Source organism: Dendrobates tinctorius, unplaced genomic scaffold, assembly GCF_039654945.1.
Source record: "Dendrobates tinctorius isolate UK_male_01 unplaced genomic scaffold, ASM3965494v1 ptg000014l, whole genome shotgun sequence".
Taxonomy (NCBI): domain Eukaryota; kingdom Metazoa; phylum Chordata; class Amphibia; order Anura; family Dendrobatidae; genus Dendrobates; species Dendrobates tinctorius.
The window spans coordinates 12,270,340-12,414,518 of NW_027361682.1; positions in this window are offsets into that span (position 1 = coordinate 12,270,340).

Consider the following 144,179-nt stretch of genomic DNA (forward strand, 5'->3'; position numbering starts at 1 on the left):
CCAGGAGCAGGAGAAGGCAGCAGACATCTGCAGCAGCAGCACCATCAGCACCACCCCAAATGGAGCAGCATGCTGAACAACGGGAGGGGAGTCCAGCAGCAGATGAGAGACGGTAATTATCAAATCCCCCATTCCTCCAAACTAGGGCTATGGAATATCAAGATATTCATTGGCCCTTTGTTTCTCTTTATTCAACAGCCGCAGCAGCAGCAATGGCAGCAGCAGAAACACCACCCACAGCCATGGAGTCTGGCCATGAGGAAGACAGCACATCTTCTGGGAGCCCTCCCTCGCATCGTCAGCGTTTGACGGTAAGTTTTTATTTCCAAAATCCATCATCTCTGTAATATATGTGTATTCATTGCCTTTTATTTCAAAACAGGAATCACAAGATGAAGAGGAGCTCCCAGAAGAAGAAGGAAGGGGTGGACAGACACTTGGAGTGGGCTCACAATTGGTAAGTTTTTTGCATCAAACGCAGAAACACAACATCACACTACACACAACACATAGAAAACAATGTTCTGCAGACCACACACAGCAAACAAATGCCTACATCCAAAGACATAACATTTTTTGTTTTCTTCTCTAGTCTTCCCAATCTGGTGCTCGGCCAAGAGGTCCTCGCAGTGCCTCCCAGGGTCGTCGGCGGCGGTCACCAGCGTGTAAGTATAAATATTTTTGCTTTGGTTTTTTTGCACTTTTTATTTCATTTCTTTTGTGGAGGCTAATTATGTTATTTTTGTCTTTTTCTTTAACAGCCTTCACAGCGTGCTCCCGACTCTGACGGTGAGGATGGAGGGATTGATGTGGACCGCCTCATCGATCTCGTCAGAGAAAGGGAGCCGCTCTGGAATATGGCTGACCGCCGCCACGCTGACCTGATCGTTACCCGACGACTCTGGGAGGAAATCTGTTCGCTCCTTGTGGACCGCTGGGAGGACCTCGAAGCTCGGGCCCAGATTAAAGAGCGTAAGTATATACAGTACCGGTTGCTTGATTTAAACCAGTGTTTCCCGAACTCCAGTCCTCGTGGTCCCCACGGATCATGTGTTCAGGATTTCTATTTACTTTGGAAATCCTGAAAACATGACCCCTGGGGACCATGAGGACTGGAGTTTGGGAAACACTGATGTTGTATACTAACCACTTTGTCCTTTCTCGTTTCAGGGGAGAGAATTGTGAAGCGGTGGCGGTCTGTGAGGGATCGTTTCAAGAAGGAGTTCAATAAAGAGATGCGGGCCCCGAGTGGATCTGGAGGACGCAGGAGCAAGTACAAGTACGCACGAGCCCTGTCGTTCCTCCGGGAGACAATGCTCACCAGAAGGTAAATATTACACACCACATGTGACAAAAAAATGTTTACATGTAACTTTTTTTTTTCAGCCAGGGCCATACCATGTCACTATTTTAATTGGGTTTTTTTCTCTTTATTCCACAGCACGGTGAGCAGCACTCGGGAGCCTGCACGATTGGACCCTTCTGAGGCGATCCCTGAGGAGACCGGCACCGAGGGACACTTCGACCGCCCTGGTACATCTGCATCCACTTTCCATCCTCCCCCTCCTATTACATCTGCACCCCCTCCAGCCACTTTCCATCCTCCCCCTCCTATTACATACCAGCAACCTCCCCAGTACCAGCAACCTCCCCAGTACCAGACATCTCCCCACTTCCAGCAACCTGCCCCGTACCAAACTCCTTCCCCGTACCAAACTCCTTCCCCATACAACTTTCCATCAACATCATCTGCTCCTACAGTCCCTGCCCAACCCTCCACTCCACCGCCCACCACCTCTTCTGCCTCCCACATGTCCACCCATTCTGTAGCTTTTTCCACACCATCACCTCTAACTGTTCCTTCCCCACCACCATCCCAGTCCTCTCTCCACACTCCCAGTGTCGAAGTGTCCCGCAGCCCCTCCAGCAGTATTTCCACCCCACACTACACAGATTTATAATGTGTGTTTTTTAATAAAAATGGTCATTTGGTTTAAAACATTTATTAAAAAAGTTTTTTTCACTTTAAAAACATTTTACAAAAAAAAAAATATTTTAAATAAAAGTTAAATTATCGTTTTACAATGGTTGTCTGTCATTTCTTTCTGCGGCGAACTATGTTTAAAAAAAAGGTTAAATACAGGGTATTTCAAAGGTAAAAAGGTATTCAAAACCAGGTATATAACTGTGGGTAAATTTTAGCTTTTTGCCACAGTTGTGTTCCTGGTTGTGTTTGAAGCAAAGTATTTCACCTAAAAAGTTGTGTTTATTGTTGGTGATTTCCTAACAATGTACACAACTTTTGTTAAAAGGTGAAATACTTTGCATAAAACACAACCAGGTACACACCTGTAGCCTAAAGCTAAAAATAGAGACCATGACAAGATAGCCAACTTTGGTTGGCAAAGGTATATACTGTTGGTACAGAAGGTACACAAGTTTGGTTAGGGCACAAATCTTTCACACTCTGTCATCCTGCCAGTGTACTCTGCCTTGAGGTGACATAAAGTATAGTGCAAAATTGTCCCTCATTACTGAAACCGTCACAGAACTTCTAGTGGTAATGTCATGGTAATCTTGCAAGGTGGTTTCTTCAGAGGTGTCCTCAATGGAAATGGGTTCCTTGCAGATAACAAAATTGTGGAGTACCACGCAAGCTTTGATCACCTCGTCCACAGTTTCTGTCTTGAGGTTGATCGCAGTCAATAGGACCCGCCATTTGGCTGTCAGAATACCAAAGGTACATTCAACCATTCTTCTTGCTCTTGTGAGGCGGTAATTAAAAATGCGTTTTGGTCTTGTCAATCCTCTGCTAGAGTACGGTTTCAAAAGGTGTTCTGACAGCTGGAAGGCTTCATCCCCTACACAGACAAATGGCATAGGTGGACCAGATGTTTGCGGCAGCGGTCTAGGTGGTGGGAACTGGAAGGTGTTTCCATACAGTTTACGCCCCATGGCAGACAGTTTGAAAACTTGAGAGTCATTGGAGCGGCCATAGGCCCCAATATCAATCGCAATAAATTTGTATTCCGCGTCAGCGATGGCCATGAGGACAATTGAAAAATATTTCTTGTAATTGAAATATTCCGATCCCGATCCAGCTGGCTTTACAATGCGGATATGTTTCCCGTCCACAGCGCCCAAGCAGTTGGGAAACTGACATATCTGTTGAAACTTGTCAGCAATTTCAATCCACCTCTCTGTTGTGGGCTCTGGTAAAAACTCTTCAGCTAAGGAGTCCCACAGTGCACGGCATGTGTACTTCACAATTCCAGATATGGTGGAAATCCCGAGTCTGTACTGGAAATGCAGTGACGAAAAAGATTCTCCAGTTGCAAGAAATCTGTGGGGAATTAAAAAAACAATAAATTAGTTTTAAATCACAGCATTACATACCAAAACTGAGCTATAACACTTGGAGATACAAACTACCACCAACAAGATTGCAGTGAAAGTGTGCTCTGATGCGATCACATCCAATAAATGTGGCTTGCCTTAAAGTCACCATCAGACGCTCTGCGGGTGAAACAGAGAAGCGGCAATAGGTGTCCGCTTTTCTTATGAGGTGTGCAATGCGCTCCACCAAGTAATCAAAATTCTCCATTTTCATCCTAACATATCCAAAAAATTTATCCGGGTTTCGTCGAAGGTCCATGCAGAGTGTAGAATAGACCCCACGCGTCATTCTCTTGGCTGTGATGGGGTGGATCCACAAACGTCGTCTACGATGCCTGATGCGCTGCTGTCTCGCTCTCTCCTTCTCCAGAACAATCACCCTCAAACGATTCGCCTCCGCTATAAAATCCGCCAAATTCTTCAAAATATTTCCAATGACAACATCCATCTTCGCCAGTAACTTGCTCTTCTCTCCAACCTGCACTTTCTCCTCGACAACCTGTCAAAGAAGGGCTGTAGGAACACTCTATATATAGTTTTCCAGTAGCCAATCCCGTTCGGAAGGCCACAAGGGTCAATTTTAAAAACCGGATCCGGCGTAATCCGTCGAAAAACGGATAGAAAAACGGATGAACCGGATGAGATTTGTCTGTCAAGAAAAAGACGGATCCGGCACATCCGGTTTTACTAAACATTTGCCGGATCCGGCGTTCCGGCACGACGCCGGATCGCGCCTGACGCCGAAAACCTGATGTGTGAAAGTAGCCTTAGGCTATGTGCACACGTAGATTTTTGTCCTGCGGATTTTTTCACGCGGATTTGGAAAAATACGCAGGTAAATTCTCAGGTCAAAAGACCTGCAGTTTACCTGCGGAATAGCCTGCGGTTTAGCCCTGCGATTTCACACCTCTACAATGGAGAAGATGTGAAACCGCAGCGGAATCCGGACAAAGAATTGACATGCTGCAGATTTGAACCCGCAGCAAATCCACACGGAAAAACTCGCAGCATGTGCACAGGGTTTTTCAGTTTACCATTGAAAACAATGGTACTGTTCAGCGCAACTAAATCTGCTGCGGACCCACAGAGCCTGAAACGCTGCGATTCCGCAACAGAATCCGCACCGTGTGCACATAGCCTTAGGATTGTTTGGTGTCCCAGCAGTCAGACCCCCACCCACATCCCCAATTCTTTGGATAGGTACTACCTTTTAATGTTGCTATAACCCTTTAATTACTTGCTTTCGTTTCCCAGAACTCCCGTAGTTGTATGGAAGCCAATACCTTCGTCTACAACCCAGCTGACTGTTACCGGCAGGCGGAGGAGCCGTTCCCCTTACGTTGCCATGAAAGTTTACAAGAGTCCAATCTCTTTAATTCCTTCCATCTGTAAATGAGTAAAGTGATTACATAGGGACGCTTTACGCTGCCAACTATCTCACTGAGCAACCTTTGTTTTGTGTGAGTATCCCTGCAAGCTGCCCCCCCAGATCTCCGCGCTATAAAGCTCCCCTTGTTTAAGGCTGCGTGATGTCATATGTGTACTGATACGGCTGCAAGGCTTCCCTTAATGGAGACCATTACATGATGATTGACTTCAGCGTGTAACCCTGGCACAAGAAGGAAAATAAGCATGTCGCTCATTTAATAAAAGGCTCCAATTAAAAGAAGAAAGCCTTAACACAAAGGGAGGCATAACCCAAGCTAATGCTATGGCTTGTGCGCTAACGCAGGGGTACAGCTTAAGAGAGTGCAGAGGTGGCATTTGCAAAAAAGGAGACCCTAGTATTATAAATGGCACATTGTAAGTGAAGGCCCAGATACAGTTTGTGTATTTTAACCCAGAAAAGAAGTGTACGCTATTATATTATTAGTGGCTGGGTGTAGTACGTTAGTCTCTGATGTCAAAGTGAGGTCACAGAGTCGATGGTGAATGTCAATCTGTGATTGGGTGGATGATGATGTCAAAGTTAAATGGAATCTGTCACCCCATTTTTCGAGTATCAGCTGCCGGCATCGCCATCAGGGGCTTATCTACAGCATTCTGTAATACTGTCGATAACCCCCGATGTAACCTGAAAGATAAGAAAAACAAGTTAGATTATACTCATCCAGGGGCGGCCAAGGTCCGGTTTTGGTCCGATGGGTGTCTCGGTCCGGTCTGGCGCCTCCCATCTTCTAATGGTGACGTCCTCTTCTTTGCTGCCTGTCGTGGCTCCTGCGCAGGCGTACTTTCTCTGCCCTGTTGAGGGCAGAGCAGAGTTCTGCAGTGCGCAGGCACCGGGAAAGGTCAGAGAGGTCCGTCGCCTGCGCACTGCAGGACTCTGCTCTGTCCTCAACAGGGCAGAGCAGTGCACCTGCGCAGGAGCCACAACTGGAAGCAAAGAAGAAGATGTTACCGTTAGAAGATGGGAGGCGCCGGACCGCAATACCCATTGGACCAAAACCGGACCCTGGGTGAGTATAATCTAACTCATTTTTCTTATCTTTCAGGTTACATCGGGGGCTTATCTACAGCATTACAGAATGCTGTAGATAAGCTCCTGATGGCGGTGCCAGCAGCTGATACTCGAAAAATGGGGTGACAGATTCCCTTTCAGTCACTCACCCTATGTAACAGGTCAGTCTGTAACTGGATGGTGATGTCATACGGTGAGGACAGTCATGTCACAGTCTATGTAGGTCAGTCTGTGATGGTATGGTGATGTCACAATGCGGGAAATGATGTTACTCAGTCTATGTGTAAGGATAGTGGACTGTGCGGCAACGTTCCTTCCCTTAAAGATCCCAATCTCATTGTGAATAGTGTCCTGCATCTTTTTATATATTCTGTCACGTGAACTATGTGGTAGTAGTGTATAATTAAAGATAAGTAATGTTAGTAATGAACAGTATAGGGTGTACAGTGTAGGACACAGTGTATAAGATAGGCAGTATAGGGATAGATAGCTGATTGTAGTTTAGGTAATGACAGTAGGGTAAGATAGAGTTAATGTTTGGAACTAGCCAAAGTGGGAGGGGCTTATTGTTAGGGCAAGTGACTACTTCCTGTAGTTAGTTAAAGTTTTGAGTGTCAAGTGAGCAGTGCTGCCAAAAAGGGGTGATCCATAGAATAAGAAAACATGGCCAGGGATAGCGAGATTCTAAAGAAAAGGTGACTTACTAGTCATAGTGGCCTTCCAGAGGAGGCCTCCATAGATAGAATGCCCAATCACGAACACGCAAGCTCACAACACGAAGGTGACGGGCCTAACCAGGACTGAGTTTGTGGGACTAGTGGGGTCCTGAGCAATAGGTCCAAGACGCCATTAGTGGATGAAATAGGACACTAAACCGCTGAGTGAATAGAGAGACTTTCTGATCAGGACTCCGGTGTTCAGGCTGGGTTTTGACGACATAGGACAAAACAGTGTGTCTGCAGAGCCCTGGAGTAGACTGCAGAGGAAGGATACGCTATAAGAGAAAAATGATTTATACCATAGAGAAAATGACCATAATACTTTGCACCCACTATTCCTTGTACATAACATTTGCCAAATTATTGTTTAGTAAAGACTCAGTCTTTGAACTGTTATTGAACTGTGGAACCTATGGTCCTGTGTAGCAGGTTACTCTCTGATTTGATGGTGAAGACACAGTAAGTGAAGTGAGGTCACACAGTCTGTGATGCAGGTCAGTCTCTGATTGGATGGTGATGTCACAGAAAGTGAGGTCACACAGTTTGTGTAGCAGGTCAGTCACTGATTGGATGGTAATGTCACAGCAAGTGAGGTCATACAGTTTGTGTAGCAGGTCAGTCTCTGATTGGATGGTGATGTCACAGTAAGTGAGGTCACACAGTCTGTGTAGCAGGTCAGTCTCTGGATGGTGATGTCACAGTAAGTGAGGTCACACAGTTTGTGTAGCAGGTCAGTTTCTGATTGGATGGTGATGTCACAGTAAGTGAGTATATATACCAAATACTGGGCACACTTATGAGATTCTGATGTGAGAAAGTAATTTTAATACATACAGTAGCAACTAGTTACAAACGTTTCGGTCGTGATAGACCTTCATCAGTGTACTACGGAGGAAAAATTAAATAAAAATAAATATAATAGTGCAGAAAATACATAACGAAAGTGTGGCGCCCCCAGGAGTATGCCGTCTTCAGGTCCAAGAGTTGACCAAAGGTATGGCTGCACTTACTAAAACCGTGCAGTCCCTGCAAGTGTCCTCCAAGGAGAAGATCCCCGCCACTCCGAGGGAGGAACAACGACCGCTATGACCAGGACGGACGTCCCATCTGTCGTCGCTGCTACAAGGCAGGTCATCTTGCAAGATTCTGTCCTTTAAACGAGCAACCCCTGGGGCAGAGGGCCAACCCCCAGGAATAGGATCACAAGGCCCAAAGAACTGGAGAGCTAAGTGTGTTGGAGGGAGACCGATTCTCCCTGTGGTGATTGATGGCATCCCCATGAACGCTTTGCTGGACACTGGCTCCCAGGTGACCACTATGCCCTATATCCTTTACAAGCGGTATTGGGCTGATTCTGAAATTACCCGTGGCCCCACTGATGAACTGACAGTAGTTGCCAGTGTGGCGCCCCTGAGGCTCAGTCGCCACAGAGGTACTGCACCTTCTCCTAAGGTGTAGTGCCCCACCGCCTAGGTAAGTTGGGAGCTCCTTTCCACACTCCAACACTCGCATCCCACACAACAGGGTAGTTCAGCACAACCACATGTAGGTCTCTTTCTCCTCCTAGATATTAGGAGTGCCTTTGGTGGTTCCCTGCATGTAACTCTAAGACTTGGGGCACAACAGCAACTGAATAGAGAGCCAGGACTCCAGAGAAGGGGGTCCCCGATAGAGGCTACAGCTGTCTGCCATACGAGTAGAGTTGTTAGGAACATCTGACAGGAAGAACTCCAGAGTACCATGATATTGGAGAGCTTCACACTAAAAGGCGCATTGATGGAGTCGTTCAGGAAAGGTATATGTTGGCGGAGTGTTGGAGAGGAGAATCCTGACTTGCCCGGGAGGTTGATTGAGTCTCTGCCCCGGAGGACACGGCATTGAAGCGGTCACCAGTGTGTACCATGAACTGTGAGTAAAGCGCTGAAACTGCAAGCCCTGGTGTCCGCCATTCCTTCTTGCGTCCGCCAGCACTACTACATCCCCTGCGCCGGACACTACACCATCCAAGTGTCCCCACATCTACACTGCCCTGGGACAACAGCCTTGCCTGTGGAGGGCTATACCACCATTGCTGCATCACACCATCTGTCCCAGAGGATCTGTCTGCAGCGTCGGCTTAACACCTCCCTTGCCGAACACCACAGGTGGCGTCACAAACTATTCCATTCCATTAACTACACTACAAACCACCATTGATTTGGGGCGCCCAGGGCCACGGACTGGGTCACCACTGCTGTGACACATTCCCCTGACACCGGCCCGGTACCGAGTACCCCACGGCCCTGGGAGGAGGGCGACCCAACTTGGCGTCACGAACAGGATGACGAGACCCGATACCATCGGGTTCTGTGTGCCTGAGATTTGTTGGACTTTATACTTTTGAAGATGTGCAGAAGGCCTGATTTGATAGACTGTAAAATAGACATTAGAAATGGCCGCTGGCACGGAGAAGAAGGGAGTGAAGAGATGGGAGGTCCTAGGAAAAGACCGCGAAGAGTATTGGGCCTTCCCTGCCTGAATTACTATGTGACAGCGACATGGCCCACCCCCCGAGGGGTTCGTATACTCGCTTGGTATGGAGGCGCTGGAAGAAGATGCCGCCGCCGGAAGGAGAGGCAGAAGAAGCCAGTGGCGGGAAAGGAGCCAAGGCAGGAAGAAGAACGCCAGAATGCCATTTTGGAGAGTGAGGGAAGGAGGCCTGCGGAGCGCGGGGAAACGGATCTCCCTGACGCCATGGCTGAAGGCTCCGACCCGATCTCAGAGATGAACCGCCGGCAGCTGGAGGAGGAGATAGTCGAGCTGACCACCTGGCTGCGGCTGAGACAGAAGGCCTTGGAGCGGCTGAATCGGCAACATGCCCGGGAGGGGCCTACGCCTGCAGTACCCGTTCCATCGGTACCTGCCACAGCTGCGCCGGACTATCCTCAGGCAGCGCCGGTTTATATCTCTCAGCTGTCCATACAGCTGGTCGCGGCCCGCCCGGAGGAGACCCCGGGAGCTGAAGCCGCGCTATTGCTTGGACCTGTCGCGGCTACGCAGGTCCCTACCGAGGCCCCAGCGGACCCGGAGCCGCCATCGGCATCACCACCGCCGGCACCCGGACCGACCCTTCCGGTGGTCAAGCCTGCAGCGGATCAGAGGCTGCACCGCCAGGAGGCCCCAGGTACGTCGGATGTCCCTCCACCTGGGAAGACCCTGGGGTGTACCGCGGTTGCAGCGGATGGCTAGGTCGTACTGGATCTGATCTGGGACTGGGATGCTAGTCCCGTGAGTGAGAGCAGGTTCCGGGAAGAGCGGGAGGAAGAAGAGAACTGGGCCAGCTGTCAGGCCACCATCCGGCAGCTGGCAGCTGAATATCGGGAGAGGGAGCAGAGAAAAATGGCTGTGCGGGGCTTGAATTTGGCCCAGAAGGAGAGGGCCCGTGCTGGTCATTACGGGCCCCGGGATGCACTTGGCTGGGGGCAGGTTTTGAACGTGAACCAGGAGAAGGGTTTCGGGTTCATTGCGGACTCCAAAAGAATCAGTGACCTGTGCTTCAACCGGCAGGACGTGGAGCCTCATCTGAGGAAGGGGCATCCTGATAGGAATCTGCAACCTGGGGAGTACGTAACGTTTACCCAGCACGAGGGACTCAGGGGATGGTACGCCTTGAATATCCGCCGTATCCCGGAGGAGCTTCTGGAGAGATATAAGTTGAAGCGACCTGCTGTCCCTCCACTCACCGTTGCTGCACCTGCTCCTAGAAACCCGGCAGCCCTTACATCAGCTCCAGCCCGGTAGCCTAAACCAAAGGTCCCCAATTTGAAACCTTGGGAAGAGGAATACTTGAAGATGGCAAATGAGTACCTTGCACCTGGTGGCAGTTCCAGTTCGGCTTCCAGAACCCCAGGAGGGGACCAGCACTAAAATTCTTGTTACCCAGGAGGGTTTGTTTGCACCAGTTGTGCCTTTTTGTTTTGATATCATGGTTTTGTTTTTCCCAAAGTTGCCTCATTTTTGTAATGGCAGCGTTTCTACATTTGGAGCGGAGGAGATCATGAACGCTGCATGATCCAAAACTTTCTTGTAAATAGTTTGCACCTCTTTAGGTGCCCTCTCTTGGTTTTACATAAAAAGACACTTTGCGAAGATAATGTCAAGTTTTATATAAGGACACTTTTCGAAGATGATGTCTACCTCAAAGGACACTGCAAGAGATCCCGGCTGGGAGCAGTGTCCAGCACGAGTATTAGTAACTGAAAAATAGCTTTTACAGAGAACTAGAAATGTTTTGATACAGAATTAAGAATAAAGAATTGAAAGTAGACAGGTGACGGACCAGATACTTGCGGTCAGCATCTTGCGTCTAGAAGAGACAGTGAAAGTAGAAAAACGATGAAGGAAAGCTGAATAAAGTGATAGAGAGTCACAGATAATGGCACTTAGAATGAAGAATTGCACTTTTTGACTTGAACTTTAGATAGTGAAATAAGAATTGTTTGTAACGTTCAAGAATGAGTACCTTCTATACTAGGAAGTTTAGTATAAGAAAAGTTTGTTCTGCATTGCAAAAATTTTGCATGTTTCTTTGCTGTCAACTTTGTTTACCTTGCAGCCCGCGGACGTGCTGTGTTTAACGGGGGGGTATGTGGCGCCCCTGAGGCTCAGTCGCCACAGAGGTACTGCACCTTCTTCTAAGGTGTAGTGCCTCACCGCCTAGGTAAGTTGGGAGCTCCTTTCCACACTCCAACACTCGCATCCCACACAACAGGGTAGTTCAGCACAACCACATGTAGGTCTCTTTCTCCTCCTAGACATTAGGAGTGCCTTTGGTGGCTCCCTGCATGGAACACTGGATGTGCTGGGAGGTGGGTGGAGTTGAGACCCGTATAAAAGGTTGGGAAGGTTTAGAATTAGAGGTTCAGTCTGGCAGGAGGTCAGGCGAGAGAGAGGAGTCTGGACAGTCAGTCAGGAGAGTCTGAGGATGGGTCCGAGAGGGAAGGAGATCCCTAGAAGAGGGAGAGAGGAAGGAGTGCTGCAGCTGCCTCAGTGATCTGAGCCAGCTGGCACAGCAAAGCAAGAGAGAGAAAGATTTAGAACTGCAACCTAAGCTTCCATAGGAAAGAGAGACAAGTACGGAACGAAGGAGTAGAGAGAACAGAGAGAAGTTGTGGGTTAGAAGAGGAACCCTGCCTATAGGTTCTCAGCGCAAGGTTGTATGGACACTTATGGTTCTGCAGCAGACACTGGTGGAGTAGTTGGCTGTAAATGCACTACTCCCATCTAAGACTTGGGGCACAACAGCAACTGAATAGAGAGCCAGGACTCCAGAGAAGGGGGTCCCCAATAGAGGCTACAGCTGTCTGCCATACGAGTAGAGTTGTTAGGAACATCTGACAGGAGGAACTCCAGAGTACCACGATATCGGAGAGCTTCACACTAAAAGGCACATTGGCGGAGTCGTTCAGGAAAGGTATATGTTGGCTGAGTGTTGGAGAGGAGAATCCTGACTTGCCCGGGAGGTTGATTGAGTCTCTGCCCCGGAGGACACGGCATTGAAGCGGTCACCAGTGTGTACCATGAACTGTGAGTAAAGCGTTGAAACTGCAAGCCCTGGTGTCCGCCATTCCTTCTTGCGTCCGCCAGCACTACTACATCCCCTGCGCCGGACACTACACCATCCAAGTGTCCCCACATCTACACTGCCCTGGGACAACAGCCCTGCCTGTGGAGGGCTATACCACCATTGCTGCATCACACCATCTGTCCCAGAGGATCTGTCTGCAGCGTCCGCTTAACACCTCCCTTGCCGAACACCACAGGTGGCGTCACAAACTATTCCATTCCATTAACTACACTACAAAGCACCATTGATTTGGGGCACCCAGGGCCACGTACCGGGTCACCGCTGCTGTGACACATTCCCCTGACACCGGCCCGGTACCGAGTACCCCACGGCCCTGGAAGGAGGGCGACCCACCAGTAATGGTCAGTCTTTGCCACAGATTGGATGTAAAGAGATTACTGTTAAAGTGGGTCGGGTAGAGCTAAAATCTCAAGGTCTGATAGTTGTAGATATTGATCGACGAGAATGTAATCCCATGATGACTCTTGGTACAAATGTAATTGAAAATTGTCTTTCCGAGGTTATTGTCTTATTGCAACAGGTGACTGAGACTGCTGGTTCCAGTGAACAACGAGTCCTGCAGAAGGAGATCAGAGCCCTGATGCAAAGACAACAGGTGGAACTCTCTGGCGGAGAAATTGGCAGTGTCCGAGTGAGTGATTCTTTCCACATTGCAATACCCCCCAGATGTGAAATGCTGATTTGGTGTCGGGCAGCTATAGGTCTCAGAGGGAAGGATTACCAGGCATTGGTAGAGCCAGTATACTCTGATAGCAGGCCCACTGTCCTGACAGCCAGAGGCGTAGTTGATGTACGTAAAGGGAGAGTACCTGTACCGTCTCTTGAACTGTGGGGAGGAGGAGGCCACAATACCTCGGTACGCCACAGTTGCTTAGCTGCTCACTGTTAATAACAACTCATTGCAGGCAGCAGAGCCCTTGGTCTCATCTGACCAGGTGGAGGACAATGGCTCTGGAAAGCAGCTAGAGGAGTGTTGCCAGCAACTGCAGGTGGGGACTGACTCTACACCTTCATACCAGAAAAATGGGGTTTACAGAGTGACACAAGAATATGAGCGGGTATTCAGCAAACACCCACTAGATTTTGGGCAGGCAAAAGGGGTTCAACATCATATCCCCACTGGAGATCATGCACCCATAAAGGAAAGGTACCGGCCTATACCCCCAACTCAATACCAATATGCTAAAGGTATGTTGAGAGAGATGAAGGAAGCGGGGGTTATCAGAGACAGTTGTAGCCCATGGGCAGCTCCCATAGTTTTTGTAAAGAAAAAGGATGGTACCATGAGAATGTGTGTTGATTGCAGGAAAATTAACAGCATTACACTTAAAGATGCCTACCCATTACCTAGGATTGAGGAATCATTAGCTGCACTTAAAACTGCTAACTACTTTTCCACCTTGGATCTCACTAGTGGGTATTGGCAGGTTCCCGTGGCAGAAGCAGACAAGGAGAAAAAAGCATTTACCACCCCAATGGGTCTCTGTGAGTTCAATTATATGCCATTCGGGCTCTGCATCGCCCCAGGAACATTTCAACGGCTGATGGAGTGCTGCCTGGGACACATGAACTTTGAGACAGTCCTGTTGTACCTTGATGATGTCATTGTTTTCTCCAAGACTTATGAAGACCATCTGGAACACCAGGCTGAGGTGTTTGAAGCCTTGTCCAACTTTGGCCTGAAGGTGAAGCCCTCCAAGTGCCACCTCCTGAAGCCCAAGGTACAGTACCTCGGACATGTGGTGAGAGAAGAAGGTGTGGCACCAGTACCGGACAAAGTCACAGTCATCCGGAACTGGCCGAAGCCCAGTAACCTCTATGAAGTATGCCAATTTCTTGGACTGGTAGGTTACTACCGAAGATTCATCAAAGGCTTCACTGAAATAGCCACTCCTATGCAAAATCTTCTGGTGGGGCAGTCTAAGAAAGCCAAACAGAGGAATTCCACCTTTGAATGGACTGAGGAGTTGGAGAGATCTTTCACCCGACTGAAGATGGCTCTCACAGGAGATGATGTTCTGGCCTACCCAGATTATGACAAACCATTTGTGTTGTACACTGATGCCAGCAATGTGGGACAGGGAGCAGTACTGTCGCAGGTACAGAATGGCAATGAAAGAGTGATCTGTTGTGAGTTCATTTTCCCCTTCACCATTGAGGCCTGATGAACTCCCTCTTCTGGTGAAGGAAGGTAGTGAGGCTGATTACAAAGCACCTGAGCAGAATGATGATGACTGGGTGACTGGGATTGCTGACTGGATATAAGGCAGCCAACGCCCTTCTGCCTTGCGGGTGATTACTCTGAGGGATTCTTGGAGACCAGTCTGATTCCTGCTCCTCAAAAGCTAATTTTTCTGCTCTACTTTTTGCATTTGTGTTTTGGTTTTGTTTTGCCTTGTTTTTCTGGATTTCTGCCTTTCCCTGCTTGGTGAGCTAAATTCCTTTTTGCTCTGTCTTCAGATAATACCTGAGTACTGATATAGTCTTTTTGAAGCCTAGCGTCTTCAGGGCTTTTTTCCCTATCAGGCTGTTGGCTCTTGTTTTTGAGAGGGTTTTGGCGGATTGCAGACAGCAGCTTTTCTATTCTGTCCTATTTAGTTAGCTTGGGCCCCATCATTTGCTCAGCCTATCTTTCTATCTGTGTGAGTGTTTTTTTCATCTTGCTTCACCGTCATTATATGTTGGGGGCTGCCTATTGCTTTGGGGTCTGCTCTGGGGCAGTTTAGATTTCCCTTTCTGTCTTTAGGCTATGTAGTTCTTCGGCTGTGATCGAGGGGTCTAGGGCACCGTAGGAACCCCCCACGGCTACTGCTAGTTGTTGTTGTTAGGTTCAGGGGTCTGCAATCCGATAGCTGCCAACTTCTCTGGTTTTCTGGACTTAGCTAGTATTTCTGTTTTTGCCTCCTACGGTGACTCATTCATAACAGTGATCTCCTACGCTAGCAGGAAGCTTCATCTCACTGAAAGGAACTCTGACAACTATAGTTCCTTCAAGCTGCAGTTCCTCGCCATAGTCTGGGCTGTGACTGAAAGGTTCAAGCATTACCTAGCTTCAGCCAAATTTACCATCTTCACGGACAACAACCCGTTGACTCACTTGGAAACTGCAAAGCTAGCTGCACTAGAGCAGCGATGGATGGCTCGGCTGTCTAACTATGAATTTACCATCAAGTACCGAGCAGGGCACAAAAATGCCAATGCTGATGCGCTGTCCAGAATGCCTAATCTGCAAGATGCCGGAGAAGACCCTGAGGCTCTTGAAGAAATAGAGTTGCCTCCCTTCCACCGGCCACTTGCGGCCCAACGTGCTCAAGGAGTGAGAAACAGACGGTCTGGCTTGAAAGTGGTCACCCTAAATCCATTGCCCCATCATGACTGGGCAGAAACTCAGGATGATGACCCCGCAGTCCGCCTGGTGAAGGAGCTACTGTCACAAGCTGACTCACGCCCAGAGTCGGATGCTCCTGAGGAAACCCAGCAGTTGTGGAAGGAAAGAGGTCGGCTGTTCATCTATGAAGGAAAGCTGTGTCGGAGGAGTATCAATGCCCGCACTCATGAGCTGGTCTGGAAGGTGGTAGTCCCAAAGAGAGAAGCATCAATGGTCTTGGAAGTGTACCACAATGGAGCTGGCCACTTCGGATGGAAGAAGTTGGAAGCATTGCTCCGGGAGAGATTCTACTGGGCTGGTATGAGGAAAGCCATTGAAAAGTGGTGCCAGGAGTGTGGACAATGTAACCTGTGCAGAAAGGATCGAAACAGCAAGAGAGCTCCTCTGCAGCCAATAGTAACCAAACAGCCACTCGAGTTGGTAGCCCTGGACCATGTGAAGCTGGTTCCAAGCCGGTCAGGCTATATCTATGCTCTTACCATCGTGGACCACTACTCAAGATTCCTGGTAGTTGTGCCTGTCAAAGATCAAACAGCCAGGACAGCAGCCAGAGCCTTTCAACAGCACTTCTGTAGACCACATGAATATCCTGAGCAAGTGCTTACAGATCAAGGTCCAGCTATCGAGGCAGAAGTGTTCCAGGAATTTTGTAACTTGTATGGTTGTAAGAAGATCAGGACAACACCGTACCACCCACAGACCAATGGCATGTGTGAGAAGATGAACCAGGTAGTGATTGACCTACTGAAGACCTTGCCTTTGGAGGAGAGGAATCTGTGGCCAGAAAAGTTGCCAGATCTGGCAGACCTCTACAACCACATTCCTGTGAATTCCACCAACTGCACTCCAGCCTACCTAATGAGAGCAAGACCTGGTAAACTGCCTATTGATTTGGACATGGGAGTCCTTACACCTGAGGTGATGTCACCAGATGCTGACTGGGACACAGAGAGGCAGCAACAGTACCATAGAGTACAAGAGTGTGTAGAGAAGAGTCTAGCTCAGGCAAGACAAAAGCAAGAAAGGCACTACAATCAGCATGCACCTGCAGTTCCCTTGGCACCAGGAGAACAAGTCCTCAAGAGGAAAAGAAGACTGCATAAATTGGATGACCAATGGGAAGCTGAACCCTACACCATTCTATCCTCAAAGTTTGACAATACCAAGGTGTGCCTCATTAGCAAAGATGGAGGAGAAACCTCAGCAGCAGTATCAATGGATCATTTGAAATTATGCCCTGACCAGTTAAGAGAAAGAATGGAAGAACAAGATAACATCCAACCCATAGAAGGAGAAAAGGTCAGCACCATACTTGGAGAATTTCCTGCCAATTGGACTAAAGTAAATGATGCCATAGTGGTGCCAGTGTTGACATTTCCCCAACTGGTAGTACAAGAAGACGTGATTCAAGAGAACTCAGAGAATCAGGAAGTTCAGGTAGCAGATGCCACACCAGCAATGCAGCCAGAGAACCCTCGCCCTGCCAGTGGTGAATCTGTCATACCCATGGTGAGTCTAAGAGTCGGTAGGAGAATACTACCCAGTTTACCCACACTAGAGTTACGCAGGTCTATCCATGTTACGCAAGGTATACCGCCCATCATATATCGTGTATAGATAAGTGAATGTAAATGTTGAAGTTGTATGTATATATATGTAACTGTTTTCAAGTTTTGTGCCTACAGGTAACCTGTAAGAGTCTCCTTTGAATTTTCCAGTTTTTACCTAGTTTCATGGACACTGAACCACAGGACTGTGTGTGGTCAAAAACTTTCCTTGTAAATAGTTTACCATTTACCCAGGAATGGACCATGGACATTGATGCTGGACTTATCATCATAGGACTATTTTTGGAGCTCTTGGTTTTTGTAACTTTTTCCTTTTTCAAATCTTGTACAATTATAATTGTTCACCTTGTTAACTGTATTATATGTTTTCATGTTTTGCTCAGCCCAGGAGTTCTGACTTGCACTAGGGGGGAATGCGGCGCCCCCAGGAGTATGGCCTCCACAGTGGCTTTGCCTTCCTCCAGGGAGAGTAATGCCAGGCTTGAAGGCAATGAAGGGTCTCTCTCGCAGTTAACCTATACATGCAACACAGTTCCACTCCAGGCCAGCAGGGGGGACTCTGAACCGGAATTAAGGGGAGGAGTGCTCTCTGAGGGCCAAGAGGAAGGAGTGGCCAGTTAGTGTGAGGAGGGTGAAGTGTGCAGACGTGAGGAAGAAGTGCGAAGATCGAGCAGAGAGGAAAGGCTCATCTCCAGTGAGAGCGCATGAACTGGAGCCTGGTCTCCACAGTTGTATGGATACTAATGATCCTGCAACAGACACCAGAGGAGTAGGAGGTTGTAAATGCACTACCCCCATCTAAGACTCGGAGGCACAACAGCACGGAGTGAGCCAAGAGGGGAATAGCGGCTACAGCTGTCTGCCATATGAGGAGAGCTAGTAGAGAAGAATTGAGAGGAACTTCAGTGTAACTCAGTACTAGGAGTACTTCACTCAAATAAGCACTAGTAAGGAGACTGCACAGCCCATCTGCTGAGAGAGAATCCCTGAGTTGCTTCCAGGCTAGCCTGCTCCGGTACCATCTGTAATCAGAACCCTGGACTGCATTTATCAAGTAAAGGTAAAGAAATTGCACCCCGCTGTGCCTTTGTCTGTTTCCTACCCTGCCAGCACCGCTACATCCCCGTACCAACCACCATTACACTGCCCTGGGACTACAGCTCCACCTGTGGGGAGCTTCAACATCTTTGCTGCACCACACCACCAGTCCCAGAGGATCTGCATGCAGCGTCGGCTTAACATCTCACTTGCCGAACACCACTGGTGGCGTCACGAACTATTCATTCAATTTCCATTCCCTCATTACTTGGGCGCCCAGGGCCACGGACCGGGTCACCTCCACTGTGACACATCCCGCTGACACCGGCCCGGTACCGAGTACCCCACAGCTCTGGGAGGGCAACCCAAAAGTATATACAAAATACATGCAATAAGCATAGGTCAATTGTATGGCAATTGATAAATAATCATTGTGGAGACAATCCAAATTGCAGTAATCTATATCTAATCTGATAATGAAATGCCGACTTACCTAGGGTAAGGGCCCTGTCACACATAGTGACTCACCAGCGATCCTGACAACTATATCAACTTGTCAGGATCGCTGGTGTGTTGCTACATGATCGCTGGTGAGCTGCCAAACAGGCTGCCTCACGAGCGATCAGCACCAGTGACGACGAGCGCTCGCGTCGCTGTGTACCTTAGTTACCAGCGCGCTGATGCAGGTAGCTGGTAACCAAGGTAAACAGCGGGTTTCTAAGCGCCATGTGGCACTTAGAAACCCGCTGTTTACCTTGGTTACCAGCTCCCTGCATCAGAGCTCTAGTAACTAAGGTACACAGAGGGTTTCTAAGCGCCGCGCGGTGCTTAGAAACCCGCTGTTTACCTTGGTTACAAGCTCCAGCTCGCTGATCGCTGATCTCCCGCCTGCCACACGCAGCGATTCGTGCTGGCCAGCGGGAGACCAGCGATCAAAAAAATGTCCACCCCTTTCCATAATGATCAGCGATACCCAGCAGGGGGGCCGGTCGCTGATAGGTATCACACACAGCGATCTCGCTGGTGAGATCGCTGTTGTATCACAAAACTTGTGACTCAGCAGCGATCTCGCTAGCGAGATCGCTGTGTGACGGGGGCTTAAGAGTGAGTGGTCATGTAAGAATCTCACATATGATGATGCTGAAAAGATGTCTGTGGTAGAAAGAGGGCATAAATATCAGGACCGTTGTGGGATATCATAAAGGTAAGTATATAAAGAGTGGGACGAACCTTAATATGTAGTTTGAAGTGTTGGTGGTCAGTGACCGCAATACTAGTAAAGGCTGTAAAGGAAAGTATAAGGTAAATAAGTGAGGGCCAGTGCTAGTGAGAGTGAACGCTAGTGGCGTGCACTTACCAATGCAGCTGCGCTGCTGTGTATCCTGTGACGCGGTTTCCGCCGCCTGTCAGGGAGGTGTAAGGGGGAGCGCGATGTGCCTGTACATAGTTGCAGAGTGCACGCGCAGCGTGCACGAAAACTGGTAGTGGATGGCTATGAGTAACATCTGAAGGGCGGAAGTGCCCCTAGCGTGCGTTCCAGAGCCAGGAAAGTGGGCTGGCGTGCGTTCCATGGTGCGTTGGTCACAGCGTGGCATAATATGATGATAGTGGAGAGGTGGAGCCTGTGAGACCAGGGCTGGACAAGGACGGGCAATAGAGTGAAAGATCTTGATTCATAACATTCAATACTGGCGGTTCTGTGGGAAAAGGAAAACAGTGACAGAGCAAAGTATACAGACGGAGTATATAAGTAGTATATAAACAGAACATTAGTTAAGCATAATAACAAATTTCAAAACATTTTAAAAGCGGGCAATAAGTAATGGCAGATGTGGGGTCCACAGTTTAGATAAAGGATTGCAAATCATAGTTTCTGTTGAGACCATTAGGGGTCAGAGTGTTAAGTTCGTAGATCCAGAATGCTTCCCTGCGTTTAAGCAATCCTATGCTATTTCCCCCATGACGTGGTTGGGGCACATGTTCAATTTCCTGGAAGCGTAATTGTGATACGCTATGGCCATTTGACAGAAAATGGTGTGGAATGGGTAAAAGCTCGTTCTTACACCTAATGGTGGATTTGTGCTTCGAGATTCTGTCCTTAATGGCCTGCGTGGTTTCGCCCACATACATCAGGCCACATGGGCATTTAATTAGATACACCACAAAATTCGAGTCACAAGTGAAAAATTGTTTGATAATGTATCTCTTTCCAGTTTGAGGGTGGTGTATGGCATCTCCCCTAATGACATTATTGCAGTGATTGCAATTAAGACATGGAAAAGTGCCCATCCTAGGGGTACCGAGAAAACGTTGCGAGATGGCTGTTGTATTTGCACCTATGTCTGCTCTGACTAAGGCTGGCGTCACACTAGAGAGGACGAGTGAGAGGCGTTAAAAAAACGCATTGCACACGGACCAATGATTCTCTATGGGCCAGCTCCCATCAGCCGTATTTTTGTCGTGTATTTTTTACTGGCTGAGCCAATCGCAGCATGCTGCAATTGTCAGCGTACTACGACCATAGTACGCCAATGCAAGTCTATGGGTGCGCAAAAAAAACGCATTACACATAGAACACACGTGTGACTTGCGAGAAATACGCACCCGGTGTCCTTTAGAAAAGCCGACAATTCTGTGCGAGATACAGTAAATGACAGGTTTAATAAAGAAACGAAAGAATAGATCTAGACACATAGAATACATATACAGTGCCTACAAATAGTATTCAACCCCCTGCAGATTTAGCAGGTTTACACATTCGGAATTAACTTGGCATTGTGACATTTGGACTGTAGATCAGCCTGGAAGTGTGAAATGCACTGCAGCAAAAAAGAATGTTATTTCTTTGTTTAATTTTTTTTTAAATTGTGAAAAGTTTATTCAGAGGGTCATTTATTATTCAACCCCTCAAACCACCAGAATTCTGTTTGGTTCCCTAAAGTATTAAGAAGTATTTCAGGCACAAAGAACAATGAGCATCACATGTTTGGATTAATTATCTCTTTTTCCAGCCTTTTCTGACTATTTAAGACCCTCCCCAAACTTGTGAACAGCACTCATACATGGTCAACATGGGAAAGACAAAGGAGCATTCCAAGGCCATCAGAGACAAGATCGTGGAGGGTCACAAAGCTGGCAAGGGGTACAAAACCCTTTCCAAGGAGTTGGGCCTACCTGTCTCCACTGTTGGGAGCATCATCCGGAAGTGGAAGGCTTATGGAACTACTGTTAGCCTTCCACGGCCTGGACAGCCTTTGAAAGTTTCCTCCCATGCCGAGGCCAGGCTTGTCCGAAGAGTCAAGGCTAACCCAAGGACAACAAGGAAGGAGCTCCGGGAAGATCTCACGGCAGTGGGGACATTGGTTTCAGTCAATACCATAAGTAACGTACTCCACCGCAATGGTCTCCGTTCCAGACGAGCCCGTAAGGTACCTTTACTTTCAAAGCGTCATGTCAAGGCTCGTCTACAGTTTGCTCATGATCACTTGGAGGACTCTGAAACAGACTGGTTCAAGGTTCTCTGGTCTGATGAGACCAAGATCGAGATCTTTGGTGCCAACCACACACGTGACGTTTGGAGACTGGATGGCACTGCATATGACCCCAAGAATACCATCCCTACAGTCAAGCATGGTGGTGGCAGCATCATGCTGTGGGGCTGTTTCTCAGCCAAGGGGCCTTGCCATCTGGTCCGCATCCATGGGAAGATGGATAGCACGGCCTACCTGGAGATTTTGGCCAAGAACGTCCGCTCCTCCATCAAGGATCTTAAGATGGGTCGTCATTTCATCTTCCAACAAGACAACGACCCAAAGCACACAGCCAAGAAAACCAAGGCCTGGTTCAAGAGGCAAAAAATCAAGGTGTTGGAGTGGCCTAGGCAGTCTCCTGACCTTAACCCAATTGAAAACTTGTGGAAGGAGCTCAAGATTAAAGTCCACATGAGACACCCAAAGAACCTAGATAACTTGGAGAAGATCTGCATGGAGGAGTGGGCCAAGATAACTCCAGAGACCTGTGCCGGCCTGATCAGGTCTTATAAAAGACGATTATTAGCTGTAATTGCAAACAAGGGTTATTCCACAAAATATTAAACCTAGGGGTTGAATAATAATTGACCCACACTTTTATGTTTAAAATTTATTAAAATTTAACTGAGCAACATAACTTTTTGGTTTGTAAGATTTATGCATCTGTTAATAAATCCTGCTCTTGTGTGAAGTTTGAAGACTCTACCTTATTTGCATCTTATCAAACCTGCTAAATCTGCAGGGGGTTGAATACTACTTGTAGGCACTGTATATGTATTCTATGTGTCTACTGTATATCTATTCTTTCGTTTGGGTTTTAACCTGTCATTGGGCTCCATTATATGTCCATTTTGCAAGCCTGCGAGAAATTCTCGGCATACGGATGCCATACGGATTACATACGGATGCTTACATGGGAAAAATACACGGCCACACCCTGACAACGGATGACATGCGGAGCACTATTTAGGGACCATTTATGCATATTACGGCCGTACAATACGGTCCGTATTTTTCTATGTTGTGTGTCACACCAGCCTAAGGTATCCCGTAGATTATGTTGTCTCTTAAAGCAGGGTAGAACGGGTTGTGTGAACTCCTCAATTGAAGGATGAGCAGTATGAAGAATGTGCCAGTTTTTCCGTATCGCTTTGTGTATAAGGTATGCTGAAGGATGGTAATGGTGGACAAATGGTATTGGGTTTCTGGCATTGTTGTTCCTAGACTGATTGGTATCACCTGGGGGGACCAAGGTATGTGGGGGATAGCCTCTATGTAAGAACTTGGTTCTCATATCACCAAGGTGAGTCTGTTGTAGAAGGGGATCTGTGACAATTTTGGTGACCCTTTTCATCTGGGAATTAGGGATGGAATTCTTCATGTTGGTAGGATGGAAGCTGTCATAGTGTAATAGACTATTTCTATCGGTGGGTTTGGAATAGATGTCAGTTGTCAGGTTGCCCCTATTGTCTTTGATAACCATTGTGTCTAGGAAGCTTATGTGGTGTCTTGATGGTGTGTCATAATGAAATCGAGGCCAGGCCAAGAGGTCTTGAGGAATTAAAAGAATTTTTCTAAGGTTGTAATAAGGTTGTAAGATCACCCTCCCAGATAAAGAAGATGTCATGTATGTATTGTTTCCATACCCTGGCGTGGGTACGGAATAGAGTATTGGTATAGATAAGGGATTCCTCATAATGTGCCATGTATGCATTTGCATATGGAGGCGCGACATTAGAGCCCATTGCAGTGCCTTTCAACTGTAGATAACATGAGTCCTCAAATAAGAAGAAATTATTGGTGAGGTCAATGGTAAGGAGGTCACAAAGTAGGTCAATTTGGTCTGGGTCCATGTCTGAGTTGGATAAAAGATGCGTGTAGAAACTATACCATTAGAGTGCGGTATCGAGGTGTATAGGTCCCTTACATCAAAGAAGACCAGAAATGTGTCTACAGGAATGGGGCTGATGTCACTAATGATTTTGAGAAATGCACCTGTATCAAGGAGAAATGATGTGGTATTCTTGATCAATGAGTGATGATCCTCTCAAGATAGATAGAGATAGGGGACAAGAGTGAGTCCGTTGAAGCGACTATAGGTCTGCCTGGAGGATTTTGTAAATTTTTATGAATTTTAGGCAGCACATAAAAGACTGGTGTGATAGGATGTTTTTTTGTAAGATACTCTACATGTCTTAGTGTCAAGGATGCCCCTAGTGGAATACTTCTTCAAAATGTTGCGTATCTGTGCCTCAATTCGGTTGCTGGGATTATGTGTAAGTTTTCTGTAAGTATTCTCATCATTAAGTTGGCGATGGACCTCTGTGATGTAAAGGGATCTGTCCATCAGCACAATTGCACCACCCTTGTCTGCTGGCTTGATAACAAGTTCTTTATGTTGTTGTAAAGAACAAAGTGCCTGTCGGTCTACGGAGGAGAGGTTGGAGGGGTAGTGTAACAGGCCTCTATCATTGTCATGTCGTAGTTTTTGGAAGGCAATGTCTATGAACTGGATAAATGTTTCTACTGCATGGGAGCCTGGGGGTGGCCTGTATGTGCTCTTTTTACGTAACCCGAGGCTTAAGTGAGTAAGTGAGGTCACACAGTCTATGTAGCAGGTCAGTCTCTGATTGGATGGTGATGTAACAGTAAGTGAGGTCACACAGTCTGCGTAACAGGTCAGTCTCTGGATGGTGATGTCACAGTAAGTGAAGTTAGGTCACACTGTCTGTGTAGCAGGTCAGTCTCTGATTAGACGGTGATGTCACAGTCAGGGCCGGCGTTAGGGGCAGGCAGACCAGGCAGCTGCCTAAGGGCCCGCTCCCCCAGGGGCCTCCCACTAGCGGCACATCATGTCGCCGCTATGGGGCCTCTGTGAGTCAGGGGGGCCTGCTTGCCCCCAGCGCCGACTCCCCTGGCTGCCGCATTGAAGGAGGCAATGATGGAGAGAGAGCGTCAGCTGACGCTACCTCTCCCATCATTCCCCACTCTTCCTCTGACACACAGCGGGTGCGCGATGATGTCATTGTGCTCTCACTGTTGTGCCAGGCAGTGCAGGAGACAGGAGACAGCCAAGAGCAGCGCGGGTAAGAGGAGAAGGTGAGGATTTTTTTTTAAATATATCGTTGTGTGTGCTGGACTGTGGGGCAATTCTCGGGGCGGGGGGAGGTATATGCTATGTGGCCTGGGCTATATACTATGTGGTGATGGGCTATATACTATGTGGTGCTGGTCTATATACTATGTGGTGCTGAGCTATATACAGTACTATGTGGTGATGGGCTATATACTATGTGGTGCTGTGCTATATACCATGTGTGGCCTGGCCTATATACTATGTGGTGCTGCGCTATATACTATGTGGTGATGGGCTATATACTATGTGGTGCTGTGCTATATACCATGTGTGGCCTGGCCTATATACTATGTGGTGATGGACTATATACTATGTGGTGCTGGGCTATATACCATGTGTGGCTTGGGCTATATACCATGTGTGGCTGGGCTATATACCATGTGTGGCCTGGGCTATATACCATGTGTAGCCTGGGCTATATACCATGTGGTGCTGTGCTGTATACCATGGTGCTCTACTGTATACCATGTGGTGCTGGGCTATATACCATGTGGTGCTGTGCTGTATACATGGTGCTGTGCTGTATACCATATGGTGCAGGGCTATATACCATGTGTGGCTGGGCTATATACCATGTGGTTCTGGGCTATATCCATGTGGTGCTGGGCTATATACCATGTGTGGCTGTGCTATATACCATGTGGTGCTGGGCTATATACCATGTGTGGCTGGACTATATACCATATGGTGCTGGGCTATATACTATGCGGCTGTGTTATATACCATGGGGGGTACATTTTACATTATATTCTATGGGGGAGGCTGTGTTATATAATATGGGAGGCTACATTATGTTCTATGGGGAAGTGGGCTGTATTATATTCTATTTGTGGCTACATTATATTCTAAGGGGGGCTGTATTATATTTATTATATTCTATGGGGGGTGATTGCATCGTACTCTATGAGATTTCTACATTATATTCTGTGGGGGCTGCATTATACTATATGAGGAGGGCTACATTGTATTCTATGGAGGGGCTGCATTACATTCTATGGGGGGCTGCAATATACTCTATGAGGGGGCTGCCATATATTCTATGGGGGGGCTGCATTATATTCTATGGGGGTTACATTATATTCTGTGGAGTGGCTGCATTATACTCTGTGGGGTAGCTGCATTATGCCCTAAGGGGTGGCTGCATTATACTATAAGAGGGGGGCTGCATTATATTCTATGGGGTTTACATTATATTGTATTGCGAGGCTGCATTATGCGCTATGGGGTGGCTGCATTATACTATAAGAGGGGGCTGCATTATATTCTATGAGGGGTTAGATTATATTGTATGGCGGGGCTGCATTATACTCTGTGGGGTGGCAGCATTATGTTCTATGGGGTGGCTTCATTATACTATAAGTGGGCTGCATTATACTGTATAGAGGACTATGGGGAATACATTATATGAAGAACTATAGGGTGCATTATACTATGGGAAGTGAATTGTACTACAGGATGACTATGGCGGTGCATTGTACTATATTGAGCACTATGAGGAGTGTATTATACTATATGGTGGACTGAGCAGTGTATTTTAATATATGGAGGATCAAGGGGGAGTGTATTATACTATATGGAGGACTATGGGCCACATTATATGGAGGACTATGGGGTGTAAACTGTAGATGTGCTGCTGATAACATGATACTGTATGGGGACAGATTGATCCATTAGTGATTGTTCTGTCCCCATCATTCTTTCTCCGACGGTGGAAAGAGCCCGGGAAACAAGTGTTGAACGACTTCAATATTGTCTATCACACTCATTTAGCGGCCTTAACTCAGCGCATGTAAATACAATTGAAATGCTTCTGTGTGATGTGCAATATGTTAGCATTTGGGGCCCCATTTTAAACTTTGCCTAGGGCCCCACTTTGCTAAAACCGGCCCTGGTCACAGTAAGTGAGGTCACACAGTCTGTGTAACAGGTGAGTCTCTGGATGGTGATGTCATAGGAAGTGAGGTCACACAGTCTGTGTAACAGGTCAGTCTCTGATTGGATAATGCTACATGGCAATATGGTCAACTGAGAATGTTAGACAATGACTGGATGATGTCACAGAATTCATCAGAAGTGCAGCGTGGTAGTACAGCTCAGTCTATGTGGCTAATGATTTAAGAGGGTGTGTGATGTCATAGAGTGATTGCCATGAAAGTAGTCAATATATTATTTGTAACAAATGTATTTCCCCATTAATCCATAATTCTTTCCAGAAGACAGCACTTTGGTAATATATTTACTCAGGAGCACACATCTGTAAACTGGAAGGAGTGATTAGAGCTCCAACTTACATGATGGGTGTTTGTTTTGGCTGTCTCATCAGTTTATGCTGCGTTAATTCAGGATCATTTGTGCTCAGATTGGAGTGGTCCCCTCCCGGCTTAATAATCCTACACAGTAGCCGGTTGGGCGTCTTACAACCAGTTGTTTTTACAGGGCCGTTATTTTATGTAAGCAGCTGGCACATTACTCTACCGCGTCAATTTCAGAGACAGTTTGGACATGTGTTTTATCCCAGATCAGGCCGAAACTACTGTTCACTTATAGAAAACATACCCACCTCCTCTGTAAGTGGCAAAGGTAATGGGTTGAGTGTTGATTTTAACCCTCGATGAGGTAAATTATTACCAGAAGACCCTCTGTAAGATGGTACAGAGAGACTGTTGTGGGATTGGATGATTGCTTTGGCTCCAGGGTATGTCTGTTTTTGCATGCTATAGCTAGCAAGAGGACAAAGTTGAGAGGTCACCACGTCTATGAAACAGTAGGCATACTCAGCCATGGTCCATACCACCATGATTGCGTCACGTAGATCCAATATCTGAAAGGCATGTAAATTACACTTTTCACTCAAGCATTACCTAAATAGGAAAATATACAGATTTTATAATCAGAGTGAAAAGCTAAGAGAAAGAACTAAACTGGGACACACAATTCATTTACGTCTCTTTAAAACTTCATTTGGTTCTTGATATTTTTTGGCCCTGGGACTAAAGAAGAAGGTGGTTTTCCAGGAGTTAGTACTCTGGACACCTTGGATAGAATCGAATGAAAGCAAAGTGTGGCTCTGTTCACACCTGCACTGGGGTTTCTGTTTATCACTGAACTGAAAGCATTAATTTGGTGGGATTACTTATCCTCTACTGATCCTAAGTTAGTCCTGTAGATCTTTTATTATAAAAATGAAAAACATAACAATAATAACAGAAACAAAACAGAAACATAAACCAGAAAACAATCCGTATAATGAACACTGGTCCAGCTGCTCATTCTCTCCTCCCACACATATTACATATACACAGAATAATAACTAATAATAAGTACTTTCACCTTCTGGTCAGGTAACCAAACAAACTAATAACCACAAACAAATAAAATTAACAATAGCAAACAAAAACTATATACATAAACATTTTTTGATACATACATACACACATACTATACAAATACAGTATATACTGTACAAGACTAAACTAACTACCACCCCACACTCAAGCCCACCATTCCCAACGCCCGCACTGACCTGAGAGTTGGTTCTGCGTCTCATGCCTCAGTCCATAGTTCAGATCCCTTTTCCCTGTTTTTCCCTCAAACACCCCAGTATCCAATAGTCCCACAAGATGACCCCACCTCCCCCCTTTTCCCACCACCCACACCCAAATCTATATCCCTATATACAATATACAGTGGGTACGGAAAGTATTCAGACTCCTTTAAATTTTTCACTCTTTATTTCATTGCAGCCATTTGGTAAATGCAAAAATGTTCTTTTTTGTTCCTCATTAATGTACACTCTGTGTTAGATGTCGAGCTCCCGCCACTGAACAGGGGGAATCTCGAGCCTTGTCCTCTGCAGTCTCCCATTCTTCCGCAGCCACAGAGGTTCTTGCTCAGCAGAGATGTCAGTCCCAGCATCTTCCTCAGTCTAATGCTATGCATCTGGCTGCTGCTGCTGCTGCCCCAAGTTCAGCTATAGCATTCAGCATTAGTCAGCTGCGAACAGATGCTCCTGGGACTAAGTCCTGCTTTTCTCCATCTGAGCATGCCCGTGAGACGACCGCTCATTGGTGGCCGGAGGGCACATGCTCAGGTCCTCAAGCAGCTCGGATTGGGCCATCAGGAAGGTCCCAGAAGGCTGCGGTTATAAAAGTATTGCACGGCCACACGACCGCGTGCTAGTATAGAAAATATGGAGTGAGTATTGTATGCACGTATGAATGTCTCTGGTGACTGGCTCATTATGAAACCCCTATCCTTGGTACGCATGTGCTGATCAGCCTTGCAGGTAGTACCTAGGCAGGTAGGAGGCAGGGTCAGGGCCTAGCTTCAGCGCCAAGTAGTGGCTTTGCCTGTAAGCCACTGTGCACTTGGTCTGCACTCCACTGTAGCCAGTGTGTATTAGTGGTGTTGGCAGGTGCAACACCATGCGCCTAGTGGGTCTAGAGAGGCTCCTACGCCGCGTCCTTGGGGCAGAATCTCGTGACCGTACACTAGCGCTGACTCTGCTGTGCCCTGTGACAGTTAACAGGGTGCGGCATCTGTGTTATGTGGTATCGTGGCTCTGTGAAGCAACAGAGCCCATCGCTACTACATACTGGGTTTAGTTTAACCCACATGTGTCCAGTGCGATACCGCCACTTAGTGTCCGCCATTACCCAGCAGCAGTTAATATTTCTGCACTGTGGACCCCGGCCTGGAAGCGCACCTTATTACCATCTTTTTATTATTTGGTGCGTTCCGCTAGCCCTAACACTCTGCACCCCATCGTGACTGAAAAAAAACAGAAATGTAGAAATTTTTGCAAATTTATTAAAAAAGAAAAACTGAAATATCACATGGTCATAAATATTCAGACCATTTGCCCAGTATTGGGTAGAAGCACCGTTATTATCTAGTACAGCCATGAGTATTCTTGGGAATGATGCAACAAGTTTTTCACACCGGGATTTGGGGATCTTCTGCCATTCTTCCTTGCAGATCCTCTCCAGTTGGGTTGGATGGTGAATGTTGGTAGACAGCCATTTTCTGGTCTTTCCAGAGATGCTCAATTGGGTTTAGGTCAGGACTCTGGCTGGGCCAGTCAAGAGTTGTTCTGAAGCCACTCCCTTGTTATTTTAGCTGTGTCCTTAGGGTCATTGTCTTGTTGGAAGGTGAATCTTTGGCCAAGTCTGAGGTCCAGAGAACTCTGGAAGAGGTTTTCATCCAGAATATCTCTGTACTTGGCCGCATTCATATTTCCTTCAATTGTAACCACTTGTCCTGTCCCTGCAGCTGAAAAACACCCCCATAGCATGATGCTGCCACCACCAAGTTTCACTGTTGGGATTGTATTGGGCTGGTGATGAGCAGTACCAGGTTCTCTCCACACATACTGCTTAGAATTATCACCAAAAAGTTCTATCTTCTTCTCATCAGACCAGAGAATCTTATTTCTCATAGTCTGGGAGTCCTTCATGTGTTTTTTAGCAAACTCTATGCTGGCTTTCATATGTCTGGCACTGAGGAGAAGTTTCTGTCAGGCCACTCTGCCATAAAGGCCCAACTAGTGGAGGGCTGCAGTGATAGTTGACTTTGTGGAAATTCCTCCCATCTCCCTACTGCATCTGTGGAGCTCAGCCACAGTGATCTTCGGGTTCTTCTTTACCTCTCAACAAGGCTCTTCTCCCACGATTGCTCAGTTTGGCTTGACGGCCAGGTCTAGGAAGAATTCTGGTGGTCCCAAACGTCTTCCATTTAAGGATTATGAAGGCCACTGTGCTCTTAGGAACCTTGAGTACTGCAGAAATTCTTTTGTAACCTTGGCCAGATCTGTGCCTTACCACAATTCTGTCTCTGAGCTCCTTGGCCAGTTCCTTTGACATCATGATTCTCATTTGGTCTGACATGCACTTTGAGCTGTGAGGTCTTAAGGTACGGTCACACTAAGCGATATCGCTAGCAATATCGCTATAACTTGTGACGTTATAGCGATATTGCTAGCGACATCGCTGTGTCTGATACTTACCAACGACCCGCTCCCCCGCTGGTTATCGCTGATCACGCGAGAACGTCCAGGACTGTTTCTCGTCGTCAGCTTCCTGTGGCGCTTCCTGTGGAGAGACGAGCGACGAGCGTGGAGCCGGGCGAGAGAACGTCAGGATCACCTAGTGTGAAAGGTAAGTAGCGACCCCCGACCCCTGCGATGTCGCTGGTGAGATCTGCCTGTGTGGCAGCTCACTAGCGACCACTTAGCGATGTACCAGCGATCCTGAATGCGTCATATCGCTGGTCGGGATCGCTGGTACATCGCTAAGTGTGACAGTACCTTTATATAGACAGATGTTTGCCTCTACAAATCAAGTCCTATCAGTGTAATTAAACACAGCTGGACTCCAATGAAGGAGTAGAACCATCTCAAGGAAGATCACATGGAAATGGACAGCATGTGACTTAAATATGAGTGTCTGAGCAAAGGGTCTGAATACTTATGACCATGTGATGTTTCAGCTTTTATTTTTTAATAAATTTTCAAAAATGTCTACATTTCTGTTTTTTCAGTCAAGACGGGGTGCAGAGTGTACATTAATGAGAAAAAAATGAACTTTTTTGAATTTACCAAATGGCTGCAATGAAACAAACAGTGAAAAATTTAAAGGGGTCTGAATACTTTCCGTACCCACTGTATACAGAAACAAACACTACAATAATCACAAATCACAAAGCCCAAGTTCGGCGCCTGCAGCCCTACATCACTGTATACCGATCACACAAAGCACAAATCTACAGTGTCAGCAGCAGCCCACCACCTGGAAAGGATATGACCAGACTAGGGCACACTAAAAGAAAAACCCCTCCAGTGGAGCGCGGCCCTACGTGTTCCCAGTCTATCATACTCTAGAGAGCGCACCTTCACGAGGTCGCCGAGTATGGTCCTAAACACATTGTCCACTGGGAGTATTTTCTGTTGCATCGATACTAAGCACCGTGCATTCCACGTGTGATACCTATCCACTCTGCTAACTAGAAATAAGGTGCAGCGGTCCCTACTACCCAGGTATTCAAATGCTCCATATTCCCATTCCGCAGAAGAACGGCCAGCTGAGACCAGCCAATGGAGGCCCACCCTGCTGTACACCTCTGTGTTAAAGGGACAACGAAGCATGAAGTGGTCCATGCTTTCCAGCACGGTACTGCAATGTTTCCGAGGGCAGTTCCTGTCCTCAGAGCTCCTACACTTCAGATGGTCCCTCACCCACAGTTTCTCTTGGAAGCAGTACCAAGTCCCATAACTACGAGGGGACCTTGATAGAATTCAATAGATGTAAACCCACCACAAGATCCCAACTTGGGCAATCACTGAGCACCAGAGGCTTTTGGAAATGGGTCAACAGAACCCTATTGTCAAGGAGTTTCCTTGGCAGAGACCTGATCTTCCACATTCCCAGACCCCACGAACCAAGGTAGAGTAAGCCGGATGATGTCCATGCGGTGTGCGAAGATCCTTCACTTGCCCTCCTGTCTCCCATTTGTGGAAGAAAGGCTGAAACTATCCCCTACAGGAGAATACCCACGGAGGAGCCCTCTCTTTCCAGAGGTTTGCAATACTGATCTTACTGAAGGTATCCACAAGAAATTCCACAGGGTTTACCATACTCAACCCTTCTAGTCTCCTTGTATGGTAAGTAACCTTCTTCTTGACCAGGTTCAGTCTATTCCCCAATAACATTTGGCAGAACAAACTGTAGACCCGAGTCCAACGAGAATCCGGCAAGATGCACACAACTGCCCAGATAAATCAGAAAAGGAAGCAGGTAAGTTTTGATCAGACTTACCCTTTCTCTTAGGGTCAAAGACCAACCGTTCCATTGGCTCACCTTCTGAGTAGCGATCTCTAGCCTTCTGTCCTAATTTTGTTCGGGGTAATCTCCCTGGCCAAATTCGATGCCAAGGACTTTTGCAGAGACATTGGGTCATGGAAGGGTGACCAGGAGATCAGAACCAGGATCTCCTTCTCCCAGCTAGAGACTCTCACACTTATCCCAGTTGATCTTAGACCCGGATGCATCAGAGTAGCGATCTACCTCTGACATCAGCCTCCCTGCCTCCTTGTGAGAGTATACAAAAACAGTGACATCATCAGCATACGCCACGACCCTCAGAGTGGCTTCCGGTGCTGCCCGGTCCATTCCGATCCCGGCCAACGGTCCACGTTCCACCCTCCTAAGAAGTGGGTCAATCATAAACACGTACAGCAGCAGGCTCAAGGACAACCCTGGCAAACACCAGATCCAACCTCAAAATGCTGCCAATCCAACCGTTCACAAGCAGGAAACTCTCTGCCCCACCATGCAAGGTCTTAAGCCAATCAACAAATCCCCCCCCGGCAGGCCTATATCTCAGAAGGACAAACCAGAGGTACTTGTGACTAACCCGATCAAACGCTTTTGCCTGGTCCAGTGACAGCATGTACCCCTTCCAGTGACCAGCTCTACCCTGATCCTCTGCCTCTTGGACACTGAGCACAGCACTGAATGTGCTGCGGCCTGGAACAGAGCAATGCTGGGCCTCCGAAAGGAGTCGAGGTGCAAATTTCACCAGCTGATTAAACAGCACCTTTGCCAGAATCTTCCTGTCTGCATTGAGAAGCACTATGGGATGCCAATTCTCAATGCAAGAAAAGTCCTTACCCTTTGACAAGATGATCAGGGCAGACCTCATTGACTTTGGCAGAGTGCCCGAGGAAAGACACTCATTGAATACCTCCGTCAAGAGAGGAACCAAATCTTCCTTAAAGGTCTTATAAAATTCAGATGTTAAGCCATCTGGACCGGGAGATTTTTTGGGGGGCAAGCCCTTCAATCACCAACTTAACTTCCTCTTCCCTGATCATCTCTGTCAAAATGTCAAGAGAGGGGTCTACCCCTGGTTCAGGGACAGCTTCAGCTATGAAAGCCGACATCTCATCCAAATCAAAACCCCTCTTTCCCAAGAGGTGCAAGTAGAAGTATCTGACAACCTCCAGGATAACAGATCTGGATCTCCTCAGGGACCCCGTAGTGTCGACCAGTTCTGTAACCACTTTACTATTCACTGACATTTTGCAGTCTCTGTAAGAGTTGGGAGAGCGGTACTTCCCGTAATCCCTCTCAAAAACCAAAGAGGCGTGTCTATCGTACTGACACCTCATAAGCAAAGATTTCACTCTGGAGATCTCCTCGTGGCTTCCTCGAGTTGGGACAAGATGCTCAAGTTTCCTCCTCAGACCCTGATACAGGCGGTACCTGCTCAGACTCCTGAGGTTTGAGAGTTAGCAGAAGAATCTGGCCACCCTTTTCTTGAACATCTCCCACTACCCTGACTTACTACTACAATGATCCAGTAAGGGTACCTGGTTCTGAAGAAAATCCCCAAAGGACCCAAAGGACTGTCTTATCTCCGCTTCTGACAAGAGAGACGAATTGAGCCTCCAAAAGCCTCTTCCCATCCGGAGGGTCTCTGTAACACTCAGAGAAAAAAAACTGCTGAAGAGACAGCATCCTCCTTTATATAAAACCTATCTATTCTGGACCTACAGTTACCTCTATGATAGGTGAACCCCTCATGGCCTGGGGTGTGCCGAATGTGGACATCCACCAGGCGAGCCTCACTAGCTATACTATTAAGGGCGGCGCTATCATAAGTCAGCTTGTCTCTGGAACCTCCTCTATCTCGGGGCCTCGTGACAATATTGAAGTCCCCTTCAAAGATAACCTGCCGACTTGTAAAAAGCTAGGGCTTGATCCTCATAAAGAGACACTTCCGGTCCCACTTAGATTGTGGACCATAAATGTTAATGAGCCAGAGCTCTTGTCCCTTCATGAGGATATCTAAGATCAGGCATCTCCCCATTTCTAAGTCAATAACCCTTCGGCATTCCACCGATGCGGTAAAAAGGACCGCCACTCCATTATACGGCTCAGCTGCAAGAGACCAATGTGAGGGTTCGAGTCTCCACTACCTCTTAGCTTTAAACACGTCTGCCGTGTTTGGCAGCCTGGTCGCTTGCAAAATGAAAATGTCAGCTTCAACCAGGCTGAGAAAATCAAAGGCCGCAAATCTGGCTGTATTTGACTTTACACTGGCAACATTAATGCTCTGGGAAGGCCCCAAGGCCATGCCTCTCTAACCAGAAGGATAGATCAACCTCTCAACCCTCTACCATTAGTGATCTCTCCCCCTTCTTCAGTGCCTTCTGGAGATGCCGCTGCAACATGCCTTCCCCAGAGCCCGGAGACAAGGAGAGGAGTGCGCCCTATTTCCCCCCGGAGGTGACAGTGGCCTAATTTCAGACAGGTTCTGTCACCAACGGGGGCAACTGGACCAGTGACCACATCCACACCAACAGGATCACTGTTACCCACCTCCATAACCCTCTTACCCTTCACCAAACCAGCAACCACACCACTAGACAAAGAATTTTCCACATCCAAACCCACCACCACATTCACTCCTACCAGTGACAACAGGGGGTGACATTTTGACCACTGCATCATCAGGCACAAGGGGCACAGTGTCCTCCACAGAACTGGAGGCGACCTCACTCCTGGTCTTCTGTGTGCCCTACTCATCATCAGTTGGTAATTTTCGTGGCTTCACTGTTAATACCAGACACCACTGATCTATCGCCGCTGTGAGGTGTCGCTGATCCTTTATATCAGCATCTTGTTGACCAGCGGTGCCAATACAGAATAGGACTTTGGTGGGAGGACAAGAACTCCCAGCCCCGGCAAACCCCTCACACTGCCGCCGCTTCTCAACTAAGTGATCAGCAGCAGCCGCATTTATGGGCTCCAAGGCTACCAGAACTGACCCACTGAGGAGTGCACAACAGTATCGTGGCCTGAGCGTTCGCCCGCCACTGGGCCGCCCTCACTTTCCAGCCTCTCGGCTGATCATCTGCTGCTTCGTCCCTGCTACTACAAGTAGAAATGGAGCTCTGTGCCTCATTATGTTGCTTTGTATTCTCCCCGAGCCTTTGCAGCGGATGCACAGCAGAACCCCGGCTGGGCTGGGCAGCGAGGCTTATACAGCGAGTTGACCCTGCAGCTGACTCGGGGGGTACAGGGAGGGGGGCATACACATAGCTTACTGCTTCCTGGACCCCAGGTGCCTCCTCTGGTAAATCGTCACCAAGATGGAAGTTTTGAAGGCACATCGGGGACTCCAGGAGCTTGATCTCTGCATTAGCACCCCTCCATGGCCGCTGTTGTCACTGGGGAAGTGTAGGGGAGAGGGCCCCGGAGAAAGGGCCTGCTGTGTGTCTGGGCCAGAACTAGGGGGCTGTCACCCGGGTTCCCAGGGGGTACGTTCCGGGGGGGAATGAATGCAGGTCAGGACAGACAGCCGACCAGGAAAAGTGGGGGCGGGTCAAAGAAAAGGGGCGGGGCAACTATAAAACGAGCAGTGGAGACCAGCAGGAAACACTCAGCGGGGAGAGAGACGAGGGAGACGAGAGACAGGAAGTCTAAGTGGCATCCAGGAGTGAGACTGAGTCAGCACTTTCAACACAGGAGAGACGGGGCTCACCTGACCAGGGAAGCTGACTGTGCCGAGCAGCACGAGGAGGATATCCAGAGAGACCAGCGGCCTGTACAATGAGACCCGCAGCTGCCACTGCCTGCTCCATACCGGGGCTGCGGCCTGTACAGAGAGATCCACAGCCACCACTGTCCCGCTCCATACTGCAGCCGCGGCCTGTACAGAGAGACCCGCAGCTGCCACTGCCCCGCTCTATACCGCTGCTGTAGCCTGTCCAGTGAGACCCGCGGCTGCCACTGCCCTGCTCCATACCGCTGCTGCGGCCTGTACACCGAGACCCATGGCCGCCTCTGCCTCGCCTCCTGATGAGGCAACCCCGCCGGTGGGGGACCAGCCCGGGGCCTGTATCGCCCACCCAGCACCAGGGCGTAGGAATGCCCGAAGCCTTCCGCAACTCTTCTTCGGCTGGACACGGCGGCTGAGGCGCCAACCAGACATCTCCCAGACAACAACTCTGCAGGACGTCAGAGATCGATAAGTGACACTCCGTTTGTTCATATTTAGTCCAAGGACCTGTAGCCGGCTGTTATGAATGAGTCACCGGAGGAGGAAAAAACAAAAATGCAAGCTAAGTCCAGAAAACCGGAGAGGTTGGTAGCTAGCGGATTGCAGACCCCTGATCGTATTCACAACAACTAACAGTAGCCGTGGAGCGTTCCTACGGTGGTCCTAGATGCCTCTTCACAGCCGGAGAACTAAATAAGCCTAAAGAAAGAAAAGGGAAATCTAAACTGCCCCAGAGCAGACCCCAAAGCAATAGACAGCCCCCAACATGAATTGTCGGTGAAAACAGATGAAAACACAAACACAGACAGAAAGACAGGCAGAGCAAACGATGGGGCCCAACTAACTAGATAGGAAAGGACAGAAAAGATGCTGGCTGCAATCAGCAAAAACCCAACCAAAAATGACCCAACACGTCTGATAGGAAAAACGGCCCTGAAGTCACTAGACTTCAAAATCCCTATATCAGCACTCCGATATATTCTGAAGACAGAGCAAAAGAGATTTAACCGATCAGGGACAAAAATGGAAATTCAGCAGAGCCCCAGCCGGGGCTGGCATAACACAAAACTAAGCAAATCAGACAAAATCTCATGGAACAATAACAGAGCAAAATTTAGCTTTAGAAGACAGGAACTGAACTGGAGGCTAGAGCTCAGAGCAGAGAAATCACCAGCAACCCTACAGGGCATCGGCTGCCTTATATCCACTCAAAGATTCCGCATGTCCAATCGCAATCCACCTGTTCAGGTGACAGGTTTCTCCCATCCAAATCAGTTTAACCACCTCCTTTCACCAGCAGAGGGAGTTCATCGGACATCAAAGGTGAACGAGAAAATGAGCTCACAACAGCCGGCCATACCGTGGCCATATATTCGCCACTTCTCGCCATACCGTTTAGTATTGTGTTACTTCTGTATTTGTGTCTAGCTTCCCTGCGTGGAAAACTGTTGTTAGCTTTCCTCTTTATCCACATATATAAAAGTAAAGTTTAACCCTTGCTCTGTCTCAGGCTCGTCATTGCATCCTTCGTATCTGCGAGTACCACATTCATACTCACGGAGGTGGCTCATGACCCAGGAGCCATAGGTGGACACAGACTCCCGGGATCTCTGCAGCCCCCAACCTTCCTCAGTAGGGTCAGCCTCACCTCTGTGAGCACTCAACTTTCCTCCGGAAGGACCGCCATCATGCACGCTAGCAGGCCTCTCCTTTATATTGCAAGCCTTGTGGCTTCTCTGGGTCACTGCAGACCTGGGGGTAATAGGAGCCACATTGCTGCGACTTCTGGTGGAGCGACTCACCCCCAAGTCCTCTGATGTGCAGGCCGGTTCCTGGTTTCTTTTGCCTCCCGCTGGCCTGGTACGGGAAACAGAAGCCTGGGACTTGGCTCCATTGTTCATCCCAGGAAACCCACTCCCTCCTTGGGTAGGAGAGAGAGAGCAGGTCCCTGGGTCGATAGGTGGTGGTTTCTCAGGAGCACACAGCAGGATCAGTAACGACCACACCCACAATCTCCAGAGCCAGCAGCAGCTGAACAGAGCTGCACTCACTATTCTGCTGGTTCAGTCACTGTGTACATACATTACCGTACTGATCCTGAGTTACATCCTGTATTACACTCCAGAGCTGCACTCACTATTCTGCTGGTGCACTCATTGTGTCGATACATTACATTACTTATCCGTTACTGATCCTGAGTTACGTCCTGTATTATACTCAAGAGCTGCACTCACTACTCTGCTGGTGCAGTCACTGTGTACATACATTACATTACTTATCCTGTACTGATGCTGAGTTACATCCTGTGTTATACTCAAGAGCTGCACTCACTATTCTGCTGGTGCAGTCACTGTGTACATACATTACATTACTTATCCTGTACTGATGCTGAGTTACATCCTGTATTATACACCAGAGCTGCACTCACTATTCTGCTGGTGCAGTCACTGTGTACATACATTACATTACTTATCCTGTACTGATCCTGAGTTACATCCTGTATTATACCCCAGAGCTACACTCACTATTCTGCTGGTGCAGTCACTGTGTACATACATTACACTACTTATCCTGTACTGATCCTGAGTTACATCCTGTATTATACCCCAGAGCTACACTCACTATTCTGCTGGTGCAGTCACTGTATACATACATTACATTACTTATCCTGTACTGATCCTGAGTTACATCCTGTATTATACTCCAGAGCTACACTCCCTATTCTGCTGGTGCAGTCACTGTATACATACATTACATTACTTATCCTGTACTGATCCTGAGTTACATCCTGTATTATACCCCAGAGCTACACTCACTATTCTGCTGGTGCAGTCACTGTGTACATACATTATATTACTTATCCTGTGCTGTACTCCAGAGCTGTACTCACTATTATTATTACTTATACAGTGGGGCAAAAAAGTATTTAGTCAGTCAGCAATAGTGCAAGTTCCACCACTTAAAAAGATGAGAGGCGTCTGTAATTTACATCATAGGTAGACCTCAACTATGGGAGACAAACTGAGAAAAAAAAATCCAGAAAATCACATTGTCTGTTTTTTTTTCATTTTATTTGCATATTATGGTGGAAAATAAGTATTTGGTCAGAAACAAAATTTCATCTCAATACTTTGTGATATATCCTTTGTTGCCAATGACAGAGGTCAAACGTTTTCTGTAAGTCTTCACAAGGTTGCCACACACTGTTGTTGGTATGTTGGCCCATTCCTCCATGCAGATCTCCTCTAGAGCAGTGATGTTTTTGGCTTTTCGCTTGGCAACACGGACTTTCAACTCCCTCCAAAGGTTTTCTATAGGGTTGAGATCTGGAGACTGGCTAGGCCACTCCAGGACCTTGAAATGCTTCTTACGAAGCCACTCCTTCGTTGCCCTGGCGGTGTGCTTTGGATCATTGTCATGTTGAAAGACCCAGCCACGTTTCATATTCAATGCCCTTGCTGATGGAAGGAGGTTTGCACTCAAAATCTCACGATACATGGCCCCATTCATTCTTTCATGTACCCGGATCAGTCGTCCTGGCCCCTTTGCAGAGAAACAGCCCCAAAGCATGATGTTTCCACCACCATGCTTTACAGTAGGTATGGTGTTTGATGGATGCAACTCAGTATTCTTTTTCCTCCAAACACGACAAGTTGTGTTTCTACCAAACAGTTCCAGTTTGGTTTTATCAGAACATAGGACATTCTCCCAAAACTCCTCTGGATCATCCAAATGCTCTCTAGCAAACTTCAGACGGGCCCAGACATGTACAGGCTTAAGCAGTGGGACACGTCTGGCACTGCAGGATCTGAGTCCATGGTGGCGTAGTGTGTTACTTATGGTAGGCCTTGTTACATTGGTCCCAGCTCTCTGCAGTTCATTCACTAGGTCCCCCCGCGTGGTTCTGGGATTTTTGCTCACCGTTCTTGTGATCATTCTGACCCCACGGGGTGGGATTTTGCGTGGAGCACCAGATCGAGGGAGATTATCAGTGGTCTTGTATGTCTTCCATTTTATAATTATTGCTCCCACAGTTGATTTCTTCACTCCAAGCTGGTTGGCTATTGCAGATTCAGTCTTCCCAGCCTGGTGCAGGGCTACAATTTTGTTTCGGGTGTCCTTTGACAGCTCTTTGGTCTTCACCATAGTGGAGTTTGGAGTCAGACTGTTTGAGGGTGTGCACAGGTGTCTTTTTATACTGATAACAAGTTTAAACAGGTGCCATTACTACAGGTAATGAGTGGAGGAAAGAGGAGACTCTTAAAGAAGAAGTTACAGGTCTGTGAGAGCCAGAAATCTTGATTGCTTGTTTCTGACCAAATACTTATTTTCCACCATAATATGCAAATAAAATGAAAAGAAAACAGACAATGTGATTTTCTGGATTTTTATTTCTCAGTTTGTCTCCCATAGTTGAGGTCTACCTATGATGTAAATTACAGACGCCTCTCATCTTTTTAAGTGGTGGAACTTGCACTACTGCTGACTGACTAAATACTTTTTTGCCCCACTGTATGTGCTATATTACGGATGTGTCTGTCATCAAGCTGTCTGCTATTTCCAGTGGTAAGAAGCAGCATCTTAGACCATGAGACAATATATATGTTGCATAATTGTTATACACAAGGCAGTTGTGTTTTATGGCTTTTCTATAAATACCTGCCGAGCTGATAATTAATAGCGCATGTTAAACTTAGTGTCATATACTTATCTGCCATATGGTGCTGATATGTTAGTGCATTCCCATTCCTTGCAATATTATAGGAACTGTCTAGACTCGCCGTTAAGTGTTATAACACATGTTCTCCGCCGCCTCAAAATTGGTTGCAGAAACCTTTATTATTACTAGTAATTACTGGGCCCTTATTCTCTTAACATGTTTTCCACCGCCTCGAAACAGAGGCCAAGAAGGCCAGAGGGAGGCTAATATTTATTTTCAATGCAGCGTCCCGGCGGACACGCTTAAAGTCACAGGTCATTACTGGAGACGCCGAGTCCTAGGTTCTCTTTGCACAGGATTGTGAGGTATTATACAGATTGGGAATTATTTGGCTTCCAATACATCTATTAATGTCTCTGTTTGGCTCAGGTTTTACTAGGGTTTGGCTTGTGGTACCTCTTTGGTGGAAATGTTCCCTTTAATTAGTGCACCCATAACTTGCTGGTGATTGGTTTTCAAGAGGTCTGCAGAACATGACCCCCATCCATCTACGACTTGACAGATACTTCTAGATAGAATGATTTTGCTGTAGGATCGCAGAAATAACACAGTCAATGTAAACTATACACTAACCCCTTAGGACTTACATGTATGTCGTGGGTCAGCTGAGGGTGCATGGAGTTCGCTCAGGAGCTCGTGGGTGTCAGCTGTATTATACATCCAGCAGCAGCAGATATAGCAAGCTCAGGAGCTGAGCCTGATCCATACACGGTGGATGCCAGCTGTGTTATACACCCAGCACCTTCAGCTAAGAGCAGAGACCGGAGCAAGCTCAGGAGCTGAGCCTGATCCATACCCAGGGGTGTTGGCTGTATTATACACCCAGCACGTGAAGCTAAGAGCAGAGACTGGAGTGAGCTCAGATCCTTGCAAGAGATGAGCAAACTTGTTCAGAAAAGGTTTGCCAATGTCAAAGTCGGCACGAACGTTACATATATGGATTTGAATTCCTGAGCATATTCCTCAAAATCTGTAAAATTCGGTAAATAATTGAGTTTCCACTAATGCTTTTGTTAGGACTTTGGCTAGGATAGTGGTGCTGTGTGATGAGCAGGGGGACATGTTTGATGAGGGGAGGAGGTGGGAAGAGGTCAGAGAAGCAGCGGAGTGTTATTCTTTTTTTTTTTATTAACTCAATGTGTGGAGATTCCGGCAGCCATTCAGGGCGCAGAAACTATCCACGACGTTCAGACACAAGTGGACATGTGGCTTTGCCGCCATTTTGTGAGTATAAGGCTGTGTGCACACGGTGCGTTTTTGCAGACTTCCTATGGTGTTTCCTACGCTGTCATCTATGTGACAGCGTGAGAAACACTGGTGGTTTTGATCGGCGGTAACATTATCATTGGTAAGATCGTTACTGTCGGTCAGAGAGCAGCGGGTCATGCTGTCAGATGTCAACGTGACCTCGCAGTTGTGACTGTGACCCGCGGTAAAAAGCATACCACAGGACACAGGCATTGGCTGATGAGATACTTCTACTCCCATCAGCCTACGCCTTCTGTTGCTGATAACAACGGGGCATGTGGCATCTAATGTGCGTAGTAAAGAAAAGTAAAGAAAAAATAAAAGTTAAAATAAAGCAATAAATATTGAAATAAAAATAAAAAACACAGTATATACTCCCCTTAGGCTAGTTTCACACTTGCTTTTTTTTGCAGCGCGTTTTTCCCGCAAAAAAACGCATTGAAAAAACGCATACATAAGCATACAACTGCTGCGTTTTTTTCAAGCATTTTTATGAGCATGCATGAAAAAAACGCAGCGTTTTTATGCGTTTGTATGCGTTTTTAGCGCGTTTTTACCGCGTTTGCGTTTTTTTCCAACATTTTTAGGTGGCCCCTCACACTACCCAAACCATGACTTTACTAACCCTAACCCTGACCCTAACCCTAACCCTAACCCTGACCCTAACCCTAACCCTAACCCTGACCCTAACCCTGACCCTAACCCTAACCCTAACCCTAACCCTGACCCTAAACCTTAACAAAACCATACTTAACCCTAATCCTGACCCTAACCCTGACCCTAATCCTTAACAAAACCATACTTAACCCTAACCCTGACCCTAACCCTAACCCTGACCCTAACCCTAACCCTAACCCTGACCCTAACCCTAACCCTAACCCTAACCCTGACCCTAACCCTTAACAAAACCATACTTAACCCTAATCCTGACCCTAACCCTGACCCTAACCCTTAACCAAACCATACTAAACCCTAACCCTGACCCAAAACCCAACCCTAACCCTGACCCTGACCCTAACCCTAACCCTAAACCCCCTTAACTAACCCTAACTCTAACTCAAACCCCTAAATTCCATGGTTAAAAAAAAAACGCATATGCAAAAAAACGCTTACATGAGCATGCCAGTGCGCACATATGCGCATCCATAGGCTATAATGGCCCTTTTTAGCGCAAAACGTGCGCATATGTGCGCATGCGCTTTTTTGCAGGGCCAAAAAATGCAACATGATGCGTCTGGAAAATCCAATCGCACACCCCAAAAAAACGCAGCGCATGAAAATCGCATACATGCGCTTACAAGCGCGCAAGTATGCGCACCCATGTTAAAGATAGGGGAAAAAACGCATGCGCAGGTTAGCGTTTTTTTCCAGCGCTAAAAAACGCAAATGTGAAACCAGCCTTACATGTAATCCCTGAAGCCCTTTGTCTTCTGTAAAAAATAAAAAATAAAAAAACACCATATCCCTCACCTACTGTATGGCTGTAATCTATACCATCCTGCGACGATTCAGATCACTTGTAGAGCAAATACACCAACTAATTATCTGAAATTAAGAGCCATAAGGAAAAAAACATATATAAAGACACCAAAGGAAAAAACAACAACAGGCCAGAGTGTAAATGATTAAAATATATAAAGTTTATTGGATGTATTAAAAACAGTATATAAAAAAGAGCACTGCAGATAACAGGAAAGAAGTGGGTACACCCAGGTAATATATAAATAAATTAAACAAGTCCTCAAAATGTTTTAAGTATACCGTATTCACATGGACCCTAGTGAATGTATTGTAAAGAAAGAACAAAGGTAATATAATAATCTTTGCCATATTGCACATATAGAAAAACACCTGAAATAAAGATAAAACAAAAATATGTTCATATAGATCCGAAGGTTGCATCAAGGTTTAGATTTAGTTGTGAGTGCAAAGTTGCCAAAAATATAAGATCTACCAACCAGATGAAAAGCCATCAGCCTAGCATGCAGAAAAGGGGAAACCATGGACACATATAAGGAATCAAACAATGAAGAAGTACATGATACATAGTAACATAGTAACATAGTTAGTAAGGCCGAAAAAAGACATTAGTCCATCCAGTTCAGCCTATAAAATTCTGTCAGAATAAATCCCCAGATCTACGTCCTTCTAAAGAACCTAACAATAACTGTAAGATACAATATTGTTACGCTCCAGGAAGACATCCAGGCCTCTCTTGAACCCTTCGACTGAGTTCGCCAACACCACCTCCTCAGGCAGGGAATTCCAGATTCTCACTGCCCTAACAGTAAAGAATCCTCTTCTATGTTGGTGGAAAAACCTTTTCTCCTCCAGACGCAGAGAATGCCCCCTTGTGACCGTCACCTTCCTTGGTATAAACAGATCCTCGGAGAGATATTTGTATTGTCCCCTTATATACTTATACATGGTTATTAGATTGCCCCTCAGTCGTCTTTTTTCTAGACTAAATAATCCTAATTTTGCTAATATCTCTGGGTATTGTAGTTCCCCCATCCCCTTTATTAATTTTGTTGCCCTCCTTTGTACCCGCTCCAGTTCCATTATATCCTTCCTGAGCACCGGTGCCCAAAACTGTACACAGTACTCCATGTGCGGTCTAACCAGAGATTTGTACAGAGGCAGTATAATGCTCTCATCATGTGTATCCAGACCTCTTTTAATGCACCCCATGATCCTGTTTGCCCTGGCAGCCGCTGCCCGGCACTGGCTGCGCCCGGTAAGTTTATCATTAACTAGGATCCCCAAGTCCTTCTCCATGTCAGATTTACCCAGTGGTTTACCGTTCAGTGTGTAATGGTGATATTGATTCCTTCTTCCCATGTGTATAACCTTACATTTATCATTGTTAAACTGCATCTGCCACCTTTCGGCCCAAGTTCCCAACTTATCCAGATCCATCTGTAGCAGAATACTATCTTCTCTTGTATTGACTGCTTTACATAGTTTTGTATCATCTGCAAATATCGATATTTTACTGTGCAAACCTTCTACCAGATCATTAATAAATATGTTGAAGAGAATAGGTCCCAACACCGACCCCTGCGGTACCCCACTGGTCACAGTGACCCAGTTAGAGAATATACCATTTATAACCACCCTCTGCTTTCTATCACTAAGCCAGTTACCCATTTACACACATTTTCCCCCAGACCCAGCATTCTCATTTTGTGTACCAACCTCTTGTGTGGCACGGTATCAAACGCTTTGGAAAAATCAAGATATACCACATCCAATGATTCACCTTGGTCCAGTCTATAGCTTACCTCTTCATAAAAACTAATTAGATTGGTTTGACAGGAGTGATTCCTCATAAACCTATGCTGATATGGCGTTAAACAGTTATTCTCATTGAGATAATCCAGAATAACATCCCTCAGAAACCCTTCAAATATTTTACCAACAATAGAGGTTAGACTTGCTGGCCTATAATTTCCAGGTTCACTTTTAGAGCCCTTTTTGAATATTTGTACCACATTTGCTATGCGCCAGTCCTGTGGAACAGACCCCGTCGCTATAAAGTTTTCTAAATATGAGAAATAATGGTTTGTCTATTACATTACTTAGTTCTCTTAGTACTCGTGGGTGTATGCCATTCATGATGAAAGGTACAAAACCAAAAGAATGGCAACTGGGGACCCACCACACCCGACATGCGTTTTGCAATGCAATGCTTTGTCCAAGGGTCTCACCTGTAGAGCAATCATATCAGCTGATGCGATTGCTGTACCCAGCAGCTGACGACACACAATATCACCATGGGGTTAGTAACTGGGGTGTCTTATAGACACCTGTCCTTTACTAACCTCTGGGCTTGATGTCACCTGACAATACAAAGGTGACATCAAACCCCCTTATCTATCACCCCACTTTGCACCACACCAGGGCAAGTGGGAAGAGAGAGGCTAATTGCCAGATTTGGAGCATCTTATGGATGCGTCATTTCTGGGGCAGCTGAGAGCTAATGGTTTTAGTCTGGGACAGCACCAATATCCATGGCCCCTTCCTAGGCTAATAATATCCAGCTGCTGTCTGCCTAGCCTTTGCTGGTTATTAATTATAGGGGGACCGCACATAATTTTTTGGAGGGGTCCCCCTTTTTATTAATAATAATAATAATAATTAATTTTACTTCTATAGCACCGACATATTCCGCAGCACTTTACATTTCAGAGGGGACTTGAACAGACGATAGACATTACAGCATAACAATAATCACATAGATCATAACAGATACCAAGAGGAATGAGGGCCCTGCTCGCAAGCTTACAATCTATGAGGAAAAAAAAAGGGAGACACGAAAGGTGGGTGATAACAATTGCCCTGATTATTTGCACCAGCCATAATGTTAAGTGTGTAACAGTACAGACACAGAGGGCTAATAGATGCATAAAGCATGTGGGAACATGATGCGGGGAGCCTGGTTATGGTAAAACTTTTGACTGTGCCACACAGGGATAGTTAGGTTAATGTGTTGAGGCGGTAGGCCAGTGTAAGTAAATGTGTTTTCAGGGCACGCTTTAAATTGTAGCTATTCGGGACTAATCATATTGACCTGGGGAGTGCATTCCAAAGAATTGGCGCAGCACGTGTATAGTCTTGGAGATGGGAGTGGGAGGTTCTGATTATTGAGGATGCTAACCTCAGGTCATCAGCAGAACGGAGGGCACGGGTAGGGTGGTAGACTGAAATGAGGGAGGAGATGTAGGGTGGTGCTGAGCCATGGAGTGCTTTGTGGGTGAGGGTAGTAAGTTTGTTCTTGATTCTGGAGTGGATGGGTAGTTTTAATAACCAAGAAGGACTAAGTATACAGCTGTGAGCTGATATTAATAGCTTTAAACATCTGCCCCTAGCTGTCTGCTTTCCATCTGCTGGTTAATTAAGTTTCAATGGTTCCCACTCCACTTTTTTCATAAAATAATTTATTTAGTAACAAAATAGATGTACAGTAAACTGTCCCTGGCACTGTCCCATCCATCCATGCTGCACAATTATACTATTTGTACTGTGGGCAATTGATGCCACTTTTCCTGGTGACTGTCCCTAATTTGAACTGTGTTGACAACTTTTGGGCCCCCCTTGAAGGTGTTGTTTATGTGTTTGGTTTTGCCTCCCATTGAATTCAATGATGCTTGGTTATGTTTGGTGAACATCAGGAAGTTCGGTGAACATAGCCAAACCGAACCTTAAAAGGTTCTCTCATCTCTAATCACTTCTGCTCAAACATTTCAAAGTTGTTGTCAATCCACTTGCCAAAATCATTCTAGTATCTATCATTTCCATTGCAACAAAGGAGCTACTGTTGCTGCTATCTTGGTTCTCCTATGAAACCCATCTAGTGGGTGGTGTTCATAAGATAATACAATAGTAACTGGGCTATATACTGCAAAAACAAATATAGCGATTGTAGGTTCAAGTCACCTAGGGGGTACAAAGAATCTGAAATTAGTAAAACACTTAAAAAAAATAAGATATAAAAGTCTAAACGTACCTTTTTCTCAATTTAAAAAATAAGTACATTTAAAAAAATGTATCAAAATATTTCTTAAAAAAATACGTTATTGGCTGATCGACAAAATATAAAATGATTTAACCCACATATTAAAAGGCAAACATAAACTGCCAGAATTGCAATTTTCTTGGGTTGTCGCAATCCCCCCACAAAAAAAGCAAAATAGAACAATGTAGCTACCCCAATGTAATGTGTCCTCCAAAACTGTACCAACAAAAAGGTCAACTTATATTTTCACAAAGTTCTGACATTTTTAAATCACTAAAATAATACAATTTTATATGTTTGGTATCACAGTGTAAAGTGAATGGTGTTATTCTAAAACTACAACTCGTCCAGCAAAAAATCAAGTCTTCATATGGGTGTGTAGATGTAAAAACGAAAAAGTTGTGGCTCCTGGAAGAAGGGTGAAAAAACAAAAGCACAAAGAGAGAAAAAATATTGACCGTCCAGAAAGGGGTTACATTTTAATATATGTGAATATATAGCGGTCATCTACAACCTAATGTATAAAAGTAACTAATTTTATGATCACCATCAATCAGAGACAAGCCGTGGTGAAGATACAATGTAGACACCTACCGCTGCTTCTCACAAAATTAGAATATCATCAAAAAGTTAATTTATTTCAGTTTTTCAATACAAAAGTGAAACTTGTATATTATATAGAGTCATTACAGAGTGATTTATTTCACGTGTTTATTTCTGTTAATGATGATTATGACTTACAGCCAATGAAAACCCAAAAGCCATTATCTCAGTAAATTAGAATAATTAACAAAAAACACCTGCAAAGGCTTCCTAAGCGTTTAATCCCTTCCCAATATGCACTGTACATATACTGTTCTGTGGGAGGTCCATTCCCGCAAAGAGCAGTATATCTATGGTGGCACAGTTGCGCGGCCTCATGCGGGTGTCAGCTGTATGTGACAGCTGACACCTCACAGCAATGCCCACGATCGGTGCTGGAAGCGATTGTGGGCATTCAACCCCTCTGATGCTGCTGTCAGTAGTGACAGCGGCATAGAGAAGAATTGCACAGGGAGGGGGCTCCCTGTGCACTTCCACTGGGACATCTAGATGCGATTGAGATGTTCTGATGGTCTCCATGGAGGGATCGTGCAGGGGAGATCCTGATCTGATACTCTGCAGTGCAGTGTCAGATCAGCGATCTGATGCAATATAGTATTGTCCCATCCTGGGACAATGTAATAAAGTTTAAAAAAAAAATTTTCCAAAGTGAAAAAATATTTTTTTTTAAAAATTCCTAAATAAATTAAAAATATATATATTTTTCCAATAAATACATTTATGTAAATAATAAAAACATTAAAAGTACACATATTTGGTATTGCCAAATCCGTAAAGACCTGCTCTACAAAACTGTTCCACTAGTTAACCCCTTCAGTGAACACTGTGAAAAAAAATAAATAAAAAACGAGGCAAAAACATTGCTTTATCATCATACCGCCGAACAAAGAAGTGGAATAACACACGATGAAAAAGACGGATGTACGATAAATAAAAATGGTATTTCTGAAAACGTCATCTTGTCAAACAACAAGCTGCCATACAGCTCAATCATCAGAGAAATAAAAAAGTTATAGCTCTCAGAATAAAGCAATGCAAAAATAATAATTTTTTCTGTAAAATAGTTTTTATTGTGTAAAAGCGCCAAAACATAAAAAACTATATAAATGAGGTATCGCTGAAGTCGTACTGACCCAAAGAATAAAGCTGCCTTACCAATTTTACCACACGCAGAACGGTATAAAAAAACAAAAAGCAATTCCTGAATTGTTGTTTTTTGTTCAACCTGTCTCTCAAAAATCAGAATAGAAAGCGATCAAAAAATGTCATGTGCCTGAAAATGGTACCAATAAAAACATCAGCTCATCCTGCAAAAAATAAAGCCCTCAAAAGACTCTGTCAGACAAAATTTGAAAAAACTATAGCTCTCAAAATATGGCTATGGAAAAACTAGTTTTTGCAATAAAAACCACCTTTTACTGTGTGGCAGTAGCCAAACATGAAAACCTGATATAAGTCTGGTATTGCTGTAATCGCACTGGCCCAAAGAATAAAGTCATCTAATCACTTATACCACATGTACCGGCGTAAAAAATAAATAAAACCAATTCTTCGTGTGCTGTTGATTTTTTCATTCTGCCTCCCAAAGATCGCAGTAAGGCTCGGCACACATTTATTCTGGGCTGAGCACTTACACAGGGTGAGTAATAGAAAATAGGAGGTTACACAGGGGTTACACATTTACACATGGGTTTCCATGTTAATCTCTGAAATACGTGATTCAGACAGAACCTCTGGTGGAAAATTCCCTATAATGAGGCAGACTGAGGCACTGTGGATGCCATAGGACCTGTGATATAGCGGCCTCCGTCTTTTTAGGATTGCATAAAAGTGCCGTCGGCCACAGTTTTGTATGTTATGAATGGGTCACCGAGGAGGATGGCAGGAATAAGCTAGGCCACCAGGAAACCAGAAAGGTTGGTAACTTAGTGGATTGCAGACCCCTAATCCTAACAACACAACTAGCAGTAGCCGTGGGGCGTACCTATGATACCCTAGACGCCTCGGCACAGCCGGAGAACTAACTAAGCTTAAAGCAAGAAAGGTGAAATCTAAACTGCCCCGGAGTAGAACCCCAAAGAAATAGATAGCCCCCAAACATATATTGTCGGTGAGACAAGATGAGGTACAAACGCAGGCAGAAAATAGACTGAGCAAATGATGGGGCCCAAACTGTCTAGATAGGATAGGAAAGGAAAGACACTGTCTGCAATCTCGCAAAAACCCTAAAAAATCCAACACATCTGATGTACAAAAAACACTGATGTCTCATGACCTCTCCCTCACTATATCAGAATTCTGGTGTGAACTGGCAGCAAAGCAAAAGAGACTAATATAACAGAGGACTGAACTAACTGACACAAGCTGTAACATATGGAGTGGGGTCCAGCACTGCCCCAGCAGGGAGCATGCTGAACCCTCACAGTAAAGCAGAAAGAGGCAAAACCAGATCAGATGCAAGGGATTAGCAAATGAACAACTTAACTGAAAATTGCAGGATCAGGCAGGAGACAGCAGATCTCAAAATGCACAGGAAGAAACCAATCACCAGCAGCAACTGAGGGAAGCCTGCTCACTTATATCCTCCCAGTCAGTAACCCCTGATTTCCAATCATCGTTGTCAGGTGGCAGATCTCTGTCAACCCGGCCAGCTCCACTACCCGCAGTAACCACCAGAGAGAGCCCCGACTCAGAAGTCAGATCAAGAGAATTCACAACATTTGTGCACTTCTGAAAAGGACACCACTGAACAGAGGCCAGACGGAGTCCAGAGTAAATCTGCTGCCTCATTATCGGGAATGGATCGGGGGTTTCATTTGTCACGTCACTCGGAGATTTAGATGGAAACACCAAAGTAACTGCTCAGCGTAGACCGACAGATAAATGTGATCCCAAACATTATGTAAAATGTTCCCAATAAAAGCTTCAACTAAATTCACAAAAAAATCAAGTCTCTATTCAGATCTGTCATCTATTAACAGAAATATAGGGGGCTTCCACGTTACTGGTAGCACATAGACTCTGGGAAAGTGAAATGGCTCCTCCCCCCCAAAAAAGAAATTCAGCAAACTCTCTGCTCCCAAATCCAAATGCCCCCCCTCCGTTCTGAGCCCCAGTGTGCCTAGACAACATTTAGCGCCTACATGATTGGCATTTCTGTAATGATAAGAGCCCTCATAATTTACAGGTGCATGTCTCCAGAAGAACGAGCTGGGCATGACGCACTGGTGACTGCAACATACTGGTCTCTACAGTGTACTGGTCACTACAACGGCAGTTTGCAATTTTCACTCAGCAACATCCACTTCTACCTGTTTCTGTAGATAAATTCCCAAAGGGCTATAATTTCCAAAATGGGGTCCCTTTTGGGGGTTTCTGCTGTTCTTGCACCTCAGGGGCTCTGCCAATGTAACATGGCACCCTCAAAGAAGTGCAGCAAAATCTGCCATGTAATATGGTGATACTTCCCTTCTGAGTGTTGCACTGTGCCTCAAAAGTAGTTTTCGACCACATATGGGGTTTTGGTGAACTCAGGAGATATTGCACAACAAACTTTGGGGTCTATTTTCTTCTTTTGCCCTTATGAAAATACAAAATGTGTAGCTAAAAAAGATTTTTGTGGGAAAACGTGATTTTTTTTTTTTTATTTTCACAGCTTAAAGTGAAGAACCTGTGGGTTCAAGGTGCTCAATACACATCTACATAAGTTCCCTAAGGGGTCTAGCTTCCAAAATGGTGTCACTTGTAGGGGGTTTCAATTGTTTAAGCACATCAGGGGCTCTCCAAATGCGACACAGCAACTGCTAATTACTCCAGCATATTTTACATTCAAAAAGTCAAACAGCGTTGCTTCCCTTCCGAGCTCTGCCGTGCACCCAAACAGTTGTTTTCCTCCACACTCAGGAGAAATTTCACAACAAATTATATGGAGCAATTTCTCTTGTTACCCTTATGAAAATGCAAAATAAAATTTGGAGCTAAAAAACATCTATCTGGGAAAAATTTGATTTTTTTTATTTTCACGGCATAACTTTCTAAACTTCTGTGAAGCACCTGTGGCTCAATACACATCTAGTTAAGTTTTTAAGGGGTTTAGTTTCCAGAATGGTGTGACTTGTTGGGGGTTTCCACTGTTTAGGCACGTAAGGGGCTCTTCAAACACGACATGGCATCCGCTATTTATTCCTTAAAATTTTGCATTCAAAAAGTCAAATGGCTCTCTTTCCTTTCCAAGCCCTGCCTGCCCCCAAACAGTATTATTTCCCCATATATGGGGTATCGGTGTACACAGGAGAAATTCCACAACAAACTGTGTGGAGCAATTTCTCCTGTTACCTTTATGAAAATGCAAAATATGGAGCTAGAAAAGATTTATCTGGGAAAAATGTGAATTATTTATTTCACGGCTTAACGTTATAAACTTCTGTGAAGTACCTGCGGGTTCAAGGTGCTCAATACACATCTAGATAAGTTTCCTAAGGGGTCTAGTTTCCAAAATAGTGTCACTTCTGTGGGGTTTCCACTGTTTAGGCACGTCAGGGGCTCTCCAAATGCAACATGGCAGTAGCTAATTATTCCAGCATATTTTACATTCAAAAAGTCAAATGGCACTCCTTCCCTTCTAAGCCCTGCCGACTCAGGGACTGGCTGGCACTTTTCAGCCCTGGAGGGCAATCACAAGGCAGTGGCCCTCGAGTTGCGGTGGTCCTCTTTTTCCTTGCTTATCTCTGTCCATTGCATTAAAGCAGCAGAGATAACAGGCTTTAAAAACAGTAGGGAGCTTGCTGCATAGATATGGGAGCAGAACCGAGCTTATTCCAGAGATATGGAGGCAGAACCGAGCTTACTCCAGAGATATGGGAGCAGAACCGAGCTTAATACAGAGATATGGGAGTACAACCAAGCTTACTCCAGAGATATGGGACCAGAACCAAGCTTACTCCAGAGTTATGGGAGCAGAATTGAGCTTACTCCAGAGATATGGGAGCAGAACCGAGCTTACTACAGAAATATGGGAGCAGAACTGAGCTTACTCCAGAAATATGGGAGCAAAACAGAGCTTACTACAAAGATATGGGAGCAGAATCGAGCTTACTATAGAGATATAGGATATATATATAGTATATATAGTATGATGGCCCCAGTTCTCCCCACATATCTATTATGATGGCCCCAGTTCTCCCCACATATCTAGTATGATGGCCCCAGTTTTCCTCACATATATAGTATGATGGCCCCAGTCCTTCCCATATCTATATATATAAAATTGAATGTATGTGTGTATCAATCACAAAGCATCTTTCATTTCACCAGAGCTGTTTAAAAGAAGCTGAGCTGTGATTGGTTGCTATGAGCAACAGGTTTCCTGCAAACCAATCACTAAGCATCTTTCATTTCACCAGAACTGTTTAATAGCTGAAAGCTGAGCTGTGACTGTTTGCTATGAGCAACAGTTTTCCCACTCCATGACAACACCTCAGCAGACACTGACCGGGTGGGAGAAATCTAGCATCCCCGGTAACATAAGCTCCCAGCAATTGTCTGCCCCCCCAGAAAGGAGCAGAGAGCACATGACAGAAATGAATCACCCCCTCCTGTGCCCATATACCCATCACACATCCTCCATCCCATAGGCACAGCTTCCCTCTTAAAGGGATCTCTGGTATGGAAGTTAGGGCAAATCCTTCAGCGCTCTGATTCTGACCCCAGGCTTCTATTAAAGCACATCACAGAAATGAATCCTCCCTCCCTGCCCATATACCCATCACACATCCTCCATCCCATAGGCACATCTTCCCTCCTAAAGGGATCCCTGGTATGGAAGTCAGGACAATTGCCTTCAAATGCTCTGTGTTGTGAGTTCATTTTCCCCTTCATTGCTGAGGCCTGAGGAGCTCCCTCTTCTGGTAAAGAAAGGTAGTGAGCCTGATTATCAAACACCTGAGGCTGATGATGATGACTGGCTGAGTGGAGTTACTGACTGGATATAAGGCTGCCGACGCCCTTCTGCCCTGCGGGTGATTTCTCTGTGGGATCCTTGGAGACCAGTCTGAATTCCTGCTCCTCTAAAGCTAAGTTTGCTGCTCGGCCTTTTGCATTTGTGCTTTGACTTTGTTTTGCTTTGTTTTTCTGGATTTCTGCCATTCCCTGCTGGGGTGTGCTGAATTCCTTTAGCTCTGTCTTCTGAAAATACCTGAGTGCTGATTTAGTTTTTGAAGCCTAGCTGCTTCAGGGCCTTTTTCATATCAGCTTGTTGACTTATGTCTTTGATAGGGTTTTGGCAGATTGCAGACAGCAGCCTTCCTGTCCTTTCCTATCTAGGTAGTTTTGGGCCCCGTCTTTGCTCAGTCTATCTTTCTGTCTGTGTTAGTGTTTTCATCTTGCTTCACCATCATTATATGTTGGGGGCTGCCTATTGCTTTGGGGTCTGCTCTGGGGCAGTTTAGATTTCCCCTTTCTTTCTTTAGGCCTATTTAATTCTCCGGCTGTGATCGAGGGGTCTAGGGCATCGTAGGAACCCCCCACGGCTACTGCTAGTTGTTGTTGATAGGTTCAGGGGTCTGCAATCTGATAGTTGCCAACTTCTCTGGTTTTCTGGACTTAGCTTGTATTTCTGTTTTTGCCTCCTACGGTGACCCATTCATAACAGCTCTGGTACTGACCCCAGGCCTCTCTTAAAGGGATCTCCGGTATGGAAGTTAGGGCATATGCTTCAGCGCTCTGATTCTGACCCCAGGTTTCTATTAAAGGGATCATTGGTATAGTGTGACGGACTCAGCTCCTGCTGAGCCCATTTTTTGAGTGGACCCTCTGGGTCGTGGCACCCACCCACCGAGGGCGAGCTGACCTTGTGAGAATCCACCCCCTATACAGGGAGTGTCAGGGGCAAGACCAAGGGGGTGAGCCACCACGACTGCTGGGACCAGACGGCCGGCTCAGGGGACACTAGACGAGTGTCTGACGACAAGGACGAGCAGGAAGCAAGACGAGACTAGACGTAGGTGCAAGGTATCTTCATTAGAATAACACAAGATCACATACAGAGAAAACAAGCAAAACGTGCAAGGTGCGCGCGTGGGCACGCCAAGGTCCATAACATGGTACGTGCCAGATGGCACGCCTAGGCACAGGTAATGGCATAATGGCATCGGACTCCGGACTGCTGGAAAACCGACAGGGTCCAGGGATCAGGCTGCGGACGTCAGCTCCGGACATCAGGCCGTAGTCATCTGGTTCCGGACCTCTGGCAACGGTCGGCAGGTTCCGGGCATCCGGCAGGCAAGCCAGGGTTCAGGCAAGGAGGCACGACAGATATCCAAGCAGGGTGCGTGTTTAGGGAACACGCCAAGGTCCAAGGCTAGGTGCGTGTGTAGGGGACACGCCAGGGTCCAAGGCTAGGTGCGTGTGTAGGGGACACACCAGGGTTCAAGACTAGGTGCAAGGCAAGGTGCGTGTGTAGGGGACACGCCAGGGTTCAAAGCGAGGTGCGTGTGTAGGGGACACGCCAAGGTTCGCAAACGAGACAGGGTGCGTGTGTAGCCACGCCAAAGCATAGAATAAGACAGTGCGTGTAGAGACACGCCAAGGTACAAGGTATAAGACAGAGTGCGTGTAGAGACACGCCAAGGTACAAGACAGAGTGCGTGTAGAGACACGCCAAGGTACAAGACAGAGTGCGTGTAGAGACACGCCAAGGCACAAGACAGAGTGCGTGTAGAGACACGCCAAGGCACAAGACAGAGTGCGTGTAGAGACACGCCAAGGCACAAGACAGGGTGCGTGTAGAGACACGCCAGGGTTCAGAGCAGGGCTGCGTGCTAGGAGCTACGCAGGGACGCACACCTCACTGGCCAATGCACACGGCTGTAACGCCAGCACGAGGCACGACTAAGGCACAGGAGGGGGCAAAGGAACCTTCGTGATAGGAGCCACGCCAGGTTCAGGGCAGGGTGTGTGCTAGGAGCCACGCCAGGGTTCAGGGCAGGGTGCGTGCTAGGAGCCACGCCAGGGTTCAAGGCAGGGTGCGTGCTAGGAGCCACGCCAGGGTTCAAGGCAGGGTGCGTGCTAGGAGCCACGCCAGGGTTCAAGGCAGGGTGCGTGCTAGGAGCCACGCCAGGGTTCAAGGCAGGGTGCGTGCTAGAAGCCACGCCAGGGCACAAGGAAGGGCTGCGTGCTAGGAGCCACGCAGGGGGCACGCCACACTGGCCAGTACACACGGCTGTACACAAACACGTGGCACTTACCACGGCACAGGAGACGGCCAAGGGGAACCCACGCCGGGGTTCAATGCAAGGACAAGGCAGGGAACAAGGCAAGGAATACAGGCAGAAACAGAGCCAGGTCAGAGAGAGGACAGAGTCTAGCAGCGGAGCGTAGGCAGAAGCCCAGAGCCGGGCCAAGGGAAGACCTTGGGACTAGACAAAGAAACGAGCACTAAGGAGAGGAGAAATGGTGCGTGTGCCAGGGAGCACTACAGAGCACCGTAGGAGAGAGCGTGGCAGAGCAAGCAAAGACTGAGACCATAGGGAGGAACACAAAGCAAGGAATAGCAAGGCAGAGAACACAGGGAGGACTACAAGTCAAAGCATAGCAAAAGCAAGACATAGCAAAACAGGCGAGGCAGAGAACACAGGAAGGACTACAAGTCAAAGCATAGCTAAGGCGAGACATAGCAAAACAGACTAAGACAAAGAACAGCAGAAGGACTACAAGGCAAAGCAAGGCAAAGACAAACATGGCACGAGAGACAACACAAGACATGGCACAAGACAAGAGGCGGAATACGAGCACGGAGCGTGTGCAGAGACGCACTACAGAGCAAAGTGCAAGGGCACAGAATAGAGGGAGCAACCCCACAGACCCAGAGCCTTGCAGGGAAGCAACACAATAATCAGGCCCTGAGCATAGGAAGAGGCGGCCTGATATAGGGCATAGCACCTCCTCCTCCAGGTCAGGACCAGGGGAGCACTTCCGGGATTCTAGACATGACGAGATGATAGCAGAACCAGACAGTGCAGGATCTTAGGAAACGTCACATGATCAGGGTTTCAGACATGACGAGATGATCACCGAACCAACCAGTGCAGGATCCTAGGAAGAACACATGATCCGGGATTCTAGACATGACGAGATGATTGCAGAACCAGACAGTGCAGGATCTTAAGAAACATCACATGATCAAGGACTCCAGACATGACGAGAAGATCACAGAAGGCAGAGCAGAAACGCAGGGATCCTGCAGCTCAGACATGAGGTGAGTCTGCACACAGCTTTAGCGAACATGCAGGACAGCAGACAAAACATGCGCATGCACATCGCTCCAGGAGTTCTTGAGACAAACAGACATGGCGGACGTGACAGTACCCCCCTCTTTAAGCCCCCTCTCACCGGGGCTGGAAAGAAGAAAAAAAGAAAAAAATTTTCTTCGGCAGAAACCAGAGTTTAGTACAAACCACTCCAACAATGTTGATCCGACATCTGAAACGGACACCTGCACCGGTCAAGACACAGGAGCCGCTAACGAGACATGAAGATCCAGTGGGGAGGACTGCGGTTAGACAAGCAAGTCTTCTTACTCTGGCTGCCATCATTTCCAAATGAGTCCAGAGGTCAAGGGCCAGGTCTGATTTACATCAGAAGAGTGGCCGGGGTACCGCCATATTCAGGAGAGTCCAGGAGACAGAGCAGATCAGATTCTATAACAGACGGGTCATCAGACAGGTAGCCGAGGTACCAGCGGAGTCCATGGCCTGATTAACTGTGACGGACTCAGCTCCTGCTGAGCCCATTTTTTGAGTGGACCCTCTGGGTCGTGGCACCCACCCACCGAGGGCGAGCTGACCTTGTGAGAATCCACCCCCTATACAGGGAGTGTCAGGGGCAAGACCAAGGGGGTGAGCCACCACGACTGCTGGGACCAGACGGCCGGCTCAGGGGACACTAGACGAGTGTCTGACGACAAGGACGAGCAGGAAGCAAGACGAGACTAGACGTAGGTGCAAGGTATCTTCATTAGAATAACACAAGATCACATACAGAGAAAACAAGCAAAACGTGCAAGGTGCGCGCGTGGGCACGCCAAGGTCCATAACATGGTACGTGCCAGATGGCACGCCTAGGCACAGGTAATGGCATAATGGCATCGGACTCCGGACTGCTGGAAAACCGACAGGGTCCAGGGATCAGGCTGCGGACGTCAGCTCCGGACATCAGGCCGTAGTCATCTGGTTCCGGACCTCTGGCAACGGTCGGCAGGTTCCGGGCATCCGGCAGGCAAGCCAGGGTTCAGGCAAGGAGGCACGACAGATATCCAAGCAGGGTGCGTGTTTAGGGAACACGCCAAGGTCCAAGGCTAGGTGCGTGTGTAGGGGACACGCCAGGGTCCAAGGCTAGGTGCGTGTGTAGGGGACACGCCAGGGTCCAAGGCTAGGTGCGTGTGTAGGGGACACGCCAGGGTTCAAGACTAGGTGCAAGGCAAGGTGCGTGTGTAGGGGACACGCCAGGGTTCAAAGCGAGGTGCGTGTGTAGGGGACACGCCAAGGTTCGCAAACGAGACAGGGTGCGTGTGTAGCCACGCCAAAGCATAGAATAAGACAGTGCGTGTAGAGACACGCCAAGGTACAAGGTATAAGACAGAGTGCGTGTAGAGACACGCCAAGGTACAAGACAGAGTGCGTGTAGAGACACGCCAAGGTACAAGACAGAGTGCGTGTAGAGACACGCCAAGGTACAAGACAGAGTGCGTGTAGAGACACGCCAAGGTACAAGACAGAGTGCGTGTAGAGACACGCCAAGGCACAAGACAGAGTGCGTGTAGAGACACGCCAAGGCACAAGACAGAGTGCGTGTAGAGACACGCCAAGGCACAAGACAGGGTGCGTGTAGAGACACGCCAGGGTTCAGAGCAGGGCTGCGTGCTAGGAGCTACGCAGGGACGCACACCTCACTGGCCAATGCACACGGCTGTAACGCCAGCACGAGGCACGACTAAGGCACAGGAGGGGGCAAAGGAACCTTCGTGATAGGAGCCACGCCAGGTTCAGGGCAGGGTGCGTGCTAGGAGCCACGGCAGGGTTCAAGGCAGGGTGCGTGCTAGGAGCCACGCCAGGGTTCAAGGCAGGGTGCGTGCTAGGAGCCACGCCAGGGTTCAAGGCAGGGTGCGTGCTAGAAGCCACGCCAGGGCACAAGGAAGGGCTGCGTGCTAGGAGCCACGCAGGGGGCACGCCACACTGGCCAGTACACACGGCTGTACACAAACACGTGGCACTTACCACGGCACAGGAGACGGCCAAGGGGAACCCACGCCGGGGTTCAATGCAAGGACAAGGCAGGGAACAAGGCAAGGAATACAGGCAGAAACAGAGCCAGGTCAGAGAGAGGACAGAGTCTAGCAGCGGAGCGTAGGCAGAAGCCCAGAGCCGGGCCAAGGGAAGACCTTGGGACTAGACAAAGAAACGAGCACTAAGGAGAGGAGAAATGGTGCGTGTGCCAGGGAGCACTACAGAGCACCGTAGGAGAGAGCGTGGCAGAGCAAGCAAAGACTGAGACCATAGGGAGGAACACAAAGCAAGGAATAGCAAGGCAGAGAACACAGGGAGGACTACAAGTCAAAGCATAGCAAAAGCAAGACATAGCAAAACAGGCGAGGCAGAGAACACAGGAAGGACTACAAGTCAAAGCATAGCTAAGGCGAGACATAGCAAAACAGACTAAGACAAAGAACAGCAGAAGGACTACAAGGCAAAGCAAGGCAAAGACAAACATGGCACGAGAGACAACACAAGACATGGCACAAGACAAGAGGCGGAATACGAGCACGGAGCGTGTGCAGAGACGCACTACAGAGCAAAGTGCAAGGGCACAGAATAGAGGGAGCAACCCCACAGACCCAGAGCCTTGCAGGGAAGCAACACAATAATCAGGCCCTGAGCATAGGAAGAGGCGGCCTGATATAGGGCATAGCACCTCCTCCTCCAGGTCAGGACCAGGGGAGCACTTCCGGGATTCTAGACATGACGAGATGATAGCAGAACCAGACAGTGCAGGATCTTAGGAAACGTCACATGATCAGGGTTTCAGACATGACGAGATGATCACCGAACCAACCAGTGCAGGATCCTAGGAAGAACACATGATCCGGGATTCTAGACATGACGAGATGATTGCAGAACCAGACAGTGCAGGATCTTAAGAAACATCACATGATCAAGGACTCCAGACATGACGAGAAGATCACAGAAGGCAGAGCAGAAACGCAGGGATCCTGCAGCTCAGACATGAGGTGAGTCTGCACACAGCTCTAGCGAACATGCAGGACAGCAGACAAAACATGCGCATGCACATCGCTCCAGGAGTTCTTGAGACAAACAGACATGGCGGACGTGACATATAGAAGTCAGGGCAAATCCTTCCAGCACTTTGGTTCTGATGCCAGGCCTCTCTTAAAGGGATTACTGGTATGGAAGTTAGGGCAATTCCACTCAGTGTTCTGGTTCTGACCCCAGGCTCTCTTAAAGGGATCCCCGATATGGAAGTCAGGGCAATTGCCTTGAAATGCGTCTGGTACTGACCCCATTCTCTCTTAAAGGGATCCACGGTATGGAAGTGAGGGCAAATCCACTCTGCGCTTTGGTACTTACCCCAGGTCTCTCTTAAAGTACAGAGAACATGGAGGGAGTGGGAGCTGCACAGCCATCAAGGTTAGATGGCCATGCACAGCTCCCGGCCCCGGCGTGATAGCACTGTTATGCGGACGGCTGTGTCTGCTGCCGGCCGCATCACATTACAGTGGACATGGCCACGCACAATTTGTTGTGCAGCTGGCCCTGTACAGCTGCTGGGTGAGCGGCCCGGAGGGCATTTGCCTCTCTGCCACTCGACCCAGCCCACCCCTGCCTGCCGTGCACCCCAACAGTTGTTTTCCTCCACATATTGGGTATCTACGCACTCAGGAGAATTTTCATAACTAATTGTGTGGAGCAATTTCTCTTATTACCCATGTGAAAGTAAAAAAAATTAGGTGTAAAGGAAAATTTTTGTGAAAGAAAAGTAAATGTTTATTTTTTTGTTCCACATTCCAAAAATGTCTGTGAAGCACCTGAAGGGTTAATAAACTTCTTGAATGTGGTTTTTAGTACCTTGAGGGGTGCAGTTTTTAGAATGTCATTTTTGGGTATTTTCAGTCATATAGGCCCCACAAAGTTACTTCCAATGTGAGGTGGTCCCTAAAAAAATGGGTTTGCAAATTTTGTTGTAAAAATGAGAAATCGCTGGTGAACTTTTAACCCTTATAATTTCCTAACAAAAAAAATACTGTTTCCAAAATTGTGCTGATGTAAAGTAGACATGTGGGAAATGTTATTTATTAACTATTTTGTGTGATATAACTCTCTGATTTAAGGGCACAAAAATTGAAAATTTGAAAATTGCAAAACTTTCACCAAATTTTTGTTTTTCTCACAAATAAACACAAGTCATATCAAAGAAATTTTATCACTATCATAAAGTACAATATATCATGAGAAAACATTCTCAGAATCACTGGGATCCATTAAAGCATTCTAGAGTTATGACCTCATAAAATTGTAAGGGGGTGAAGCACAGAAGGAGCCGAGGGGGAGTTGCCTTCTCAGCTCCGTGCCCGGAACCATTGAGCAGGGAGTTAGGTTCCCCGAGGGACACTTTAGGAGCCTGTTCTGTAGCCAGGAACAGGAAGAGGGGAGGACTGAGAGCGTGAAAACTGTGCGTGTTTTCTTCAGAGCAGTGCAGAGATCTGACAGGGGAGGACACTGACGCAGGAGGGGAGAGAACTCGGGGACAGCCGCCAGAGCCAGTATTATCCCCTGTAAATAAACCTCCCCTTTAACTGTTGGTCCGTCTGCTCCGTGGTGACATACTACTTATTCCTGCACGCTTTTACATTTGGCGTAGTCAGCAGGATGTCACACGAAGGCGCGGACAGAGCAGACCAAGCAGTCAGGGAAGGCCCCAAGACTAGCATTTACCTGGGAGCCATGTTGAATAATCTGCCAAGGTTTTCGGGGATGTTGTGGAACTGGACAGAGAGAATTCAGTGGTTACTGCGGATGCACAACTTGGCACCAGCACTAGAGGCAGAGACAGCATTGATGGCCTTAGAGGGGGAGGCACGGGACTCTGTCATGCATAGACCCCCCTGGGAAAGAAATACTCTGGACAAGGTGCTGCGCATTCTACAGGAGACACATGGGGATTCCACTGACGTAGGGGAACTCCGTATGCGACTGTTCCATCGGGTGCAAAGAAAGGGTGAGACTGTGGCCCAGTTTATGAACACCCTACAAGAGCTCCACACTGCTATTAAACGGAAGGACGGGGTAGGCGTAGGGTCAGTAGACGTGGTGCTCAGAGATCAGATGGTGACGGGGCTACGTGACGGAATGATGAAGCAGGCTATGTGAGAGCGCCTGCGGGTAAAGCCAGACATGACCTCTGAAGTAGGTAGTGAGGCGCGCACGCGCAAGCAAGAACAGGATGTGACAGGGTCAGTGGGAAAGGTGCAGAGCGGGAAGGCAACCACCACTGAAGACAAAGTCCCCCGATGGGTATAAGACCTGAGAATGGAGATCAGTCAGTTCCGCGAAGAAATGGCGACTTCCAGGAGGACCCAGGCAGAGAGGCCCGGTTCGCTGATGTGAGGAAGAGGAGCTGTTCCCCGAAGAGAAGTTGCAAATACACAGAGAAATACACATGCTATAAATGTGGAGAGCCCGGTCATATTGCCCGGTGGAGTCCCCAGCGGAGCCAACCATCCCCATGGCTCCCGTTAAACTAGGTGGCTCCAAGCATGAGGGACACCGCCCGGAGCGTGAAGAGCAGAGGAGGAGTGAAAAGAGTACCAGCAGCCAGCCTTGTTTCCATGTGCCCCCTGGACTCGGCTGAAATCAACAGGAGAGCTGTGCGGTGCCTGGTTTACACCGGTTCACAAGTAACCACCATGCCCGAACATTTTTTTTGCAGACACGGAGGCGCTGTATGGGGCCCAGTCATTAGGCTTACGGCGGCCAATCACCTACCTATCCCGGTCGCAGGGGTGGTATGGCTGAACATAGAAGTCTGTGGAAAAGATGTGGGGAGAAAAGGAGTAGTGTTGGTAGATGGAGAAGCCGGTAGGGATCATACCGTAACCCTGGGCATGAACGTGCTTAAAGACTTCGGTAGTATACTTCTCAATGAGCCCTCAGACCAATTCCTATGACAGTGTAGTGACCAGACCCCATAGAAGAGGGTCTTTCAACAGCTGATTCGGACAGCCCAGGTCCAGGAAATATGCAGCAGCGGAAAAGAACTAGGCAAGATCATCGTCCCGCTTCTTTGAATCAAGTGTTGCCCCCTGGACAGACCGTGCTTCCCCTACCTGTGTGAGCGGGTGTCCCTCTAGAAGGAGTGGAGGTACAAGTGGAGCCCAGCCCAGCTGATCAATTGGCGTCCAGGATACTGGTCGCACGGACCTTGGCCACTGTGCGGAACGACACCGTACTCGTACGCTGTGTGAATTTGGGAGAGACTGACATGACCCTGGCCCCCAGAAGAGAAGTGGCCCACATCCTAGGTGTACCAGATGAGCTGGTGCCCTACGAAACAGTACAGCTGACTGCAAAGCCAGAAGACCCATGGTTGATGACTGTAAAGGTAGAGACCACCCCAGATCCCAGGTTGCTACAAGAAGGCCAACGGATTCTAGAGCAAATGCGGGCAGAACTCTCAGAACTGCCTTCTCATCAAGTTCCTCAGGTGGAGGCCTTGTTAGGAAAATACCAGGAGGTGTTTGCAAAAGATGAAGATGATTTTGGGCGCACGACGGCCATCACCCATGAGATACCCACTGGGGATGCGGCACCGATACAGGAGAGATATCGCCAGATACCCCCATAAATGTAAAGGGAATGCTGTTGCAGATGCTGAAGAAGGGAGTAATCCGTGATAGCCAGAGCCCGTGCGCTGCCCCCATTGGTGCGGAAGAAGGATGGAACTTTACGCTTCTGTGTGGATTACCGCCGGCTCAACGCTTGGACGGTGTGAGATTCATATCCACTGCCACGGATAGAGGAGTCCCTATTGGCATTGGGGAATGCCCGGTATTTTTCTACACTGGACCTGGCCAGCGGGTACTGGCAAGTACCCATGTCTGAACAAGATCGAGCCAAGACAGCTTTCATTCTTCCGATGGGATTATATGAATTCGACTGCATGTCTTTCAGGCTAGCCAATGCCCCGGGAACATTTCAGCGTCTCATGGAGAGATGTCAGGGAGACTTGAACTTCGAAGTCACTTTGATTTACCTAGACGATATCATCATCTTTGCTCCCACCGTTGAAGAACATCTCTGGAGACTGGAGTAAGTTCTGAGTCGGCTACAAAAGTACGGGTTGAAAGTGAAGCCCCAGAAGTGCCACCTCTTCCGGACACAAATCGATTATCTGGGCATGTTGTCTCTGCCGAGGGAGTGAAGTCCTCTCAGGAGAAAATCACTGTGGTGCAGGAGTGGACGACCCCAAAAACCGTGAAGGATGTGCGAGCATTCCTGGGACTCACAGGATACTTCCGGTGTTTTGTGAAAGATTTTACCTCCTGGGATTGTTGAAAGGAGTACCCTCATGTGCGAAGAACAGGAACATACACTGGGGAGAGCAACAGGAGAAAGCATTTCGGGCTCTGAAGAAAGCCCTGATCGAGGCCCCTGTGTTGGCCTATGCCGACTTCACGCAGCCATTTATCTTGCATACTGATGGAAGTCTACAAGGACTAGGGGCAGTACTCTCACAGATGCTGGATGGAAAGGAGCGTGTCATCGCATACACCAGTCGCTCCTTATATGACTCGGAAAGAAATCCGGATAATTACAGCTCATTCAAGCTAGAGTTATTGGCGCTGGTGTGGGCAATGACTGAGAAGTTTGCAGAGTATTTGACTGGCTCTGAAGTCCACGTGCGTACGGATAACAATCTGTTGGCTCACCTCGAAACAGCTAAGCTGGGGGCCTTAGAACAACGTTGGGTAGCACGAAAGGCAAAATTTTGTTACAAGATCTCCTACAGGAGGGGAGTGGAGAATTCTCATGCTGATGCCCTTTCCCGAGTAAATTACCGTCCGCCAGTGCCCGGTTAGGATGAAGAGTTGGAGGCTATAGAGGTTCCAGAGTTTGGAGGAACTGCCAGGACGGTGGCAGTGACACGGGAAACAGTTCAAGAAAGAACACCAGAGAATTTGTTGGAACAACCCCCGTGATGAGTGGGTCCGAATACAGCAGGAAGATCGAGAGATAGCTCAGCTGAGACGGTTGCTCATTGCCGAACAAGTTCCTGGCCCGAGTGAGAGGACAGCCATGTCCCCTGAGATGTTACGGATGCTGTGCCAGTGGGAGCGGCTACAGTTACGGGATGGTATCTTGTACAGGAAAGTGTACCTACAATCTGAACTGAGTTTGGCAGACGATCATTCCCTCGTCCCTGGTAGAACAGATGGCTAAGGAAGCGCATGAGAAAGGAGCACACTTCGGGCCAGAAAAAACATTCCAGTGTCTGCAATGTTTATTCTATCATCCCCACTTGAGGAACATCGTGGAGAGAGTATGTCAGCAGTGCCGGAATTGTGAACTACTCAAACCGCCGGAACAGCGAGCCCCCACAGAGACAGTGAGATCCCCTGCCCCCATGGAGCTACTGGCCATAGAATACTTGACGATTGGCCCAGTGCATCAGGACTATGTGCATTGCCTTGTGGTGATCGACCACTATTCCAAATTTGCTGTGGTCACGCCCACTCGGGACCAGACTGCCGAGTCTGCAGCCTATGCTAACTGTAAACATTTCATTCAAGTGTTCGGGTGTTCCAAGCGAATCCATTCTGATCAAGGAGCCTGCTTCCTTGGGAAGGTGATGGAAGAGTTACATCAGTTGTACAAGATCGATAAGTCTCAGACCACCCCTTAACCATCCACAGGGGAACGGAGCTTGTGAAAGATTTAACCGCACCCTGATCCAGATGCTGAGGACATTTGAAGAAGATCTGAAAGCGCGCTGGACTGAGTCTGTCTCCGAATTAGTGTGGACGTACAATAACCGTAAACACAGTACTACAGGATTCACGCCCTATTCACTGTTCTTCGGCCAGCTTGGGAAGGGACTGACTGAATTGGTGCTGGAGCCTGGGGGGACTACCCGCGGTCGGAGGTGTACTCCTGGGTTCGAGAACATCGTCGCTATATATCAAGACCCCCCCGAGGAAGCTATCGCGAAACGCGAGTAGGGGTACGCGCTTGCCAATGGACCCTAGCATGGGTAATGACTAAAAATCCCTCTCCACTCCCCTTTACCTTTTCGGTACTAGACATGGCCGCATTTCTGTAGGATACTTTCAGGGCTATTCCTTATTGTATGTATGGGGACATTGTTTAAGTGAGAGGGTTTGCATCCCACGAGACTCCTCCCATGTGCTGGGGTTACTAAGTGATTGTCACTTTGGAGACACGAAAATATTTTTGGATTTTTATGTGGGGCCCTTAGGGTATTTTTGGTCTTATCCTGACCTGACGCCATGTGCCCAGCTTTTGGCAGCACGTTGTATTCCATCTTTGGTGCATTCTGACCTGTGTCTTATGTCTCTGTCTTAGTTTGTAACATTGTGTAAAGTTGTCTTTTTAATACTTTTTAGTATCAATAAAGCAAGATTTATACCTAGTTCTTGTTATATTTATGGATTCTTTGCTCCATTGCTTCTCGTGTGTTCTTGTTATTTGGGAGCTCCATAGGGAATTATTCCCCATTTATATCCTGGGGCTACACCAGGATTTATTGCCATAGAGAATATGTATTCTGCACTTGGGATCAAGTTATTCATATGTAGTAACTAGCTAGCTAGCTAGATAGATAGATAATGGATGGATAATGTGTCAGGCAAAGTACAAATATATTTGTAATTTACCTGATGAAGGAGCAAGTACTGCTCTGTAATGCGTAGCAATAAATTTTAAGCATATTTTTTAAAAATAATTTTTGTGTCATGGTTGGTCACTGATGACTCTGGGCAGTGCTATATGCACCACCTAAAAACCCAATTTTTCTGCTATTTGATTATTTTTTGAAGAGGTAAAACCATTCATCAGCTGATCGTCAATGTGACATGTTAACATGAATAAATGAAAAAATAAAAAGAAGCAAAGCACCTCACTCCTGGTCCAGCTGTTGAACCATGAGTATTTATGTATATTATAGTATAGTATTATTTATGTATATATAGTATATTCCGGTCACACCACTCCACTGAAACTGCCCTTACTAAGGTCACCAATGACCTCTTAACTGCCAAGAGCAAGCGACACTACTCTGTCCTCCTCCTCCTGGACCTGTCGGCTGCCTTTGACACAGTGGACCATTCCCTATTATTACAGACCCTCTCATCCCTCGGCATCACAGACTTGGCCCTCTCCTGGATCTCATCATACCTAACAGACCGGACATTCAGCGTCTCCCACTCACACACCACCTCCTCACCTCGCCCCCTATCTGTCGGAGTCCCACAAGGTTCAGTCCTTGGGCCCCTGCTGTTCTCTATTTACACCTTTGGCCTGGGACAGCTCATAGAATCTCATGGCTTTCAGTATCATCTTTATGCTGATGACACACAGATCTACATCTCTGGACCAGATATCACCTCCCTACTAACCAGAATCCCTCAATGTCTGTCCACTATTTCATCCTTCTTCTCCACTAGATATCTGAAACTCAACATGGAAAAAACAGAATTCATCATCTTTCCCCCATCTCACGTGACCCCCCCTACGAACCTATCAATTACAGTAAATGACTGCCCACTCTCCCCAGTCCCACAAGCTCGCTGCCTCGGAGTAATCCTTGACGCTGATCTCTCCTTCAAACCACATATCCAAACCCTTTCCACTTCCTGCCGACTTCAACTCAAAAACATTTCACGCATCCGTTCATTCCTCACCCAAGAATCTGCAAAAACCCTAGTCCATGCCCTCATCATCTCTCGCCTTGACTACTGCAACCTCATGCTCTGTGGCCTCCCCTCAAACACTCTCGCACCCCTCCAATCTATTCTAAACTCTGCTGCCCGACTAATCCACCTGTCCCCCCGCTATTCCCCAGCTTCTCCCCTCTGTCAATCCCTTCACTGGCTCCCAATTGCCCAGAGACTCCATTACAAAACCCTAACCATGACATACAAAGCAATCCACAACCTGTCTCCTCCATACATCTGTGACCTCGTCTCCCGGTACTTTCCTGCACGCAACCTCCGATCCTCACAAGATCTCCTTCTTTACTCCCCTCTTATCTCCTCTTCCCACAATCGCATACAAGATTTCTCTCGCGCATCACCCCTACTCTGGAACTCTCTACCACAACATATCAGACTCTCACCTACCATCGAAACCTTCAAAAAGAGCCTGAAGACCCACCTCTTCCGACAAGCCTATAACCTGCAGTAACCACCGATCGACCAAACCGCTGCACGACCAGCTCTACCCTCGCCTACTGTATTATCACCCATCCCTTGAAGATTGTGAGCCCTCGCGGGCAGGGTCCTCTCTCCTCCTGTACCAGTTATGACTTGTATTGTTTAAGATTATTGTACTTGTTTTTATGTATACCCCTCCTCACATGTAAAGCGCCATGGAATAAATGGCGCTATAACAATAAATAATAATAATAATAATAATAATAATGAGTAAGGGTGCATTCCTACGATCAGGAATTGCTGCGTATTTATGCAGTGTCAAACCCACAGTGGCCAGATGTTATAGCATAGTGGATGGGATTTTCTAGAAATCCCGTGTCCTCCATGCATGCATATGCACCCGCGGCTCACCCACGGACACTGACATGGGGTGCGGCTTTCAAGACCGAAGTATGTCCACTTCTCTTACAGAGACGCTAGTGTCTGCAACAGAAATTTAATCAATATAAATGTATTCAATTCGGTAAATCCGCAAGGTTCAGTGAACACATGCTGATCAACCATACGCTGCATCCAAAGCGCTGCTACTTCCGGATCGTGGGCACATAGCCTAAATCATTTACTTGCTGATTTAACAAAAATGTGTTTGTTTTTTTTATTTTAATTATTGTATGTTTTTACGTAGCTTATTTAATTTTTATTTGTTTTTCTTTTCTTTTTACCATGGACTATATTAGTTCATCACTTAGTTTTTGGAAAAAAAATAAAACAAATCTAAAAGGTGTAACTCTAAATTAAACCTAACAGCTGTAAAAAAAAAAGTATGTAAAAATCCATGTAGCAAATTAACACCGTGGAGGACAGGATGTGACATATGTGCTATTTGTGCGTTCGCCTTTCACAGTTCACAGGTTTTGTCAGTTTATTCAAATTGCAATAACGTATGGATAAAAATAGGTTTTCTTTTCTTTTTTATTATTGCATTCCTAACACATATAATGTTCACATTGTTTTGGGCGGGTTTGCCTCATGTTCCATGACAATTTCGAGATAAAATAGCACATCATACTGAGACACCATGAAGGAAACTCAATGGACTCCATTGTAGCCAATGTAGGCCATTGGTTGCCATAGCATGAGGCAGATGAGACCGTATGAGGCAGTTCCTATGGAATGACTGAGGCCTAGACAAGGGGCAACCGAGGCCCGCGACCATGCTATATTTCAATGGATCTACCAGAGTTGGATGGTTCCCAAAGTGACTGATGGCTTTCACTATGCATCTATGGGAGGAAATTTTCTGCCACAGTGTGCCTTGCCTAGATGCTACCCACAGGGTTGCAACATCCATCACATGTAAAAGTTGTCTCTGTAGGTAACAACAGGTTCGCAGGATGCAGTGACGAGACACGAGACTGAGTGTTGTTTTGGAAAATAACGTTTATGAACTGGAGCCACTAGGGCTATACTGAGCAACCAAAAAGGGGTAACACTAATTGTCCTCGCAGGGACTCAACAACAATAACAACACTTTTCCTTAACGAGAATGTGACTGACCCAGCAAGGCCAGCTATTATGGGGCCACGAAACGGCCACCTACGGGTCCTTATTTCCTAGTCAACTTATCCTTCCTGATGTCCCTCGGTGTCGCTGGTGTGGCTGCTTTGGTGTCGCTGATGTGGCTGCTTTGATGTCGCTGATGTGGCTGCTTTGACGTCGCAGTCGCTGGGCCCAGCTGTTGCGGAACTGTCGTAGTCTTCAGGTGTCCAGCACCCAGGAGAAGTTGGGGCACAACAGGCCCTAAGGGAGTCTTTTGTTGCGGTAACCCCCTGTAGCCACAGCAGGGTCCCGTTCGTTAGCGAGTCCACGGGGACTCCAGTCCCCCAAGCAGGGTAGTGACGTAGTCTGGAAGATTGGTGGTTGGTAGGCCACGCGCACGGACTGTGCCTGTGCAAAGAGTCTCTCCGTAGGCGAGGAGCAGGCCCCAACTGCCAACTGCAGTGGGGTAATAGCAGCCCTGGGCGGTGATGCACAGGCCGCAACTGCGGACTGTAGTGGGGCGGCAGCGGGCAGGCCACCACTGTGGGCAGGATTGAAGTGGCGGCCGCCGTGGGAGACAGCGGACAGGCCGCAACGGGCTGGAGCACAGCGGTACCGGCTGCGGATGACCGTGGGCAGGTCGTGTCCCCGACTTGGCGGGGGGTGACAGTCTCTGGTCGGTAAGTTCGGCACTGACAATCTCCTCTCTGCTGCCGTTTTCCCCTCTGGTTACCGTCGGCTACTCTAGCTCTCTCACAGTCCCACAGCCTCTTGTTCAGTGTCTGGCGTGCCACCAACTGTCTCCCCTGCGCGCCCCCTGCTCCTTTTATACTCGCCCCTCCCCTTGCTGCCCAGTCACGCTCAGTCGTCTGCTCTCCTCCTTTGTTCCCCGGGTACTGTTTCCCTAGGAACCCAGATGGCGGTTCCCTTGGTTCCGGTACAGACAACCTATGGGGGTCCTCCTCCCTACATCTCTATAGATCTTTGTGACAGCTACACCACAACCTTTCACGGATTGCCCCAAAGCTGCACAAAAAAATAAGGTCCCAATCCAATTGGAAAATGGATGACTCTCTTCACTCAATTGGCTTCTTTTATCTTTTCCTAAAATGTATTATCCATAGTACCACCCCTTTCAACTCTACCTGTCTACTCACTGATCCGGACTGGGGCACTCACTAGGCCTCAGGGCAATAAGTCTATCACTGTTCACTGAAACCCAGACATGAGCAGTCTTTTGTTCACTATTTATTGCTTCCAGAGCATTTGGGCTTACCTGTGCAGCCCCCTCAGGCAACCTTAACCTTATATGACAACCAAAAAGAAAAAAGAATTAGGACCTAAATGTGAAAAGTCCTAATAGAATCAATATTATTTACTCAAATCAATATGGTAGCATAAATAACACAAAGGAAGAATTAGGGTTTTTTAGAAAAGTAATAAATTTTATTGCATCAATAATATAAAAGATAGACAGGGTATTCAAAAGACAGATAAAGGTGTCAGCCAAACAGATGTACTACATATGATAGAAAGTGTAGTACATAAGAAGCAAGAATCCCCAAAAAATACTGCATAAATAATACATGGCTACAGTCTATACAAAATACAAGGTTGCAGTCCCAAAGATCACTAGCTGTAAAGTGCAATTGCAATAGTTCAGTATAATAAAGGTATAGCATAAACGGTCTGCACATTACCTTGAGACAAAATTGACATATGCAGGAGTGTTGAGGAGATGCACGATAGCCCTGACGCGTGTTTCACCGCACTCGGCTTCGTCACCCCTCTCATCTCTACCTATACTAACTGGTCTGGACGGGGTCACTCACTAAGCCTCAGGGCAGTAAGTCTATCACTGTTCACTGAAACCCAGACATGAGCAGTCTTTTGCTCACTATTTATTGCTTCCAGAGCATTTGGGCTTACCTGCGCAGCCCCCTCAGGCAACCTGAATCTTCTAGTCTCTTCCTCTGGACAACTGTTGCTCTGCTAGACCATTCAGGTTCTTTGTCACTCTGTCTACAGCTCACCAACGCACTCCACGGGATGATATCTGGCCTCATTCAACTAATAGCTCAAAGCTCTGTCATTTTATGACTTCACATACTCCCTACTCTCACCCCCATTCTCACCTCCACATCAGCATGCGTTGATTGTGGGCTGGCACTGATGCTCGACATACACTCCTGCACAATAGAAACTCTTACGTAGATGGGGCAGTTCACCATGTCATGACGCAGTCCTGGTGGTGTTGAACAAACGGTACTGATTGGAGGTATGAACCATACACTACTCCAATAGGTGCACCAGAGATGGGTTGCCCCCAAAATAACTGACAGCTTTTGCCAGCATCCCTAAAAGAGTTGGGCAGAGTCACTGTGTGTGGCAGCCCTATTATGGTAGGTTGCTAACCACATGTTCAAAATTCAATTAGCACCACAAGATAATGGCGCAATGGTAGGACAGCATTGATTAACCAAGGCCCTCTCACATTGATAATAGTGATTGTTGTGCTTCCTGAGTCCGATGCCAGTCAGCTCTGGCATTTCAATCGCTGGTAGACATTCCAGAGGACTAAGCCCATAGGATATCTAATATAAATGACTCTTAGGGTTCCGTCACACGTCAGTGATAAGCAGAAAACGTTCCGAGTTTCATAATTGTTTTTTTATTAGAGTGTCATGAGAGTTTGGTTAGAGTGTCAGTTCTTACCATAGGAGTTTGATCAGAGTGTCAGTTTTTACCATTAGTGTTTGGTCCGTGTGTCAGTTTTTACAATCAGAGATTAGTTAGAGTGTCATTTTTTACCATCAGAGTTTGGTAAGACTAACAGTTTTTACCATCGGCATCTGAGCACTGTCCGATTTTTTTCACGGATCAGTAAACTGGTGACTTTAATCTGATACTTATTGTGAATATTGTGAAAGTCTCTGTGCTCTTGGGCGGACCACTTGGTCCGAGGAAATAATTGAATATGTGAATTAGCCCACAGACTTTCAAAATCTGTAAAAAAAGACTGGAAAAACTGACATGTGAAGGAGCCCTTAGACTTTGTGGATGACCTAGCAGATGCCTCTGTATTTTCTATCTACTGTACCTCCATTAATGTGGTGTCAAATATAAATACCACATAAGATAATAAGTAAGGATAACATGTAAAACTAAAAGTGCCCTAAAGGAGCTAAGAATGTTTAAATATACGTGTATATATATATATATATATATATATATATATATATATATATATATATACACACTGTATATGTAGATATATAATGTATACAATATATAGTAGTGTAAAATGAATTTAAAAATATCAAATTTGCAAATTTTATGCAATTCTTCCAGCTAAACACAAGATCATAAAAATTCAACGCTAACCTAAAAAAATAAATCAAACGCTTGAACTGCAAAAACACAAGGTCTAATAGAGCTACATAAACAAAATTGTATAACGTTATTGTTCACGGAGTTCAAAGAGGAAAAATTTTAACTATTCAGTCTTTAAAATCAGGACTAAAGGGGTAAAACTGGTGTTTCTATCCCTACATGAGTATCAATAAAACTGAATCTAAAACATCTAAAAAGCAAAAACCATGAAAGAAATAAAAAAAACAAACACATAAAATTTATCCAAAATAAAATGTAAAATGATTTATTTAAACTATGTGAAAAAAAACACATAAAGTATATAAAATGTAAAGGATTTGTCTTGTTAAAATGCATTAAATATATTTAATTAATATGATTTATACAATTGATTTTTTTTTAGTAAATGTAGATTCTGTTATATAATTACAAATCTGTTTTTGAGAATCCAACCCATCCTGATAAAGCACCTGGAATGCATATTAAATACAGCTTCAGACATACCCAACCTTGAGATGACAGGATACCCTCTCCAATAGAGATGTCACAAAATTCCCTATCCCCCTCATTTTTAATTGGAATCTACTCAACCACATGAGCTCCAATACTTGCTCCCCTAATTTTGGATGCAAATGATGTGTGTTCAGAGCTAATTAAGAGGGAAAGTGTTTTCTTATTGTGGAAAATAGAAGGCTTCAGCGGGGGCCACAGCTGTGATTACCATCTTGCACCCTGCCGCCTTCAGTAATCAATGCCCATTATTCATACTCATTTAGTTTGAGGAATGATACCCTGGTCATCTCATGAGTGGTCTTCACATAGTTGGGGATGACATAATGAGCAGATGACAAATTCATGGGGCGGCCTTGGAGATCTATCTGTTCCTTCAAGCGGTCATCTGTATAAATGACCTGCACACACATGTATCGGGTTATGTGTCTACCGCGGATAGACCGCCGTTTGTAACCAAAACTGTTATACTGAGAGAAAATCATTTATCTAACAGTAAAGGAAAAAGGAACACCCAAGAAAATTTTTGTAAATTTTGTAAGACCCATATTTTGGTAGTGTGTGGGGCTAGAAATGCAGCTGTTTAGAAATTATAATATTTTAGGGACAAGTCCAAGGGCCCATCATCAGAGTAGAGTTGCATCCACATAGTCGGTTCCAAAGTTACTTAACGGGTTATTTCTGACTAGGCAATCTATCAACTTATCATAGGTGATAACTTGCTGATCCCTTGGATTGCCACCAATCCCGAAAACAGGGCTCAAAACTGGGACTCACAATGGAGGGGTCTGGAGTGTTTCAGTCTTCATCATATGGCTCCTGAGAACCGTAAGTTCAACACTTGTGCATGCACACCACTGCTACATTGTTCATCAATGTGGCTGCTAAAAATGGTACTGTCATGATCCATGCTGGATCATGACAGATATAAAGCACAGGTAACCTTTTTTTTTCCTAAGCTGTGCTTAAGGTGGGTTTTTGCCCCCAGTGGCCATTAGGATTATTGCACTGTGGTGTCGTTTGTTCTAAGTTTGCCCCCGGTGGTGGTGAGCATCATTGCACTCTTGTTTCTTCAGTTAAGTGCACATGATTATAATACAGGTGTGATGGCTGGCTCTGCTATAAAAGAGTCTCAGGTGTTGCAATCAGTGTTGGTGATAGTGTTCATTTCAACCATCCTTGGTGGAGGAAGGAGCTGGAGAGCGTTCCTTGCAGCACTGTCTTAGCCCTGGTGTGGAAGGAATCATAGGGGATTTCCTTGTAGCTCTGACAGAGCTTGGTGGCAGTGATTCAGGAGGGGAGCTGCATTCTGGTGGTGGACTCTGTTGCCAGGAGCAAGTGCAACAGAGTAAAGCTAAGTTGTGTTTCCCTGTTTGTGTTTTTCCTTAGTGTGTATTAGTACAGTGGTGGGGCCAGTGCCTGCGCCACCCAGCTCCCTAGCAAGGGATAGGTGTAGGGTGTGCTAGGGTGACAGGTTCATGATCGGCGCCCGGTGCGGAATCGGCATAGGGAACATTAGGAGCGTTAGGGACACTGACTCAGGGGAGTGCAGGAGGTCTCCACGTCCCCTTTCCCTATCGCAGGGCCCACTGTTGTAACTGTTTCCCTATCCCTTGTCTCGTTGTTTTAGTTACCGGCCTGCGAGCCGTGTCGCACAGGACAATATCACGTGCCACGTCTTGTTACCGGCCTGCTGGTCGCGTCACACAGGACGGGTCCACGTGACAGGTACGTTCAACACTTTTGCATGTGCAGCCACTGCTCCATTTTTCATCTATGTAGCTGCTGAGATCAGTAAGTCCAATAATTGTGCATAAGCTGAACGCTACCCCGTCCTTCAAACCGCACATCCAAGCTCTTATCACCACCTGCTGCCTACAACTCATAAATATTTCCAGAATGCATCCTTTACTCAACCCTACATCTACTAAATTGTTAGTGCCGCCCTCATCTTCTCCCACCTCAACAACTGCAATATCCACCTCTGTGGCCTCCCTGCTAACACTTTTGAATCTCTCCAATTTATCCACAACTAATCCACCTTTTTCCTCACTACTTCCCCTCTCTGTAAATCCCTTCATTGGTTCCCAATTCCATGAAAACCTCAAAAAGAGGAAAAAAAAATCCTCCAAAAAATTCAGTTACAAACCAGACAGGCCCAAATGCATCTGCACTAATCCAGGGTGCAGCAGACCCAAGTAAAATGGCAGCTGCACAGGTGCATAAATACCAAATGAAACAGCCAGCCTACAATCAGGGATTGGCCGTGTGGTACACCAGTGCAGAAAAAATAATCCGCATGTGGCAGGGTTCACACAGGGAATGCAGGGCTTCTGGCTCACAACATCTTAGTAACACCATATAGGGGGGCTGTCCAGTGCCAACAAGAATGCATCCCGTGTGAACAGAGGCCACAAGTTTGCAGAACCATTTGGACCCAACTGCACCCTGGAAAAAATATAAAAAGTGCACAAAAAACATAGCAATATATGTAAGGTATTAGTTGATGGTTGGTTTGCCCAGGGCGCATTTCCATTGGCGGCAAACCACTCTCCTGAGCGTTCCCTCTGAGACTCTCTTTTGGGAATTTTCCTATTGGGAATTTTCCCCACACTTATCTTATGAAGTTTCTTCAATTAACATAATCTGTCTGATGAAGGTCAAAAAAGACCGAAACATTACATTTTGGATTATGTCATTGAAATAAAATAATTTTGAGCAGCTAATAAAATTGAGTGGTAACCCTTCATCCAGGCACCACTTATATACTAAAAAAGGAGTGACGTGTCAGCTTTAATCTACAAATTGTTACCTATCACACGAGCACCCTTAAGCAATGAATTTAGTTCTCTTTTATGAAAAAGAATTTTCACAAAAAAATGTCCACTAGTGGTTTTTCATATAGTGACACACAAGTGGCTGATATTGTTTCACAAGTTACAGCATTGGGAGAATTTTTACAGATCCCAGGTAGTGAGTTCAAAACACATGATCTTGAACGTGAATCCTGCTATCTTGCTGGTTTAGAACTTCACAGTATCACCATTGCTGAGTACATCAAAACCCAAAGGATTCCAAGGGGTCTCCGTGTATCGTTGAGACCAACACTGTTCCAAGATAATTCAGAATTTTGTCAGAGATTTGAACAAATTCTTAATAAATGTTCATTAGACCTCATGACATTGACCTTGGAACATCTTAACAAAGAGACTAAGAATAGACAAGACAAAGTATCTACTGTGGAAACACAATTGAAGGACACTCTATCTAAAGATGAGTTTGACCTGGTAAAGTCTCGTACAACAGATCACGTGGACACCTTTAGGAAGGAAACAGAAAAACGGAAGAGACCGAAATTTATTCGTGATACACAGGATTATTTGAATAAAAGGGTGTATAAATGGCAGGGCACATCCTCTCGTCCAAATTACCACTATTACAGAAACATGGGTGGAACTTCAGCATCCAGCTCAGACAGCGAACGCAGAGATTTTCACGAACAACCTTTTTTTAGGCTCCGGCCGGAGACCTACCCAAGAAAAGGACGAGGAGGGGTGGCCAGTGTTTCAGAAACCAACCGGCACGGGATGCACATCAGATCCCAGGTAATGCCAATTTAGTAGTTAATATTTCTGCTAAATGCCTGAATTCTTCACAAAGACGTTTATTACAAAAGGGATTATCATTCTGCCCGACATACAGATTTAATTCTTTTCAACTAGATATAGAGTTACAAAGATTTTACAGAAATTTACGTTTGAAGGCTCATTTTAGTGATCCTAATAATAGATTATTTTCTGTGACTAAACCCACACCAATTAATCTGACTGATTTAGGTCTAAGGTTACGTAGTACCTTTTTGCCACCTAAAAATAATCATCCAATTGAGACTTTTATTACACTTATTGAAATGGAGGTGTCTGATTATTCTAAAAGAATTAGTAGGGGTGACTTCTGTTTTCGGTCTAATCTTGACCATAGGGACCGTATAACCTTGCAAACATTGATGGAAGATAAAGAAATTATAATAAAACCTGCTGATAAGGGAGGAGCAATTGTTATCATGGATCGGTCCTTCTATATCAATGAGGCTTTATCCCAATTAGCAAATAGGGAGGTTTATCAACCCCTTTCGTCTAATCCTACTTCATCGATTCAAGAACAAATCACAGTCGTTTTGGAGAGGGCTTTACATCTACAGATCATAGATAATAAAACACGGGATTTTCTAATTAAAAAAGATCCATTAATTCCAGTATTTTATTTGTTACCCAAAATCCATAAACGACTGGATAAGCCCCCAGGTCGACCAATCATAGCATCCACGGATTCTATTCTGTCTCTTCTTTCAATTTTATTAGAGAAGTTTTTAACACCTTTGATCAAAAATACCCCATCTTTTCTTTTAGACACAGGATCATTTCTACATCTTATTAAAGGATTTGGCAAATTACCAACTGGTACTATATTAGTAACCCTCGACGTAAACAATTTATACACATCCATTCAACATTCAAAGGGCATGACAGCTATTAGAAAATTATTAGAGGGTTCTTCTATTGACACTTCTGTTAGTACATTTCTCATGGAGTTATTAGAAATTGTTCTCTCAAAGAATTTATTTCATTTTTGAAGATACCTTCTACATCCAAAGACAAGGTACAGCGATGGGGTACAATGTGGCCCCCTCATACGCAAACTGTTTTATGTCCTTTTTTGAATCAGATTATATTTATTCCAATGAATTATATCAGTCCCATTGCCTTTTATGGTGTCGATACATTGATGATGTTTTTGCCTGTGGAGAGGCACTATTGATAGTTTAGAGAATATTTTTAAACAAATAAATGATGTTAAGCCAGAACTAACCTTTACCCTTAACTTTGTTTATCGGAGATTAATTTTTTGGATACTAAGATATTACAAGATGAGGAGGGTAATTTAACATTCGATCTTTATGTTAAAGATACCGATCGGAACAACTTACTTCTATATCAGAGTTGCCATCCTAAGGCGGTTAAACAATCTGTTCCACTCTCCCAATTTGAAAGGGTTCGTAGAATAGTTAGTAATTCAGAAACTCATCTGGAAAGAATTCATGAGATGGAAGAGAAATTCATTCAAAGAGGTTATCCTAGACGATTACTCCAGAAATGTCAAAATAGGACTAATACTGCTACTAGATCTTCCGTATCAGATAGAATTCCTTTCATCCATACATTCCATCCCTTTATGTACAAGTTACATAACCTAATTCGCAAACACTGGTATATATTGTGAGACAGTTTTCAGAATATTCCAGCGTTCCAAAATCCCTTCCTCCCTTGTTTTAGAAGACCTAGTAACTTAAAAAATAAAATGAATAGGGCGGATATTGGCTCATCCCGCATGGTTTCTAAACAGACTTTCCTCTCCACACAACGTAGGGGTACATTTCCATGTTTGCAGTGCGCTCAATGCGCGAATGTCCTCAAGGGTTCTCACATTTCACATCCATTCACAGGTCTTGATATCCCTATACAGGGTTTCTACACCTGCGATTCAAGATCAGTAGTTTATGCCATCAAATGCTCTTGTGGTAAGATATATGTTGGAGAAACTACACAGGCGATCAAGGATCGCATATCACACCATAAATCGGACATACGTGAACCAAACAGACTAAGGAAGCATATTGCCATAAAATACGCATAGCTTTATTAAAGTACATACAAGACACACGTACATAATAAAAAGAGATGTGTATACCAATGGGTGTCACAGATAAATGGCATCCAAAAATGGAGTAAAGGGCTCAAAAACTATACTGTACCGCCAAAAAGGGCTACAAAATGATCATCATGTGGGCGCTGTATCATAATTTACTATAGTCATGCGCCCAAATGTATCACTTGCCAATATATTTATATACATGGAAATTCCTAAGTGTAGTCATCATCCTGACAATAGGTCAAGAGGCATAGATACAGACATGTTTACCCGGTGTCACAGGTCATGTATACTTCTCTATGAGGGACTGCTACTATATAAATTTAATGGGGGTAAACATGTCTGTAGCCCTTTTTGGCGGTACAGTATAGTTTTTGAGCCCTCTACTCCATTTTTGGATGCCATTTATCTGTGACACCCATTGGTATACACATCTCTTTTTATTATGTACGTGTGTCTTGTATGTACTTTAATAAAGCTATGCGTATTTTATGGCAATATGCTTCCTTAGTCTGTTTGGTTCACATATTTGGTGGGAAGCGCCATGTTTTCTAAGGCCCTTGTTGTGGGAATATAAATCGGACATACGTTGCAAAAAAGATCATCTTCCAATTCCATACCATTTCCATACGGCAGGTCATACAATTGCCCAGTTACGTTTTTTGGTGTTGGAACAAATCAATGTTAATAGAAGAGGCGGTGACCTGATTAGGAAATTACAATTAAGAGAAGCTTATTGGATTCATTATTTGCAAAGTTTAGAACCCAAGGGACTTAATAGGGATTACGATATTGCTGGTCTAATTTGAATTATGTGGATGTATTTGCATATGCATTCACTAGGCTTATGCATGTGCACATTTATATTTTATATGGTATCTTAGAGTGGATTCTTTTGATTATTGTATATTCATCATGGGTTGTGTATGAACCTTTTTCCATATATACTTTGATAACTTGAATAAATATACATATTGTTGTATATAATTCTGAAAACTTAATTTTCTATCTGATATTCCTCTGTGCCCTATTAGTCCTTTTTCTGGGGGTGTATATTTCTATTAAAATTTCTTTGCAATATAAAGATATATAGTATGTGAATTCTATTTTATTTGAACACCATTTCCTTAATATCTTTTAGGTCGTGCCATGATCTACTTTTATGTTCATGAGATTTATCTCCACATTTAGATTCCAGTAATGAGCCTTATTTTCACTTTGGACCGCATTCAGCGCCATCTTCTTCCTGTTTGCGCTATATCACGGTCCTTCCTGCACCATCTTCTTCCTGTTTGCGTTCCATGTGAGCGCATCACTGAGCACCTTCGTTCCTGAGCAGTTTGAGTGACGCACTTCCGGTCCGCGGCATCTTGTTTTTTCACTCACACTCCACTGACGCTTTGGGTGCAATTATCGGCCCCGACTTCCGGTTATGACACTATAATAGAGCGACCCGCTCACTGACTCCTTAGGGCGCATTTCCATTGGCGGCAAACCACTCTCCTGAGCATTCCCTCTGAGACTCTCTTTCATGACCTATTGGGGTAAGATTTTTGCAGACTTCACTGCCCCTAGATATATCATTTGTAACACCGCTCACCAGTATTTATATAGGTGGTTTCTTACTTACAGAATTTTCCCCACACTTATCTTTTGAAGTTTCTTAAATTAACAGTAGATATGGAATTTTTCTTTTTTATTTTTATACTTTTGCACCTGTTGAGATTAGTACGATTTTTGTCTAATCTTAGGTACATAAGATGTATGGAATATATTAATTTGTGACGTGTTGTCTATTAGTCCTAATATAATCACATAAATTAGTGTGATTCCGTACCATTTGAAATGTGATTTTGTCATGAAATATATTCCATTTATTATTGATTTATTCTAAAACTTATGTGAATATGTAGAACAAAAAATAGAAGAAAAAAGAAAAAGAGAGGGCGCATTTCCATTGGCAGCAAACCACTCTCCTGAGCGTTCCCTCTGAGACTCTCTTTCATGACCTATTGGGAATTTTCCCCACACTTATCTTATGAAGTTTTTTCAATTAACATAATCTGTCTGATGGAGGTCAATAAAGACTGAAACGTTACATTTTGGATTATGTCATTGAAATAAAATAATTTTGAGCAGCTAATAAAATTGAGTGCCGGACATTCTATTCTCCATATATATAAGGGAAGGGAGTGGTAACCCTTTATCCAGGCACCACTTATATACAAATAAAGGAGTGACGTGTCAGCTTTAATCTACCAGGAAATTTTAGAGCACTTCATGCTTCCCTCTGCCGACAAGCTTTTGGAGCTGGAAATTTTATTCTTCAGCAGGACTTGGCACCTGTCCACACTGCCAAAACTACCAATACCTGGTGTACAAACCACAGTATCACTGTGCTTGGTTGGCCAGTAAACCTACCTGACCTTAACCTCATAGAGAATCTATGGAGTATTGTCAAGAGGAAGATGAGAGACACCAGACCCAACAATGCAGATAAGCTGAAGGCTGCTATCAAAGCAACCTGGGCTTCCATAACACCTCAGCAGTGCCACAGGCTGATCGCCTCCATGCCACGCTGCACTGATGCAGTAATTGATGCAAAAGGAGCTCTGACCAAGTATTGAGTGCATTTACTGAGCATACATTTCAGTAGACCAACATTTTGGATTTTAAAATCACTTTTTCAAGCTGGTGTTATAAAGTATTCTAATTTACTGAGATAATGACTTTTGGGTTTTCATTGGCTGTAAGCCATAATCATCAACACTAACAGAAATAAACACTTGAAATAGATCACTCTGTTTGTAATGACTCTATAGAACATATGAGTTTCACTTTTTGTATTGAAGAACTGAAATAAATTAACTTTTTGATGACATTCTAATTTTGTGAGATGCACCTGTAGATAGATAAATTTTTATATTTTAAAAATTCCAAAAAGGAAAATGGGCTGATGCAAAACTTTGGCCACAATTGAAGATTTGTGTGTTAAGATAACTTTGACCAAAGTTTCAGACCTTAATTAGCCTGTTAGGGTTATGGCTTGTTCACTATCATCGTTAGGAAAGGCCAGGTGATGCAAATTTCCCAGCTTTATAAAAACCCAGCCTCCTTTAACCTTCTACTAAAAACAGCAGCCATGGGTTCCTCTAAGCAGCTGTCAAGCACTATGAAATTTAAATTGGTGGAGGCCCACAAAGCAGGAGAAGGTTATAAGAACATAGAAAAGCATTTTTAAGTTGGCCTTTCCTCAGTTCGAAATGTAATTAAGAAATTGCAGTTATTAGGAACAGTGGAGGTCAAGATAAGGTCTGGAAAACCAAGCTAAATTTCAGTGAAAGCTGCTTGAAGGATTGCTAGAGATGCAAATCAGAACCCGCATTTGACTGCAAAAGACCTTCCGAAAGATTTAGCAGACACCGGAGTTGTGGTTCATTGTTCTATTGTTCAGAGATACCTGCACAAATATGGCCTTTGTGGAAAAGTCATCAGAAGAAAACTTCTCCTGCATCCTCACCATAAAATTCAGCATCAGAAGTATATAGAAGAACATCTAAACTAGCCTGATGTATTTTGGAAACACGTCCATGTCCGATGAGGTTAAAATAGAACTCTTTGGCCACAATGATCAAAGGTATGTGTGGAGACAAAAAGGTACAGAATTTCAGGAAAAGAACATCTTGACAGCCAGTAGGGAAGATCCAATGAAATGTCTACAAATTCTTGATGCGACCATAACACCATCTGTAAAAAAAAAGCTGAAGATGAAATGAGGATGGTGTCTTCAAATAGTAATGATCCTAAACACACGTCACAATACACTACCTAAAAATAGATAGATAGAAAGATATGATATAGATAGACAGATAGACAGATGGATAGATAGATAGATAGATAGACTTTTTCCTTTTTTCCTTCAATTTTTACATTTTACTTTATACACCCTGTCTGTGTTCTGTGTAATTATCTTGGAGGGTCACTGTATATTAACTACATTTATCATTAGCCGTGGACAGGTCTCATCACCTGCCTTGTGGGTCGTTCTGCCTGAAGGCAAAGACTGAACAGCACAGCGTTGCGTTAGGCCTTGAAGCAGGAAAATCTTTTATATTCTGTGACAAAATCACACAAGACCCTCTAAATCCCACCAGCTGCTCCCCTTCCCACCTTCCCCGCCTGGTGATTGATGTGCTGCGAACACAGAATCTCTGTGTTTCCACAGTAAGAACATCTTGGCTGTTTTCTCCCTAAAAGACAGCAGCGTTCAGGGTGCGTAAAATCTCTCCACCCTTGGGACCAATTAGATAGGACTTGGGTGAGATCCAGGATCTGACAGACTCTCTATCCGTTCGCGGACTCTCACGTTTACACGGTTTCTTTAATTTGTTATTTTTCTCCAAACAAGCAGAGTAACACAGGATATGGCGAGGACGACCACGGGCTGCGCTGGGAGCGGCAGAGTCACAGCTGTCCACAAACTCCACAATATGGAAATATTTCCATGTGCGAAAGGAAAAAACAAATACCGAGATGCTTGTATCGAAAGCTTTGTATTAGTAAAAGCAGATTTATCAGAAGACACAAAGACTAACAATAAATGCAAAAAAAATATAGATTTTAAAAAATATCTTAAAAATTTAGATTTACTACATTTATTTTCTTTTTCATTATTATTTCTAGTTTTAGCAAGGCTTAAGAGTAAGAAGGGTTGTGCTCATTCCCAACACTATGCTGGAAAGTAATTTATAAAAGTATTAAAAACGTAAAGTAGAAAAAAAGAAGATAATATAAGAAATATAAGAAACATTGGGAATATTATTATAAGAATATGAACAAATATAAAAATCTAGAAAAACAGATTATAGATAATAGATAAACAGATAGATAAATACTTATAGATAATAGATAGATATGGGATAGATAGATAGATAGATAGATAGATCGATAGATCCATAGATCGATAGATAGATATGAGATACATAGATGGATAGATAGTTAGATATGGGATAGATAGATAACTGTAGATAATAGATAGATAGATAGATAGATATGAGATAGATAGATAGATACCTAGATATGATATAGATAGATGATAGATAGATAGATAGATAGATACCTAGATATGATATAGATAGATGATAGATAGATAAGGGATGGATAGATATATAGATAGATAGATAGATAGATATGGGATGGATAGATAGATAGATAGATAAGGGATGGATAGATAGATAGATATGGGATAGATAGATAGATAGATGTGGGATAGATAGATAGATAGATAGATGTGGGATGGATAGATAGATAGATAGATAGATAGATAAGGGATGGATGGATAGATAGATAGGGGATAGATAAATAGATAGATAGATAGATAAGGGATGGATAGATATGGATAGATAGATAGATATGGGATGGATAGATAGATAGATAGATAGATGTGGGATGGATAGATAGATAGATAGATAGATAGATATGGGATGGATAGATAGATAGATAGATATGGGATAGATAGATATGGGATGGATAGATAGATAGATAGATAGATAAGGGATGGATAGATAGCTAGATAGATAGATAGATAGATATGGGATAGATAGATAGAAATGGGATAGATAGATAGATAGATAGATAGATAGATAGATAGATAGATATGGGATAGATAAGGGATGGATAGATAGATAGATATGGGATAGATAGATAGATAGATATGGGATAGATAGATAGATAGATAGATATGGGATGGCTAGATAGATAGATAGATAGATAGATAGAATAGATATGGGATGGATAGATAGATAGATAGATATGGGATGGATAGATAGATAGATAGATATGGGATAGATAGATAGATAGATAGATAGATATGGGATGGATAGATAGATAGATAGATAGATAGATAGATAGATAGATATGGGATAGATAGATAGATAGATAATTGTAGATAATAGATAGATAGATATTAGATAGATAGATACATAGATAGATATGGGATGGATAGATAGATAGATATGGGATGGATAGATAGACAGAGGATAGATAGATAGATAGATAGATAGGGGATAGATAGATAGATAGATAGATAGATAGATAGATAGATAGATAGATAAGGGATGGATAGATATGGATAGATAGATAGATAGATAGATAGATAGATAGATAGATAGATATGGATAGATAGATAGATAGATAGATATGGGATAGATAGATAGATAGATAGATAGAATAGATATGGGATGGATAGATAGATAGATCGATATATAGATAGATAGATAGATATGGGATAGATAGATAGATATGGGATGGATAGCTAGATAGATAGATAGATAGATAGATGTGGGATGGATAGATAGATAAATAGATAGATATGGGATGGATAGATAGATAGATAGATAAGGGATGGATAGATAGATAGATAGATAGATATGGGATAGATAGATAGATAGATAGATAGATATGGGATAGATAGATAGATAGATATAGGATGGATAGATAGATATATAGATAGATATGCAATAGATAGATAGATAGATAGAATAGATATGGGATAGATATGAGATAGATAGATAGATAGATAGAATAGATATGGGATGGATAGATAGATATGGGATGGATAGATAGATAGATAGATAGATATGGGATAGATAGATAGATATGGGATGGATAGATAGATAGATAGATAGATAGATAGATATGGGATAGATAGATAATTGTAGATAATAGATAGATAGATAGATAGATATGGGATAGATAGATAGAGGATAGATAGATAGATAGATAGATAGATAAGGGATGGATAGATAGATAGATAGATATGGGATCGATAGATAGATAGATAGATAGATAAGGGATGGATAGATAGATAGATAGATAGATAGATATGGGATCGATAGATAGATAGATAGATAGATAAGGGATGGATAGATAGATAGATAGATAGATAGATAGATAGATACATAGATAGATATGGGATAGATAGATAGAGGATAGATAGATAGATAGATAAGGGATGGATAGATAGATAGATAGATAGATAGATAAGGGATAGATAGATAGATAGATAGATAGATAGATAGATAGATATGGGATCGATAGATAGATAGATAGATAGATAGATAGATAGACACTGAAGAGATGGATTGAATGCAAAATACATTCTAGAACAAAAAATATAATAAACAAATTAAAAAATCCCATTTTCCCCTAACAATAGTCCCACAATCTTTGCGCCACATTTCCTTTATTTACAGATCTTTTTGTTTTGACTAATTTTCCAATTCTGACATAAATCATAAAATTACAAAATAAATCAGAACTAAAAACTCAACAATGAAAACATTTCGCCCATACTGTGGCGTGCCTGTTCCCGGTGTATGACCTCTGTTTGGAGGATTTCTGACGTTTTCATCTCTTGGATTGGAAATATTCCCGGGGTTTTGTGAAATGCACAAATTAAAATTGGGAAAATTGTGTAGAAGTAAAGTCATAGACTTCGCTTCCTGAGGACGATATTTATACATTTTTTTATTTTTATCTTTTATATCTATTTATTCTGCTTTTCCTTGCGGGGGATAGTTTGGGTCGGTCTTGGGTAATTTCCAGCGCTGAGATTACATAAATCAGTATAAATCAGCAGCGCAGGTTCAGCAATAATAAATGCGCAGCGTATTCCTGCAGAATTTTTCTTCTGTGTGTGATGGTGGAGCTGCGCTCCGGGGCGAGTCCGGCCTGGTAGGTGGTGCTGGCCTGTATGGGGAATTAATGGCCGCTCGTGTACAGAGAGATCACAGGCCTGATCGTCATTCATCTCCGGGGACGGACCAGCACTTCTAGATTTTTCCTGGAAATGTTTCTAAATTTTTTCAGTATTGATCATTTCTACAGAAACATCGTCTCTTCCTCACATTAGATCCGCTGAGAACATCTGCTCCGCGGCTGTAACTCCATAACGATAGAGCGCCGCAGCGACAGAAGCATCCAGAATGGCATCTACTGCTCTATACACAGTATGACAAATCATAGGGCCATAGATACATGGCTCAGCAGACAGTATCACACAGGATAGGATTAGATACACAGCTCAGCAGACAGTATCACACAGGATAGGATTAGATACACAGCTCAGCAGACAGTATCACACAGGATAGGATTAGACACATGGCTCAGCAGACAGTATCACACAGGATAGGATTAGATACACAGCTCAGCAGTCAGTATCACACAGGAGAGGATTAGATACACGGCTCAGCAGACAGTATGACACAGGATAGGATTAGATACACAGCTCAGCAGACAGTATCACACAGGATAGGATTAGACACATGGCTCAGCAGACAGTATCACACAGGATAGGATTAGATACACAGCTCAGCAGACAGCATCACACAGGATAGGATTAGATACACGGCTCAGCAGACAGTATGACACAGGATAGGATTAGATACACAGCTCAGCAGACAGTATCACACAGGATAGGATTAGATACACGGCTCAGCAGTCAGTATCACACAGGATAGGATTAGATTCACAGCTCAGCAGTCAGTATCACATAGGATAGGCTTAGATACACAGCTCAGCAGTCAGTATCACAAATCATAGGGTTAGATACATGGCTCAGCAGACAGTATCACACAGGATAGGATTAGATACACAGCTCAGCAGTCAGTATCACACAGGATAGGATTAGATACACAGCTCAGCAGACAGTATCACACAGGATAGGATTAGATACACGGCTCAGCAGTCAGTATCACAAATCTTAGGGTTAGATACATGGCTCAGCACACAGTATCACACAGGAGAGGATTAGACACACAGCTCAGCGGTCAGTATCACACAGGAGAGGATTAGATACACAGCTCAGCAGACAGTATCACACAGGATAGGATTAGATACACAGCTCAGCAGACAATATCACACAGGATAGGATTAGATACACAGCTCAGCAGACAGTATCACACATGATAGGATTAGATACACAGCTCAGCAGTCAGTATCACACAGGAGAGGATTAGATACACGGCTCAGCAGACAGTATCACACAGGAGAGGATTAGATACATGGCTCAGCAGACAGTATCACACAGGAGAGGATTAGATACACAGCTCAGCAGACAGTATCACACAGGATAGGATTAGATACACGGCTCAGCAGACAATATCACACAGGATAGGATTAGATACACAGCTTAGCAGACAGTATCACACAGGATAGGAATAGATACACGGCTCAGCAGTCAGTAACACACAGGATAGGATTAGATACACAGCTCAGCAGACAGTATCACACAGGATAGGATTAGATACACGGCCCAGCAGTCAGTATCACACAGGATAGGATTAGATACACTGCTCAGCAGTCAGTATCACACGGGATAGGATTAGATACACTGCTCAGCAGTCAGTATCACACAGGATAGGATTAGATACACAGCTCAGCATTCAGTATCACACATGATAGGATTAGATTCATGGCTCAGCAGACAGTATCACACAGGATAGGATTAGATACACAGCTCAGCAGTCAGTATCACACAGGATAGGATTAGGTACACAGCTCAGCAGTCAGTATCACACATGATAGGATTAGATTCACGGCTCAGCAGACAGTATCACACAAGATAGGATTAGATACACAGCTCAGCAGACAGTATCACACAGGATAGGATTAGATACACAGCTCAGAGGTCAGTATCACACAGGATAGGATTAGATACACAGCTCAGCATTCAGTATCACACATGATAGGATTAGATTCACGGCTCAGCAGACAGTATCACACAGGATAGGATTAGATACACAGCTCAGCAGACAGCACACAGGATAGGATTAGATACACAGCTCAGAGGTCAGTATCACACAGGATAGGATTAGATACACAGCTCAGCAGACAGTATCACACATGATAGGATTAGATTCACGGCTCAGCAGACAGTATCACACAGGATAGGATTAGATACACAGCTCAGCAGTCAGTATCACACAGGATAGGATTAGGTACACAGCTCAGCATTCAGTATCACACATGATAGGATTAGATTCACGGCTCAGCAGACTGTATCACACAGGATAGGATTAGATACACAGCTCAGCAGACAGTATCCCATATGATAGGATTAGATACACAGCTCAGCAGACAGTATCACACAGGATAGGATTAGATACACAGCTCAGCAGACAGTATCCCATATGATAGGATTAGATACATGGCTCAGCAGACAGTATCACACATGATAGGATTAGATACACAGCTCAGCAGACAGTACCACACAGGATAGGATTAGATACACAGCTCAGAGGTCAATATCACACAGGATAGGATTAGGTACACAGCTTAGCAGACAGTATCACACAGGATAGATTAGATACACAGCTCAGCAGACAGCATCACACAGGATAGGATTAGATACACGGCTCAGCAGACAGTATGACACAGGAGAGGATTAGATACACAGCTCAGCAGACAGTATCACACAGGATAGGATTAGATACACAGCTCAGCAGACAGTATCCCATATGATAGGATTAGATACATGGCTCAGCAGACAGTATCACACAGGATAGGATTAGATACACAGCTCAGCATGCAGTATCACACATGATAGGATTAGATACACAGCTCAGCAGACAGTATCACACAGGATAGGATTAGATACACAGCTCAGCAGTCAGTATCACACAGGAGAGGATTAGATACACAGCTCAGAGGTCAAAATCACACAGGATAGGATTAGGTACACAGCTTAGCAGACAGTATCACACAGGATAGGATTAGATACACTGCTCAGCAGACAGCATCACACAGGATAGGATTAGATACACGGCTCAGCAGACAGTATGACACAGGATAGGATTAGATACACAGCTCAGCAGACAGTATCACACAGGATAGGATTAGATACACAGCTCAGCAGTCAGTATCACACAGGAGAGGATTAGATACACAGCTCAGAGGTCAAAATCACACAGGATAGGATTAGGTACACAGCTTAGCAGACAGTATCACACAGGATAGGATTAGATACACTGCTCAGCAGACAGCATCACACAGGATAGGATTAGATACACGGCTCAGCAGACAGTATGACACAGGATAGGATTAGATACACAGCTCAGCAGACAGTATCACACAGGATAGGATTAGATACACAGCTCAGCAGTCAGTATCACACAGGAGAGGATTAGATACACAGCTCAGAGGTCAAAATCACACAGGATAGGATTAGGTACACAGCTTAGCAGACAGTATCACACAGGATAGGATTAGATACACTGCTCAGCAGACAGCATCACACAGGATAGGATTAGATACACGGCTCAGCAGACAGCATCACACAGGATAGGATTAGATACACGGCTCAGCAGACAGTATGACACAGGATAGGATTAGATACGGCAAGTCAGAAGACAGTACAATATGGCATCAGAAAATAGTATCAGACCTTATCAGATTAGATACACTGGCTCAGTAGATGCTATCACCCACATGGTGGGCTTAGATACCCCAGATCACTCTAGTAGATTAAAAAGTTTTGGGATAGTTTTGGCGATGAGATCACATGACACAAATATCTGGTCGTGTAATTTGCGTTAAACCCGAATGTCGTCAGTGAGGAGGAATCTTATCTGTGGCCCTTCCTCCTCCTCCTCCACCAGCTTCTCTCCTTCTTCATAGACCCCCTTGAGATTTAGAAATGAAGTCAAGGGGCTTATGAATCTTAGCCAATTAAAGCACATCTTTTTGTTTTGGGCTGACATGGAAGGTCACAATTTTCCAGGGCAGATGTGACTTCATATCTCAGGAGGTTAAGAGACTTAAAAAAATGAAACTGAAGGTTCAGACGGCTTTATTATGAGGCCTTTTTATCTTTGCCTTCACACTTTTATGAAACCTCTATTGTTAGGAACAACGGCCGTCATGTTATACCTACACGGGTCGCACAGTATCTGACGTCTCCAACTCTCCGGTGCATTTACGCGCGGGATAACCTACAGATGATGGAAGCTGATTAAACAAGTACAAAAGCAATGCAAATTCCCAGTTATAAGCATTAGAAAAAAGGAAAATTCATATTTCTATAAATGATAAAATAAAATAAGCTTAAAAAACCTTTTAAATTGGCCAAAAAATTAAAGAAAAATATATTCAGAGAATATCTTCCTCTTAATCCAGCAAGACACGAGGAGTAGACACACAATGAGTTTCCAGCATATTTCAGTGAGCGCAGGGTACGGAGGAGGAAACCATGTCACTGTAGCCCCAGCGAGGCCTATAAAACCAAGGGAACATCAACTGACAAATCCACATGTTCTTCTTCAGAAGGAAACATAAATCGTTTCGTGGAGGGAAATGTTTTTGGGATTTATGGCGATGACTTCCTTCCATGAACTATCACTCATAATATAATGTAGTATGAGTGTTACCTATCTCCTATAATATCTATCTATCTATCTATCTATCTATCCATCTATCTATCAAAAATATCTATCTATCCATCTCTCTATCTATCTATCTATCTATCTATCTATCTAACATCTATATATCTATCCCATATCTATCTATCTATCTATCTACAGTTAGGTCCATATATATTTGGACAGAGACAACATTTTTCTAATTTTGGTTGTAGACATTACCACAATGAATTTTAAACAAAACAATTCAGATGCAGTTGAAGTTCAGACTTTCAGCTTTCATTTGAGGGTATCCACATTAAAATTGGATGAAGGGTTTAGGAGTTTCAGCTCCTTTAACCTGTGCCACCCTGTTTTTAAAGGGACCAAAAGTAATTGGACAGATTAAATAATTGTAAATAAAATGTTCATTTCTAGTACTTGGTTGAAAACCCTTTGTTGGCAATGACTGCCTGAAGTCTTGAACTCATGGACATCACCAGACGCTGTGTTTCCTCCTTTTTGATGCTCTGCCAGGCCTTCACTGCGGTGGTTTTCAGTTGCTGTTTGTTTGTGGGCCTTTCTGTCTGAAGTTTAGTCTTTAACAAGTGAAATGCATGCTCAATTGGGTTGAGATCAGGTGACTGACTTGGCCATTCAAGAATATTCCACTTCTTTGCTTTAATAAACTCCTGGGTTGCTTTGGCTTTATGTTTTGGGTCATTGTCCATCTGTAGTATGAAACGACGACCAATCAGTTTGGCTGCATTTGGCTGGATCTGAGCACACAGTATGGCTCTGAATACCTCAGAATTCATTCGGCTGCTTCTGTCCTGTGTCACATCATCAATAAACACTAGTGACCCAGTGCCACTGGCAGCCATGCATGCCCAAGCCATCACACTGCCTCCGCCGTGTTTTACAGATGATGTGGTATGCTTTGGATCATGAGCTGTACCACGCCTTCGCCATACTTTTCTCTTTCCATCATTCTGGTAGAGGTTGATCTTGGTTTCATCTGTCCAAAGAATGTTCTTCCAGAACTGTGCTGGCTTTAGATGTTTTTTTAGCAAAGTCCAGTCTAGCCTTTTGATTCTTGATGCTTATGAGTGGCTTGCACTGTAGGGAAGGTGACCTGACGGACGGACGGACTAGTCAGAGTGAAGAAAGATAGGTTTGCACAGTGTAGGTAGGAGTCAGTGATTACAGTGGGGAAACAACTAGGAAAGTGTAGTGGACGTGCAGTACCTTGGGATGACCATTAGATGGCAGGGTGGAGTGTGAGCAAAGGACTTTACAGCAGCTTAGGGCTTTAGAAACCGTTGGTCATGGGGGGCGTGGTGACAGAGTGACAGTTTCAAGGAACCGGGGGAGTTATAAATACTGAGGGAGGGTTCCAGAAAGTTCGAGTCCCCAGGGGGAGCTCAGGTGACAGGAGGACTACGCCAGTCTGTGTGCCCTGAGGAGAATCCGACCAAGGGGACTGAGGAGAGGAAACGTCAGGGGGGGTGGTCCTGAAAGGAAAGGACCGCAGCAGAGACGAGGCTCTGGGTGAAGGACACCGTATGTAACACGACGACTGAGCAGTAGAAGCGCTGTTGGTTTACGGGCCTAAGGCGGCCACAGTGACGGACCTGTCAGGAGCGTCGACAGTAAAGGAGGGGACGGTGTGTGCAGACACGTCCCTAGTGTACGGTGTGAGAAGCGGCTCTGGAAACGGAGGGCCGCGAGGTGTGCCGTCAGTCGGACGGCCAGCGTGAATAAACTTGGACCTGTTGCACCCAGAATCTGCCTCCATCGTGTCTCTGTTATCATCTCTGCGCGGTAAGAAGTGGGACCACCCCCTATCATCCCCCAGCTCGGCACCCCACCACCGACACTACATTTGGCGTAGTCGGCAGGATAGACGCCGCTAATACATCATCTTCTGCGGCAGGCCTGCCTCAAAGAATGGAAAAGGACTCGGACTACTCAGTTTGGATTACAATTACCGGTGGATTACGATTGGCTTACCAGTGGATTACAAATGAGGAGCGCAGTGATGAATCTGTGTGGCCAGTAGAGGATCCGGGGCGGTACCAGGGACAGTGCAGTATGGCGGTGCTCCTTCAACGCAGAGGCGAGGTCCGGGTGTTCGCAGTTGTTCAGAATGGACTGGGACCCCCTCCAACGTACCCCCGTGGACAGCAGTATGTGCCCGGAGGCCGACGTTTCCATATATTGGACCCTGACAGGAGGGTGGAGAGGCCTGCCGACACCTCACCTCACAGAGGGAGTGGCACAGAAGAAAAACTTGGCTGCGGCTGTCTGATGCCATTCGAGTGCTGCCCAACGGACGGTATGAGACTCTGCAGGTGTCGGGGCATCGGCCGCCTAGAGTGGCAGTGGCGGCAGGGGATGGAGCTGTGCCAGAAGTCGCCCTCAGAGCCACGGGAGAGCAGCGGGATGCTGAGCTGGGGAGCGGAGCCTGAGCGGAGTCAGCGAGAACGGCCGCCACCAATACCAGCAGAGGACTTCTCAGCGGAGCCCCCGAGTTTGGGGGAAAGACCCGCGGGACAGTGGAGCGAGGGACGGAGGCTGCGGGTGAAGCCGCGTATTGATGTGATGGAGGCCGCAGCTCCGGGGAAGGTGAGAGTACCCCCGGCACCACCAGTGCCTCCGCCAGCGGCCCTCATCATTCCGCCGCAGCACGCTGCCCCCTGCGCACCGGAAGGCCTGGGTACATCGGGCCCAGTGGTGTATGCAGAGTTGTGCGAGGCCCCTGCTCAAGTCCCTGAGGTACCCCGCCTGGAGCTGCCAGTGCGGAAGTAATCCAAAGAAGACGCTGCTGCGTTCCCCCTGCTGATAGCAGCTGCGTCGTTGGAACCGGCCGTTACTCCGGCTCCATTGGAAGTAGTGGATGCGGCCTGTCCTGAGGCCGCGGTTATGCCGCTGCTGAAGTCGACTGCGGCCGACTTAGTGGGCCTTGTGATTCCAGCCTCCAAAGACCCGGTTGTCCCCATTTGCCACCTGGCCCCAGCGGCTGTTGAGCCGCAAAAATCATCGGCCGCCTCTGATCCACGTCCTTCCTCGGTTAAGTCCCGCCCACCGGACTCCAGGGCTCATGCCGGACCCTCTGTTTGGGTCGCAGGAGTTATAGAGAAGAAGAGGGCCAGGGGGCAGGAAGTCTGGAACCTGCTCCATGAGAGGGGAGAGGCTGGCATGGCGGCTGCACGACCCCCGGGACGGCTCGTTTATACTATCTTGCAGAAAGGGACACTTCTTGCATCCTGGGAGCTCCACGGTTGTGGGGTCCCATACTACTGACCACCGAAAGGAGGATTGAACTGTCAGGAGTTCGTTGCACCGTTGTGCAGGTCAAAAGGACAGTTCGCGGTCAGCTTTTAAAAAAAAAGAAATGTTTATCTGTGATTTTTATGTCTGTTTTTCTATGTTCCTCTTACAGGATAGTTTGTGTTTACTTTTTAGACTGACAGAGCGCGGGATACTTAGAAGAGAGGGAGTGTCCATGTCCAAGGAAGGGAGGAGGAAAGGAGACATGCAATGTTATGTTATATTTTGGTTTTAAAAGCAAGAAAAAAAAAAAATTATAAAAATGGGTACTTGTGCTATTATAAAGTTGTTTAATGTATAATATGCCAAAGTAAATGCAACAGGTCCGGGTAAGGGAAGGTCTGCGGGACCAAAGGAAAGTGTGAGATCCGGTAGGGATCTAAGAGTTGAGGAGGTCTGGGAGACCGGGACGCCGACCATGACATGTAATTGAAAGAAGGAAAATGAGTTGGAAGACGTGAGAAAGACAGCCGTCCTAGGTCAGGTCCCCAACACCACGGACACCCCTGAAGAAGGAAAGGCGGGCGCCGGCAATGATCTGGTAGGTGAGTGGCCTCGATCATGGCGTACCGGATAGTGAAAGGTAACAGTAGGGGAGAGTAGGGGAAAGATACACGCCGTAGAGAGAATACGGGTGTACCTTGCCCAATTTGAAAGACGTTGTCATGTGGCGTGCGCGCTGGTGAGTAGCAGTAGGCTGCTCAGAGCATAGTGCTCCCAGTATAGTTCGGCCCCCGCAGATAGTGGGTTTGGCTCAACTTCTGGTCCGACAACAGAATGTAGGTGTAGATTCAGAACGACGAAGGCAGGGATGACGATTGTCGAGGATGACAATGGACAAAGGAAGGGAGAGTGTAGGGAAGGTGACCTGACGGACGGACGGACTAGTCAGAGTGAAGAAAGATAGGTTTGCACAGTGTAGGTAGGAGTCAGTGATTACAGTGGGGAAACAACTAGGAAAGTGTAGTGGACGTGCAGTACCTTGGGATGACCATTAGATGGCAGGGTGGAGTGTGAGCAAAGGACTTTACAGCAGCTTAGGGCTTTAGAAACCGTTGGTCATGGGGGGCGTGGTGACAGAGTGACAGTTTCAAGGAACCGGGGGAGTTATAAATACTGAGGGAGGGTTCCAGAAAGTTCGAGTCCCCAGGGGGAGCTCAGGTGACAGGAGGACTACGCCAGTCTGTGTGCCCTGAGGAGAATCCGACCAAGGGGACTGAGGAGAGGAAACGTCAGGGGGGTGGTCCTGAAAGGAAAGGACCGCAGCAGAGACGAGGCTCTGGGTGAAGGACACCGTATGTAACACGACGACTGAGCAGTAGAAGCGCTGTTGGTTTACGGGCCTAAGGCGGCCACAGTGACGGACCTGTCAGGAGCGTCGACAGTAAAGGAGGGGACGGTGTGTGCAGACACGTCCCTAGTGTACGGTGTGAGAAGTGGCTCTGGAAACGGAGGGCCGCGAGGTGTGCCGTCAGTCGGACGGCCAGCGTGAATAAACTTGGACCTGTTGCACCCAGAATCTGCCTCCATCGTGTCTCTGTTATCATCTCTGCGCGGTAAGAAGTGGGACCACCCCCTATCATCCCCCAGCTCGGCCCACTACCGACACTACAGCACCGTGCAGTGAAGCCTCTGTATTTACTTTCATGCAGTCTTCTCTTTATGGTAGATTTGGATATTGATACGCCTACCTCCTGGAGAGTGTTGTTCACTTGGTTGGCTGTTGTGAAGGGGCTTCTCTTCACCATGGAGATTATTCTGCGATCATCCACCACTGTGGTCTTCCGTGGGCGCCCAGGTCTTTTTGCATTGATGAGTTCACCAGTGGTTTCTTTCTTTCTCAGGATGTACCAAACTGTAGATTTTGCCACTCCTAATGTTGTAGCAATTTCTCGGATGGGTTTTTTCTGTTTTTGCAGCTTAAGGATGGCTTGTTTCACCTGCATGGAGAGCTCCTTTGACCGCTGGTTTCCTTCACAGCAAAACCTTCCAAATGCAAGCAGCACACCTCAAATCAACTCCAGGCCTTTTATCTGCTTAATTGAGAATGACATAACGAAGGGATTGCCCACACCTGTCCATGAAATAGCCTTGGAGTCAATTGTCCAATTACTTTTGGTCCCTTTAAAAACAGGGTGGCACATGTTAAGGAGCTGAAACTCCTAAACCCTTCATCCAGTTTTACTGTGGATACCCTCAAATGAAAGCTGAAAGTCTGAACTTCAACTGCATCTGAATTGTTTTGTTTAAAATTCATTGTGGTAATGTCTAGAACCAAAATTAGAAAAATGTTGTCTCTGTCCAAATATATATGGACCTAACTGTATCTATCTATCTATTATATATCTATCCCATATCTACAGTATCTATCTATCTATCAATCTATTTATCTATCTATCTATCCCATATCTATCTATCTATCTATCTATCTATCTATCTATCCCATATCTATCTATCTATCTATCTCATATCTATCCCATATATCTATCTATCTATCTATCTATCTATCTATCTATCTCATATCTATCCCATGTCTATCTATCTATCTAGTGGCGTAACTACAAAGTTATGGGCCCCAGTGCGAACTTTCAAATGGGCCCCACATGCCAAAATATTTTCCACCATGTCTTTGGAAGTGCAGACACTCTGTGCGTTCATGTCCTCCCTCGCTCCAATTTTAAGCGCACTCTCGGCGTTTGAAATCTGTGCGCTGTTTCTTCCTGGTATGATGCTGCAGAGCGTCATTTCCAGTCCTGTGCAGTGTGGGCAGGCTTAGACTGGCCCACAGGAGTATAGGAGAATCCTCTGGTGGGTCCCTGTGCAAGATTGGGCCACCACCCTCTTATATGAGCAGAACTTGGCACTATATACTTGAATTACTATGTACAGACAAAGGCAGCATCTCATTCATGTAACAATCTACCCAGTTCATTATTGTATAAATGTATGATTGAGGATAATGTTGCATTTGCATTAAGCTGGAAAGGGGGGCCCTGCAGTTGGTTACTGTGGGGCCCTTGGCACCCCAGTCCGATACTGAGTATGGGGGTGTATTGGGTGTACTCAGAGGCATAGCTAAGGTTTTGGTTCGGGGGGGCGAAGCTTCTTAGTGGGCCCCTAACCAGGTAACCTTGATTACAACTGGGTGACGCACCCTAATAGTGGATGTAGCAGAACCTCAGCAGATGACTATGTTGTTACTGAAAATAATCTCTATACAAAGACCAACATTGATATTACCGCCATATGGTCAGTGGTAGATACCAGTACTGCAGAACATATAACAGATCAAAGTACAGTTACAGATGGTGACCTACAGCTGACATTTTTTCTGATGGAATTGTTCACTTTTCCCGTCTTTCCATCTGGCCCAGACCAACATGACAACTTCTTCCACCCAGGACTCGTCTGCAGAGAATACAACAAAGACACATTTCACGTCTCATATTTTCAGCACTGTCTCCATCTATTCCCAACCTGCACAAACTCCTTATCCTGCTAATACCCCAATTCTGAACCGCTGCTGCCATAAGTGTCCCTATTACTGCACATGCTGTGTGATTCTCTGTGTCCTCTAAATTCTAAAGCTACCCTCTAGAATGAAGTAATACTGGGTGCAAGTGCCCTAGAAAACAGTGCCCACATTTTGCCCCCTAGAAAGTAATAGTGTCCTGTTTGCCCCTTTGATAGGCACAGTAGCCTGAGTTCCCCTATAACAATAAGTGCTCACTTAACTTTAAAAAATTACCCGAGTCTCCCCCTGTACAGCTCCCCTATACACAGTATGATGCTCTCTTATACACAGTATAATGCCCCCTCACTGTATAGTACCACCTACACAGTGTACTGACCCCATAGTAGCCCCACACTGTATGATGGCTCCAACACTGTATAATTGCTCCCTCACTGTCATCGACACAATGTATGAAGGACCCTAAATAGCATCCATATAGTATAATGTATCAGATAGTCCTCAATATAGTATAATAGACTCCCCATAATCCTGTATCGTATAATTGATTCCCCATAGGCATGTATAGTATGATGCATTCCCCATAGGCCTGTATATTATAATGCATTCCTCATAGGCCTGTATAATATCATGCACTCCCCATAGGCTTGTATAGTATAATGCACTCCCCATAGGCCTGTATAGTATATTTGTTGGAATATGTTTGGTGCAACAACTCAGTTCCTGCTTGAGTGTTTAGTTGCTAGATTTGTATGCTGTTCATAAAGTTAGAGCAAAAAAAACTCCCAGAGGCTCACACAGGGATAGCATGTGATTGTATTTCCTGTTTTTCCTGTGTATGAAAGAAGCAGCCTGCTGTAGGTATGCACAGATAGAGACACACAAATGATTTATTCCTGATCTATTAAGCTTATCATATATTGTCCCTGTTTGTTCCTGAATGAAGAAGCTCTGTTGTCACATGCTTGGAGAATATCCTGAATAATCCCGGCCAACAGGTTATGGGCCCAGAGTGACACAGAACCCCAGAGTAGAAGCCCAAAGCAAAAGCAGCACAGAGCAACAGAGAAGATGTCCACTAGCAGCAATTCTGTCAAGTTCTCAGTGCCAAATCTCACTAACCAGAGCTACCAGTCCTGGAAATTCAAGGTGAAGATGCTGCACATAAGAGAAGGTACATGGAAATATACTCAGGAACAAGTGCTTCATCCATTACCAGATGATTGGCTAGAGAAGGATCAGAAAGCACAAAGCACGATCTCCCTCAGTGTAGATGATAAGTGTGCAACTGCAAAGGAGATGTGGGATGAGTTACAGAAAGTGCATGAAAGATCAAATCTCAGCAATAAGCTTTATCTCAAGACAAAGCTGTATCAGTGTAAGTGAAGTGATGGACCGAAAATGCAAGACTATATAAGAGACACCCTAGAGATTGTGGAGCGTCTCAGGGGTATTGGAGAAGAAATTAAAGATTTTCATGTTGCTGCACTTCTATTAAGTGATCTTCCAGAGAGTTATGACACACTTGTGGCTGCACTAGACGCATGGCCAGATGATGAGCTGACACTAGAGTATGTTGAGGCAAACTTGTGGATGAATTTAAGAGAAAAACACAGCTTGTAAGGAGCAGTTAGGAATCCAGAGCAGAAACAGCATTAAAGATACAGGATTTCCCTAAATATAAGAGCAATCTAGGAGAAACTCGTGAATGCTTTGTCTGTAAAAAGCCTGGCCACCTTTAAGCAGACTGCAGAATTTGGAAAGCAAGAATGAGTCAGCTTAAAAAGCAGTACAGTCATCAAAGGGTTAAAACAGCTGTAAAGGAAGATTCTGCATGTGTTGAAGCTGCACTTAATGCTAGTACAGGCCCATCAGCAAAGCATACTGTATATAGTGTAAAGTGCTGCGGAATATGTTGGTGTTATAAAAATAAAATTATTATTATAGTGTATAGATTCTGGTGCAAGCAGCCATATGACAAATGACAAGGATTTCTTCACTGACCTTAATGAAAGCAAGTCAGAAAAGGTCATCTTAGCTAATGGTCACTATATGACTTCAGAAGGAGTAGGAGACGGCTACCTCCACTGTCCAGTTTCCTCAGCACAAAGCATAAAGATCCCAGTAAAGAATGTTCTCTATGTTCCAGGCCTTGAAAGCAATCTTCTGTCAGTAAAGAAGCTCACGCAAAAGGGGAAAGTAGTTACTTTTAAAGATAACAGCTGCATCATCTCAAAGAAGGGTCATACTCTTGCAGAAGGAAAAATCCAAGATGAACTTAATCAGCTAAAATGCAAAGAAAGAGTGTACACTACTAGACAAGATTTAAATAATAATTGTATCCATGTATGGTACAGACGTCTTGGGCACAGAGACCCAGAAGCAGTAAGGAAGCTAGCTCAACTTGGAAATGGTATTGAAATCAACCAGTGTAGTCAAATGATGAAGTGCACTAGCTATCTTAAAGGGAAAATGTCCAGAAAATCCTTTCCTAAATTAAGCACCACTAGATCTGCACAGCCACTGGATCTGATACACACACAGATGTATATGTTCCAATGAGTGTTCAAACTCCTAGCAAGAAGAGATATTTTCTCATATCTATTGATGACTACTCCAGATATACAGTCGCCTGCCTGCTTCACAGTAAGGATGAAGTTCCACAGAAACTTGAAGAACATCTTGCTGTAGTGTTTAACAAATTTGGAAAAATGCCAAAAGCCCTGTGTGTAGATAATGGAGCCGAATATACAAGTGGTAAGGTGCAAACAATTTTGAAAAAGGATGGAATCGTGTTCCACACTACCATTCCATGCAACCCAGAACAAAATGGCATTGGAGAGAGAAAGAACCGTACTCTCCGTGAAAGTGGAAGAAGTATGTTGTTTGATGCAAATCTACCTACAACGTATTGGGGAGAAGCCATCATGACAGCTTGCTATCTTCAAAACAGAGTGCCAGATAAAGCCACAAATAAAACTCCATATGAGCTGTCGAACTGTGAGAAGCCTAACCTGAAGCACCTCAGGATATTTGGAAGCAAAACGTTTGTGCACGTTCCCAAAGAAAAACCTTCCAATTGCGAATCACATGCAAAGCAAGGAGTCCTGGTGGGCTATAGCGAAACCTAAAAGGGATACAGAATCCTGCACCCAGAGACCAATACAGTAACAATCAGCAGAGATGTAGTGATTGATGAAAACACTGTATCGCTCAAATTCCATGAAGTTACACCAGTTATTCAACCTAAGAAGCAAGAACCAGAATCTCAGTCACCAAACCCAGACACCGAAAAGGAAAACAATGAAGTGTGGATAAGCTCTGAAGCCACCAAGGAAGACCCAGAAGAACCAAGTCAACCTCCAGTAAGGAGATTAGAAAGGCCAAACAAAAGTATCCCAGCTAGATGCTTTTCTTATATGGTCAAACACTTCCTGAACCAGAGCCACAGTCATGACAAGAGATGCAAGAACTTCCTGTCCACGAGTAGCAGAAGTGGATAAATGCTGCTAATGAACAGATGGAGTCCCTTTACAAACTCCAGACATACTGAGCAACCACAAAAAAAAGAGCTATCGGATGTAAGTGGGTCTTCAAAAACAAATATGACTCAGAAGGTAAAGTTCACCGGTTTAAGGTAAGATGGGTCGCAAAAGGGTACTCTCAAAAGTATGGTGAAGATTATGATGCTACATTTTCTCCAGTTGTGTAGCAAATCACATTCAGAACTTTAATGTAGCTGCAGTTCAACAGATGACAGTGACACATTTTGACATCAAAACAGCCTTCCTACATGGTGACATTGAAGAAGAGTTGTACATGAGCCAACCCGAGGAATATATTAAAAAAGGTGAAGAGTACCGTTTTTATAAAATGGAAAAATCTCTCTATTGACTTAAGCATTTGAAAAGAGCTTGGAACTCGAAAATGAACAAAGTTTTGATAGATGAAGGATTTAAAAGATCACAAGCTGATCCATTTTTGTATACGAAAAATGTAGCGAAGGAGTGGAGGTATGTTCTCCTATATGTAGACGATGTAATCATGTCTCATCAAGATGAAAAAGAAAGTGCAAAGCTAGGTGAAATTCTCAACCAGCACTTTGAGACTAAGGACCTCGGAAATGTGACATATTATTTGGTAATCCCAAATCTAGAGAGGTGAAGATGGGAGTTTTCTTCTCAACTAAAGCTCTAAAATTTCCGCAATCCTAAACCAGTTTAGAATGTCAGAAGTCAAAGATGTGTCAACACCAATGGATCCGTCCTACTTAAAGTTGGAAGGAGAAGAAGATCTGCTACCCAGCAATGAGAGTTACAGACAAGCAGTGGGGACGCTTCTGTACATAGCAACCACAACTCATCTGGATATCACAGCCACAGTCGGAATTCTCTGCCGACGTGTAAGCAAGCGACGCCAAAGAGACTGGAATGCAATTAAGAGAATTCTTCAATATCTTAAAGAAACTTAAAGGCTAAATCTTAAGATATCTGCATCAGGAGATCTCACTCTCAGAGGTTAGGTGGATGCAGATTGGGCTGGAGATTCAAGTGATCGGAAATCAACAAGTGGTTACTTGTTCAAGTTAGTAGGAAATTTAATTTCTTGGTCCAGCAGAAAACAAGTGCCAGTCACATTATCTTCCACAGAAGCAGAATATATGTCTGCTGCTTATGCAAGTCAAGAAGTAATTTGGTTGAAACAACTTTTGGAAGATTTCAGCAAGCCATTAGCTCTGCCAACAGTTATCTATGAGGGCAACCAAGTATGCATTAAGCTTGCCAGCAGTGAGAAGATTAGTGCAAGGACTAAGCACATTGATATAAAATATCACCACTTTTGGGACTTAGTGGAACGTGGTGCACTCGAGTTTGTTTATTGCGAGTCTGACAAGATGATAACTGATGGTTTTTCCTGTATCTTTGTATGAAAGAAGCAGCCTGCTGTAGATGATGCACAGATAGAGACACACAAATGATTTACTCCTGATCTATTAAGCTTATCATATATTGTTCCTGTTTGTTCCTGACTAAAGAAGTTCTGTTGTCACATGCTTGGATAGTATCCTGAATAATCCGCTGCCAGCATTAATGCATTCCCCATAGGCCTGTATAATATTGTGCTTTCCCCATAGGCCTGCATAGTATCATGCACTCCCCATAGGCCTGTATAGTATCATGCACTCCACATAGGCCTGTATAGTATCATGCACTCCCCACAGGCCTGTATAGTATTATGCACTCCCCATAGGCCTGTATAGTATCATGCACTCCCCATAGGCCTGTATAGTATCATGCATTCCCCATAGGCCTGCATAGTATAATGCACCCAGATACTCACCTCTCCTCTCCTCCTTGTTCCCGCTGTGCTCTGAGCACCCTCACATCTCCGGACCATGGGCGTCAAGTACTGACATCATCGCGACCCCTGTCAGTGTCTGCGTCAGTAACGTCAGATGCTGAGAGGGGGACGATGGGAGAGGGAGCATAAGGCTCCCTCTCTCAGCAATGCGGTCAGCTGTATCGGCATCAAAAAGATATATATAAACTGGAGCAGTGGGCAGCAACTAACAGAATGGTTTTTAACAGTGAAAAATGCAAAGTACTACATCTGGGCAATAAAAATGAAAAAAGCATATACAGAATGGGAGGAATAGGGCTAAGCAACAGCACATGTGAAAAATACTTGGGTATACCAATAGATCACAGACTAAATATGAGTCAACAGTGTGATGCAGCAGCAAAAAAGGCAACTGCAATTCTAGGATGTATTAACAGAAGCATACAGTCTATATCACGTGAAGTCATTATTTCCCTCTACTCCTCTTTGGTCAGAACTCATCTGGAATATTGTGTCCAGTTTTGGGCACCACATTTTAAAAAAGACATCAACAAACTGGAGCAAGTTCAGAAAAGAGCGACCAGAATGGTGACCGGTCTGCAAACCCTGTCCTATGAGGAAAAGTTGCAGGATTTGGGAATGTTTAACTTGCAAAAGAGAAGACTGAGAGGAGACTTAATAGCTGCCTACAAATATCTAAAGGGCTGTCACATTGTAGAAGGATCATCTTTATTCTCATTTGCACAAGGAAAGACTAGAAGCAATGGGATGAAACTGAATGGGAGGAGACACAGATTAGATATTAGAAAAAACTTTTTGACAGTTAGAGTGATCAATGAGTGGAACAGGCTGCCACGAGAAGTGGTGAGTTTTCCTTCAATGGAAGTCTTCAAACAGAGGCTGGACAAACATCTGACTGGGATGATTTAGCGAATCCTGATTTAAGCAGGGGGTTGGACCAGATGGCCCAGGAGGTCCCTTCCAACTCTACGATTCTATGATTCTATGATTCTATGATACATTTGACCCTGCGGTGACAGGCGGGTGGCCCAGTGCTGGTACAGGGCCCCACACATTCTTAATGTTTGTATAATAATCCGGTTGTACTGCTACATGTTGCCATGTATTACCACCCAGAATCAATGGTTTTGCCACACTGTTATATGTGTTACCATTTGCTGGAAATATGTTGGGTTTCATTTTATAATACTATGTTTTAGATAGGGAAAGTGTAGTCCACCCTTTGGACACTAGAGGGGGACACTTTAGTGTATAGAGCTCTTAGTAGCATAGGGTTAAGTGTAGGAGGGGCTGCCAGGAGTTTAGGTTAAATGAGACGGAAGTTAGAACAGACAGGGCCAGGCTGCCCGAAGTGTCAACCTGGGCTATAGGCCCAGGATGGCTCAGCAGCCACGCAACATTAAGCAGCAACAGTTCAACTTATCCACGGCTATTGGACATTATTACAGTGGGCCAAGGCAGTAGAGAAGATGTGGCGACTCGTAGCCTGGGCGGACGCTTTTAGGGCAGGAGTCAGACAAAGGGAGGAACAGAATGATGCTGTAGCTTCACAGGGAGTGGCACAGACTGGTCGGATGCCTTTCCAAAGGCAACTAAACCAGGTGGTGGATGATTTCACGTCTGGGGCGAAACGGTCAGAAGGAATTGTCATCATGGCAAGGTTAGGCCAAAAAGAAGCTGGGAAGCAGTCTAAGACGGTCCGGTCCGGGTACGTGCCGTATAGAAGTGTCAGCAAATTAGGGAAAGCTGAGGAAGCAAGTAAAGACGGATGTGTTATCAATGATGTGCCAACTGTGGATATATTGTGTGAAGTTGTCAGTAAAGAATCCGTTCAAGTTACCATGGACTGTTTCAGTTACTGGAAGTCACATCGGAGAGGGGCTGTCACCACTTGGGAAGTGTTGAGCAGCTTGCTGCTGAAGTGCGGGGAATTTCTGCCTATCTCGCTCAATCATCTGCTGTTGAGCCAAAAATCCCTACTCCTGATGTGTTTTTTGGGGATCGGTCTAAATTTTTGAATTTTAAGAATAATTGTAAACTATTTTTTGCTTTGAAACCTAACTCATTGGGGAGCTCTGTGCAGCAGGTTAAAATTGTCATCTCCCTGCTACGTGGCGATCCCCAGGATTGGGCCTTTTCTTTGACACCTGGAGATCCTATTCTGGCTAATGTGGACACGTTTTTTCAAGCCTTGAGGTTGTTGTATGATGAACCTAATGCTATTGATCAAGCTGAGAAAACCTTATTGGCATTGAACCATGGTCAGGATTCTGCAGAGTTATATTGTCAAAAATTCCGAAGGTGGGCGGTCCTTACTAAATGGAATGACGATGCCCTAGCAGCTCTCTTTTGGAAGGGTTTGGCAGAAACCGTAAAAGATGTTATGGTGGGATTTCCTGTTCCCTCTGGTCTAGACGATTATATGTCATTGGCCATTCAAATTGATCGGCGTTTACGTGAACGTAAAACTACACGAGAGGCGTTGCCGCCTTTCGAATGAACGTCTGAACCCATGCAATGTGATAGGGTTTTGTCTAGGGCGCAACGTCAGGAGTTAGAAGGAGTAATAAGCTGTGTTTTTTCTGTGGAGACGCCCCTCATACCATACTATTTCTGTCTGCCCTAAATGAGAAAAGCGTTTTGCTTACTCATTTGCGGTGGGCAGTGTACAGCCTAAGTTTCTTTTGGCGATTACCCTGATCTGCTCCTTGTCTACATTTTCCGCTAAGGCTTTTGTAGATTCAGGAGCAGCTTTGAATCTGATGGATTTGGACTTTGCTAAACGTTGTGGTTTTCCCATGATACCCCTGCAGACTCCTATCCCTTTGCGGGGTATTGATGCTACTCCTTTGGCGGAGAATATACCCCAGTTTAGGACCCAGGTGATAATGCGGGTCGCCCCGGACCACCAAGAAAATTGTAAATTTTTGGTGTTGCACAATTTGCATGATACTATTGTTCTGGGTTTTCCTTGGTTGCAAACTCATAATCCTGTTTTGGATTGGAAATCTGTGTCTGTGGTGAGTTGGGGTTGTCAATGTGTTCTTAGTGACACTCCTATTTTCTCCACCTCTCCCCAGTCTCATGATATTCCTGACTATTTGGCTGATTTTTCTGATGTATTTAGTGAGAGTAAGTCTGCGTCTTTGACTCCTCATAGGAGTCATGACTGTGCAATTGAGTTAATGCCTTGGTGTAAATTTCCCAACGGTCAGCTTTTCAATTTATCGGTACCCGAACATGATGCTATGCGATCTTATATCAAGGAGTCGTTGAACAAGGGTCATATTAGACCATCCTCTTCACCTTTACGTGCTGGGGGGGTTTTTGTGGCCAAGAAAGATGGTTCATTAAGGCCATGTATTGACTATCGTTCCCTTAACAAAATCACTGTTAGATATCAGTACCTGTTACCCCTGATTTCTGATTTATTTTCCAGAGTTAAAAGTGCCTGTTGGTTTACCAAGCTTGAAGTCAGGGGGGCGTATAATCTTATTCGCATCAAGCACGGGGATGAATGGAAGACGGCGTTTAATACTCCGGAGGGACTTTTTGTGTTCCTGGTGATGCCTTTTGGGCTCATTAATGCCCCTTCTGTCTTCCAATCTTTTATGAACGATATTTTCCGGGACTTTGTGGATAAGTTTTTGATCATTTATCTGGATGATATTTTGATCTTTTCCAGTGATTGGCATTCTCATGTGGGACATGTCCGGACTGTGTTAAGGATTTTGAGGGAAAATTCTCTGTATGTTAAGGATCAAAGTGCCTTTTTGGTGTACAGAGGATTTCATTTTTTGGGATTCATTTTGTCCCCGTCTGCTATTGAAATGGACCCGGCCAAGATACAGGCCATTTATGATTGGGTTCAGCCCACTTCTTTGAAGGATCTACAGAAGTTTTTGGGTTTTGCTAATTTCTACCGTAAATTTATAAGTAATTTTTCTGGTATTGTTAAACCACTGTCTGATTTGACCAAAAAGGGCGCTGATGTGGTGAATTGGTCTCCAGAGGCAGCCTCGGCATTTCAAGAGCTTAAGCGGAGATTCACTTCTGCTCCAGTTCTACGGCAACCTGATGTCTCACTCCCATTTCAGGTGGAGGTAGATGCTTCTGAGATTGATGAAGGAGTCGTTTTGTCCCAAAAATATCCGGTGACTTCTAAGATGAATCCCTGTGCCTTCTTTTCTCGAAAATTCTCCCCATCTGAACGCAACTATGACGTGGGGAATCGGGAATTGTTGGCCATGAAATGGGCATTTGAAGAGTGGAGACACTGGTTGGAGGGAGCTAGACATCAAGTTGTGGTCCTCACCGACCACAAGAATTTGATTTATCTTGAATCAGCCAAACGCTTGAATCCTAGACAGGCTAGGTGGGCCTTGTTTTTCACGCATTTTAATTTTGTGGTCTCTTTGCTTCTGGGCGCTAAGAATGTTAAGGCGGATGCCCTTTCTAGGAGTTTCTTTGCGGATTCTCTTGATATGACCGAGCCTACTACCATTCTAAATGAGGGTGCAGCTCTTTCCACTATTTCACCTGATTTGAGACGTGCCCGAGAGGAATTTCAGGAGGACAAACCTGAATGAAGCTCTATGGGAAAATTGTATGTCCCTGACCAGTGGAGGAAAAGAGTAATGTCTGAAATTCATTGCTCCGCGTTGGCTGGTCATCCAGGTATTTTTGGTACCAGAGATTTGGTGAGTCAGTCTTTTTGGTGGCCAGCATTATCTCATGATGTCAGGAATTTTGTGCAGTCCTGTGGGACTTGTTCTCGGTCCAAGCCCTGTTCTCGTTCTAGTGGGTTGTTGATGCCCCTGCCGGTGCCTAGGAGGCCATGGACCCATATCTCAATGGATTTTATTTCTGATCTTCCTGTCTCTCAGAGAATGACTGTTATCTGGGTGATATGTGATAGATTTTCTAAGATGGTCCATCTTGTACCACTCCCAAAGTTGCCATCTTCTTCTGAGTTGGTGCCCTTGTTTTTACAACAGGTGGTTCGGTTGCACGGGATTCCTGAGAACATTGTGTCGGACAGAGAAGTCCAGTTTGTTTCCAGATTTTGGAGAGCTTTTTGTTCCTAACTGGGAATTCAGTTATCTTTCTCCTTTGCATTTTATCCTCAGACCAATGGGCAGACTGAGAGAACAAACCAGACTTTGGAGTCCTATTTGAGATGTTTCATATCTGCTGATCAGGATGACTGGGTCTCATTTTTGCCCTTGGCCGAATTCGCACTAAACAATAGAGCTAGTTCTGTCACTTTGATGTCGCCCTTTTTCTGTAACTTTGGGTTTCACCCTCGATTTTCTTCAGGGCAAGTGGAATCTTTGGCCTGCCCAAGTGTGGACTCTGTGGTAGAGAGAATGCAGCAAATTTGGGACTAAATAGTGGATAAGTTGTCCCACTCTCAGGAAAAAGCCCAACGGTTTTCCAACCGGCATAGGACCATAGGTCCCCGGTATAAAGTGGGTGATATGGTTTGGTTGTCTTCAAAGAATATTCCTATGAAGGTTGCGTCTCCAAAATTCAAGCCAAGATTCATTGGACCTTTTAAGATTTTGGAGATCCTTAATCCCGTTTCTTTCCGATTGGCTCTTCCAGTTACGTTTAAGATCCATAACCTGTTCCATAAATCTTTGTTGAAAAGGTTTGTGGAGCCAGTAGTTCCTATGGCGGCACCGCCTGTCTTGACCCTGTATTGGTTAAAGGCAATTTGGAGTATGAGGTAGAGAAAATATTGGATTCTCGTTTGTCTAGACGGAGACTCCAGTACTTGGTCAAACGGAAGGTTATGGCCAGGAGGATAATTCTTGGGTCTCTGCTTCTAACATTCATGCCGAAAGATTGGTTCGTGCTTTTCACCGGGCCCATCCTGATCGGCCTGGTGGCGTGGATGAGGGTTCGGTGACCCCTCCTCAAGGGGGGGTACTGTTGTGAATTCGCTTTCTGGCCTCCCTCTGGTTATTGCTGAAGGTAGTGGAGCTGGTCAGTTTGACAGAGGGGTTGCGAGTTCTCTTTCTGGGCTCTCTCTGGTGGTTACTGGAGGTAATGGAGCTGATCTGATTGACAGTGGCTTGCCACCTGATAATGATGATGATGATTGGAGATCTGGGGTTTCAGATTGGGATTTAAGACAGCTGACTCCCTCTATCCATGCTGGTGATTTGCTTCTTGTTCCTCCTGAGGTCTGATTTCTCCAGCTCTGCCCCTGCATGTTCGGCTAAGTGGTTTATTTGCTATTCTGTTTGCATTTTATCTGGTTTTGTCTATCTCTTCTTGGTTCGGGTCAGCCAGCTCCAGCTGAGGCTGTGCTGCATCACCGCCCATATGTTACTGCTTGTGCCAGTTTATTTTATCCCCTGTTAGATTGGTCTCTTTTTGCTCTGCTTTCAGAATATACCAGAGTGCTGATATAGTGGGGGGCGAAGTCGTGTGACTTCAGTGTTTTTTTGCATCAGACATATTGGACTTTTTGCAGAGTACTTTGCATGATTGCAGACAGTGTCTTTCCTTTCCTGTCCTGTCTAGTCAGTGTGGGCCCCATCATTTGCTCAGTCTATTTTCCTGCCTGTGTTTGTGTTTTCATCTTGTCTCACTGACAATATATGATTGGGGGCTATCTATACCTTTGGGGTCTGCTCTGGGGCAGTTTAGATTTCACCTTTCTTGCTTTAGGCTTAGTTAGCTCTCCTGCTGTGCCGAGGCGTCTAGGATCATCGTAGGTACGCTCCACGGCTACTGCTAGTTGTTGTGGATAGGATCAGGGGTCTGCAATCTGCTTAGGTACCAACCTCTCTGGTTTTCTGTGGCTTAGCTCTCCTCCTCGGTGACACATTCATAACAGCCTAGGTATTTGGCTTTCTCCTTCCCCATGGTACACTTCTTGGGGTTTATGGTAAACCCTGCCTTCCTCAATGTGTTTAGTACTGTCTGGACCTTCTGCAGATGACTTTCCCAATCCAGGCTGAAGATCACAGTATCGTCTAGGTAAGCTGCGGCATATTTCTTGTGAGAATTTAGGGCCCGGTTCATAAAATACTCGATTAGGACACGAGCGTGCTCGGATAACACCGATCTTGCTGACCCCAACTTCTCAATGAGCTCATAGACCTGAGGCATCGGATACGCATCAAACTTGCACTTGGATAATCATTACAAAATCGCCATTCTCCATTTGGCTTCAGCACAAAATCAATGGGACTGGACCAGACAATCTTCAACTCTGCGTTGATGTCCATGCTCAACATTCTTCTCACCTCCTTTGAAATCAGGAGCTTCAGGGATTCAAGCTTAAGTTTTACCCACATGTGCAAGTCCGTCAGGACTTCGTGCTCTATGGTCTGAGCACATTCCGGCAAATCTGAAAACAGATCTTGGTTTCGCTGGAGGAGTTCTTGGCACTGTTATACCTGGGCTGATGATATTGTCTCTGCCACCTCAATATCATTGACATTGGCACCGGGGTTAGCGCAGAGGTATGGAGCTTACACCAGGCTCCCTATCACGTCATGGCTTGAGTAGACTAACGTGGTAAACCTGATAGGCTTTTCTTCTCTCTTGCTGTTAGACCTTATAGTTAATTTCTCAAAGTTTTTTATCCACTTCGAATGGCCCTTGCAACTTAGCCAGAAATTTACTTTCCACAGCTTAAATCAGCAGCATTGCGACTCAATCTCCAGGGTTAAACTGTCTCAGCATTGCTGACCGTTTTTTGACACTTGATTGAGCCTCTTGTGCCTGGAGAAGGCTCTCTCTCACAATTGGAATTACCTCTAGAATTCTCTCCTGCATCCGGGCCACATGCTTGATCATGGTCTGGTGGGGTATAACTACTGCTTCCCAGGTCTCCTTTGCAACATTCAGGCGATCCCGAGGGTACCAGCCAATGGAGAGAACCCCATATAGGCCTGTGGAACTTCCCTGATGGAAAATAGCATATACAGTAGTAGGAAATCCCAGTTTCGACTATCCTTCTCGACTTTCTTGAGCATGGCCTTCAGGGTTTCATTAAACCTCTTCATCAGGCCGTCCATTTGCGAATGTTATATTGATGTCCTGAGTTGCAAAATCTAGAGGGCTGTACACAACTGTCTCTTCACTTTGTACGTGAATGAAGCTCCTTGGTCTGTCAGTCTCATTTGGCATGCCGGTCCGGGAAAAAATATGTAGAGTTCTTTGGCTACACTTCTGGCTGAGGAGGTTCTTAGGGCTACCATTTCTGGGTACTGTGTCACATAGTCCAGGGCCACCAGGATATATTGATATATTGTTGCCCTCGGGCGGACTTTTTCAAGGATCTGACTAGATCCATGGCAATGCGGTCAAGCGGGACCTCTATAATGGATAACGACACTAAGGGACTCTGGAAGTGAAAGACTGGGGCAGTTAGCTGGCTAGTGGGACAGGACCTACAATAATTCAAAATCTCTTGATGACATCTGGGCCAGTAGAATCCTTTAAGAATCCACTCTTGAGTCTTTTTTACACCCAGATGCCCACCCAAGACATGAGAATGGGCCAGGACGAACACCATAGGGCCCTTGTACTACCATATGTAGAGCTTGGCCCTGAATAGGGAAGAGATGGATTAGCAATGGTCAGTCCCCACTGTACACTAAAGAGAAGTAGGGTGAAAAACAAGGGTGAAGCAACTTAGCTTGAGCAGACTCAGAGAACACCAAACATTCTCCAACAGCACCAGAGAAGAAGAAAGCTGACTGCTATAGCGCCAAGCTTTCACAAGGGAAAATGTGAATTTCACCGGCTACTCCCTGAAGCAGACTAAGAGTCTATAAACACCTAGGTCCAGGTGTGTCAATTAAAGCCAGAGGGAGGTTGCCACTGGGTCCAAAAGTCAACGGGACTAAGAAGGCATCTGCAATGCCAAACACAGACAACTTCTGCAGCCAAATGCAGAGCAACTGTCTGTTGCATCTGACACACTTGTGACAAAAACACAGGGGAAACCCATCCACCTCTGACTGCAATGAAGGTTTTTTAACCCCTTCCTGACATCAGACGTACTATCCCGTCCATGGGACCCGGGCCCCTATGCCCATGGACGGGATAGTACGTCTAGCGCGATCAGCGGCGCCCACGTGGTGAGCGCCGCTGATCGCGGCCGGGTGTCAGCTGATTATCACAGCTGACACCCGGCACTATGTGTCAGGGGCGGTCACGGACCGCCACCGACACGTTAACCCCTTGCACACCGCGATCAAACATGATCGCGGTGTACCGGGAGTTAAAGGGAAGCATTGGCAGGGAGGGGGCTCCCTCCGTGCTTCCCTGAGCCCCCCACAGCAGCGCAATGTGCAGCGCTGCTGCGGGGGACTCCTTTCCTCCGGATCCAAGATGGCTACGGGGGCCTTCGGGGGCCTGGAGGAAGCTGGCTTCCTCAGTGCCTGCAAAGCGCAGGCATGAGGAAGCCTTGTGCACTGCCTGTGACAGATTGCTGATCTGTCACAGTGATCTGTAATGTGACAGATCAGCGATCTGTCACAGGACAGTGATGTCCCACCTGGGACTATGTAATAAAGTAAAAAAAAATAAAAAAAAAGTGTAAAAATAATTTTAAAAAAATCGCCAAATAAATTAGTAAAAAAAAAAAAAATATTCCCCAATAAATTCATTTTTTGAAAATAAAAAAAAACAAAACAATAAAAGTACACATATTAGGTATCACCGCGTCCGTAACGACCCGCCCTATAAAACTGTCCCATTAGTTAACCCCTTTAGCGAACCCCTTAAAAAATAAAAATAAAAAACGAAGCAAAAAATAATGATTTATTATCATACTGCCAAACAAAAAGTGTAATAACGCGCGATCAAAAAGACGCATATAAATATCCATGGTACCACTGAAAACGTCATCTTGTCCCGCAAAAAACGAGTCACCACACAGCATCATCAGCGAAAAAATAAAAAAGTTATAGCTCGCAGAATAAAGCGATGCAAAAATAATTATTTTTTATATAAAATAGTTTTCATTGCATAAAACCGACAAATCATAAAAAAACGACCTAAATGAGGTATCGCTGTAACCGTACCGACCCGAAGAATAAAACCGCTTTATCAATTTTACCGCACGCGGAACGGTGTAAACGCACTCCCCCAAAAGAAATTCATGAAAGGCTGGTTTTTGTTCATTCTGCGTCCCAAAAATCGGAATAAAAAGCGATCAAAAAATGTCACATGCCCGAAAATGGTACCAATAAAAACATCAACTCGTCCCGCAAAAAATAAGACCTCACATGACTCGGTGGGTCAAAATACGGAAAAATTATAGCTCTCAATATGTGGTGATGCAAAAACTATTTTTATAATAAAAAGCGTCTTTTAGCGTGCGACAGCTGCCAAAAATAAAAACCGCCATAAATAGTAAATCAAACCCCCCGTTATCACCCCCTTAGTTAGGGAAAAATAATAAAGTTAAAAAAATGTATTTATTTCCATTTTTCCATTAGGGCTAGGGTTAGGGCTAGGGTTAGGGTTAGGGTTAGGGCTAGGGTTAGGGTTAGGGCTAGGGTTAGGGTTAGGGCTAGGGTTAGGGCTTGGGTTAGGGCTGAGATTAGGGTTAGGGGTGTGTTGGGGTTCGGGTTGGAGTTAGAATTGGGGGTTTCCACTGTTTGGGCACATCAGGGGCTCTCCAAATGCAACATTGCGTCTGATCTCAATTCCAGCCAATTCTGAGTTGAAAAAGTCATATGGTGCTCCTTCCCTTCCAAGCTCTGCCATGCACTCAAACAGTGTTTTACCCCCACATGTAGGGTATCAGCCTACTCAGGACAAATTGCAAAACAATTTTTGGGGTCCAATTTCTCCTGTTACCCTTAGGAAAATAAAAAATTGGGGGCAAAAATATCATTTTTGTGGAAAAAAAATTGATTTTTTTATTTTCACGTCCGAGCGTTATAAACTTCTGTGAAGCACTTGGGGGTTCAAAGTGCTCACCACACATCTAGATAAGTTCCGTGGGGGGGTCTAGTGTCCAAAATGGGGTCACTTGTTGGGAGTTTCAATAGTTTAGGTACATCAGGGGCTCTCCAAACGCACATGACACCCGCAGACCATTCCATCAAAGTCTGCATTCCAAAATGGCACTGCTTCCCTTCCGAGCCCCGACGTGTGTCCATACAGTAGTTTTCTCCCACATATGGGGTGTCAGCGTACTCAGGACAAATTGGACAACAACTTTTGTGGTCCAATTTCTACTGTTACCCTTGGGAAAATGAAAAAATTGGGGACTAATTGATCATGTTTGTGGGAAAAATAAGATTTTTTTATTTTCATGCCCTGGCATTATAAACTTCTGTGAAGCCCTTGGGGGTTCAAAGTGCTCACCACACATCTAGATAAGATCCTTAGGGGTTCTCGTTTCCAAAATGGGGTCATTTGTGGGTGTTTCCACTGTTTAGGTACATTAGGGGCTCTCCAAAGGCAACATGAAACCCGCAGACCATTCCAGCAAAGTCTGCATTCCAAAACGTCACTACTTCCCTTCCGAGCCCTGACGTGTGTCCATACAGTAGTTTTCTCCCACATATGGGGTGTCAGCGTACTCAGGACAAATTGGACAACAACTTTTGGGGTTCAATTTCTCCTGTTACCCTTGGGAAAATAAAAAAATTGGGGACTAATTGATCATGTTTGTGGGAAAAATACGATTTTTTTATTTTCATGCCCTGGCATTATAAACTTCTGTGAAGCCCTTGGGGGTTCAAAGTGCTCACCTCACATCTAGATAAGTTCCTTAGGGGGTCTAGTTTTCAAAATGGGGTCATTTGTGGGGGGTTTCCACTGTTTAGGTACATTAGGGGCTCTCCAAAGGCAACATGACACCCGCAGACCATTCCATCAATGTCTGCATTCCAAAACGTCACTACTTCCCTTCCGAGCCCTGACGTGTGTCCATACAGTAGTTTTCTCCCACATATGGGGTGTCAGCGTACTCAGGACAAATTGGACAACAACTTTTGGGGTTCAATTTCTCCTGTTACCCTTGGGAAAATAAAAAAAATGGTGACTAAAAGATCATGTTTGTGGAAAAAATACAAATTTTTTATTTTCACGCCCGGGCGTTATAAACTTCTGTGAAGCACTGGGGGGTTCAAAGTGCTCACCACACATCTAGATAAGTTCCTTGGGGGGTCTAGTTTCCAAAATGGTGTCATTTGTGGGGGGTTTCCACTGTTTAGGTACATCAGGGGTTTTCCAATCGCGACATGGTGTCCGATCTCAATTCCAGCCAAAAACGTCAAATGGCGCTGCTTCCCTTCCGAGCTCTGCCATGCGCCCAAATAGTGGTTTACCCCCACATGTGGGGTATCAGCATACTCAGGACAAATTGCACAATAACTTTTAGGGTGCTGTTACCCTTGGAAAAATAAGAATTCAGGGTGAAAAGATCATTTTTGTGGAAAAAATATGATTTTTTAATTGTACGGCTTTATGTTATAAACTTCTGTGAAGCCCTTGGGGGTTCAAAGTTCTCACCACACATCTAGATAAGTTCCTTAGGGGGTCTAGTTTCCAAAATGGTGTCACTTGTGGGGGGATTCCACTGTTTTGGTACATCAGGGGTTTTCCAATCGCGACATGATGTCCGATCTCAATTCCAGCCAAAAACGTCAAATGGTGCTGCTTCCCTTCCGAGCTCTGCCATGCGCCCAAATAGTGGTTTACCCCCACATGTGGGGTATCAGCATACTCAGGACAAATTGCACAATAACTTTTAGGGTCCTGTTACCCTTGGGAAAATAAAAATTGGGGTGAAAAGATCATTTTTGTGGAAAAAATATGATTTTTTAATTGTACCGCTGTACGTTATAAACTTCTGTAAAGCCCTTGTGGGTTCAAAGTTCTCACCACATATCTAGATAAGTTCCTTGGGGGTCTAGTTTCCAAAATGGGGTCACTTGTAGGGGGTTTCCACTGTTTAGGTACATCAGGGACTCTCCAAACGTGACATGGCATCCGATCTGAATTCCAGCCAATTTTGCATTGAAAAAGTCAAACGGCGCTCCTTCCATTCTGAGCTCTGCCATGCGCCGAAACAGTCGTTCCCCCCCACAAATCAGGTATCAGCGTACTCAGGACAAATTGCACAATAACTTTTGCAGTCCAATTTCTCCTGTCACCCTTGGTAAAATAAAAAAAATTGAACCTGAAGTATTTTTTTTGTGAAAAAAAGTTAGATGTTCATTTTTTTTTTAAATATTCAAAAAAATTCCTGTGACGCACCTAAAGGGTTAATAAACTTCTTGAATGTGGTTTTGAGCACCTTAAGGGGTGCAGTTTTTAGAATGGTGTCACTTTTGGGTATTTTCTATCATATAGACCCCTCAAAGTGGCTTCAAATGTGATGTGGTCCTAAAAATAAAATGGTGTTGTAAAAATGAGAAATCGCTGGTCAAATTTTAACCCTTATAACTTCCTAACAAAAAAAAATTTTGGTTCCAAAATTGTGCTGATGTAAAGTAAACATGTGGGAAATGTTAGTTATCAAGTTTTTTGTGTGCCGTATCTCTGTGATTTAAGGGCATAAAAATTCAAAGTGGGAAAATTGCAAAATTTTCAAAATTTTTGCCAAATTTCTGTTTTTTTCACAAATAAACGCAAGTTATTTGAATGAAATTTTACCACTAACATGAAGTACAATATGTCATGAGAAAACAATGTCAGAATCACCGGGATCCATAGAAGCGTTCCAGAGTTATGACCTCATAAATGTACAGTGGTCAGAATTGTAAAAAATGGCCCGGTCATGAACGTGCAAACCACCCTTGGGGGTGAAGGGGTTAAGGGCGAACCTGCTCTTATGCGAGTCATTTGGCACCTCCTTTTTTTGTCATAAGTCCCAGTATAAAATAAAGTCCCTTTCTTTTATAACTGGGTATATCAGATCCTTGACAACTCTGACCTTATGAGACTCCGTGCCACAGTTCATTTCTATGGTAATTCGAGCATCAGGGTAGTCCTTAGCTTCCTCGTGAATACAGCGGACGCCACAATCCTTCTGGGGATCAACTGGTGAGGGAGTGTGACTCCCTGAGTCCAGACACCAGTAATCCATTTGCCATCACAGGACATGTCTGTGGCCCCTTACCAGATTGACAGTCCATACTGCAGGCCGGATAAGTGTAATATGAACCATGCCACCGTAGGCTGCAGTCCATCGGTTCGGGGTACATGGGACAACGAGCGGCTATGTGCCCTAGCCCCTGACACCTCCAACAAATTACGTGTTTAGCCTTGACCCTCTAAAACCCCTCAGCAGGCCCTTGGGACATTGGACACTCCTCAATTGTGTCTCTAGTATATCTTTTTTGAGAAACAATCTCCTTTTGTGTAGCCCAGTATGGGGGTGCGATGGAATTTGGTTTTCCTAATGACTTCTCGACCACCTGGTACCTTTCCACCAGGCCAAACAGCTCATCTGCATTCCAATGATCTCCCTGGGTAACCCAGGTCTGCATCGATCTAGGAGGGGCATGAATAAATCTATCCATAGCCACATGCTCGACCATATGAGCTGGGGTGGAGAACTCTAGCTGCAACCACTTCTAGTCAAGAAATAGCAAGTCAAACATTTGACAACAGGGGGTTTTGTCGCCTTACTACACCCAGTGGTGAACCCGTTGTGCCCTGACAGACAAAGTGTCTCCCAAAAGCGACAATATTTCTGTTTTTAGTTTGACATATTCCTTTTTATCCTGTAAGGCGAGGTCATAATAAGCTATAAGGTGCTCACCAGTTAGATAGGGCGCCAGCACCTCTGTCCACTGCTTCGGTGGCACGTTTTCTTGCTCTATCACCCTTTCGAATACAGCCAAAAATGCCTCAACATTGTCTCCCTGGGTCATCTTTTGCATGGCACGTCTTACAGCCTAATAAAAACACATGTGACATGCACAAATGTGAACAAGTCGGTCGTACAATGTTCACACCACCCACTGACTGAAACACAAAAAGAAAATACAGAATGACAAATGTGCAGAAATACCCTGCAGTTACAAATATGACAATAGTCAGCAAGTGCTGGTAAAAAGATGGCAACAAATACAGGGTATTTAGTCTATACTTTTTTTGCAAAAAAATGTATACCAAGATACTCCACCTCGTCAAGGTAACCCTTAATGGAGGAGTCCCTATCTAATGTATTTAAAACCTGAACATATGAACAGTGTTTAAATGAACAGGATTCAGACAGGCGCTTCCTAGTATGGGCACGTGGTGTAAGACAGCTCTTTACGTGCATGTCACACAAGAGTGGGGTGGGGTCTCTCAAACCATGCATAAGCAAGGAAAAAAAGGGATTAAAAACACATGTGACATGCTTATGCATGTTTCGAGAGACCCCACCCCTCTCTTGTGTGACATGCACATAAAGAGCTGTCTTACACCACGTGCCTATACTAGGAAGCGCCTGCCTGAATCCTGTCCATTTAGACAATGTTCATATGTTCAGGTTTTAAATACATTAGATAGGGACTGCTCCATTAAGGGTTACCTTGACGAGGTGGAGAAGCTTGGTATACATTTTTTTGCAAAAAAACGTATCGACTAAATACCCTGTATTTGTTGCCATCTTTTTACCAGCACTTGCTGACTATTGTCATATTTGTTACTGCAGGGTATTTGCACATTTGTCATTCTGTGTTTTCTTTTTGTGTTTCACGTCTTACAGCCTGTCGGACGTGGAAGTCATCATCTAAACTTGTGGGTGGGGTGGTCAACCTGTCATGTACTGGATCTGTGAGGAGTTCCATCTGCCGCATAAGCACCTACTGTTGCTGCCGCTGCTGCTGCACCGGTAGCTTATTCCTTTCCTGTTGTGCTAGCCGTTGTTGTTACTGGACTTGCTGCTGCTGTAGGATTTGGACCAGGTGCTTGACCAGCTCCTCCATTTTGTCCGTCCGCTGTTCTAGCCTTATAGCCACCTTCATCCATGACATGTAGTTTGTCCACAGCTGTCACACTTGCTTCCTGCCTGCACTTCTAGCAACAACTGTGGTAGATGGGCTCATTCGGTGCTTAAAGAGATAGTCAAAGGAATGCTTTTCATTTAAACCTTTAGCTGGTTTATTAAAACATGCCTCATAAATCAGTCCAGGACAAAATAGACATATTCAGCTTCTTTAGCTTTAAATAAACAGCATACGTTAAAGTCCATATAACTGTAGGGTCCTCCCGCTCAGAAATAAGGATTCAGCTCCTTTAAGCAAGAGCCAAGCTCTTTAGGTCAGCTGTCTTTCAGAGCACACAGAACAGTAAGTAAGTCCAAAGGTTTCACTTTTACCTCCTGGACCACACTTTAGGGTTGTTAGGGCTGGCGGAACGCACCAAATTATAAAATAATAGTAGGTGCGTTCGCAGCCCGGGGTCCACCGTGCAGAGGTGGTACACTGCTGATAGGTAATGGCAGAGGCTCTATATGGTGGTACAATGGCGGAACACACGCGGGTTAAACGTCACCCGGTGTGCACAGGGCGAACTCTGTTGCTCCACAGAGACGCACTACCGCTAAACACAAATACCGAGCCTGTTAGGCCTCTTTCACACATCAGTTTTTTGCCTTCAGGCGCGATCCGGCTTTTTTTTGTAAAACCGGATCCGGCAAAATGCAATGCCAGTTTTTCCCCATTGACTTGCATTAGCGCCGGATCGTGCCGGATGGCATTGCGTTTCATCCGTTTTTTGCCGGATCCGGCAACTTGTCTCATTCCGGCGTCTGGAAAAAACGGCTACTGTAACGTTTTTTGTCTCCGGCGAAAAAGCCGGAAGCGCCGGATCCGACGCTTCCAGCTTTTTGCTACAATGAAAGTCTATGGGCGCCGGAATGCGCCGGATCCAGAAAAAGACGGATCCAGCCACCGGATCCGGTTTTTTTAAGTCTGCGCATGCTCAGATCCAATTGGCCAGCCCCCAGGAACAGATATAACCTGCTAGACGGATCCAGCAAAAAAACGAATCCGTTTCTATAGTTCTCCAAAATTTATGCCGGATCCGTTTTTTCTAAAAATAGCCGGATCCTGCCTGACGGCAAAAAACTGATGTGTGAAAGTAGCCTTAAAGCTCACAGAGCTCGAGGAGATAAACGTTCAGTATATGGTCACAGGACTCAGGCCCAAGAACACAGGGCCAGCATCCCTCTAGACCTACTGAGCATGCGGCGTCACAACCGCGAACGCCGCTAACTGAGGCTGACTGCAGCGGAGCGACAGGGACTGCCGCGGTACGATAGTGCCCTATAGTAGGCTGACACCATCGGACGCTAGTGCTGTGGACTGATGTACATTGTGGCCTATAGCTTAGCCACTGATGGGCGCTGACTCTCATACTATTACCCTAACAACATGCGTAATATCCAAGGGATGGGAATCTTAATAAGTCATTCACCAGGTACATGCATCCGTCATCATCCACACATATAGCAACTAGAGATATACTAGTGCATGGGCGAGCGGCCATGCGAATCTTTTATAGCCAAGACCTTCCAGAATCTTCCAGATCCCCCTGATGGACCAGTCAGTACTGGAGAAGGACCTGAGAATGTGACTCCCGATCCCCAATGGGGAATCGTCCCCTGAGCATGCTCAGTGGAGCGACAGAAGGACTTAGATTCTGGAGTATTTTGCTGCTGACCAGGCTACATTGTCATAACTGAACCAGAGGTGGCAGCAGCATCCGATCCCACACTGCTGGTCTGGGCAGAGCCCCGGGACCGATGAGTCTGCTGAGCAGGTTCCACAGTGGCCAAAGGAGAATGGGGGACTGCTGAGTGCAAGGCTCTGGATTCCTGCTGTGCAGTGGCAGGAACACGATGCCTAACAAGGGTAGAGATATGGTGAACGGCCATCCCGCTCAACTCTTTAGCTGGTCACAATATACCTGGCTCTGTCATGGCTGATTCACTCCTCCCAACACATAACATGCTGGAGCAAACTTCGAAGTTCATATCACTGAAGCTAATAACTTCACTGAAACATATCTCCCCTCCCACATTACCAGTGACCCTCTTACAGAGCTAACGATATCAAAGTTAAAATAGTGACATCACAAAAAAAGAAGGGAAGGAGCAACATGTCATGCTGGTGAGACTTATTTTTACTTATGACTGAGACGACACATAAAATGTTTGCCACTTGTTTGCCAATGTTTTATGCCACTGTCAACCAATTTAATGCATTTATAAAAATTTCTATCCTGTTTGCCAGATTTTCTTATTATTGTTTATGCATTTTATATCAATATTTATATCAATCTTCCCACTGAGTTTTGAGTTCTGAGTGGTCAAGATGTGACAACATTGCGTTGACGCTTTTCCCTCACGCCAATACAAGAGAGGGGTTAATACATTACCCTTGTCTTAAAAGATAGTGTTTTGCTAGCTAGGAAGTTCTATATATCAATGCAGTACACAACAAAACTTTGCAGGATCTTCCCAAGATCTCCCAGTCATGATTTTTTTTTAAATTCTGCCACCCACAAATTATCTGCGTGTGTCCTTGAGTCTTGCTTTGAAAGTATTAACACGCTGTATCCTTTGTACATTGGAGCAAATGATGATTAATGCCAGGATCCTAATTAATCCGCAGTGACAGATTAGCGGAGATGTGCCGGGGTCTCGTCTTTCTGCTGCAAGACTTTCCTGATAGGACAGGTGGTGAGAAGGGACACACACAAAAAAAATTTCAATTTGCTCCTCATTTGCATACATATGACAACCATCTGGGCTAATAGCTTTCAAATGTCTTCATTACGGCTCTTCTAGTAAGGGGACTGTGCTAGATACCAATTAGTGCTTGAAAATCACCAGAACAACATGTAAATATTTGCGGAGGGGAAAGTGTGTCATCGGCATCACTAAATTCTGGTGCACAAAAAAGAAAACGCTGGTGTGGCTCCCCTGAGGCTTCAGTCACCACAGAGGTACTGCACCTCCTCCTAAGGTGTGGTGCCCCACCATCCAGGTAAGGTGGGAACTCGTAACCATGCTCCAACACCTGCACCCCTCACCACAAAGAAGTGTAGCAAAGCCACATTGCGACTCCTTGCTTGGAGAGTAGCAGAGCATCTTTGGTGGTTCCCTGCTTGGAAACACGAAAAGTGCTGGGAGGTGGGTAGAGTTTAGAATATATAAAAGAGTGGGAAGGTTTAGAATTTGAGGAGTCAGTCGGAGAGAGTCACTCAGAAAGGAGTGAGGAGAGAGGACCCCTAAGAGAGGGATGGAGGTAGGAGGTGCTGCAGCAGATCTCAGTGACCTGGGTCTGCTGGCACGGGAAAGGAAAGAAGGAGAAAGACATTGAACTGAAGCCTGAGCTTCCATAAGAAAGAAAGACAAGTACGGAATGTAGGAGTAAAAGGGAACACAGAGGACGTTGGTTAGAGGAAGAAACCTGCCTAGAAGTTCTAAGCGCAAGGCCGGGGCCTGGTCCCCGAGGTTGTATGGACACTAATGGTTCTGCAGCAGACACCGGTGGAGTAGTGGGCTGTAAATGCACTACTCCCATCTAAGACTTGGGGCACAACAGCAACTTGGACAGTGAGCCGGGACTCAGGAGTAAGGAGTCCCCGAAGCAGGCTACAGCTGTCTGCTGTACAAGTAGAGTTCTTGGGAACATCTGTCAGGAGGCACTCCAGTGTAACTCAGTACTGGGAGTACTTCACTTAAAGGCACTATAGAGGAGACGTTCAGAAAGGTACATGTTGGCGGAGTGTTGGAAGGGAGCATCCTATCTTGCCTGGAGGTTGACTGAGCCCAGGACCTGGAGGACACAGCACGGAGGCAGGCATCTGTGTGAACTGCAGACTCTGAGTAAAGCTTTGGAACTACATGCCCTGATGTCCTCCAATTATTCCCGCACCACTACACCCCGCACTACTACATCTGGGCACCGGCCTCTACACCGCCTGTGCCTCTCCTCCATTGCTACATCTACACTGCCCTGGGACTACAGCTCCACCTGTGGGGAGCTTCACCATCTTGGCTGCAACCCACCATCAGTCCCAGAGGATCTGCATGCAGCGTCGGCCTAACACCTCACTTGCCGAACACCACAGGTGGCGTCACGAACTATTCATAAACTTTATTTCATCGTTCATTCACCCCCTTTTTGCCATGGAGCCCCAGGGCCACGGACCGGGTCACAGCTTCTGTGACAACTCCCCTTGAGATCAACAGGCCCGGTACCGAGTACCCCACTAGGCCCTGGTGGGGCGCTCCACTGGCGACTACCTCCGAACAAAGGAGCGAGCAACTAAAGGGTTGTACCTGTCCGTATGTAACTACGAGTATGGGGTCATATAGGAAAGCATGGTCCTGGCTGATTTGTAGTGTTGCTGCAAAAAAACATTTGTAGTAGCCACCAAGTCACTGTAGTGGCTCACTTTAGAAAGACTAACCCTAAATAATCAGAGTCTGACCTTTAGCACCCTCACAGATCAGTGGGATGGGAATGGGATGAGCCTATGATAACACTATAGACAAAGAATAATCATAACTGTGACTTGATTTTGCAAGATTTTTAATGGGTGGCAATCTTGCAGATTTAGATCTGACCTACTTAGTGTAATCTATTTGGTTTATGGGTTATATTTCTGTAATTGCTCTGATTTAGAGATTGGTGGGGGTCTTCTTTCATGTCTTTGTCAGAGGTTTTGTAAAAATAGAGTTTCTCTTTCATGGTTGTATTTTTGGGACCCAGAAGGGGGCAGTGACCCAAATCCGGGTGGTAGCCCAAAAGGGGGTGGAGTCCCAGAAGGGGGCGGTGACCCAAATCAGGGTGGTAGCCAAAAAAAGGGTGGAGTCCCAGAGGGGGCGGCGACCCAAATCGGGGTGTTTCAGGAAATGGCAGCACTGACATGGACAGGTCAGAGATAGAACTGACCGGAAGAAGTCCATCTGCCCAACTTACGGACCTGACGTCTCGTGACATGACGGATGGTGGGCCGGGAGATGAGACGACTGGATTTGACACATTGGTGGATGGTAACTGGAGGGTTCACTCGGCTGACGGGACTGACCCAGTGGTACCCTTTGACAATATAATTATAGAGGTAGTGGTGCGACACGTGCTGGCCAAAAGAGAACAAGATCATGAGATAGTTAATAAAGGAGACAGTGGAAGGACATCTCGAACGAGAAAGAGTCCTGAGACAAATGGCCGAGCACAGGATTGAGGAGCTCGAGAAAGAAGTCTGGGAGCTCAAAGAAACTGTATGTGGTCTTCTGCGGGAGAAGAGCTTGGACAGTGATGTACAGCGGCCGGGTCCGATTGGTGGTGGGACGAAGCTGCCGGTGCCTGTCTTGGCAGAGGGTCATGAAGAGATGAGATCTCAAGAAGTTGAGGAGCTGAGAGCTGAAGAAGACAGTCACCCGGTCGGGTCAACTGTAGTGAGGGAAGTGTCCGTGGTAAAGCCAGAGCCTCCTGGCCTGGAAGAGAGCTAGGCCATGACCTTCGAGTTTGTGATTGATGTACCAGAAGACATGCATGAAGCCTGTGCTGAGGAAGGTGTGCATGAGGCTTTCAAAGAGGCGGTCAAAGCGTGTAAGGTGCACTGGGTGCCTGAGACTCGGCAGTTGGTGATAATATCAGCCAGAGAAGACACAGCAAAGCGGGTGGCTGTCCTGAAAAACATGCATCTGCAATGTCTTCACACCAAACAGCTGGTTAGGCGGAGTAATATGAAAGCTGCTCGACGCCTAGAGTTAGCAAGGGAGGCTATGGATCGGCTGGGTTTGCGGAAAGATGTAGTTCCGGTACCCAATGGTCTGATTGGGAGAATTATTGGAAGATTCGGGAAGGTAATGCAAGACCTTGTGAATATCTCCCGTGTGGTGAGGGTGAGGACCCCTCCTGATGATGAAGACCAGGTATCCAGTGAAGAGGGTAGGATTCCCATCATGGTGGTTGGCTCCGTGGAAAGCCTGAGAAATTTTCAGATTCTCTTGGAGTATCGAGTGGGGTACCTGCAAAAGATTGAGCAGATGAGGCTGGACCGTTGGCGAATCAACAAAGAGGTACGGAATACCAGGTGGCGGCCGCCTGCAACCCAAGATTTAAGGACCCGAAGGGTTCCTCCCAGAAGTGACATGGCAGATTGCCAAAGAATGTCAGCGAGTGGCATTTCGACGGGCCGTACGAGGCTGAGAGACCTTAGTTCCTGTGAGACACTGAATGGGTCAGACTCAGGCCAGACAGTAGGCTCGATTAAGACTTATGACTGCACCAACCAGGAGAGCCGGTCAATGAGAGAAAGGAGTGTGGTGACTAAACAGTGTCTGATGACGCAGACAGACTGTGACTGGAGGGCCAAAGATCAGGGCCGATATTCTGACCACTGGGGGCGGGGGAGGCCTAACGTAAAGATGAGGCCATATGACGGACGGAGACGGTTCTCTCGACCAGTGGGGCTAAGTGTAATGAGTGCCCGGTCGCGAGATCCTAGGGTAATGTTGTGTGTTCAACCCCACAAGTTTGAACAGAAGGGGAGGTATGTGGTGTAGTGACCACTGTGTCCGCTAGGGGGCGCTGTGTGGATGTGCCAGGACAAGAGTATAAGCATTTCCAGTGTCCTGAATGATTGTAATGTGTCTCAAGCTGAATGACCGTTATGTATTTCAAGGTGGGTGGCCTTGAGATGGAGACATATGTGTGTTGATCAGCAGTGATACTGCTGAGGTGCTGTTTCAATGTGTCAGGGACTAGTGACCTACAAACCCACCCAGGGGGTGAGTTTAAGAACGCTAGTATAAAGGGTGTATGAGTGGTTCAAGGACCTGTGTTGAGGTCATAGCCATGTGACCCGGTGAGCGTGGCTACGGACCATATAAGGTGGCCAGGGTAGGTCACATGAAGTGGATGCAGGGACCTGGTTGGTCCGTTTTGGAAGGCCCCATATGGGAGAGATGGGGGCTGTCTTCCTGACAGCAAGGAACGCTGTGTTGATTGGCTGCACGTGCCTGATGATTCCCTGGAAGGAATGGATGTCTGCAGCATGATGAAGGAACTATGAGGAAACCCTGACGTGGGTGAGATAACTGAGGCTGAAGAGCTGCTGTGGGTTTATGATGCTAAATAAACCGCATGGACTATGATTGTTTATGGAAAACCCGTGCCGGATTTGGTTTTGTGGCTGCTAAGCGAGTATCCCCTACTTGAATAACAGCACTACCTTACAATGGCTAGACATGGCAGTATGTTACATTCCTTCTTCAATATGATCTCATAGTCATATTAATCCATTTTAGAAAAATCCTTCTGTGCTCCTGCAGACCAGCTATCTTTAAAGATGCTCCCATGAGGCAAGACATAGAATTCCTTTTCTAAATCTTCCACACTAGGTTGGCAATCTACCACTATATTCGTATATCTGCTGTTTGATGACGGTCAAAACTAGACAGAGACAGCGTGTGTCACCCCGTATAAAAATAGACAGAGATTGACAATTTTCCATACAGACACCATATAGAGCTGTCCGATTCTCAAACAGTATTGTATATCTGCCATTCGCATTACAGTCACATCTATACAGAGTCAGCGTGTGTGTGTGACACTCCGTAAATACATATACGGAAATTTTTAGTTACACAAAAGACATATACAGCTGTACACTTCTGATACAGTTCCGTATATCTGCTTGTTAGATTACGGTCAAATACATACTGGTAGAGCGTCATTGACTAACACAATATATACGTAGATTTAATTGTTTTAATACACCTTACACAGCTGAACGCTCCTCATACAGTACCATCTCTCTGCTGGTATTTTTGGTACATTTTCCCAAACATGAGGAAGTATGGTGGAAGAGGCTGCCGATATGGGCAGGGGGGCGCAGCTGGTAATGATGGTGGTGGTGCATCAGCTGGTTCTGGCAAAAGCACAATAGCAGCTAAGGCAGGAGGTGTTGAGCCTGCGTCATCGTCTGGCCCAAGAAGGCTTGTAAGGTTGCTTTTTCTTGGAGTAGGAAAACCGCTTTTAAAGCCAGAGAATTAGGAACAGGTTTTGGCGTACATTGCCGAAACAGCCACCAGCTCTATTGCCTCCTCTTCTGAACGTTCGAAACCTGCAAGCACGGAGTCGTCAGTGCAGGGTTCTGGTCAGGAAAAACACCTTTCCTTGTGTCCTTCACCCCCACCAAAAGATAAGGATGCGGCAGCACACACTTCATATTACTCTATGGAGCTCTTTTTGCATACCATGCCTGGGTTATCCAGTCAAATCCTGAATTCCCCAGTCCAAGATGAATCTGACATGGAGTGCACTGATGCACAGCCACTGCTAGGTGATTCTGTTGGTACATTGACCCAGAGCACTACATTGCCCTCGCAGTCTACTGAGCCAGAATCTGACCCTGATGAAACTCAGGTGCCCCTTCCCGCATACTATACCACCTTACATGGTGACACAGAGGAAGGTAAAGAGGAAGGTGCAGATGAGTTTGAAGAGGAGGTGATGGATGACCCAGTTCTTGACACGGATTGGCATCCAATTGGGGGAGGAGGGTGGCACTGGCAATAGTTCAGAAAAGGAGAAGGATCCGCAGCAGGCCTTGACATCGCAGCAGTGGATATCAGGCAGGCCCATAGCTGTCCAAAAACGTGTACCAAAAACTAAAAGAGTTGCAGGACAGCTTGGTTGGACGGTCAACTTATCACAGCGTGCAAGGGCAGAAAATGTATACCATAGTAGGAAAAGTGCAGTGTGGCACTTCTTTGTCCAAAATCCTACTGATGAGGCAAAGGTTACCTGTAAGAAGTGCGGAAGGACCTTTAGCCGAGGTAAACAACTCAGAAATTTGAATACCAGTTGCATGCTTAGACATTTAATCATCATGCACTTGCAAGCGTGGACGGACTACAAAACCTCAGGTAGCACATGTGCACCTGCTCCAACTGAAGGTAGCCAGCAATGCTCCATCGCTTCCCCCACTGTAAGACCACCGCCACCGTTAAGCACACCACCAGCACTAAAAGTTGAGGTGTCGTCGCAAGGCCAAAGCACTCAGGGAATCACAATGGTTTTGCAACACAACACTGAATCTAGGCCACCACCACCAATACCATCACCAACCCCCTCTCACTCCGTCCGGTCCACCGCTACTACCCCCATATGCAGCTCTCCAGTCCAGCTCACCCTACCAGACACTCTGAGTAGGACAAGAAAGTACTCATCCTCTCACCCGCGCACACTGTGTTTGAACGCCTAGATTGGCAGAGTAATCTCATTAGAGATGATGCCCTACCGTTTGGTTGAAACCAAAGCTTTCCATGAGCTCATGGTTTACGCAGTCCCATGCTATGACCTACCCAGTCGGCACTTCTTTACTCGAAAAGCCATCCCAGCCCTCCACCTGCATGTGAAAGACCGCATTGTCCATACACTCAAGCAATCAGTGAGTGGAAAGGTGCACCTCACAACAGATGCATGATCCAGTAGGCATGGCCAGAGTCATTACGTGTCCATCACTGCGCACAGGGTTAATGTGGTGGATGCAGGCTCCACAGGGGACAGCGGCGTTGGAACAGTGCTGCCTAGCCCACGGTATAGGAAACAGTTGGCTGTAGGCTTTTGACCCTCCTCCTCCTCCATAAGCAAAAGCTCGTCCACAGAGCGCAGTCGCACGAGCACTCGATCCGCAGCTGGCAGTGTTGCACACGAGGTGTCCCACTATCGAACAGCTAGTGGTAAGCGTCAGCAGGCTGTGTTAAAGATGATGTCTTTGGGCAAAACAACAGACACACCGTGGAGGTACTGGCTAACTACTTGCAGTAACAAACTGAGTCATGGCTGGGCACTCTACATCTTGAGCCAGGCAAGGTAGTCGGTAATAACGGCCGTAATTTTGTGGCGGCCATAGCCCGTGCAAAACTCACACACATACCTTGCCTGGCTCACACTTTGAACCTGGTGGTGCAGTGCGTCCTTAATAATTATCCAGAGTTGCTCCATAAGGTGCGAAGACTGGGATCGCACATCAGTCGCTCAAACGTCCACTCCATTCGTATGCAGAAGCTTCAGCGATTGCTCCACCTCCCCAAACACCGCCTAGTCATAGCCGTTGCAGCAAGGTGGAACTCCACCCTGCACATGGTTGAGAGGCTGTGCAAACAGAGGCAGGCTGTAATGCATTTGTGGGAGGATACATGGCAGGCAGTTTGAGGGAAGACATGGAATTGTCGGGTGTGCAGTGGTCAAAGCTGAAAGACCTCTGTAAAGAAATTCAGTGTTTTGAGGAATGCACATGGCTGGTAAGCGCAGACGACACCATCATAAGCATGAGCATCCTACTTATGCGTCTGCTTATGCAACGTTTGACGCACATTAAGGATCTGGTGTCTGCAGTGGAGGAGGAACAGGAGGAGGAGGAGGGAAGCCTTGCTGACAGTCAGCCATTGTCTGGTCAGGGAACTGTCCTGGACGAGGTGGAGGAAGAAGAGGAAGAGGAGGAGGATGAGGGGGATGATTATTTTGGGCAGGAGGACGCTTCTCAGGGGGCAAGAGAAAATGTTGGCGTTCCAAGGTCAGGTACAGTGTGCGTGACTGTAGGGATGTGGATTTGCCAGAAAGTGCTCCTCCACCCAGCAGTGGCAGTACATTATTGACACCTGGAACATTGGCCCACATTGCCTTGCAGATCCTAAAAAAGGACCCCCCGCATTGCCAAAATGATGAAGGATGACGACTACTGGTTGGCCAGCATCCTCGATCCATGCTACAAAGGCAAATTCCACAACATCATGCCATAGGAGAACCTAGAGATAATATTGGCTAACAAACAAGCAACTCTGGTAAACCGTTTGTTTGAGGCTTTCCCAGCACACAGCAGCGGTGCTGGTTCTCCCACGAGCCGTAGTGGGCACAATGGAAGAGGTGTTCGTGGTGCACACAGCCGAAGAGGCGTTGGAGACAGGGGTTTAATGACCATATGGTGGAATGATTTCTCAAGTACCGCTCACACTACTTCTAATACTGCATTGATTACAAGTGACAGGACACAGCAGTTGTCAACTATGGTTACAAACTACTTCTCCTCCCATATCGATGTTCTCCCTCACAGGTCATTCCCCTTTGACTATTGGGCCTCTAAACTGGACACCTGGCCTGAATTGGCGCACTATGCCTTACAGGAGCTCGCTTGCCCTGCTGCTAGTGTGTTATCTGAAAGAGTTTTCAGTGCTGCTGGATCAATCCTAACAGAAAAAAGGACCCGTCTGTCGACCCAAAATGTTGATGATCTAACCTTCATTAAAATGAACCATGCATGGGTTTCAAAGGATTTTGTCCCACCTTCCCCTGATGACACATAGGTTGCCAGAAAACTGCTTTGCTTTTGTCCTCCTCTTCCTCGGACTTGCCCAATTCCGCCATTTGCAGCAGCTGAATGTCCAGCCTACACATCAACATCTGCCATTTTTTAAACCTCCCTAACTGGGCTGCCCACCCCCCCAAGGGCTGGGGTCAACACCTGGCGCACCCGGGCAAGTGCCGTTCCTCTGAACAAGTGGATGGGCCCACTGATGGCTGACGACACTGGCACAGGGCCCCTCATAGTACAATACAGTGTCTTTGACGGTGGGGGGGCCCACTCGCCGTCAGACACACCAGTGTACTATGAGGGGCCCTGTGCCAGTACCGTCGCCCACGAGTGTGCCCCCCCTGCTTGGTCATGGCCACAGCACTTGCAAGTTGCAATACTTACCTCTCCATGCTCCACCGCTGTGTAGTCTGGGCAGTTAAATCCTTCTCAGGGACGGCCACTAGAAATTTGGTGTATTGATCGATGATGGTTAAGATGTAGCTATGGCCTGTCCTGCTGGCCTCTACCGTCAGATGATCAATGGCTACCATTTGTAATGAACTTCAACTTACAAGCGGATGCAGTGGTGCTTTATGATCACCTTTCACATTTGTGATAGTCACAGACGTGTGACATTCCTGCCACCATTTTTCAATGTCTCCTCTCATGCCAATCCAATAGAATCGCCTAAGTCCTGTGACTTCTGTCTTTTGCACTCCAAAATAACCAGACACATCATGATAGGCAGTGAGGACCATGTCTACATCTCTCCCTTTGATCACAATTTGATGGAGACGAGTAACAGTGATGTGATCCACGTTACTGCGATAAAGCAATCCTTTCTTCACAAAGAACCGTTTTCGCTGTCTCCACAGACACAGTAATTGAGGGTCTGCATTGCCTCTGCAACATCTACCGGGAGGTTTTCCCGCGATGAGTAATTCCCAAATTTCTGCTAACACTCGACTTTCAGTCTGTACTTGTATCCATGTAGTTTCCAGTTGCGGAGAGTCTGGACTGGCTTACTGAGATTGAAATATATACGAAGATTTAAAAGTACCACAACATTGAATACTGTTGTACGCTTCGAATACCTTTCCCTTTTCCTACTTTTTAAATTCTGGTGTAATACATAGTGAGCTTGTGAGTGTCTGTGTCTGACTCCGGAAGTATAGACGGAAATTTACAATTACCCCTAGACTGGATACACCTGGTATGTGCTGATACAGTACCTTTGTCTAAAAAATTTTATTACGGTATCATCCATAGTAGTGAGTGAGCGTGTGTGGTTTATGCCTTCTATATAAACGGTGAATCGGAGATACCAATTTTTACCCTATACTTGATACAGCTTGTATCTTGTTATACAGTACCTTTGTTTGACATTTAGTATTACGGTCAAATCCATACTGAGCAAGCGTCTGAGAGTGACTACGGGACTATGTATACGGAGATTTCACTTGTACCCTATAATTTATATACTTGCTATCTTGTTCTCCATTACCTTTTTTACAACATTTTTTATTCTGGTCAAACCCAGACTGAGTGAGCGTCTGAGGGTGACTCCGGAAATATATACCGAGATTTCAAATTTGGCTAACACTGTATACAGCTGTACGCTTCTGATACAGTAACCTTTCTTGCTATTTAGATTCTGGTGTAATCCATAATGAGCCTGTGAACGTCTGTCTGTTACTCCGGAAATATATTTGGAGCTTTAAGATTACCCTAACACTGTATACAGCTGTACACTTGTGTTACATTACCCATTTACAGCTTTTCATATTCTTGTGTAATCCATACTGGGCCTGAGAGCATTTGTGTCTGCCTCCTGAAATGTATACAGATATTCAGAATGTTTACACTATACTATATATACCTTGTATCTGGTGATACTGTACCCTTTTTCAATTTTTTATCTTATTGGGTAATCCATACTGGGCCTGTGAGCGTCTGTGTATGACTCATGAAATATATACGGAGATTTACTGTTATCCTTAGACTGTATAGAGCTGTACGCTTCTGATACAGTACCATATATCTGCTTGTATTTTGGGTCCATTTTCCAAAACATCAGGAAGTATGGTGGAAGAGGACACGGGCGTGGGCGTGGGGGGCCACCTGGTACTGATGGTGGTGGTGGTGAATCTGCTGAAAGTACCAAAAGCACAATAGCAGCTAAGGCAGGAGGTGTTGAGCCTGCGTCATGGTGTAGCTCTGGAAGGCCTGTAATGCTCCCTTTTCTGGGAGTAGGTAGACTGCTTTTAAAGCCGGAGCATCAGGAACTGTTTTTGGCTTACATTGCTGAAACAGCCTCCAGCTCTATGGCTTCCTCTTCTGAAGTTTAAAAAAATGCAAGCACTTTGTCGTCAGTACAGGCTTCTGGTCAGGAGCAACCCCTTTCCTTGTGTCCTTCACCCACACCAAAAGTGAAGGATGCGGCAGCACACACTTCAGATTACTCCATGGAGCTCTTTTCACATACCATGCCTGGGTTAATTAAAAATGGGGCCCATCATATACTGAAGCATTCCAAATGGAGGACATCAGACACTGGAGCAGCATCTATGGGGCACATTATACACTGGAGCATTAGAAATGGGGCCCATTATATATGGAGCATTATTTGGGCCCATCATACACTGGAGCATCATCCATGAGGCCCATCATATACTGGAGCATTATAAATGGGGCAGATAAGACACTGGAGCAGCATCTATGGGGCACATTATACACTGGAGCATTAGAAATGGGGCCAATTATATATGGAGTATTATTTGGGCCCATAACACACTGGAGCATCGTCCATAGGGACCATCATATACTGTAGCATTATGTGGAGCTCATCATATACTGTACGGAACATTATATGTGACCAATTATTCTGTATGGAGAAATATATGGGGCTCATTATTCTGTATGTCGCACAATGTGGTGGCCATAATACTGTATGGAGTAATATACTGTCCTTTTTTGAGCTATTGTACAATTTAAAATAGATCAGTCATGTCATGTAAGCAGTGAAGTATTTGTCATTGTACTATACCTATATTTCTGTGCCGTATCGGAGCATCATGAGATGTGGTATGTGTTAAAGGGGCGCACTGACACTCTTTTGGCCCAGGGCACACGAAAACCTGGAGCCAGCCATACCCCTCCCCCACAAATTTAGCCAAATAACCCCCAGTTTTCAATGCGTAAGTATTATTATGAAGTAAATTGAGGTTGACAAGCTTCAGTAATAAGAATTGATGTTTTTGGCATTGAAATGGGCACTGTAGATGTGTTTACTGTCCTTCACTCCCTGCCGACTTTGCTTCCCCATTGACTTGCTTTGGGTTTCGTGTTTCTGTTGGACCTCGACTTTTCCCTATAGTCGGCCGATTTCGTTCGACCCGACTTTTGCGAAAGTCGGGTTTCATGAAACCCAACTTGACCCTAAAAAAGGCAAAGTCGCTCATCTCTAAACACAATACAATAATTATAAGATCTTTAAGTGGTGCTGATCATTCTTCCTCTCAACTTTACTGATGAAGCTAATTCTACAGTCCCGGCAGGTGTTTTTAGGTTTTGGCACAAGACCGCAGAAGCGGTGACTTGGGATCAGAGATTGAAGTTCAACACTTGGACACCTTTCAGATGGGAACTTGTGTATGTTTAATCACTTTCAACTATATTTTTTAGCTGCGTTCACATTAATACTTTCAGAATCCCACAAAAACTGTATTTTGATGTGACTGAGCAGAGCCATCACTTGAATGAGGCCAACAGAGTCACTGAGGACACTGCCTGGTTTCCCTGACAGTATTCGTCTTTTACAGACAAGGAAAAATAGAATAAGTAAAAATCAAACCCATCTGACTGATTTATCCTTGGACATTATTGGTCTAGTTGGACAATAGCAGCATTATAGCCATTGTCTGCAGTCTATAGTTAATTCATTGGTTATAATTGCAGGATAAGTGATAACTTGCTGATCACAGGGGCAGTCTGACCAAAAGATCCCCCATGATCCCAAGAAATGCCCCATTAGGCTAGAGCTTCTCCACTCATTGTCTATGGAATAATCAGAAATAGGCAAGTACTTCACTCAGCTATCTCTGGTGATCTCTAGACCAATGTTCCACAACTGCGGTCCTCAAGAGCCACCAACACTTCATGTTTTCAGGATTTCCATAGAATTGCACAGGTGATGGAATTCTTGCCTGTCCAGGTGATGCAATTATCACCTGGGCAATACTAAGGAAATCCTGAAAACATGACCTATTGGTGGCTCTTGAGGACTGGAGTTGGGGAACACTACTCTAGATAATGAATGGAGTGATGGCTGTGATCCTATAGGATGGGTTGGGGTCCACGCAGTCAGATTCTCAGTGGATTATCAAGTCATCGCTAGAGATGAGCGAACTTGTTCGGAAAACATTCACCAGTCTCAAACTCGTGTTTGGTTTCCCGAGCATTTTTCCTCATAGTCGTAAAAATTCTTCCACAGTTCAGTAAATGATTGCATTTAAATTAATGATTTTGTTTTGACTTTCCTAGGATAGCGGTTCAGTATGATGAGTGGGGTACGTGTTTTAATACGGGAGGTGGGACAGCGGACTGTAATTATTTTTTTAATTTTTTTTTCTTCTTTTATAACTTAATGTGTGTACATTCTGGCAGCCAATCAGGGCGCAGAAGCCATCCACAACATCATGACACAAGGTCTTCTGTGATTAGCTGCCAAAGTCACATGTCCCTGTCCATATAAAAAGCAGACATCTTGTTTTCCTGTCGTCATTTTTTCAGTGTCACAGTGGAGAGAGGCGGCACCTGCTGCTGAAAGTGAACTTGTCAATTAGCTAAATAGGATCCTGTCCTGTGTGAAATCGATCTTCCAGCATCTAAGATTAGCACTAGATTGTAACACAGTTTTAGCACAATCTTAGGAGGTCACATTTGCTAATTGAAATCATTTGGGCAAAAACTGTGTTGCAGTGAGGAATCAGAGGGCCCCATTTCCTCTTATATATAGGGGTTCAGTCAGGAGGCCCTATTTGCTAATCCAAATCATTTGTCATTAAACTGTGTTGCAGTGAGGAATCAGAAGTAGAGATGGGCGAACCCGAGCAGTAAAGTTTGTCTAACATACCGAACACCTACTGTTCGAGTACGGACATCAAACAAGGACTTCACCAGGAAGTTCGTGTTACTATTCAGGTTCACCCCCCCGAACACTGTGTGTTTCTCGTGTTGTCATATGCATGACAGTGCAGCAAACATTGCTTCTTATCACTGGTAAAATCATTACCACTGGTCAGACAATCGTGGTTCCCAAGCTGTCAAATGACAGTGTTAGCCTGTAGCTGCAATCGGTTAACTGTTTTGCCTCGGCCACTGGCGTCGGCTGAAGGGACTATTGCTCCCATCAGCCTACGCCTACTGCCACTGATAACAGCGAGAGCTGGCAACAGCTGATGGGAGTACGCATTCGCCGGCGCGCTAAATAAATAATTAAAAAAAAACAGTGCGGGCTCCCCTGTATTTTTGATAACCAGCCAGGCAAAACAGGCTTTAGCAAGGTTGATTATCAAGAATAGAGGGTTTCAGACACTGTTTTTTTTAAATTATTTAAATAAATAATTAGATGCGCCATTTCTGGAGCTTTGCTCAGCTCTTCCCACTTGCCCTGTGGCAGTGGCAAGTGAGGTTCACATTTGTGGGATTGATGTTAACTTTTTATGGTCCAGTGACATTAAGCCCACGGCTTAGTAATGGAGAGACGTCTATAAGACACCTCTCCATTACTAATCCTATAGTTGTATTGTAAATAAACACACTCAGAATAAAGTCTTTTATTTGAAATAAAACAAACTACACTTTTCCATTTTTATTTAAAGATAACAAACACAGTTATACTCACCAAACACCCATTCCATTGAAGCCATGTTGTCCTGTAATAAAACAAAACTAAAAAAAAAAAGACAAAAGCAACCATGTCCCTCATCTGTCAGTCATTTAGTCCCACGCCATAATCCATGTCTGGGGATAAACGTTTTGTAACCTGGACAGTGCTAAGATGTGACCATCCAGGCTGAGAACCACTGGGAGAATGAGCTTGTGGCTGTGTGAGATCTAAGGATGGCTGGATGGTTTGATGAGGTATGAATGGATGGAGGGATGGCTGGATGAGGGATGGATGGTTGAGGGATGGATGGATGAATGGATGACGAATGGATGGAAAGATAAGGCATGGAAGAAGAGATGGCTGGTGGGATGGCTGGATGGATGAGGGATGGATAGAGGAATGTATGCAGGTATGGCTGGATGGATGGCTGGTTGGCAGATGGATGGATGAAGGTATGGATGGATGGATGGATGAGGGATGGATGGAAATATGGCTGGATGAAGGATGGATGGATAGAGGTATAGCTGGAAGGATGGATGAGGGATGGATGGAGGTATGGCTGGATGAATGGATGAGGGATGGCTGGATGGATGGATCGAGATATTGCTGGATGGATGAGGGATGGATGGAGGTATGGCTAGATGGATGGATTGATGAATGAGGGATGGATAGATGGAGGAATGGATGGAGGTATGGCTTAATGGATGGATGAGGGATGGATGGAGGGATGGGTGAAGGTATGGATGGATGAAGGTATGGATGGATGGATGAATGAGGGATGAATGGATGTAGGCATTGCTGAATGAATGGATTAGGGATAAATGGAGGAATGGATGGAGGTATGGCTTGGTGAAGGTATGGCTGAATGGATGAAGGATGGATGGAAGTATTGCTGGATAGATGGATGAGGGATGGATGGAGGTTTGACTGGATGGAAGGATGAGGGATGGCTGGATAGATGAGGGAAGGTTGGATAGATGGATGAGAGATGGGTGGATGGAGGGATGGATGGATGAGAGATGGATGGAAGAGGGATGGATAGATGGAGGGATGGTTGGAATCCATAGTGTCCCATGCCATAATCCATCTGTGTGGCATTTGTTCTGGATGGAGGGATGGCTGGAATCCATAGTGTCCCATGACGTAATCCATCTGTGCGACATTTGCTCTTCAGCATGAATGGTGGCATCAAGAAAGAATGAGCTGTAGCAAGCAGCCCCTTGAACTATGATGATCACAGCTAGCATAATAAGACAAAGTCTCACAGTGAAGCGGTGAGTTCACCGCAGTTCATCGTGAGAAATTTCTCCTGGTAAACTGCGGTGAACTCTCCGCTGCACCTTGAGACTTTTTCTCACTGTGCGAGCAGTGATCTCATCGAGGTCATCGCAGTTCATTGGCCAGGCTGGGAATGCAGCCTCAGTGACCTGTGGTAACCTCAATGATGTCACTGCTAGTCACTGATGCTGCACTTGCAGCAGCTCATTCATCAGTGGTTCTCAACCTGGATGGATGGTCGCATCTTGGCACCGTCCAGGTGGAAAACTGTTTATCCCCAGACATGAATTATGATGTGGGAAAGAACATCAGACAGGTGAGGGATATGGTTGTTTTTATTTATTTTTTTACAGGAGACATTGGCTTCAGTGGAATTGGGAGTTAGGTGAGTATTTTTGTTTATTATATTATGTTTTTTACAGGAGACAATAGCTCCAATGAAATAGGCGTTAGTTGAGTGTAACTTAGCTACATAAGATGAAAAAATACCTGGGTCCATTAAGTTCAAGCTTTCTCCGCCAATTGTTCATTTTGTTGCTAAATTAACTATAACCCGCAATGTTATATGTGTTGAGGAAATCATCCAGCCCTTTTTGAAAAGCTGTTATATTGTCTGCCATTATAACCTCTTGTAATAGGGCTTTCCATATTCTGACTGATCTAACTGTAAAGAACCCTTACCTATTTAGCTGTCGGAATCGTCTTTCTTCCACCTGTAATGAGTGCCTCCTGGTCCTTAGTGTCGTCCTTGGAAGGACCAGGGGTGCATATATATTTATACACATATATTTATACATGTAAATGAGATCCCCTCTGAGGCGTCTTTTTTCTAAGCTAAACAAGCCCAACTTTTCCAACCTCTCATCATATGAGAGGCCTTCCATCCTTTGTAATAATCAAGTTGCCCACCTTTGAACTGACTCTAATTTCTAAATGTCCTTTTTTAAATGTGGAGTCCAAAACAGGATCCCATATTCTAGATTCTAGTGATTTATAAAGGGGTAACAATACGTTGGGATCGCAGGATTTTCTCTCTTTTTTTATACACACTAAAATCTTGTTTGCTTTTGCCGCTGCTGCTTGATACCAGAATACTCAAGTCCTTCTCCTGTTTTGTAGTCCCAAGTATGGTCCCATTTAATGTATATGCAACCATAGGATTACTCTGTCCTAGGTGCGTTACTCTACATCTAACTACATTAAACCTGATTTGCCAAGTGTTTGCCCATTCAGATATGTTATCCAGATCGTTTTGAAAAGTTGCACTGTCAAGGTCAGATGTAATATCCTACATAGTTGGTGTTGTCAGCAAAGACTGACACTTTACTCTCAATCCCATCCTCAAGGTCATTAATAAAGTATGTTTGTTATTTTAAAATAAAACAGTAAATGTCACGAACCAATACAGTTAAAGGGGGTTTTACACATAGCGATATCACTAGCGATATCGCTATAACGTCACCGATTTTGTGACGTTATAGCGATATCGCTAGCGATATCGCTATGTCTGATACTTACCTCCGACCGGCTCCCCCGCTGGTTATCGCTGATCGCGCGAGAATGTCTGGCTCCATTTCTTGTTGTCAGCTTCCTGCTGGGCTTCCTGCTGTAACGACGAGCGATGCATGGAGGCGGGCGGGAGGACGTCAGGATCGCTGTGTGTGAAAGGTGAGTATCATCCGCTGCGTCGCTGCTGCATCGCTGTGAGGTCTGCCTGTGTGACAGCTCACTAGCGATCATTTAGCGATGCACCAGCGATCCTGACCGGGTCGGATCGCTGGTCGGATCGCTGGTGCATCGCTAAATGTAAAGGGGCCTAGCAGACGACACAACTTACACCAACAATGGAATTGAATGGGGAGAGGAAGCCCCTCATAGGAGGGGACAAGGGATGGGGCACCTCCTGAGCTCCAACCTGTGCCTGTCCCAAAACTCCCCTAACACCCTAAGTGGGTCCTTCTCCCCGCCGCCTTCTCATGCCTAAACCCTGTTTGTCTCCTCACTATTCCCTGGCTAGTGCACTGGCCGGCAAGGACACTAGCATCACCACTGCAGAGGGTGAACAACACAGGGAGAGGGACAACAAAAAGACAGATAGAAAAAAGGGAAAATAGAACTTAACAGTGTCCCCACTGAAAAGCACCACACAGCTGAGGATACGGCATCAGGACCACAAACTCCACAAACACAGCAGAAGCACCACTGCAACCAGAGAGCTCTTTATTCCAGGCTTGGTCAAAATAGATTACTCTATCACCGACAGTCAGCTGATGGGTCATGTGTAGAGTTGAGCGATACCGTCCGATACTTCAAAGTATCGGATCGGAATGGATCGGCCGATCTTAAAAAAAAAGTATCGGTATCGCCGATTCCGATACCGGAAGTCCCATTCAAGTCTATGGGACTTCCGGTATCGGAATAAGAAAAATCCTGTTTTTCCCTTGTACAGCCTCTCTGGGGTCTGTACGGGCCTTTCGGGGGGCTGTGCCGGCCTGCCAGGGGGTCTGTGCAGGCTCCGGTGGTCTGTGCCGGCCTGCCGGGGAGCTGTGCAGGCTCCGGTGGGCTGTGCCGGCCTGCCGGGGGGCTGTGCCGGCCTGCCGGGGGGCTGTGCCAGCCTGCCGGGGGTCTGTGCAGGCTCCGGTGGTCTGTGCCGGCCTGCCGGGGGGCTGTGCCGGCCTGCCGGGGGGCTGTGCAGGCTCCGGGGGGCTGTGCCGGCCTGCCGGGGGGCTGTGCAGGCTTCGGGGGTCTGTGCAGGCATCGTCCGATGGGACTACAAGTCCCATCGGGCGATGCCTGCTACCATGACAGTGATTGACACATTAGCCAATGATGGGACAGTAGTAGTCCCATCATCCGGCTAATGTGTTGAATGTAAAAAAAAAAAAAAAATTACATGCTACATACATACTACATGCATACTACATACATGCTACATTCATACTACATACTACATACATGCTACATTCATACTACATATATACTACATGCAACATACATACTACATATATACTACATGCAACATACATACTACATATATACTACATGCATGCAACATGCATACTACATATATACTACATGCTACATACATACATACTACATATATTCTACATACATACTACATACATACTACATGCATGCTACATACATACTACATATATGCTACATACATACTACATATATGCTACATACATACTACATATATACTACATGCATGCTACATACATACTGCATGCTACATACATGCTACATGCTACATACATACCACATACATACCACATACATACTACATACATACTACATACATACTACATGCTACATACATACTACATATACTGTATACTACATGCAACATACATACTACATATATACTACATGCATGCAACATGCATACTACATATATACTATATGCTACATACATACTACATATATGCTACATACATACTACATATATACTACATGCATGCTACATACATACTCCATGCTACATACATACTACATGCTACATACATACTACATATATGCTACATACATACTACATATATACTACATGCATGCTACATACATACTGCATGCTACATACATACTACATGCTACATACATACCACATATATACTACATACATACTACATGCATGCTACATGCTACATACATACCACATACATACTACATACATGCTACATACATACTACATATATACTACATGCATGCTACATACATACTACATGCTACATACATACTACATATATACTACATGCATGCTACATACATACTACATGCATGCTACATACATACTACATGCTACATACATACCACATATATACTACATACATACTACATGCTACATACATACTACATATATACTACATGCATGCTACATACATACTGCATGCTACATGCATGCTACATACATACTACATACATACTACATGCTACATACATACCACATATATACTACATACATACTACATACAATACATTCATACAATACATACATAGACATACAGTACATATAACATAGAGTAACATACTTACCAATACTTGTCACATTGTTCCCCGAAGCCATTGTCTTTTACGGAATAAATATTAACATAACAAACCACAAAAATACTCACCCACGATCCGAAGCAGTCCACGAGTGTGTCCCACGACGATCTTGGGTAGAGAACTGCAGCATCAGCTGTTGCTGCCGTTCTCTACGGGCTGCAGGAATCCAATGACGGAAGGTAGGTATCCTTCCGCACTGTATTCCTCCGCCACTTAAAAAAAAAAAAAGTCCCTAGTCTCACTTTATGCCATTGCAGCAATGGCATAAAGTGAGACTAGGGACTTTTTTTTTTTTTAAGTGGCGGAGGAATACAGTGCGGAAGGATACCTACCTTCCGTCATTGGATTCCTGCAGCCGGTAGAGAACGGCAGCAACAGCTGATGCTGCAGTTCTCTACCCAAGATCGTCGTGGGACACACTCGTGGACTGCTTCGGATCGTGGGTGAGTATTTTTGTGGTTTGTTATGTTAATATTTATTCCGTAAAAGACAATGGCTTCGGGGAACAATGTGACAAGTATTGGTAAGTATGTTACTCTATGTTATATGTACTGTATGTCTATGTATGTATTGTATGAATGTATTGTATGTAGTATGTATGTAGTATATATGTGGTATGTATGTAGCATGTAGTATGTATGTAGTATGTATGTAGTATGTATGTAGCATGCATGTAGTATATATGTAGTATGTATGTAGCATGTAGTATGTATGTGGTATGTATGTAGCATGTAGTATGTATGTAGTATGTATGTAGTATGTATGTAGTATGTATGTAGCATGTAGTATGTATGTAGCATGCATGTAGTATATATGTAGTATGTATGTAGCATGTAGTATGTATGTAGCATGCATGTAGTATGTATGTAGTATGTATGTAGTATGTATGTAGTATGCATGTAGTATGTATGTAGCATGTAGTATGTATGTAGCATGCATGTAGTATATATGTAGTATGTATGTAGCATGTAGTATGTATGTAGCATGCATGTAGTA